This window comes from Lytechinus variegatus, chromosome 3 (assembly GCF_018143015.1).
Source record: "Lytechinus variegatus isolate NC3 chromosome 3, Lvar_3.0, whole genome shotgun sequence".
Taxonomy (NCBI): domain Eukaryota; kingdom Metazoa; phylum Echinodermata; class Echinoidea; order Temnopleuroida; family Toxopneustidae; genus Lytechinus; species Lytechinus variegatus.
In genome coordinates this window covers 72,609,032-72,736,291 of record NC_054742.1, presented here as the reverse complement: position 1 = coordinate 72,736,291, position 127,260 = coordinate 72,609,032, and the positions used below count along the sequence as shown (strand labels likewise).

At 36.4% G+C, this 127,260-nt stretch overlaps 7 protein-coding genes across 7 annotated transcripts; 6 read left to right on the top strand and 1 right to left on the bottom strand.

Annotated features, from left to right (window-relative positions):
* Positions 1-6,228: 6,228 nt before the first annotated feature.
* On the bottom strand, positions 6,229-12,746 carry LOC121411886 (glycerate kinase-like). Its single transcript, XM_041604773.1, has 6 exons — positions 12,631-12,746; positions 11,229-11,463; positions 10,346-10,547; positions 9,280-9,431; positions 8,419-8,594; positions 6,229-7,676 (listed from the first exon to the last, which is right to left on the bottom strand). The coding sequence occupies exons 2-6, from the start codon at positions 11,452-11,454 to the stop codon at positions 6,786-6,788; spliced, it is 1,647 nt and encodes a 548-aa protein (XP_041460707.1). The 5' UTR covers positions 11,455-11,463; positions 12,631-12,746; the 3' UTR covers positions 6,229-6,785.
* A 10,510-nt stretch (positions 12,747-23,256) lies between these two features.
* Positions 23,257-29,607, top strand: LOC121412149. Its single transcript, XM_041605055.1, has 2 exons — positions 23,257-23,614; positions 29,100-29,607. The coding sequence occupies exons 1-2, from the start codon at positions 23,352-23,354 to the stop codon at positions 29,605-29,607; spliced, it is 771 nt and encodes a 256-aa protein (XP_041460989.1). The 5' UTR covers positions 23,257-23,351.
* A 9,439-nt stretch (positions 29,608-39,046) lies between these two features.
* LOC121412148 lies at positions 39,047-45,973 on the top strand. The gene is made up of 2 exons (XM_041605054.1): positions 39,047-39,213; positions 44,659-45,973. Exons 1-2 carry the CDS (start codon positions 39,047-39,049, stop codon positions 45,335-45,337), a joined length of 846 nt encoding a protein of 281 aa, XP_041460988.1. The 3' UTR covers positions 45,338-45,973.
* An 8,146-nt stretch (positions 45,974-54,119) lies between these two features.
* LOC121412147 (sialin-like) lies at positions 54,120-57,256 on the top strand. The gene is made up of 3 exons (XM_041605052.1): positions 54,120-54,333; positions 55,797-56,036; positions 57,161-57,256. The coding sequence occupies exons 1-3, from the start codon at positions 54,163-54,165 to the stop codon at positions 57,254-57,256; spliced, it is 507 nt and encodes a 168-aa protein (XP_041460986.1). The 5' UTR covers positions 54,120-54,162.
* An 8,426-nt stretch (positions 57,257-65,682) lies between these two features.
* LOC121412293 lies at positions 65,683-68,527 on the top strand. The gene is made up of 2 exons (XM_041605188.1): positions 65,683-65,885; positions 68,187-68,527. The coding sequence occupies exons 1-2, from the start codon at positions 65,771-65,773 to the stop codon at positions 68,414-68,416; spliced, it is 345 nt and encodes a 114-aa protein (XP_041461122.1). The 5' UTR covers positions 65,683-65,770; the 3' UTR covers positions 68,417-68,527.
* A 5,572-nt stretch (positions 68,528-74,099) lies between these two features.
* LOC121411885 (sialin-like) lies at positions 74,100-102,472 on the top strand. The gene is made up of 8 exons (XM_041604772.1): positions 74,100-74,169; positions 75,287-75,374; positions 92,666-92,755; positions 93,488-93,612; positions 94,751-94,903; positions 98,568-98,700; positions 99,879-100,120; positions 101,611-102,472. Exons 2-8 carry the CDS (start codon positions 75,305-75,307, stop codon positions 101,767-101,769), a joined length of 972 nt encoding a protein of 323 aa, XP_041460706.1. The 5' UTR covers positions 74,100-74,169; positions 75,287-75,304; the 3' UTR covers positions 101,770-102,472.
* A 4,053-nt stretch (positions 102,473-106,525) lies between these two features.
* On the top strand, positions 106,526-107,572 carry LOC121412146 (melatonin receptor type 1B-A-like). Its single transcript, XM_041605051.1, has one exon. It carries the CDS (start codon positions 106,526-106,528, stop codon positions 107,570-107,572), a length of 1,047 nt encoding a protein of 348 aa, XP_041460985.1.
* The last annotated feature ends 19,688 nt before the right edge of the window (positions 107,573-127,260 follow it).

The window sequence follows — 127,260 nt, the reverse complement described above, 5'->3', positions numbered from 1 at the left end:
GCCTGCTAAGTGCTTGCCCAACAAAACAAGATATAGGCGTATATATGCAAAGCAAATATTCACAATTTATCCCAGGAGGGTGTAATAATCAACTGCCAAACATGGAAATATTTTTATTTGATATGTTTCAATGTGGGAATTGGTCAATATGTTATTGAACTCCCTTTTTTCAGTGAAATATTTAGACGGGTAGTATACATATTGCGATGAAATTACACGAAGAAATAAGAAAATATCAAGTAAATGTGATGCTAGGAATGACAGTTACTCTTTTTTTTCTTCCAATTGTTTTTGTAATATATTCATTTTCTTTCTTTGTAGAACTGCTTTATGTTCAGTTTTCTTAGGATACATACTAACAAAGCATGTGTTCTTTCGCTCAGAAGAGGGACATATATTTTTAACCTATGAAAAATAAAACATTGTTATAAATATTCAGAAGTATTCTTTTTTTTTTAGATATATGGGCAAGTTAGATGTATTACTCTCCCTGTAACTGCTGATTCCTCAGGGATATTTTATTTGTAGTGGTATTGACATACACCTTTTTTTTAATTTCGTTTTACATATTGTTGTATCATTGATGAATTTTTTTAAATGTGACATAGTATCTGGACATAACAAACTTTTATTTGTTTGATATATATATATAGCCTTAATACAGCCATTATACTGTGAGTATGAAAAAAAATGACATCTCATAAATCCCCAGTTTAAGGGGAAAACATGTCATGAACACATAATTATTATATATGACCTGGAAGAGTATCTTCTCCCAAGTAATTTGATACCATATTTATGTGGTATGTCTTCACGTTTGGATTATCAGGAGGTATTTTTCACTGCATTGAATGAATCCAGATGCCAAAGATATCATGATGATCCTACATGAGCATGAGTTAGTAAACATATTTGCAAATCTCTTTTCAATGAAATTCATTTCAGAAAAGATACCAAAAAGTATTACCATTCTAATATTGAATTGATGCTAAAAAGTATTAAAACATTCTAATGTTGATTTTTTAAAAGGTGTTTTGCAACCTTTGTCAAATTATGATATTGACATCTGGACTCATTAATTACAGTCATGCCTTACTTTGGCACAAATCAAAATTTCCATCACTGCAAAGAATACCCATTGATCATCCAAGCGTGAAAACATACCCCATAAATATGGTACCAAATTATTTGGGAAGAGATACTTTTTCCGGCCATATATATTGATTATGTGGTCATGTCATATATTCTCCTTAAATTGGGGATTTGTGAAGTGTCAAGTTTTTATTTACTCACACGATACATTTAGAGTTATGATGAACTTTCATTTATGTATATACTGTACCCATGTAAGATATGGTACAGAACAGAAGCTTGAACGTAAAATATATATCTACTACAAAATAGAGCAGTAATGTGAAGAGGACTGACTTATTAATGCCAGTTGTAAAAATTGAACAAAAACTGATAAAATGACCACCAAAATGAAACATTTTGCAGAAGACCTGTTAAAAATTACCAATGGCTGAGCTAATTGACATGACAAGCATGCCCTGTACACTTTTAAAAAGTAAAAATAAAATGCAACCCTGGGATGATAATTTTTTTTCTTTCAATTTTGAATTTTTTCTTAGTATAATCTCCTTGAAACTTTTATGCCTGCATATTTCAGGTTCCCAAACTTGCTAAAGGCCTTTTAACAACATCAGAATTAAATAATTTGCTTATCACTGCCAGTTCAGGATCTGTATAGATTTAGAAAAAAAAATTAAAATATTTCATAATAATCTTATGTATATTCTATTTGAAATTTGTATTTTTGTGTGCTTCCAATCAAATGAATAAAATATTTCAAGGGTTTGGATTGTGCTAAGGTCACATGTTTGTGCAAACAGATGTCCATTAGTCCGCTCTATGTACATGTAAATGAATTGAACGACATCATGATAAATTTATTCACGGCAGCTCCTGCAGCCGCTAACAGTATGCGAGCTGAAGCGTAACGGTGTATATGTATCAGGGCTGCTGTTAAAGTCTCTCATTTTAGGGAGACTCCTTGGAAATTGATGGATTTTCGCATGGAAAACTGCAGATTTTCATCGTCTCCCTGATCCATACATTCTTTCCTGTCATTGCATTTTGTGTAATTCGGGAAGATCTCCCATCTTCCTTTGTAAATTCTCCTTGAAGGGTGAATAATAAAGTTGCCACCACTGCACGTAGCAGACACGCAAAGCACGAGCTCAAGCGAGCCTTGTGCACAAAGCGCGAGTCATCGCAACAAGCTATAAAAAGAGGCATTTTGTTTGTACCTCCTAATTCATTGCAATAGTTTAACAATTATTGAAACTAACAAGCGAATAGACCGAAAAATCAGTCTATTTCAGTCATGATGTGCCCCACGGAGACTTTTATAGTCTGGCTTCTTGGCATCCCTTTCCTCTATATGTGTAGGAGAACTGAGAAAAATCCATCTACAAGATACGACAAGCATTTCCATTTTTTTATTGGTCTAATGCCAATTCGCTCAATTACCAACTCATTTAGTATCATTGGTCCACCATCAGTTGTCCACATGGTCTACTAGCCATTTGGTCCACTCACTATTTCGTCTAATGGTTAGATGGTCCAATACCGGTAGGGGAAGGCGGGGTAAGTTGTGACACTTTTTGCATTTTGCATGTTAGAATTGATATGACTAGTACTATTGTAGAAATAAGTACCTTGCCTTTAAATTTGATTCTTGGGAAATGTTTTTCACCTACATATAACTTTCTACCCCCACACTGAAAGTCATCATGACCTTTGAAAAAACCGATGTCAAATGGCTCAACTTGCCCCATATATGGGGTAAGTTGTGCCACTGTCTGGGGTAAGTTGAGCCACAAAAACTACGTACAAAATGTATGGGGGGAGAACCAGCATGTCAATTTTTGTTTAAAGTCTTTTCACTTGCTAATTCTCTATAAATACTAACATCCTTTAAAAGGAAAAGAGTAGTCATGTAAATTTGCTCCTTTCAGCCTGCATTTCAATCGATTTTTATGGTTTGTTTGTTTTTTAAGATACATTACCATAAGAATTACCATGGCTCAACTTGCCCCATGCTGTTTGGCTCAACTTACCCCAGTCCTAACTTAGTGCGATAATTTTGTATCCACACATTTATTATGCATCCATCATATAAAAGACTATAATAAGAATGAAGATCCATACCTGGACTAACAATGTTGTTATCATGTCTTTACTATATTCAAAGACGTGTGTGTGTACTAAGCACTTATCTATTTCACACACTTTTTTACTTTTTTGGCTGAAATTCATACTTTTCCCTCTAAAAAACTACTTTTTGTTTCAAAGTGGAAAACAATGTGGTGGGGTTAGGGGTTATGCTATGGGTCATCAATACATGACACCACCACAATGTCTGACTCATTCATTATTGGCCTGGGGCTGGTGGCTCAACTTGCCCCTATGCTCAACTTACCCCGCCTTCCCCTACCCATTGGTCTAATTGGACTTAGTGTTAACTTAGGTGAAATGAATGAAAATAAAATGGATAACTGGTTGACACAATATGGTCATATAATGTAGTTGAACTGGTAATTAGACGAAGTGATGATTGGACCAAATGGTTGGTAGACGAAGTGTTGATTGACGGAATGGCATGTGAGTGGGTGAGTTGGCAGTAGACGAATTTGCAATTTTCTGCATTTCCTGTTGATGACTGAATTCTCTTAATTGATACCATTGACACAATGAAGATCGCATGATACATGTAAGGTAAATACGATTTCAATAAAATGTATTTCAAGAAAATTTCAGTTCTGTCAATTGTGTTTTTTTGTTGCTTTTATTTACCTTTGTACATTAATGCATGTTTGTTTATTGCAATAATTCCCATTTGAATCAACAGAGGATCAAAACTATAGATAATATATACATTACATGTAAATGTTTACACTTACTGTATCAGTAGTCTCTGCTTGCCAATTATATAATATTGACTGGCCTTAAGGAAACATCAAATACAGAGTGATATTGGCCTGAGTTTTATACGAGGGAAATATGGTTCTTTAAATCCTTTTGAGGGCAATATATTTGATGTTCCCCGATAGAAGAGCAAGTCAATATTTTCATTATCATCCCAATCAAACATCTACAGCAAAAGTCATGAAAATAGAGATATTTCTTTTTAAAATAGGGTTCTATTGTAATTTATAATCAGGGACTGTATAGGTTCTGCACTTCATTATTATGACATACTTGTAATTATAACCTTGGGTAGGTGCTTCATAAAGCAGTTCGTAAGATACGAATGACTTTACGCACGACCGGTAACCCTTTCTCATGCCAAGTGATAATCCTATGTTATTGAGTTAGGACCCAAGATCATGTTCGAGTCGTGCGTAAAGTTGTGCATAACTTATGAAAGCTTTATGAAACACCCACAAGGTCCCTAGGCACGCATATCCAGCACTCGATCATTATTAGCGAATCTCTTTCTCTGCATCCTCAAATCCCGGATGTGAGACCAAGGAAAATACAAAGGTATATTTTGCGTTGTCTCTGCATGCAAAGTCAATAAGCGCATAGATACCAAGCAAAATACAAATAATATCCTTCCCGATATTCATAAAATTTAGGGAAATATGGTTGTGGAAATGACCAGATCAGATGTCTGATAATGGGTAATAATTTTCATGAATTTAGCAGAGAAGATGTTAAACAAAATAAATTTTTAATTAACACTGATTATTACACATACATGGGGGCCATGAAAACGTAAACATTACCGTATGATTGTGATTTTTTGCATGGTCAGCCCTCCCCCACTTTGAAAACAGTTACGCAGCCCCTAAAATTGTACAACTATACTTTTTCAATAAAATAAATCCTTGCATTAACTATCCTTTCAGATGTTTGCTTGCCTACATGCGATATTAACATATTGCCTATCCAACGCATGTATATGATTATTACACATACAACTATACAAGCAAATTTTTCGATACAATATATCCTTGCATTAATTATCCTTTCAGATGTTTGCTTGCCTACATGCGATATTAACATATTGCCTATCCAACGCATGTATATGATTATTACACATACAACTATACAAGCAAATTTTTCGATAAAATATATCCTTGCAATAATTATCCTTTCAGATGTTTTCTTGCCTGCATGCGATATTATTAACATATTGCCTATCCAACGCATGATTCACTAATTAAAGACATTAATGGAGGAAAATGAAAATGAATGTATTGCTGCATTATGAAAATAGTTTTTACATATATCAATATTGATATTGGAATTCTTTTGTGGTATATGAGATATATCGCATTTATTACCATGAATATTGAACTTGTCTTCAAATTGTGCAATATATATCACTCAAGTGCATACAATGGTATATAATTATTAACATTCTTTATGGGGATTTAGAAAATATACAAACATTTTCTTTGTCATGGAAAAAAAATCTTCAAAACATGAAAAAAAAACAATTTTGGAAATTATTTTAGCAGTAGAAAAGTTCCATGAAACGTTTTGTTGCTGAATGGTCCAATGACTGGGTAGCATATCAAGTTCTGTGGTGGTGATCTATGCTGCGCATCGCTTTGCTTTCATTGTTGTATGCATTGTATATTTCACACATGCGCACTAGACTGTTAAATATGGTCTCTTTAATACTCAACAGCAAATTTTGTACAGGAGCCTATGGGATATTCGTCAGATTACGGTCCTTTTAAGGGATATGCTCTGATACTGCATGGGCAATTGATGGAGACCAAAATATGTGTTTTCAATGCATCACTAATACATTCTATATCTAGATGATAATAGGATTCATTTTCTTTTGGAAGTTAAGGATTGTTTGGCTTAACGTGCCAATATTTCATTGGAGCAATTGTCGCCTGAGCAAATGTCATGGAACCAAAATTTCATTTAAATTTCATTGTACAAAAATCGCTTTATGGAATCACATCAAGAAATGTAAGAGTCAAAATTTTTACTGCTAAGAAGTAATATAGCTCTGGTGACTTGCACTAACCTTATCTGAAAATACAGACTCTAGCATGTTTTCATTGTCGTTAGTGAGCTTGAGATCGACACTAACACTAAACTTGAAATCACAATTCATTCCTCAGTCACCAGGGGCTCATGTTATAGTGAAATGGAGAAAATATAGATCATCGTCATCAAGTATAACAAGTATTTTTTTCAATTAGGATTTCTTTCTTAACCTTTATTCTCTCTCTTTCCTTTTACAAACAACACCCTCTTCTCTTTTCTTACATGTTTCCTCCATAATTTCCCTACGAGGCTGTGACACAACAAACCATACAAGCCCTACTAGCGAAAGGAGAGAGGCGAAAGGGTACTAGCCCACCCACCTGTCCCATAATAACAGATGGCACTGCCATAATCACAATTGATTTGAAATTATTTTCATTTCAGATGTCATATTTTGCATGGAATATGATCATAAGGTCATTGGTCCAAATGGTCTAAGAAACGAGGCAAATAAACCAAATGACCAATAGACTATATTATTAATTAGGCAAATGGAAAAGGAAAAATTAAACTTGGCAAAATTCATGTCCAGATCTTTGGCTTCCCTAGTGTCCTATTACTAAACTTTAGTCATACATTGAATTTCATCTTAATCTTAATCTGTAAAGCCTTTTCATAGCCCTCCATGTACATTCATCAGGGTACACTGCAGACAATGAACAAAGTGTATTAAAGGTACTTGTATTACATTAACATTCATAATATCAGAGAGAGCTATGGGGTGGATAGACAAGGAGTATTTGAACATCCATTACATTTGTCCCAGTCAATCCAGTGACCACCAGGTTACGTCCTTGATCGAATGTTCTGTAGAATGTATAGGAATCATTGTTGTCCAGGTACGTTGCAGGATATAAACCTGATTCACAGGCTCTGGTGACCAGATCAAAGTCAGCAATGGCTCCTGCAGCATCTGTAGGTCCATCCTGTCCATCTGTCCCAGCGGAGAGGAGGGCCACACGGAACCCACCTTTGTGGTAAGTCTGCAAGGCTGAGGATTCTTTCATTGCGATTCCTGCAGCCAAAGCCAGTTCCTGGTTCCTACCACCCTTTCCCTTTCCTTTGACAGTCACGGTAGTTTCTCCTGCACCAATGATACAAACTGGCTTGTTCCCTTGGACAGCCACCTCTAAAGTGTCCTCAAGTTCTTGAACCGTGTCTTTGGTAACCTTGAAGCATTCTGCAAATGCCTTTCCACCGGTAAATCCTGCTGTATATCTATCACAAACATACTTGGCTAAATCAGCAAACAAGGTTGCAACGTGCCTTGCTTCGCCATCAATGGCATTTGATATGTTCACTGTCTCAAAACCGATGGCTTCTGCCCTCTTCTTTGCTGCAGCTACTGCGATTGAGTTGCTTCCAATGATCACGTTATTAGCATGAGAAAAGGCACTTAACGGTTCAGAGTTTGAATGATTGGCTGGCCTATCAAGGACTTCCAGAACTGAAGAAGGTATCTCATCTCTAGGGATTGAAAACTCTTGGAAGATCTTCAGACAGTCTTGGGTTGTAGAAGAGTCTGGTACAGTCGGTCCACTCGCAATCAAATCTTTGGGGTCTCCAATAATGTCCGATAGAATCAAGCTAATAACCTGTAATGAATTAGGTGAACATCAATTGTAAGTTATTCTTATCACATTACATCATTTAGATAGAAACGTTTGACACCCCATTTGAACTTATTCTCATCTTTCAATCTATAAATGTTTAGATTTTCATCCTGCATATAGATTGCAATATACTTATTTTATGATTCAATTAACTAGTAAAATATGTCCATCCTATCATATCATAAAAATAATTTTTAAAAATGCTCTTTCTAAATCTGTAAACAAAGAAACTTAATTCAGTTTGCCTAAGCTACAGAAGATCACTAAACTTTGGTGGTGTTTAATACAAAGCTGTGTGTGTAAGTTAGGCGTGTTTTTTCAATGTCCTGGAACACCTTTTTAGGGTGATAGGTTTGCTACATGGGTCGGATCCAGCCTTCACCAATAGGGGGGAAGGGGTGGAATATTTTTTCAGCCATATTTTCCCTGATGGGCCGCTCGAAGTTGATTTTTGACATAGGGGTATACAAGAAAATATCACCAGCCTTGCTTAAAGTCATTTGTAACCAGAATCATGATATGATTAACAGTTTTCTTTTCTTCTGGAACACAATGTACATCAAATTTGTGCCTTAAGTAAGAACTAACCTTAATTAACCTTAATTTTGCAGGTCAATTTTTTTTCCTAGGGCACACTTTACATCACATTCTGCCTAAAGAAACACTTTTTGCTGGCCCTTTTTTGGGTACACACTGTACATCATATTGCACCTAAAAAACTAACCTTTGCGGGTCTTGCCATGCTGGATAGCCGTCCACCCTTGAGTGTTGAGAGATTCTTTCTCACTGTATTGAGTTGTTCAATTGTGGCTCCTCTCCTTGCTAGTAGGTTGATGACGTGTAGTTTCTCAGCCAGAGTAATGGGCGGGATTGGTGACGGAAGCAAAGCAGATCCTCCACCTTTATGTGAACCAAAAGAGGTAAGCCAATTTGAATCTTGATTAGAAATTGACAAAGCAATTTCATTCATTTAGATTCTTTATCCACACGTGGCTTACAGTGATCTTTCATTTTACACTTGAAGCACAAAACAATGGGTTCAATGGGCAGTCAACCATAAGTGCAGATCGGGGGGGGGGGGGGGGGGGGAAGAGGGCTTTTGATGACTAACTTTTTAATCTAAAAAAAATGAATCTGCCTTACAAGTTGGATCTCTTGGGACTAAAGATATCTATTCGACTTAGGCGAAATCCAAGTTTGAAGATGTACCGTATACATGACCCATGATTTGCACAATTTGGAATAACAAAATAGCTTCACCTAACTCAGGTGATTATTCAACTTATAGAAGGTCGACTTTGCAGACTGTAATGTACTGTACGATACTAAAATAATCCAGCAACTCCCACAATACAAAAATTATTACCTATTAACCTGCTAAACGAAAAATCTAAACAAAATACTGTGCTGAACATGTAGAAGATATGACCTATGTCATGGTGTCGCTTGCTTGAAATAATAACGTTTCAATTTAAAAACAATATACACATTCAAGTAAAACCTGCTGAATATAAAGCTGAAATCATATATACTTCACTGGGAAATGGCAGGAAGGTGATACGACCTAATTCATAGGTTTACTTGCCTGAAATCATTACTAAGAGGATATCACTTTCAGTTAGCTTGTTGGCCAGTCTCAAGATTTCTTCAGCAGCTCGTAATGAATCTGAATCTGGAAGATTGTCCTTTGCTCCTTCAATCATCTTGACTTTTGAATCTGACCTCGGCAGGAGAGCTCTGTAAAAGTAAACAGTAGAATATACAAACTCCAGTGATAACATTTTTGTGATTTTGCCAGTCTCTATATTTTGCTTAACTCTAAATATGACACATAAGATTGAGGAAATTTGGAATCTTTAGGCAGCACAAAATGACATTGATAAGAATTATCACTTAGGGTACTTGGGATACTGCCCACACTCATTCTAGGCTACTAAGTAACTTTGCACAATGAACGCGGATTAAACTATGCTGAGAGGTCTTTGTCGGTTTACGATTTGTACAGGAAAAAGTCAATAAGATAGATTTATATAGAGGGCTGATCTTTATTAAAGGTCAAATCTGAAAGATAAGATATGAAAGTGCTATGGAGATAAAATGTATTGCTCAGGGGCATTACGCGCTGTGGCTGGGTTTCGAACCCAATACTTGAATGCATCCAGTGAGACACCTTGGGCCACTTGTCCCTTTCTACATAAGAAGGCATGCATAAGATCCCTAATTTACAGGGCTACCAATTATCGGGAGGCCATTACCAGTATCGGTGTGCCATATGCAAGCTAGTGTAAATACAATTCAGGGACTTTCAAGTGCAGGGAGAATTTCATAATAAATACAGGGTAACATTGATTGTGAATATAAGAACAACCACATTCCTTGATAGATCATTTGGAGTACAAACAAGGAAAACCAAATGATTTTTGTGTATCTCCCATAGGGATTTTGATCAATATCTCATTCACTTTGGGAACCTGTGGGTGGAGGAATTCCAGAATATAAAATGCACACAAGATTGGCTCATGTATAAGCAATCATTCACCATATTAAACTCAAGCTGACCAAAAGATGGACTCGAGTCATTCTTACAAGTAGGCCTACAGTATATTCATTAATACACTCAAATGTTACATTTCATACAAAATTATACATACTCTTTGTTGAGATCGATCAGGGTCTTCTGAATTCCAAATGGTACGCTTGCAATGCCATCAACCACATCATCACCTAGGATGTCTTCTGCTGCTCTTACCATCCCAGCCACTGCTTTACCAAAGGCAACGATGTGAACATTCTTATTGACCACGTACTCTTGTCCATTAACGTTAAGTCTACTGCCTTCAAAACACAGAGCATCTGAAACAATCAAAATATGTGTAGACGAGTTAAAAAGCTTGCAAATACTTTTTGACATGATTACCACCAGACAGTTGTTATTGTACCGGAGGATTAACAATAATTTCTAGAATTCTGTTTAGTGTTAGCATGATGACCAGTGATAGTGATGAGGATGTTGATAATGACTATATGATGACAATAATGATGTTATAAATGATGATCACAATGATAATAATAATGGTGTTTAATTCATGACGATGATGGTGATCAGACAACAATTGTTACAATGTTAGTGATTAATTGACGATAATGACATTGCAATCATCCTAACATTATAGACATTGACAATTTTTTTCATCGACACTTGCGGTGTTTAGATTAATCCAGGGCCCTAAATAAATGGCCTTAAATGACTTAATTTTTTCTATTTGTTTTTAAGATCTAATGAAAGTGCCCCAAAATATCAGAACTTAAGTACTGAAATAGTAGGCATTTTTATGAATAAAACAATAATTGGGAATAGACAGAAAATGTGGGGAAGTGTAGGCTACTTACCCGTACTCAAAAAAGCTTTTTAATTTTTATATCTTTGCAGCTTTTATTCGTCACAAAACGATAAAAAAATATCTAAAAAATTTGAATAGTGAATGGAAAAACATCATTAATTCCACCCCCCCCCCCCCCCCCCGGATTCATCACCTTTGACCATCTGACTTGGAAGAACGGCTTCCACTCCAGCTTCAAATATTTCTTGCGCTCTCTGTCGTAAATAATGTTGGCAGTCATCTCTTGCTTTTGATGATGAGCAATATGTGGTATCAAGGGTTGACATTCTCCTGGGTACACGAATCGTACCAGTAACAGTAGCACGGAATGTTGTAGGGTGATTATAATGTAAGCATGCTGCTCTAATCAACTTCAGCATTGCTTCAACCTGTGTATAAAGAGACATGCATTTTTCAGAATTTACAAAGAAAGATTGTAATTAGCTCTAAATATTTTTTTCAAATATATCAGAAATCAATTGCTCAAGGTAGGCAAGAAGTTAGAGGCGAATAAAAATCTGGGGACTTATTGACAATTTCTGACATTTTACCATCATCCCCATTGTTAAAGCCAATTGATGTAGTTCATATTGGTCGGGAATAGAGTGAGATTTTAGGCCGGCCGGCCGGACTTGTTGTGGTTTAGTATGATCAGGTGATGAAAATTATGGAAAATTAACTTATCAAGGTCAAATTTCTATTTCCCACATAAAAAAAATACAAATACAAAGTAGATCTAGACCCTAATTTCATTTCAAATGAAACAAAGACAGTAAACCTAGTGAACCCATGCTAACTCAATGAAAGCACCTCAGAAAGCACCTAGTCAAAAAAGGAATTCAAAGAGGCTGTTCTCACTACGTTCCTAAAACTAGTTTAGAGGAAACTAGTTTAGTGGAAACTAGTTTAACGCGTAGTGAGAACGGTCAAAGCGGTCTTGGAAGCAATCTTCCAAACCAGTTTGGAAAACCACCTCGCGATGTAGTTTTCAAGATCGCTTTGCCTCGTTAAAGTGGTTTTAGCGTAAGTGAGGACACAACCGTTCTTCGGGAAGCGATCTTCGCACATTTCGAGAGCGCTACTCGACACGACAGGTGTAGAATGCCTATGCTGCGGTTTCGAATTTCGCGCAAAACGTGTCACCCTACTGAGAGCGTTTCCATAGCAACAAGAGCGCTTTACGTGAAGTGATTTTGAAAACCACTTTCGTGTGATCAAGTGGAAACGCTAGCAAAGCGATCTTCCAAAGTGGTTTCCTGAATCGGCTTCCAGTAGACTAGTTTTAAAAAGCGTAATGACAACGGCCTCAATGACAGTGTTCATGTGAGGGAATAATGCAGCGGTCTGTGTGGCCACATCAAACCAATCGCTCCCCCTACGATTCGGCGCAAAGTTCGCCCAAATACCGTACTATCGCCCGACACGCAGCAACAGCAGCTGAGGCCTGAGGGGCTGAATGAATGTTAAGCAGCAACATGCAAATTTAACATCAGAATACTTTTTCGATCAAATTTTGAATGAATAACAGTGTATTGAATATCTATAAAGATGCTCACCGAAACAAAGAGGTCCTATATGGCATGGAAACCTAATAATTGTGTGAAATATTGATCGTCTGAACTCCGAAATCGAAAAGGGGCGGATCACGGCTTGCATGAGTTTGTTTACTTACCACGCCCACTTTGATCAAGACTACCGGTAACCTACGATTCAGGAAAACTATATTTTACCTATAGGTATATCTACAAAACCGCGAAGCCGGTGCTGGAGGCTAATTTTAGGGATAAATTCTACAACAAGGCGTATTACATGGACTAATTCACATTTATTACAAAATAAGAGAAGTTGGAGTGAAACAGAAACATTCATTGAGGTCGGATCATAGAGATGTATACTAACATATCTCTACGGGTCGGATCATAATCTGGCGCCGGGGGTCATTGCCCCCGTACATTTGGAAAGAGGTGATGGAAAGAACAAGAAAAATAATTGTTTAAAGAAGATTGGGTCATGTATGAGGGGATTACCCCCTGATGTCTCATCTTATTTTGTCTTGCCCAACCCCTGTCAAACAAATTGCTGCAAATGAGACAATGACATAATATATAAATTGTCTTTAGAATTAAGCTAAGCACATGAAATGTCGAGCAGAATGTGCCAAAGATCGTTCGCAATTACCGGTGATCAGAATGGAGGGCTTTCTTTCTTCTTTTTCCTTTTTTTTTGATTTTTTAATACAACCTATTACCTATATCATAAAATGGTCCAATATAGAGCATTAGACAAAATTGACATCGGTATTCCATTATTTACTTGATTTGATATGTGTACATGTATTTGATTCTATGTTTCTTCTTAATCGGACTTTTCATAATTACCCAGTATACTTGGCAATCTAATGAATTTCATTTACCTCGTTTTAGAACGTTATTGGCGAAGAGTATACTTATGTTCGATGGCCCTAGATTTTGGTACTCCCTCGACATAAAAAACAGCCCCTCCCTACATTCTTTTAAAAGAAAACCTTTTTAGGCCTATCACAATTTATTTCGATAGTTATATTGAAATGGATCTGCCATGATATAAAGTAATGAATTATAGTAAATATCAATATGCAAGCGAGCGAAGCAAGCTATAGCAAATTCAATAGTAAGACAGAATGATGAGCAAAATCCCTGGCAAAATCGTCTTTCAAGGAGTGTGTAGTTATTTTGAAAAGTGCCGCGAGTGCCGCATATTCAGAGGAAGATTAAGGCAAATTATCAATAAACTTAACATTAGAAGAAAAGGAAATCAAAAAGAAAGAGTATTAAACAGTCCATACTTTGTTCAATGAAAACTCATTTTGCTCATTGGTTAAAGATGAGATAAGAATGATAATAATTGGGATCACAATTCATAACTATCGGAAATAAGGGTGCATAATATGAAATGATCAATGGAAATAGCACATAATGCAAATTGATAAGAAAATTTTGCAGAAAGGAAAGATTTTGAATAATCTCTATTATTGGGAGATTATATTGGGAGATGCGACGTTCAAAATTTTGATCAAAATTCATATTTGAAATATTTATTAAATTTTAATGGAATTAATGTGATCTAAAATCTCCTATATAGACTGGTGAAATTAGTAAAGGACAAGTCCAGTCCAACAAAACTTAATTTGAATAAAAAGAGAAAAATTCAACAAGCATAACACTGAAAACTTCATCAAAATCGGATGTAAAATAAAAAAGTTATGGCATTTTAAAGTTTCGCTTGATTTCACAAAACAGTTATATGCATGCACATTTCGGTCGGTATGCAAATGAGGAAATGATGACATCACTCACTCCCTATTTCTTTTGTATTTTATTATATGAAATATTTTTATTTTCTCGTCATTGTCAGTGAAATGAAGTTTCATTCCTCCCTGAACATGTGGAATTCCATTATTTTAACATTTTGTGCTTCACGCAAGGAGGTCCAAATCGTCAAATTCGTCAAATTCGAAATATTGTATAATGCCAACAATAAAAAAAACAAAAGAAATAGTGAGTGAGTGACATCATCAACTCACTCATTTGGATGTAACTAGCTCGTTCATATAACTATTTTGTTAAAAATAAGCGAAACTTTGAAATGTCATAACTTTATCATTTTACATCCGATTTTGATGAAATTTTCAGCATTGTACTCGTCTGATTTTTCTCTATTGATTCAAACCAACATTTTTCTGAGGCCGGACTTGACCTTTAAGTGTAAGGAAATTATTGCTGCGGTAACTTTCCTTTGATAATTATGTTTCAACAACGGCATTGATTTGGTCAATGTCATCAGTAACTCATCATACACTTAACTTGAAGTATAGATGTATGCCTATATTTTTAAACAAAATCTTCCCCTGCTTTCACAGAGATGCAAGGATACTACCCCCTCCCCACATTCAGTGTATTCAAATTATGTTTTGCTTGGTTTGTGATCAGAGTTATAACCATATTTAAAAGTAATTGGTATATCATCCAATTCATAAATGGACTATTATACACTCATAATGCAGGGGAAATTACATCTGCAATATAAAGCTAGACATGGGGATTTGTCGTGACCAAAATCCCCGGCCAAAATATTGTAATATTAGTTTGCAAGAAATTTCGCATTTTTAAAAATGCAAAACTGGGTAATTTTAATCACATTTAAAATGAATCCACGCATTAACAGTATAGTATCAATCAATTGATGATTAAAAAATATCGTTTTTAGCTTGAAAAGTGGGGGAGAATTGCACATGCAATCACCACTCTCTGAAAAGTGGGGGATGCGTCCCCTACCCCCCCCCCCCTCTTTCCAGATTTACGCCAGTAAATCATATCATGATGGTAGATTTTTGTGTCGGGGCCTTTGGGCCTCATTGAACATTAAGATTTTAAAAGGAGATAGAGTTTTCAATATGGCTTGTACTTTGTGGAAAGTGCACGATTTTCCGTTTTCCGTCCAATCAGTAGTAATTGGTCAAAGGTATAACCCATTAGATCCTATAACTAAAAAAAAGAAAAGAAAAACATTATCTAATGTTATCTAGCTTGCAAGGTGTTTTTTTCTTCAACCCTCAAGAAAAGTTTAACCAATGAAGCTTAGAAATGAATGTGTTATTGATTTTTCACTCATTTACATAAGAATGCTCATAATAATATAACATGTCCATTTAAAGAGCCGCACGATTGATGCCTTGATCGGGGCACAATAGGTGCCCGGACCGGGGTTCGAACCCCGGAATTTAATGTGTCTAATCAGGTGCCTTAGACCAATCGGCCATGGTAACTCCCATTTGATTTTTTTTCTTTCACTATTTTATGGGTTCACACTATCGACCTACTTACATGCCAGTAATGTTGAACTTATACCCGATGACCAGGGTTAAGTCGGTCCTTTTGACATAGACAAAACATAAAATGAGTAGCTTCACGGCTGTGTAGGATACAGGAAATAAGTCATGTGAGGTTTAGTGTAGTAGCATTAGTATATACCTCGATAAGGAGCCCAAAATGTAAAAGTTCGGTCTTCTTGCCCCTATGTTCAGTTATGGTCAATAATAATAATGATTGACAATCGATCATTGCTAGCGACAAAATACTTAATACCCCCCCAAAAAACAAAAGCGCTTAAAATTTAAGCCAAAATAGCCCTAATCAATGCGTGAAGATTTTCAACTTCCGCTGATATATCCATACTATTCACGATCATACAATGTGTTTAAAATGTCCCATTTTCAGGTCAGTACATCCTGTTCATTAATTCTTACAAAGAGTCCTGCTTCGACGTCACTTTTTAAGTCAGTATATTAACACATTCTAGCTCGCGCTTCGCGCTAACATTATTTGCTCTTGACACCGTTCATGATGAATGATGAATAAAGTGCTGTCCCGTTTTCAGGTCGACCTGATAAGGAAGGGACTTCTTCGGTAATTTTTACGATTATTATTATTTTTTTATTATACCCTATTCGATTTACCTATAGTTTTTAGTTTTACTTGAATTTTTCGAAATAATTTTTGCATTATATTGGATATCTATATAACTATATAACCTGTATAATAATATATTACATACGATGTACTCCTTCAATATTTAAAATTAAATAATAATCGTAAAAATTACCCCTAAGACCCTTGCGGGAAGCCGACGTAGTATCGGAAGAATACCAGCACATCCACGTGTAAAAAAAAAACAGTGATGGTAAATAGAGAATTGCTTTTAGTCATATCCTGGATCGGCAATTCCATCATGTCCATGTCAATGGCATTAAAGAGATGACAAATTCTCTTCTGCTCCGTGGAGTAATATAACGAGTCAAAAAACAAATGGGCATGACATTTTTATGCCTGGCGAACTTGGGAAACAAAATAAAATATTATATTCCAAGCCTCTTCCCTTTCCTGTTCTTTCTTTTTTCTCTCTGAAATTCCTATGACCCCGTGAGGGCGATCCAGCAGAACAAGATTGCGCCAAGGTCAACCCTTTTTAAGGGGAAGTTCACCCTGAAGAAAAATTTGTTGTAAAAATAGCAGAAAAGTAAAACAAAATATTGGTTAAAGTTTGAGGAATATTCATTAAAGATGAGTGAAGAAAGTCATTATAATTTTACATTTTTGATTTTTAATTTCATAAACGAGCAGCTGCCCCATGTAAAATGCATAAATTTTAATTTTTAATGGTTCGTGACCATGACTTATTCTGGTTTTCTTTTTTAGAAACGGGTGTGAAATAATTGGCCTATTGATATACTGAAGGTACAGTAAAAAGCCTTTTCAATTTTCTGAGAAAATTCACTTTAATGATGTTTTACCGCACGATGTGTTATCTTAGTAACTTTTTTTATTCTTCGGTGGATTTTTCTCGATCCTTTTGCAATATTTTTCAATTATTTTCTACTTATCTTTCAGTGAACTTTTTGTCAGGGTGATTTGCACAACAAACTTTGAACACCTAGAAATGTGTGAATATGAATCTCCCTAAAATACTGGTGGCTTGGTGAAAATGAGTAGGCATAACTCTCCTGTAATTATTTAGCTGTCGGTCCTCTGGTTGCTCCCTTACAAGCATTTATGCTTTCTTTGTAATTAGGTAAAAAAAAAATCACTACAATTTATTCATTTTGTATTTTATTATATGAAATATGAAATATTTTTATTTTCTCGTCATTGTCATGTGAAATGAAGTTTCATTCCTCCCTGAACGCGTGGAATTCCATTATTTTAACATTTTGTGCTTCAGGCAAGGAGGTCCTAATCGTCAAATTCGTAAAAATTGAAATATTGTATAATTCAAACAATAAAAAACAAAAGAAATAGTGACGGAGTGACATCATCGACTCTCTCATTTGGATGTACCTGGCTCGTTCATATAACTATTTTGTTGAAAATAAGCGAAACTTTGAAATGTCATTACTTTCTTATTTTACATCCGATTTTGATGAAATTTTCAGCAATGTGCTTGTCTGATTTTTCTCTATTGATTAAAATCAAAACTTTTCTGAAGTGGACTTGACCATTAATAAAACCGAACAAAATAATCAGCAAGAGCTTGTTTGATGACTCTAGTATTTCTTGCCAACAGTTTTGCAAATATTGTTGATCCATGTTAGTTTTCAATAGACCTAAGAAATTTTGTCGTTTACATGTATGGTGTGGTGACCGCGACTGAATTCTTCCTAGAAAGCTCGGTTGATAACTTCTCAAACAATGGCTGTTTCGTAATGACATGCCCGTACACACGGTAAAAAATTGTAATTTCAATTATGATTCCAGTGAAAAATAAGGCTAATATGACGAATATTTGGCACGTGTAAAACCAAACTAGAACATGATTAGAATCATGAACGCTTATCACAGTCATGATTACAATAGCAATCATCATTACAATGATGATTCAAGATTCACATGTGAAAAGACCCTTAATGAATGACAGATCTTTTTCTGTAGATGCTATATGGCCATTTCACATGTGAACCTTGAATCATCATTGTAATGATGATTGCTATTATGTAATCGTGACTGCGATTAGCGTTCGTGATTTTAATCATGTCCTAGTTTTGTTTGGCTAAATATTCGTAATAAGTCTTGTTTTTCACGGCAAACATCATTCATATTGGGATTTGTTTTACCGTGTGAAAGGGCGGATAGAGAATATCACATTATCACAGCTTGTGTGCTGACTCTGTGACGTGCAAATATAAAAGAGGCCTGTTACAACCGGTAATGTCGCAGCAACGCATAATTGGGACCTTTCGCAATCTTCACCGACTAATATTAGGGTCCCCTAACACAAATGTTAACGCTTAATCATACACTTGATTTTTAAGATTGATTGTACATTATAGTCAATAGAATCAAACGTAGAAAACTGTTCTACAATCAATGCTAAGCTTTGTGTTACCGGGGGATTACAGGCCCTACAGATCTGCATTTCGTGTGCAAAATCCTTCCCGCGACATCCGCACCATATGTGCATGTATATTACGACTGGTGGCTGGAGATATTCGAAACGAGGACCTAAAATAAATTATGATGGATAAGAAAGTGGTTTTTCAAAAAAATCGACTACATATTGAGAGAGGAAAAACTTACTGAATGAAGGCTTAGATATAGATCATTAACAGTCCATCGAATCGATATTGTATTTAATGTGGATTATTGGTGGATCACTGGCAATTGATTTCATGGGTTAGATTAACCTCTCCAGCCGAACATTTCATTTCGCATGCGTTGATACACGTATGTACACAGCATGCAATACGTTTGACCAGGGACGTGTTGACCTCGCGGGTTTCTTTTGTTTCTTTTGTTTAACCCCTTCTACACAAACGATATGCCTCTAGCACACGATGTAATGGGCATTATGTTTTACTTTCCGCAGAAATGTGGATTAGATTCAAATTCCGGGGGGACCACTTCCATTGATGAGTGGATACCAGGCACGACCATGGGGTTTCGAACAGTACCCGCTAAACAAGGGAAGCAATTAATTATTTTCCAGATTATGAAAATGCATCTCTTAACAAGTGTGAAACCCTACAAGTATTGGATATGTATCCTTTTTTCAGCATTTTAAACATCGTTTTGACACCTTTAATTATAACGTTACATAGGTCTATACGTAATGTAGTTGCCCACTCTGTCCCCTTTTACGCGTAGTCGCTCTTAGTATCCACTAATCAATGGAAGTGGGCCCCCCGGGCGGCCTCTCGAGCTCTAGGAGGAGTCAAATGTTGATTTGGAAAGTCGTCCTCAATCGGATATATCGCTGTTACCATAGTAGCAACCAGAATTTTGCACACGAAACGTATATTGAACGTATCCGTCGCAGATGCGAAACGAAAAAAAAATCTCATGTCACACAATTTGCATTGCCGGCCAGAGTTTTACGACGGGCCCTAAAGTCTCTTCCAAAATCAACTACCGTTGTAAATTAGCGTTCGCGTCCTCAAACGAAAGGTCGGGATTGTCGCAATCTGCGACATTATGCCAAGAGCGTCCGACGCATAATGTCGCAGTCAACGCATAATGTCGTAGTTTTTCTAACGCATAATGTCACATGTCGCAACGCATAATGTCACAGCGGTATTTTCTTCAGGACTCGAGCTACAGATAAGATATAAAACATGCTTTGACTTAGTATTTTGAGACACGAAAAGAGAATGAAATTATTTTGAAATCAGGATTACTCTTTGTATGGATATTTGTCGCTTTATTACCATTTCGTCTACTGCCTTTTCCCCACTATCGCATGGTCTGATATCATTTCGTCTACCATTAGTTAGTCAACTATCAACATAGTCCAATAACCATTTCGTCTAATTACCATCTCGTCTAATAGCCAGTTGGTCTAATAGCCGTTGTGTTTATTATCATTTAGTCTAATTGTATTTTTTTCAGTTGGTCCAATATCCATTTTGTCCAATATCATTACGTCTATTACTTTTTGGTCTAATAACCACTTGGTGTACTCTCATTTTCGTCCATGTTCCATTTGGTCTAACTTCAGTTGGTTCGCTATCACTTTGTCTAAATCCATTTCGGCTAATACTCATTTGGTATCGTTGCCACGGGTCCAATCACCAATAGGTCCAATCATTGGTTCTAGGACAATTACCCCACGGACAATCACCCTTCCGGACAACTAATCCCTGACAATTTTACCCACCCGAGGACAATTACCCCCTGGACAATTACCCCCTGAGGACAATTACCCCTTGAGGACAATTACCCCCGAGGACAATTACCCCTGAGGACAATTACACCCCTGACAATTTTTTTCTTTCTGTATTAAAACTAAAGCCACATCTTAATCTGGAATGTGCACCAATTATTGTTTCATAATTCTTAGCTTAATTGTTAGATGAATTGTTTTAAAATAACAGGTTCATAGGTTCTTCTTGTCAATAGTAGTGTTGATGGTTTGCGTTTCCGACTTTCAATGTTTCTACTTGTGAAGGTGTCTTGAATGTTTTATCTATTTTCCTGATTTTTTTCTGAAATTAAACCCCAAATGAATCAAGAAAAATCAGATAAGTTGGAAAAATCAGAGAAATTAGGCATGTGTGATTATTATGTCTAATCGTGTTTTTCATGAATGTTCAACTGTTCTATGAAAACTTAGTATATGTTGGCCAGTTTACACATTTTCTGATGTACATAAAAGTATGCGTAGCTATGTAGCGCAAGCCCCCACCCCCATTTTTCATGATGCAGAAGGCATTGCTAAACGAAAAAAAAAGAAAAAAGGCGGAAAAGGAAGAAAAAAATGAAAAAGAAGAAAATGAGAGAGAGGGAGAGAGAAAAAAGGAGAGAGAGCGATATAAGAGAGAAAGTTATTAACATAAGATAAAGTAGAAAATATATTGAAAACCTGTGCCACCGACCCAGGCCATTATAATGGTTCACGCCCGGGGGGGGGGGGCACTCAGTATATAATAATGTGCCGCGGAGGGGACCCCCATTTTTACACTCAAATTTCCGTTCCAAGGCATAGCATCTTTGTCTTATTGAGAAAAAGAACAAAGAAAGCCGCTCCAAGGCAAAAATTTTCTTCTTATCGAGAAAAAAGAAGAAAGAAATTCGCTCCAAAGCTTGTCATATTTTTCGTTACGCCGTTCCGGTCGCATTGATCTGCTACAATGAGCTGCAATTTTGGTGAAATGCGGCCGCAGAGCGCTGTCCGACCATCACCTCTGCGCGAGCGCACCCGGCGGACGTGCCGCCGGGCGAGCTACATCATGCACGCATGTCCGTTCCACAGGGATGCATCAGCCATGTCAGCACTGACACGCTAGCGATCCGTTCCAAGGACCCCGTTTTTTGTCTCGCCCGCGGCGCACCCCTACCACTTTTTGGTCGAGTGCCCCCTTCCCCCCTGGGGTCACGCTTGATTCGATGCCAGAGAGAAGGTGGGGGGGGGGGGGGATTTTCCGGGTGTAATTGTTTGGCGGTAACTGTCTGGGAAATCATTTTCCTCGGGGCATTTGCTGGGGGGGGGTAATTATCTGTGAAATAATTGTCCAGGGGATGATTGTCCGGGGTAATTGTCCTCGGGAGTAATTGTTCTCGGAGGCTAAATGTCAAGAGGTGGTTGTCCGGACGGTGATTTTCTGGGGGTAATCGTCCTAGAACCGGTGATAGGACCTAATGGTGATTGGACCCATGGCAACGATACCAAATGATTGTTAGCCGAAATGGGTTTAGACAAAGTGATAGCGAACCAACTGAAGTTAGACCAAATGGAACATGGACGAAAATGAGAGTAAACCAAGTGGTTATTAGACCAATTGGCTATTAGACCAAAAGGTAATAGACGTAATGATATTGGACGAAATGGATATTGGACCAACTGAAAAAATACAATTAGACTAAATGATAATAAACACAACGGCTATTAGACCAACTGGCTATTAGACGAGATGGTAATTAGACGAAATGGTTATTGGACTATGTTGATAGTTGACTAACTAACTAATGGTAGACGAATGGTAGACGAAATGATATCAGACCATGCGATAGTGGGAAAAGGCAGTAGACGAAATGGTAATAAAGCGACAAATATCCATACAAAGAGTAATCCTGATTTTAAAAATAATATCATTCTCTTTTTCGTGTCTCAAAATACTAAGTAAAAGCATGTTTTATATCTTATCTGTAGCTCGAGTCCTGAAGAAAATACCGCTGTGACATTATGCGTTGCGACATGTGACATTATGCGTTAGAAAAACTACATTATGCGTTGGTGCGATCGGTTGTAACAGGGCTGAAGAGGCTGCATGTGCCCCCGGGCTGTGCCCCACCTCTATTGACGCGGGTGGGGGGGGGGGAGAAAAAGTGTGGGTACGAAAAAAAAGGAGAGGAGAAAAGGAGAAGGTAGAAAAGTGAATGAATAAGTGGAGGGGAGTATAATTGGAAAATAAAAAAAGTTATGACAATCATAATTGTTTGTAAGAATAAAGTCAAGATGTACTTAAAACTTCAGGCTTTATAGGACTACCCCTATAAATCAACAAAAATCAGTTTATAGTCGCTGATCGAGGAAAATGTGAGTGATTTTCCGCCCCCCCCCCTTATTGGCGAAAGCGGGATCCGCCCCTGCACCCGGAACATGCTGAAATTCGATTGCGCAAACAATAGAACACATTCTTATTTACCTCATTCACTGGTTAGATCCCTCGAGTGCGCGACTGTTGAGCATTTTAAACTCACATCATCACATTACAAAAATTTATATATTGTGGATTGTGCTTCGCCTCACGATGTCGGAAGAGCGTAGTCGAGTTATATTGTGGACTACACCCCGAGGTTCATCCACGGTGTTTGCCTTGTCGATGAGTCACATACCCGAGATCGAAATGTGGATGGAGCCTTTCGGGTATGCCGGCATCGCTGCACTCAACGCGAAGATCGAAGAAAGGACAGTTCTTCCCAGGGACCATAAAGGCAACGAACAGCTCTTCGAGAAAGTTGCCCGACATGTCAGCGCAGCAATGGACAGAGCCTTCGTCCCCGAGACGCTCTCGTAAGTATTACACTACTCAGTCTCGATCTCAGATCGAAGGGGGGGGGGGGCACTGATAGCATGTATGCCTTACTCGAATATGGATGTTCCTTTTCAAACTGGACAAAATCATCATCTACATCTATTCCTGATTGTTGATCTTAATCAAATTACGGGGCCGGGTTGAAAAAGAGCTTGCTCTTCTTTCCCTGGTCTCCGGCCGATCCACTCTTTTCTTCCTATTCAAGTTCCCCTTTTCACTTTCTTGAAAAATCAAATTTAACGAAGTAGGGCCTATACCGTCCCTGAATACAATTTGAAAAAAGGCTACCATGTTTTAATGTAACCAAAGTTATTCTAAACATTAACAATTTACGAAAGTGTAATAGCGAATTTGATTTGGATCACATTTATTCTTTTCTCTAACATGCATGCATGCTTTACGGATACAACATGAAATGTCTGATATGCGATATGACAACTACAGGCGGCCTCGAGGCCAGTATTTTGATAGGGGAACGGTGGCCTGAATAACATGTGGTGTAACGTTTTTATTCATTACTTCACAAACCAGAGGGGTGCCTCCCAGATACACAGTTATTATGGGAGTTAGCGAGACATGCATCACTAAACTATTTATCAAAAAATGCCTTTTTCTCGTCAGTATACGTCTTTTGAAAAAAATATCCGAGTATTGTTTGGGTTCACTCTCTGGTCGCAAGGTAAAAAATAAAACGAAGTTAACGGTCTAAAGTTCATCGATGAATTTAGCTCACCAAAGACTGGAATTTAACAAGCATGACGCTGAACAGTAATCGAATTGCCTGTATTGAGAGAGAGAGAGGGGGGGGGGGGGGGGGGGGGGGGGGGGAGGGAGAGAGAGCGCGTTGTGACATTTTGATATTTTAGAAGCAACAGTGGAATTATTTATTATCATTAAAATATTGGGGGGCTATAGATATGGCCTATTGCATAAAATTTATAAAAAGTTGTGAGCGAGCGAAACAAGCGACCAAAAATTTGAACATTTTGATTACTAATAAACAATTGTGTGACAGATTTTTCAAACATTATCATATTTCACCCTTCTCTCTCTTTTTTTGGGGTGGGGGGGGGGGGTGGGGGTGGGGGTGGTTGTGTACATTTTGTACAAACAGTATAAATTACTGCGCATTATATATATGATTTCATAATACCTTTAGTTGAAAAGTTGTCTATAGCTCATTTAAATGCATTATTATTTATAATATTATCTGACTGTTAGGGGGGGGGGTGCTTGTGTCTCTTATTAGCCCCCTCCCCCGTAGAAATATGTCTGGACAGATTTCGTGTCACCTAGGCCAGTACAAAACGGGCCTCGTTGAAGAAAATGACCATTCCATCCACCCTGTGGGAGAAGTATAAAACATGGAATTATCGATGTTTTTTTTGTTAGATCTAAACCCCCCAATAACATTTATTCACGCTTTGCGCTCGCATCATTTATAGTAACAAAATTGTCCTCTTCATAATGGTCCTACATTTTAGACAGTGCTTAACATGATAAACCCGATCTCCACGCTTGCATTGATTTCCTTATTGGGGTACACACACAGCTCGTTCTTTATTTCAAAGCGTACCGGTTTTCAGATCATCATTTTTAGCTGGTGCTTCACGCCTGCAAAACAACAAGTTTTTTAATGATTTTTAAAGTGAATAGAATGTCCCGTTTTTAGGTCTAAACTTCGATTGTTGAGGTCGTGCTTCGGATTTTCAATAAATTTCATGTTTTCTGATCGAAATATCAAAATTCTAGCTTGCGACAAAGGTGCATAAAATGTTAAGCTTTCAGGTTAGAATATAAAAAATGTCAGCTCGCGCTTCGCGCTCGCATTATGCATGTTATATGGTTGGCGAGATATTAATCATCCAAATCGGTCACTACAACAGTCCTGAACAAGTCCCTTTTCCTGATTTCAGGTCAGTATACATTATTACAAATTTTAGACCGCGCTTCTCACTTCCATTATTGTTTATTCAGATGACATTCTGATCATTACGGTTCTAGGACAATTACCCCCCGGACAACTACCCCCGGACAATTACCCCTCGAGGACAATTACCCCTCGAGGACAATTACCCCCGGACAATTACCCCCCCCAGACAATTACCCCCGGACAACTACCCACTTGAAATTACCCCCGGACAATTACCCCCGGACAACTACCCCCGGACAAATAAGATGATGCTTTATAACTTGATACAATAAGCTAAAAGAAACTTTATGCAAAGATAATACACACAAGAACACCTTGTAACTAGAACTGCAATCGTTTCAGAACGATGTGCATGCATTGACGTCTCTGATTTTATAGAGGCCAAGAACAGAAGGAGATAGAGAGAAAACTCTAGATGATATACATTCTCAAAATATTAGAGGGCGCTATTTCTTAAAGGAATGGTCACTGATGCGTAAAACACAGTTGGATTATCTGAAATGATACAATTTGCAAACCCTGAAAATATGAGACAAAAATAAATTCGATCAAGGAAGTTATAGCAATTCAACTATTTTAAAACTTTGCAATAGAGGGCGCTATTTCTACAGTTATGGTCACTAATTATGGATAACATGTCTACCAAATTAGAATGAATTTGGATGAGGAACGCTGGGAGGGGAGGACTAACAAAAATTACATGTTAATCAAATTGGATTTTAGCACATTTTGCTCTCCATAGGAAGTTACATTCTCGAGTAAACAATTTTAGACCATTTGGCAACCCATACGTTGTTGTTGAAAATGTGTGCATTGTGAGCAGTATACCATATGTTCAGATTGACTTATCTTGAAATTTTCTGTTGTAACCTATGTCGTATTTGGTATCACTGAAAAGAGTATTCCAATGCGGTGACATTGATACCACTTTTATTTGTGAGCAGGCAATAGACCGGAAGTAAATGCCATATAAAGAAAGACATTAAAAATGAAGGTTTTGCACAATAATTTTAAGCTGACGTCAGATTTTTGTCAGTTTCTGTTACAAAAGGTTGACGAACGGTTGAAGTATATATCAATACTCATATCAGCCAAGTTAGAAAGAATAAGCTTCAATAATAAGGAAATAAGAGCAAGTTGAAGTTGTGCTGGCAGTAAAGTGCATTTTTGGGTGTTTTGCTGATTTTCGGGAGCATTTTTTAGATATTTCGTCAGTTGTAAGGTATATATTTTTTTAAATGGCATGAAAGATCATATCTTGAAGACCCTAAATTCAAAAAAGGGTACGGGTTTGGCCACGCATGACGCAATGAGGAGCATTCAAAGGTAAGCGTTTTTGAAATTTTAGAGGGCGCTATTTCAATGACGGAAGGTCAATGATGCGTGAAAATTAAGTAACTTGTATTTTATGATACCGTTATTAATTCCTAAAAGGATGAACTTAAAATAAATAAAAACGAGAAAGTTATGGCCATTTTACGATTTTTTTACTTTACATTTCAATAAATATGAACTTTTTGAAGGAAGGCTATTTCGGATTTGAATTTAGGACATGAAGATGGCATTTTGAAGGTCAGGTTATACGTCGCAGATGATGGAGCAACTCTTTGACTATCTATAGCAATTTGTTAGAAGTCTGTAGCATGCAGGATAATTGAGATATGAAAGAATGAAGAATGGTATGCAAATGGACTTGAAATGGACAAAATGGCGCCTGGATGGTCATGCATGAGTGATGAGAGGCACAACTAGGGATGCTGGACAACATGTCTACCAAATTTGGATGAGGGACGGAGTCAGGGTAGAGCTAACAAAACCATGTGTTAAACAAATGGGATTTTGGTGGAAGAAGAAGAAGAAGAAGATTACGGAATAGGAATATGGAACAAGAACAATGCATTGTCGCCATTGGGCGTCAATGCAATAATACCACTTAGGCCCTTAATGGTAAAATTGTAAGGTGTTTTTGTGTTCATTATTCTTGTGTGAGAGCAATCAAATATTGAAGAAAGAAAATAAGTACCAAAATAACTAAATTGTAAACAATATGACAATCAAATACAGTGTTTTTTCTATACAAATTGGCAATCATGATAGTATACAATTCGTTTAAGGTATATTCAAGGACGGTTTGTAAGAATTTATAAAGAAGTAGGCCTTTCAAATAGTACGACCGAGCAGCATGAGCTAAAAATATACCATAAAACGGACATTTTACAGAGCACTTAAGAAATCAGTTTGTAAATTAAAAAAAAAAGAATAATGTCCGAGCTGAAACATGCTTTGTATATCGACTTCAAAACTTGATATTTTAAGCTACATATCAGCCTATTTAGCCAGGTATGTATCTCATCGAACAGGCTATGCGAGTGCGAAGCGCGAGCGAAAAATTTAATATAGTGACATGAAATATATATTTTTATCATTTTCCACGTCTCCCCCTGACTTTTTTTTCACTATCCCTCCTCTTATTTTTCCTCTTCTTTTATCTCTTCATTTTCCTCCTTTCTTTCCTCTTCTTTTTCTTTTTTCTTTCTTTCCCCTTATTTTTTTCATTTTTTTGCACCGCCAATAAGGGGGGGGGGGGGGGGGGGCGGGCCACTCGCCCCCCTGGATCCGCCTATCGATGGAGCTCACTTTTCCAGCTTTCTTACGGCGTTTGTTTGATTCCAAGATACTCAAGAATGACTTGAGTACTTCTTACGTCAAACGTACGGCCGACGTATGACTCTGTGCACTCCCTTTGTCCTCGGGAGGGGGGGGGGGGGGTAATTGTTCCCTATGGTAATTGTCCGGGGGTAGTTGTCCAGGGGGTAATTATCCTTGGGGTAGTTGTACTACTACTTTTACTAGTACTACTACGAATACTACTACTACTACGAATACTACTACTACTACTACTATACTACTGCCGCTACTACGACTAATACTACTACTACTACTACTGCTATTTCTACTACTTCTACTATACTACTACTACTTCTACTATACTACTACCACAACTACTACTACTACTATTTCTACTATAGAACTATTACTTCTACTACTATACCCCTACTACTATTTCTACTACTACTACGACTACTAATACTACTACTATACTGCTATTACAACGATACTACTATTACTACTACTGCTACTACTACTATACTACTACTATTACTACTACTACTACTATTATCATACTACTACTACTACTACTACTACTACTACTGCTGCTACATATGCTACTATTACTACTACTACTAGTAATATACTGCTATTATTACGATACTACTATTACTACTACTACTACTACTACTACTACTTCTACAACTACAAGCAGTAACGGTAATAATGATGACAATACACTCAACGATGAAAATCATTGGTCATTTGGTCATGATGATAATTTCATAATAGTGCTGATGATTATGAAATTTTAATCTCACTTTCATTACACTGTTTATTTTTATCGCGGTTTTCCTCTAGTGTTTTCCTTTTATTCTTTTACAAAACAAACTCTTTAATTTCTGGTGTCATGCATACAGGTACCAGAGCGTTAAAGAACGGCTCGAACGGACAACTGCAAAACACGTCTTTGTCAAGGATATGGCCTACGGGATGCCTGATGGCGACGTTACTCGGTATATACCTAGCGGCTACCGGCACTCGTTCCTTATTCGTAACCCCGATTTGGTATATCCTGGAGTCCACAAGATGTATTACCCCCATTTCAAAGCCATTAACCGGTTACTCCCTGACGAAAAGGACGAAGCTAGCTTTGACGTCAGGAACCACAACGAGCTAGGAATACACGAAAATTACTTTAAGGAGTTGCATGCCCTGTGGCGCTATATCCTCAAGGAGGTGGACCCGGAGGCAGTTGTCCTTGACTCGTCCGACCTGCTCAACGATCCGGGTCGCGTTCTTCCTCGATGGTGCGAGGCAGTGGGGCTGCCTTTAATGCTTCGATGCTATCGTGGCCGAAACCAAAGGTGGAAGAAATTGGCAGGTGGAACTGGGGATGCGCCTGGACAGCAGAACAGGTCTCTTTAAATGCATTCTATGGAGGTGTTCTGAGGAGCACCTGTTTCAACCCCCCAAAGGCACCACCGCCAAGAGAACAACTTACCGACGATGTCATAGAAATGGCGGAAGCATCAATGCCTTTCTATAACGAAATGCATCATCACCGTATACGTGTCGACGAAGATACTCTATCTTAACATATTTTTTTTTCATTCTACATGGTTCCTTCATTGAAAATTGACATGACACAAATTTTGTTTTCACAGTTTATAATTGAATAATTATAGTAAAAACAAACCAATTATTGATAACCAAATCATAACATTACTGCAAACAATACTATCTTAGAAAAGAAGTCAACAGTAAAGTTCCTGGGTATTTTACTTGACGAATGTCTTACATGATGGAACCCCCAGTTTGAAAACCTTACGTATCACGTACGCTTGGCATCATGTCTAAGCTTAAATTCTGCCCTCCCACTAAGGCGATGATTTTATTGTACAACTCATTTATCTTGTCTTCATTGTGATATGCGCCATTGTGGATTGCTGCCCTCTGTTGGGCAGTGTTGTATATGTTACACATGCGAATCGTTATCATCGGCCCTTATCCGGCCAGCTCTGTGTAGAGGTACATTGTCATTAAAATATGAACCATAAAGATTATTGTGATTGACGCCTTTATCATTTAATGGTGATGGTATTATTGTCTGGGGAAATTGTTATTCCAAACATATATATATATCCCATATATATGCTGTTCAAATTATAAAAGAGAGCTGAACCTTACGTAAGGTTGTAGGGTCTTATTATCTAGCCCACACCGACCCAAATTTTAAAGGGCTTGGATTACTAAAAGTTGCGGATGTATACCATCCAGGCAGCACTTTTCATGTTTAGATTGAAAAATAAAATATCGCCTTCCCAATTCAATTCTATGTTTATATGTAATTACCAAATTCATTCGTATAACACAAGAGGCTCGGTAAATTACCATTTGATAAATCCGCGAACTTTGTTAACATCTAAATCAATAGGGGTCCCGACGTCTGGCATTCACTTCCCAGTGAGAACACGCAATACTTATTTTCATCAGCATTCAAAAGGAAATTAAAATCCCACATTATAGCTACATATTAGTTGGAAGATAGGTCAATTTTGTTCATGTAAGGGGGTGTTTAGGAGTTTTCTTGGGCAAGTTACAGTTAAGTTTATTTATGCTTTATTTGTATGTTATTTTATCAAGTTATGTATTTCTGCAATCGTATTCTTCAACTGGGAATAACCCCTTTCAAGCTCCTTATAGCTTTTGGGGTTTTCCCATATACCGCACGATGTCTTATCTTAGTAACTTTTTTTTATTCTTCGGTGGATTTTTCTCGATCCTTTTGCAATATTTTTCAATTATTTTTTACTTATCTATCAGTGAACTTTTTGTCAGGGTGATTTGCACAACAAACTTTGAACACCTAGAAATGTGTGAATATGAATCTCCCTAAAATACTGGTGGCTTGGTGAAAATGAGTAGGCATAACTCTCCTGTAATTATTTAGCTGTCGGTCCTCTGGTTGCTCCCTTACAAGCATTTATGCTTTCTTTGTAATTAGGTAAATAAAAAATCACTACAATTTATTCATTATTTATATGTTTATTTATTTATACATATATATATAGGCCTATGCACATTCCACAAATCATTAAATACATAATAAATCATTTTAAAGGACAAGTCCACCCCAACAAAAACTTGATTTGAATAAAAAGAGAAAAATTCAACACGCATAACATTGAAAATTTCATCAAAATCGGATGTAAAATAAGAAAGTTATGGCATTTTTAAGTTTCGCTTATTTTCAACAAAATAGTTATATGAACGAGCCAGTTACATCCAAATGAGAGAGTTGATGACATCACTCACTTACTATTTCTTTTGTATTTTATTATATTTTTTTTAATGAAATATGAAATATTTTTATTTTCTCGTCATTGTCATGTGAAATGAAGTTTCATTCCTCCCTGAACGCGTGGAATTCCATTATTTTAACATTTTGTGCTTCAGGCAATATTGTAATATTGTATAATTCAAGCAATAAAAAACAAAAGAAATGGTGAGTGAGTGACATCATCGACTCTCTCATTTGGATGTACATGGCTTGTTCATATAACTATTTTGTTGAAAATAAGCGAAACTTTCACTGATGTCATAACTTTCTTATTTTACATCCGATTTTGATGAAATTTTCAGCAATGTGCTTGTCTGATTTTTCTCTATTGATTAAAATCAAAACTTTTCTGAGGTGGACTTGACCATTAATAAAACCGAACAAAATAATCAGCAAGAGCTTGTTTGATGACTCTAGTATTTCTTGCCAACAGTTTTGCAAATATTGTTAATCCATGTTAGTTTTCAATAGACCTAAGACATTTTGTCGTTTACATGTATGGTGTGGTGACCGCGACTGAATTCTTCCTAGAAAGCTCGGTTGATAACTTCTCAAACAATGGCTATTTCGTAATGACATGCCCAACCAAGATTGCCTCTCTTACCGCCCTTTCACACGGTAAAAAAAAATCGTAATTTCGATGATGACTCCAGTGAAAAATAAGGCTAATATGACGAATATTTGGCACGTGTAAAACCAAACTAGAACATGATTAGAATCATGAACGCTTATCACAGTCATGATTACAATAGCAATCATCATTACAATGATGATTCAAGATTCACATGTGAAAAGACCCTTAATGAAATAACAGATCTTTCTCTGTAGATGCTATATGGCCATTTCACATGTGAACCTTGAATCATCATTGTAATGATGATTGCTATTATGTAATCGTGACTGCGATTAGCGTTCGTGATTTTAATCATGTCCTAGTTTTGTTTGGCTAAATATTCGTAATAAGTCTTGTTTTTCACGGCAAACATCATTCAATTGGGATTTGTTTTACCGTGTGAAAGGGCGGATAGAGAATATCACATTATCACAGCTTGTGTGCTGACTCTTGTTACAACCGATAATAGGCACCTTTCGCAAATCTCTATAACGCGAGATTAGAGTCGGGTAACTCAAAAGTTAACGATTAATCATAGACTCGAATTTCTAGATTGATTATACATTACAGTCAATACAATCAAACGTAGAAAACTGTTTTACAATCATTGCCAAGCTTTGTGTTACAGGCCCCTCTAGATCTTGCTTTTCGTGTGCAAAGCTCTTCCATACGATACCAGCATCATGCCATGCCATGCCATTTGCCTGCCGAAGCTCGCGGCGGGACTGTACCTGTATCATGGCTATGACTCCAGCTGGCTGGAGACATGCGAAATGTAGATTATGACATGGATAAGAAAGTGGTTTTTCAAACAAATCGAGTACATATTGAGTAAGCAAAAACTTACCGAATTAAGGCTTAGATATAGATCATTACAGTCCATCGAATCGATATTGCATTTAATGTGCATTATTTGTGGATCACTGGCAATTTATTCCATGAGTCAGATCACCTCTCAAGCGAATCATTTCCCATGCCTTGACGTGTACACATCATGCAACAGGCCATAAACCGTCTAAATTTGCGGAGTTTTTTTTCTTTTGCCTGCACCTCCTACATGAACGATATGCCTCTAGCACACAATGTAATGGGCAGGATGTTTTACTTTTCCGCAGAAATGGGGGGTTTGCCGGGGGGTACACTTCCATTGATGAGTGGGTACCAGGCGCGACCATGGGGTTTCGAAAAGCACCCTAAACAAGGGAAGGTCTTTTCCAGATTATGAAAATGTATCTCTCAACAAGTTGTGACACCCTACAAGTAGTGGAAATATATCCCTTTTCAGTATTTTAATCATTGTTTCTCACACCCTCATAACGCTACATAGGCCTATACATAACGTACTTACCCACTCTTTCCCTTTTTACGTGTGGTCGCGCCTGGTATCCACCAATCAATGGAAGTGGGTCCCCCGGGCGGCCTCTCGAGCTCTGGGAGGAACCAAATTTGGATTTGGAAAGTCGTCCTAAATCAGATATATCGCTGTTACCATAGTAGCAACCAGAATTTTGCACACGAAACGCAGATTGAATGTTTCCGTTCCAGATGCGAAACGAAAAAAAATCTCATGTCACACAATTTGCATTACAGGACGGAGTTTAACGACCATGACGACGGGCCCAAAAGTCCCTTCCGAAATGAACTACCGTTCTTAATAAGCGTACGCGTCCTCGAACGAAAGGTCGGGACTGTCGCACCAACGCATAATGTCGTAGCAACGCATAGTGTCGCAATCTGCGACATTATTCCAAGAGCGTCCTACGCATAATGTCGCAGTCAACGCATAATGTCGTAGTTTTTCTAACGCATAATTCGGACCTTTCGCAATCCTCACCGACGCTATTATTGGGGTCCCCTTACACAAAAGTTATCGCTTAATCATACACTTGATTTTTAAGATTGATTGTACATTATAGTCAATAGAATCAAACGTAGAAAACTGCTGTACAATCAATGCTAAGCTTTGTGTTACAGGGGGGTTACAGGCCCTACAGATCTGCTTTTCGTGTGCAAAATCCTTTCCCGCGACACCCGCACTATACATACATGTATATTACGACTGATGGCTGGAGATATTCGAAATGCAGGACCTAAAATAGATTATGACATGGATAAGAAAGTGGTTTTTCAAACAGATCGAGTACATATTGAATGAGGAAAAACTTACTGAATGAAGGCTTAGATATAGATCATTACAGTCCATCGAATCGATATTGCATTTAATGTGGATTATTGGTGGATCACTGGCAATTGATTTCATGGGTCAGATCAACCTCTCTAGCCGAAACCATTTCTGTACACAGCATATACATGTACAATACGTTTAAGCACGGACCCTATAGGGTCCATGGTTTGAGCTAACGGGTTTCTTTGTTCTATTGTTTACGCCTTCTACACAAACGATATGCCTCTAGCACACGATGTAATGGGCATTATGTTTTACTTCCCCAGAAATGGGATTAGATTCAAATTCCGGGGGACCACTTCCATTGATGAGTGGATACCGGGCGCGACCATGGGTTCGAAAAGCACCCTAAACAATGGAAGTAATTCTTTTTCAGATTATGAAAATGCATATCTTAATAAGTATTTGGATTGTGACACCCTACAAGTATTGGATATGTATCCCTTTTTCAGCATTTTAAACATCGTTTTGACACCCTTATAACGTTACATAGGACTATACGTAACGTACTTGCCCACTCTGTCCCCTTTTACGCGTTGTCGCTCCTGGTATCCACTAATCAATGGAAGTGGGCCCCCCGGGCGGCCTCTCGAGCTCTAGGAGGAGTCAAATGTTGATTTGGAAAGTCGTCCTCAATCGGATATATCGCTGTTACCATAGTAGCAACCAGAATTTTGCACACGAAACGCATATTGAATGTTTCCGCCGCAGATGCGAAACGAAAAAAAAAATCTCATGTCACACAATATGCATTGCAGGACAGAGTTTTACGGCCATGATGACGGGCCCAAAAAGTCCCTTCCAAAATCAACTACCGTTGTAAATTAGCGTCCGCGTCCTCAAACGAAAGGTCGGGAATGTCACATGTCGCAACGCATAATGTCGCAGCAAATCGTCAACGCATAATGTCACATGTCGCAACGCATAAAGTCACAGCGGTATTTTCTTCAGGACTCGAGCTACAGATAAGATATAAAACATGCTTTGACTTAGTATTTTGAGACACGAAAAAGAGAAAGAAATTATTTTGAAATCAGGATTACTCTTTGTATGGATATTTGTCGCTTTATAACCATTTCGTCTACTGCCTTTTCCCCACTATCGCATGGTCTGATATCATTTCGTCTACCATTAGTTAGTCAACTATCAACATAGTCCAATAACCATTTCGTCTAATTACCATCTCGTCTAATAGCCAGTTGGTCTAATAGCCGTTGTGTTTATTATCATTTAGTCTAATTGTATTTTTTTCAGTTGGTCCAATATCCATTTTGTCCAATATCATTACGCCTATTACCTTTTGGTCTAATAGCCAATTGGTCTAATAACCACTTGGTGTACTCTCATTTTCGTCCATGTTCCATTTGGTCTAACTTCAGTTGGTTCGCTATCTCTTTGTCTAAATCCATTTCGGCTCATTTGGTAAAAAACTCATTTGGTATCGTTGCCACGGGTCCAATCACCAATAGGTCCAATCATTGGTTCTAGGACAATTACCCCACGGACAATCACCCTTCCAAACAACTAATCCCTGACAAGTTTACCCACCCGAGGACAATTACCCCCTGGACAATTACCCCCTGAGGACAATTACCCCCCGAGGACAATTACCCCCTGAGGACAATTACACCCCGGACAATTACCCCCTGGACAACTGCCCCCCCCCTAGACAATTACTCCGGACAACTACCCCCTGTAAAACTACCCGAGGACGATTACCCCCTGAGGACAATTACCCCCCCGGACAACTATCCCCTAGGGCAATTACCCCCTGAACAACTACCCCCGATGACAATTACCCTCGGACAACTACCTCCGGACAATTACCCCTTAGGAAAATTCACCCCCCCCCCGAGGACAATTACCCCCGGATAATTACCCCAGAGGACAATTACCAACGGGAACAATTACCCTGCCCCGGGGACAATAACCCCTATATAGACAAAGGGAGTGCACAGAGTTATGGCCTAAATTGTAAAATTACAAGGCATCTTGTGTATATATCTTTGCATATTTTTTTTGCTTACTGTATTAAAACTAAAGCCACATCTTAATCTGGAATGTGCACCAATTGTTTCATAATTCTTAGCTTCTTGTTAGATGAATTGTTTTAAAATAACAGGTTTATAGGTTCTTCTTGTCAATAGTAGTGTTGATGGTTTGCGTTACCGACTTTCAATATTTCTACCTGTGAAGATGTCTTTTTAATGTTTTATCTATTTTCCTGATTTTTTCCTGAAATTAAACCCCAAATGAATCAAGAAAAAATCAGATCAGTTGGAATCAGAGAAATTAGTCATTTGTGATTATTATGTCTAATCGTGTCTTTTCATGAATGTTCAATAATAATTGTTCTATGAAAACTTAGTATGTGGGCCAGTTTACACATTTTCTGATGTACATATGCGTAGCTATATAGCGCAAGCCCCCACCCATTTTTCATGATGCAGAAGGCATTGCTAGAAAAAAAGAAAAAAGGCGGAAAAGGAAGAAAAAATATGAAAAAGAAGAAAATGAGAGAGAGGGAGAGAGAAAAAAGGAGAAAGAGCGATATAAGAGAGAAAGTTATTAACATAAGATAAAGTAGAAAATATATTGAAAACCTGTGCCACCGACCCAGACCATTATAATGGTTCACGCCCGGGGGGGGGGCACTCAGTATATAATAATGTGCCGCGGAGGGGACCCCATTTTTACACTCAAATTTCTGTTCCAAGGCATAGCATCTTTGTCTTATTGAGAAAAAGAACAAAGAAAGCCGCTCCAAGGCAAAACATTTTCTTCTTATCGAGAAAAAAGAAGAAAGAAATCCGCTCCTCCAAAGCTTGTCATATTTTTCGTTACGCCGTTCCGGTCGCATTGATTTGCTACAATGAGCTGCAATTTTGGTGAAATGCGGCCGCAGAGCGCTGTCCGACCATCACCTCTGCGCGAGCGCACCCGGCGGACGTGCCGCCGGGCTAGCTACATCATGCCCGCATGTCCGTTCCACAGGGATGCATCAGCACTGACACGCTAGCGATCCGTTCCAAGGACCCCGTTTTTTGTCTCGCCCGCGTCACACCCTTACCACTTTTTTGGCCGAGTGCCCCCTTCCCCCTAGGGGTCACGCTTGATTCGATGCCAGAGAGAAGGTGGGGGATTTTCCGGGGGTAATTGTTTGGCGGTAACTGTCTGGGTAATTTTCTGTGAAATAATTGTCCAGGGGGTGATTGTCTGGGGGTAATTGTCCTCGGGGGTAATTGTCCTCCGGGGGAAATTGTCCGGGGGGGGAATTGTCCTCGGAGGCTAAATGTCAAGAGGTGGTTGTCCGGAAGGTGATTTTCTGGGGGGTAATTGTCCTAGAACCGGTGATAGGACCTAATGGTGATTGGACCCATGGCAACGATACCAAATGATTGTTAGCCGAAATGGGTTTAGGCAAAGTGATAGCGAACCAACTGAAGTTAGACCAAATGGAACATGGACGAAAATGAGAGTACACCAAGTGGTTATTAGACCAATTGGCTATTAGACCAAAAGGTAATAGACGTAATGATATTGGACAAAATGGATATTGGACCAACTGAAAAAAAATACAATTAGACTAAATGATAATAAACACAACGGCTATTAGACCAACTGGCTATTAGACGAGATGGTAATTAGACGAAATGGCTATTGGACTATGTTGATAGTTGACTGACTAATGGTAGACGAAATGATATCAGACCATGCGATAGTGGGGAAAAGGCAGTAGACGAAATGGCAATAAAGCGACACATATCCATACAAAGAGTAATCCTGATTTCAAAATAATTTCATTCTCTTTTTCGTGTCTCAAAATACTCAGTAAAAGCATGTTTTATATCTTATCTGTAGCTCGAGTCCTGAAGAAAATACCACTGTGACATTATGCGTTGCGTCATGTGACATTATGCGTTGACGATTTGCTGCGACATTATGCGTTGCGACATGTGACATTATGCGTTAGAAAAACTACGACATTATGCGTTGACTGCGACATTATGCGTCGGACGCTCTTGGCATAATGTCGCAGATTGCGACATTATTATCGGTTGTAACAACTCTGTGACGTGCAAATATAAAAGAGGCCCTTTATAGTGACACCCGCATGTATGCGGATCTAGGTCCTGTAGGTGGGGCTGTAGGGGCTGTGTCCCACCCCTATTGACGCGGGTGGGGGGGAGAGAAAAGTGTGGGTACGAAAAAAGGAGATGAGAAAAGGAAAAGGTAGAAAAGTGAATGAATAAGTGGAGGGGAGTACAGTAATTGGAAAATAAAAAAAAGTTATGACAATCATAATTGTTTGTAAGAATAAAGTCAAGATGTACTTAAAACTTCAGGCTTTATAGGACTACCCCTATAAATCAACAAAAATCAGTTTATAGTCGATCGAGGAAAATGTGAGTGATTTTTTCCGCCCCCCCCCCCCCCTATTGGCGAAAGCGAGATCCGCCCCTGCACCCGGCCGGAACATGCTGAAATTCGATTGCGCAAACAATAGAACACATTCTTATTTACCTCATTCCCTGGTTAGATCCCTCGAGCGCGCGACTGTTGAGCATTTTAAACTCACATCATCACATTACAAAAATTTATATATTGTGGATTGTGCTTCGCCTCACGATGTCGGAAGAGCGTAGTCGAGTTATATTGTGGACTACACCCCCGAGGTTCATCCACGGTGTTTGCCTTGTCGATGAGTCACATACCCGAGATCGAAATGTGGATGGAGCCTTTCGGGTTTGCCGGCATCGCTGCACTCAACGCGAAGATCGAAGAAAGGACAGTTCTTCCCAGGGACCATAAAGGCAACGAACAGCTCTTCGAGAAAGTTGCCCGACATGTCAGCGCAGCATTGGACAGAGCCTTCGTCCCCGAGACGCTCTCGTAAGTATTACACTACTCAGTCTCGATCTCAGATCGAAGGGGGGGGGGGGGCACTGATAGCATGTATGCCTTACTCGAATATGGATGTTCCTTTTCAAACTGGACAAAATCATCATCTACCTATTCCTGATTGTTGATCTTAATCAAATTACGGGGCCGGGTTGAAAAAGAGCTTGCTCTTCTTTTCCCGGTATATCCCCGGCCGGTATCCGGCCAATCCGCTCTTTTTCCCTTTTCTTCCTATTTTTCCCTTTTCACTTTCTTGAAAAATCAAATTTAACGAAGTAGGGCCTACCGTCCCTGAATACAATTTGAAAAAAGGCTGCCATGTTTTAATGTAACCAAAGTTATTCTAAACATTAACAATTTACGAAAGTGTAATAGCGAATTTGATTTGGATCACATTTATTCTTTTCTCTAACATGCATGCATGCTGTACGGATACAACATGAAATGTCTGATATGCGATATGACAATTACAGGCGGCCTCGAGGTCAGTATTTTGAGAGGGTGGCCCGAATAACATGTGGTGTAACGTTTTTATTCATTACTTCACAAACCAGAGGGGTGCCTCCCAGACATGTGTTTGGAATAGAATACACAGTTATTATGGATGTTAGCGAGACATGCATCACTAAATTATTTAATACAAAATGCATATTTCTCGTCAGTATACGTCTTTTGAAAAAAATATCCGAGTATTATATTGTTTGGGTTCACTCTCTGGTCGCAAAGTAAAAAATAAAACGAAGTTAACGGTCTAAAGTTCATCGATGAATTTAGCTCACCAAAGACTGGAATTTAACAAGCATGACGCTGAACAGTAATCGAATTGCCTGTATTAATTGAGAGAGAGAGAGAGAGGGGGGGGGGGATGGGAGGGAGACAGAGCGAGTTGTGACGTTTTGATATTTTAGAAGCAACAGTGGAATTATTTATTATTATTAAAATATTGGGGGGCTAGATATGGCCTATTGCGTAAAATTTATAAAAAGTTGTGAGCGAGCGAAACAAGCGACTAAAAATTGGAACATTTTGATTACTAATAACAAATTGTGTGACAGATTTTTAAAACATTAAAGAACATTATCATATTTCACCCTTCTCTCTTTTTTTGGGGGGGTGGGGGTTGTACATCATGTACATTTAGAACAGTGTAAATTACTGCGCATTATATATATGATTTCATAATACCTTTAGTTGAAAAGTTGTCTATAGCTCATTTAAATGCATTATTATTTATAATATTATCTGACTGTTAGGGGGGTGCTTGTGTCTCTTATTAGCCCCCTCCCCCGTAGAAATATGTCTGGACAGATTTCGTGTCACCTAGGCCAGTACAAAACGGGCCTCGTTGAAGAAAATGACCATTCCATCCACCCTGTGGGAGAAGTATAAAACATGGAATTATCGATGTTTTTTTTTGTTAGATCTAAACCCCCCAATAACATTTATTCACGCTTTGCGCTCGCATCATTTATAGTAACAAAATTGTCCTCTTCATAATGGTCCTACATTTTAGACAGTGCTTAACATGATAAACCCCGATCTCCACGCTTGCATTGATTTCCTTATTGGGGTACACACACAGCTCGTTCTTTATTTCAAAGCGTACCGGTTTTCAGATCATCATTTTTAGCTGGTGCTTCACGCCTGCAAAACAACAAGTTTTTGAATGATTTTTAAAGTGAATAGAATGTCCCGTTTTTAGGTCTAAACTTCGATTGTTGAGGTCGTGCTTCGGATTTTCAATAAATTTCATGTTTTCTGATCGAAATATCAAAATTCTAGCTTGCGACAAAGGTGCATAAAATGTTAAGCTTTCAGGTTAGAATATAAAAAATGTCAGCTCGCGCTTCGCGCTCGCATTATGCATGTTATATGGTTGGCGAGATATTAATCATCCAAATCGGTCACTACAACAGTCCTGAACAACTCCCTTTTCCTGATTTCAGGTCAGTATACATTATTACAAATTTTAGACCGCGCTTCTCACTTCCATTATTGTTTATTCAGATGACATTCTGATCATTACGGTTCTAGGACAATTACCCCCCGGACAATTATACCCCGGACAACTACCCCCCGTACAATTACCCCCCGGACAACTACCCACTTGAAATTACCCCCCGGACAATTACCCCTGGACAACTACCCTCCAGACAATTACCCCCGGACAACTACCCCAAGACAATTACCCCCCGGACAATTATCCCCGGACAAATACCCTCCGGACAATTACCCCCAGACAACTACCCCCGGACAATTACCCCGACAATTCCCCCGGAAAATTACCCCCAGACAACTACCCCCGGACAATTACCCCCGAACAATCTCACTTCCATTATTGTTTATTCAGATGACATTCTGATCAATACGGTTCTAGGACAATTACCCCCGGACAACTACCCCTTGAAATTACCCCCCGGGCAATTTACCCCCCTGACAATTACCCCCCTGGACAATTCCCCCCCCCCCGGACAATTACCCGGACAACTACCCCCAGACTACTACCCGGACAATTACCCCCCGAACAATCTCACTTCCATTATTGTTTATTCAGATGACATTCTGATCATTTACGGTTCTATGACAATTATCCCGGTCAACTACCCCCTTGAAATAACCCCCCCCCCTGACAATAAATTACCCCCCTGGACAATTACCCCCCCCTGGAAAATTACCCCCGGACAATTACCCCCGGACAACTACCCCCGGACAATTACCCCCCGACAATTACCCCCCGAACAATTACCGCCGAGGCAAATTACCCCAGAAAATCCCCCCTTCTCTCCAGCATCAATGTTAGAATTAAGCGGGACCCATTGTAAGTTTTGGTCGGTGGCACAGGTTTTCGAAATACTTTCTACTTTTATCTTACGTTAATAACTTTTTCTTTCTCTTTTATATTGCTCTTTCTCCTGTTCTCCAACTTTCTTCTTTTTTTCCTTTTGTGTTTTGTTTAGCGGCATCTTTTGCATCATGAAAACTGGGGGGGGGGGGGCTTGCACCCGAAACCTTGGCTATGCATATATACATCATAAAATATGTAAACTGGCCCTCACACTAAGTTTTCATAGAACAATTAATAAATAATAATAATAGTAAACAATTTTTATATACCGCAAAATCGCAAAATTGCCTCTAAGCGGTTGAACACGATTAGTCATAATAATCACAAATGCTGAATATATCTGATTCTAACTGATCTGATTTTCTTAAATATTTATTTTGGGTTTAATTTCAGGGAAATAAATCAGGCAAATAGATAAAACGTAAAAATACACCTTCATAGGTAGAAATAGTGAAAGTCGATAACGCAACTATCAACGCTAACACTGTCAAGTTGGACCAATAAACCTGTTATTTTAAAACAATTCAACCAACAAGAAGCTAAGAATTATGAAACAGTTGGTGCACATTCCAGATTAAGATGTGGCTTTATAACTTAATACAGTAAGCTATAAAAAAAACTTTATGCAAAGATAATATACACAAGAACACCTTGTAATTTTACCATTTAGGCCCTAAATGGTAAAATTACAAGGTGTTTTTGTATGCATTATTCTTGTGTGTGAGAGAAATTAAATATTACTAAATTGTAAACAATATGACACAATCAAATACAGTGTTTTTTATACAAATTGGCAATCATGATAGTATACAATTCGTTTAAGGTTTAATTTAAGGACGGTTTGTAAGAATTTATAAAGAAGTAGGCCTTTCAAATAATACGACCGAGCAGCATGAGCTAAAAATATTAATATTTAGACCATAAAACGGTTACAGAGCACTCAAGAAATCAGTTTGAAAAAAAAAAGAATAATGTCCGAGCTGAAACATGCTCGGACATTATATCGACTTCAAGACTTGATATTTTAGGCTACATATCAGCCTATTTAGCCAGCTATGTATCTCATCGAACAGGCTATGCGAGCGCGAGCGAAAAATTTAATATAGTGACATGAAATATATATTTTTATTATTTTCCAAGTCTCCCCCTGACCATATTTTCAGTCGTCTCCCTCCTCTTATTTTACCTCTTCTTTTATCTTTTCTTTTTCCTCATTCCTTTCCCTTTTTTTTTTTTTTTCCCCTTTTTTCTTCATTTTTTTGCACCGCCAATAAGGGGGAGGGCCACTCGCCCCCCTGGATCCGCCTATCGATGGAGCTCACTCTTACAGCTTTCTTACAGGGGGTAATTGTCCGGGGAGTAATTTCCCGGGGGGTAGTTGTCCGGGGGGTAATTGTCCAGGGGGTAATTATCCAGGGGTAATTGTTCAGGGGTGGTTAATCCGGGGGGTAATTGTCCGGGGGGTTGTCCGGGTGGGGGTAATTGTTTTGGGGGTAGTTGTCCCGATCCCATTGGTACAAAAAGTGCTTAGAATGTCAAGTTTTCAGGTTAGAATATTCAAACTTTTCAGCTCGCGCTTGGTTTGTGAGATCACTCACTACTACTACTACTACTACTACTACTACTACTACTACTACTACTACTACTACTACTACTACTACTACTACTACTACTACTACTACTACTACTACTACTACTACTACTGACTACTACTACTACTACTACTGCTGCTGCTGCTACTACTACTACAATTACTACTACTACTACTGCTACTATCACTACTACTACTTTTACTAGTACTACTACTGCTATTACGAATACTGCCACTACTATACTACTACTACCACTACTACTACTACTACTACTGCTACTACTACTACTACTACTATGCTACTACTACTACTTCTACTACTTCTACTACTACTACTACTACTACTACTATATATACTACTACTACCGCTACTACGACTACTACTACTACTACTACTACTACTACAACTACTACTACTACTACTACTACTACTACTATACTACTACTACTTCTACTACTACTATTTCTACTACTTTTACTTTACTACTACTACTACTTCTTCTACTATACTACTACTACTACTACTACTACTACTACTACTACTACTACTACTACTATTTCTACTACTACTACAACTACTACTTCTACTACTACTACAACTATACTTCTACTACTATACTACTACTACTACTTCTACTACTAATACGACTACTATATTACAACGATACTACTATTACTACTACTGCTACTACTACTACTATTATTATCATACTACTACTACTACTGCTACTAATGTACTACTACTACTGCTACTAATATACTACTACTACTACATCTACTACTACTAGCAGTAACGGTAATAATGATGACAATACACTCAACAATGAAAATCATTGGTCATTTGGTCATGATGATAATTTCATAATAGTGCTGACGGATGATTATGAAATTTTAATCTCACTTTCATTACACTGTTTATTTTTATCGCGGTTTTCCTCTAGTGTTTTCCTTTTATTCTTTTACAAAACAAACTTTTTAATTTCTGGTGTCATGCATACAGGTACCAGAGCGTTAAAGAACGGCTCGAACGGACAACTGCAAAACACGTCTTTGTCAAGGATATGGCCTACGGGATGCCTGATGGCGACGTTACTCGGTATATACCAAGCGGCTACCGGCACTCGTTCCTTATTCGTAACCCCGATCTGGTATATCCTGGAGTCCACAAGATGTATTACCCCCATTTCAAAGCCATTAACCGGTTACTCCCTGACGAAAAGGACGAAGCTAGCTTTGACGTCAGGAACCACAACGAGCTAGGAATACACGAAAATTACTTTAAGGAGTTGCATGCCCTGTGGCGCTATATCCTCAAGGAGGTGGACCCGGAGGCAGTTGTCCTTGACTCGTCCGACCTGCTCAACGATCCGGGTCGAGTTCTTCCTCGATGGTGTGAGGCAGTGGGGCTGCCTTTCAATGCTTCGATGCTATCGTGGCCGAAACCAAAGGTGGAAGAAATTGGCAGGTGGAACTGGGGATGCGCCTGGACAGCAGAACAGGTCTCTTTAAATGCATTCTATGGAGGTGTTCTGAGGAGCACCTGTTTCAACCCCCCAAAGGCACCACCGCCAAGAGAACAACTTACCGACGATGTCATAGAAATGGCGGAAGCATCAATGCCTTTCTATAACGAAATGCATCATCACCGTATACGTGTCGACGAAGATACTCTATCTTAACATATTTTTTTTTCATTCTACATGGTTCCTTCATTGAAAATTGACATGACACAAATTTTGTTTTCACAGTTTATAATTGAATAATTATAGTAAAAACAAACCAATTATTGATAACCAAATCATAACATTACTGCAAACAATACTATCTTAGAAAAGAAGTCAACAGTAAAGTTCCTGGGTATTTTACTTGACGAATGTCTTACATGATGGAACCCCCAGTTTGAAAACCTTACGTATCACGTACGCTTGGCATCATGTCTAAGCTTAAATTCTGCCCTCCCACTAAGGCGATGATTTTATTGTACAACTCATTTATCTTGTCTTCATTGTGATATGGTATTATTGTCTGGGGAAATTGTTATTCCAAACATATATATATATGCTGTTCAAATTATAAAAGAGAGCTGAACCTTACGTAAGGTTGTATACAGGGTCTTATTATCTAGCCCACACCGACCCAATTTTTAAAGGGCTTGGATTACTAAAAGTTGCGGATATATACCATCCAGGCAGCACTTTTCATGTTTAGATTGAAAAATTAAATATTGCCTTCCCAATTCAATTCTATGTTTATATGTAATTACCAAATTCATTCGTATAACACAAGAGGCTCGGTAAATTACCATATGATAAATCCGCGAACTTTGTTAACATCTAAATCAACAGGGGTCCCGACGTCTGGCATTCACTTCCCAGTGAGAACAAGCAATACTCATTTTCATCAGCATTCAAAAGGAAATTAAAATCCCACATTATAGCTACATATTAGTTGGAAGATAGGGCAATTTTGTTCATGTAAGGGGGGTGTTTAGGAGTTTTCTTGGGCAATTAAGTTACAGTTAAGTTTATTTATGCTTTATTTGTATGTTATTTTATCAAGTTAATATTTCTGCAATCGTATTCTTCAACTGGGAATAACCCCTTCCATTCAATTCAAATTCAATTCAAATTCAATTCAATCATGGTTTATTTCGTATAAAAACAATACATGTTACAAAGCTAGAAGGCTGAAATTAACATGTTTACTATAAACATTCACAAGTCACGGATAAAAGCAAACAATTACAATTTACAATGTAGAAAGATAATAAATAAATTTCAAAGAGCAAGTGTACATAAAAATTCATTAAATATAATAAAATAGAACGAAAAAGGAAATACAATATTAAAAAGCTCCTTATAGCTTTTCGGGTTTTCCCATATTTCTCTTACAAGTTTTATAATCTCAAATTCATATACCTGTTTACTATGTGATTCAATTATTAACTTTTTATTTTTTAATGTATATATTTTGTATTGTTTTTATCATGAGAAATAAAATCACTCAATCAATCAATAATCAACACAATATATGTAACGAAATAACTTATAAAATATTCCATAATATTGTCATCCTTTGTTGAGAAACAAATTTTCAAAGTGTAACAAAAATGTCCCTTTCCATATCATGATATTAAGATATTATTTCAGACATAATATGATTATTTTTTTGCATTCTTATATTTGATATATTCCAATAACAATGTGAAAATGCGATCAGACCCGTCAGAGCACTGCCAACTTTCCTTGATGAAAATTGTCACAAGAAATACCGTCAATAGTGAGTAATTCAGATACATGTAGGCCTATACAAATTCTTCTGCAGTGATGTAAAAGTTGGCGCCAATGACATCCTATATACTCCTTTTCTCGGACAATGTTCTATACTATTTGGTGCTTTAATGAAAATCATAATAATTATAATAATAACGGTCTATTTACCTAGGGTAGCCACTTCAGTTCCCGGTTCAGTTCCGAAAACTGTTCTTCAAGTGGGCCTTGCTATTATTATTATTACCCCTTCTAAAATCTGAATCAGTATTTTCTAATGTTAATAGATAACACATATTGATTTCTGGAGGATTTCTTAAATCAAATATTGGACGAAAATAAAAAATGAGACGTTTAACTCTCAGTAAAAAAAAAAGATTAATGTCTTCTTCATTCAATATTACAATTTAAGCATAAATTATTATTTTCCACTCATGAAATTTTTTTTCCCTGAAGTAAATTATATAGTAATTTGAAAATGAAGTCACGAAGTCTAATATCGCCAATCTCTCTAAAAAAAAGTTTTAAAACATGTGACCTAACAATATCGACACTTAAGCTGCTAACCCAAAATTCACAGTGTCCATTTACATATATGGCAATCTATTGCACAGCAAAATCACTTTGTGATATTGTTTATTGCTTAAATCGTGATATAAAATGTTTAAAAATCATCGATTGCAAGTTTTGGGGGGTACACTGTAAAAACTGTGGTGTTAAAACTGACATCAGTTGGTGTTAATAGAGGACTATACCCTGAGTTGTAAAAATTAGACACCTATGATTGAACATAACACCTAAGAGAGTAAATGTTGGTACCTCAAGTTGGTACCTTATTTTTTTTATATGCTAAACAACTGCAGGAATATTTATTAGGAGGCTGCACTATACAAGCTCCGCCTTTTAGCAGCCTCCTCCATTTTCAACCTGATTTGTAATAATCTTGAATATAATTTTCTGTACAGGAATAATTGAAATATGTTTTGTTATTTATATATGTCAACATGTACAGAAGAAACTGTAATTGTTGAAAATGGAAATAAACGAATGAAACGAAAACGATACGAAATGCAACAACCAAAGGTGTTGTGATCACCTATCGGTGTAAACTAACACTGTCAATTTAGCACCGGTGTAAAATAACTGGTGTGGTCCTCTATGTACACCGGTTAACACCACATCGGTTAAGACTTTTACACAATTTAAAAGAGTATTGAAACAACACTTAAAAAATGTCCCCACTCTGTAATGTTAAATATTCTTTCTAATTTCATGTGTATCATGTAGTCTTATATATAAGTATTTAGTTATGATTTATTTAATCAACTTGTTTTACATTGTTTCATCATCTTTTGTTGAAAGTTTGATGTCAAACTTATTTGTACTTTTTCATATCTTAGGTTTTACGATTCATGAATCTTGTATTAGTCACGATGCATTTAGCGCTTTTTAATAACTGATTATAGTATAATTTTAATTTTCATATGTAACCTAGAAGTAATGATCGATTACTCAACCTGTTTTACAATTATTTTAATCATATTTTGCGTGAATGGTTTTCATGGCAAACTTATTTGTTTTTGTCTTTTTATATATTAAGTTTTACAATTCTTCATGTAAATTTAGTGGTCTAGACTTACTTGATGTAGTTTGTAGACTTTTATAGGTGTTTTTTCATAGATGTACATTGTTGTCAATTACTGATGTAAGGACCCCATTGGAAATAAGCCATCTCGGCTTTCATGGGCAATCCTGTCAAGGTATACACTGCTGTTCATATTTTCTTGTACTTGTTCAAATATACCTGACAAATAAAATCAATCAATCAATCAATCAATAGTTGTTGTGTAGGAGTAAATTGGGTGTATATTGATCGGACTATTATACCGTATATGAGTAAAAAAAAAAACCTCACAAGTCTCCAATTTAAGGAATAAATATATCATGAACACATAATTCTTATATATGGTCTGAAAGAGTATGTTCTCCTAATAGTTTGTTTATCGAGAACAAATTTCCAACCCATTGGAAGAAGTCTGAAGTCATTCCTATTTATGAATCCGGTAACAGAAAATCTCCAAATAACTTCCGTCCTCTTTCAATTCTACCCATTTTATCAAAACTACTTGAAAGATTCGCTCAGCGGCAATTGATTACATTTTTAGAAAATGACAAACTCTTATCTAAAGTTCAGTTTGGATTTAGGAGTAAACACCCCACCTTCACTTCTTTAGTTAGAATTACATATCAATGGATGCACGCTGCTGATCAATTGTTTGTCATGAACAGAACAAAAAAAAATATGATGAGATAATTTCAGTGCTTAAAATGAAACAATACTTGCCGAGGAAATCGTCGTCCGACGTTTCAGATCTGACGAAAAATCGCAAATATATCGTTTTTCCAGAGTCAGGGACGAAACTGTTGTTTCTATTCACCCGCCCTCGACAAAGACTGATGTGTCATGAACGGCATTTGACAATGGATTATATAATGTTAAAGAAGCGTCTGCGGAGCTATTGCGAAAACTCCCTATTACGTAGATCCAGGGCTCCGTAACACAAAGATAAGCGATCAATCGCTAAATGAACTGACCAATCATTATTAATGTTACACACCCAGTAGGTTTAAAATACTGACCAGGAACCAATCAGTGCGGTTCTTATTTGTAATTCATCGCAAACCTAGAGTGGTAGGTCCATGGTGTTACGGAGCCCAGATCATCTAGTTGACTAATCTGTGCCGTTTGCTCTTTTTTTTCATAGCGCCATCCATCGACGAGATTAATATGTGCACACGCCTGCAAATAAAAATTAACCAAGGATGAGAATAAAATGTACTTATTAAGTACTTTTTATTTCTTTGAATTGATACAACATGCCTTTAATGACCAAGGAAGATGTGGTCCTAGCGTCCAGTGCCCAAGGTAATTGTAATCGCAAACTAAATGCAAAGGAGTTCATCTGGCCATTGTCGCACTCCTCTCAAAGTGAGATGAGGCTCCAGTCCTGATGTAATGCAATTTCTGGAAAGAAATTGCAACTTTTCAAGAGTGATTTTTTTTTTGAGTGGAAGTGTGCATCCTTTTTACACTTTCACTCCCCAAAAAGGTAAAAATTCACTCCAACGTTATTGTACACATTGTCTAAGATGAGAGAGGTAATCAAAATTTTAACAAAATAAAATCACGAGGCTTTCTGCCTAGCGTTTATTTTTCATGAAACTTTGCACGTGGCTTCAGATGGGGCTTCAGAGCGACTTCCAAATGGCAAGCACACACAAAAAAGTATGTGATACGGCACATTATTGGACAGAGGTCTTTAACTTTGTTTTTATTTGCATAATTATCAAATATTGTGCTCACTCTTTTTCAAGAGTGAATTTCTATCTTTTTGGAGTGACAATGTGCGTCCTTTTTACATTTTCACTCCAAAAAAGGTGAAAAATTCACTCTTGACAGATTGAAATCTCATTCCATCACTCAGGACTGGTCCCTCATTTCACTCTGAGAGGAGTTTGATTAGGGACCAGATTAGCTCCTTTGAATTTAGAAAGTAGGTCGCAGCAATCTTTTTGGTTTGGTGGCTCTTGATATAGGGTCTCCTTAAAAATCGATTCGGACTATTTGCTTACTGAACTGAATCGAACCGGTGTTTTGCGCTTGTAATGCAAACACGGAGATTAGATAGTCCAAGTTCAAGGTCATTAAATCATTCTATAATATTACAACCATTATAAAGGCTGCATTGGGCTAAAGGTCCATTGGCAGGCCCTTCCTTGAAAATGAGTAAACAAGAGGACACTTAAAGATGGGTAAACAAAAAAGGGGAAAACTGCCTAGGTTATTTATGAAGTCTACGCGTGGGTATGGTGGGTGTGTGGTGTTTGGGGGGGTGTCATTGTGCCCAATTTGTAGTAGAGTGTATTAAATTACCTAGCTAAGGGAGTTTTTGGAATGAATCTAATTACTTATTTTTTTAATCATTGGAAATGTGGAAATGTTCCTTGTTTCACTTTTATTTGGGGGATATGAAATCCCCCCAAAGAATAAGTGTATTGCATGCTTTATTAAAAAAAAATCACTATCAGAAAAGGACGGGGGGGGGGTCCCAACTACGTAAGTTAACGTAAATATTAACTCTTTTGAAATTAGCTCCCTATTCACGACCACATTACAGTTGCCTGTGACACACCCTGCCAAAATGATATGAGCACCCCCCCCCCCATCTACCGACCGACCGAACGAACCGGTTCAAAAACCAGTTGAAAATATCAACAATCAGCAGGTAAAACGCATGACTATTGCGCATATTGCCTGAGATGCAGTTTACAACGGTGGCTGTGCATTCGCCTATGTCCTACCGATACCCTCGGATCTCTGATAAACAATGGAGGAAGAATTTTCATCTCACGAAAATGTGGTAGATTTGTTACATAAAAAGCTTCCATCGAAGGCAAGCAATGGAGATTTCGAAAAACAACCTCTTAATCTCATAGATGAAGTGATGAATATGAATAGTGTTCTAACTATATTTCAATTTTTTTCAGCTTGTACAGGAGATAGTGTGCGTTAGTGATAATATTTAAAATAATAATAATGTGACTTATAATATCAACTCTGAAGAGTACTCAAGCGCATAAAGCGCTTAGAGTTAAAAAAAGTTTTTAGAAGATTTTTGAAGTTTTCTAGAGAGGTACACTGTTAGAAAAAATAAAAGAAATTCCTACAGCAGAGTCTCGAGAACACCCCCGTAATCTTACCGAATTGCGTAATCTTACAGGAAATTGGTATTTGATGTATGGAATCTTACAAATTTCCTTGAATAAAACACCCTTTTCCCCTTTTTAAACAGACCTGTTCTGTTAAATTGCAGAAAAATTCTTGTTTTATGAATTTACAGAATGATTCTGTTATTGCTTTCTACAAAATCTTCTGTTTATTTTCTGTAAAATCACGGGTTTTTTACCAATTTCCTGTAAGATTACGCAATTCGGTAAGATTACAGGTGTTCTCGAGACTCTGCTGCAGGAACTTCTTTTATTTTTTTCTAACAGTGTACATTGTTTATGTCTCCAGGAAGTCTGTTCCACAAAGTGGGACATGCCAAACCAAATGATCCCCCACCCCTAGTTTCTGAAACTTTTGGAATAACAAGGTAGCCAGAAGTGGATGAGCGTAAAGACCTACTTGGTCTGCAGTAATTGATAAATGAAAGACTGTATTGTGGCGCTGGGGCCCGTTGCAGAAAGAGTTGCGTATAAAGGCAAGCCAAAAAATCAAGCGCAAGTCCCAAATGCACGCTTTTGATTGGTTGAAAATCGAGTTGCGCATGATTTCTAGAGTTGCGATTGATTGCAACTCTTTCTGCACTGGGCCACTGATCCAATAATACTATGAAAAGAAAACAAAAAAGATTATCCGATTGGTTAGTCTAAAGCTAAATTATAAAAATTACATTACATTTCATAATCTGCATTTAGCATAATACTTTTTTATCAGTATGCCACAATATATTTCACCTATTCATGTCATGCCATAGACCCCCAAAATGTTAACGACCAAGAAAAAAAGAAAAGGAATGGAAAAGTGGTGATATAGTAATTTTCTGGGCATTATGTCTAAATCAATTTAAAAGACAAGTTTGATCGTTTGCCAACTCGCCTCGATCGCAGCTTTTTTTGTTGTTGACATTTTACCCCAATCGCTATGTTTGGCTCCCTCAAATCGAAATATCTAAATGAAAATGAAAAAGAAAGAAAAAAATGCTCATTACGGGGCTCATTACCCTATTTTATATATTGCCAAAATCCTAAATTAGCTGCTAATATTATGAATTAAAATGAGGAACAAAAATGGATCACTTTGTACCTTGTTCCCCAACAAAATATTTACTATTTTCGATCTCAAACCCAAATTATGCGTAGTCACATCCCCATATTTCATAAAGTATTTTATTCTTAAAGGAAACCTGTAAATTTAATTTAATACAACTCGCGTCTTCAGGGATAGTTGGATGGAGAGACAAGGATGGATAAATCGAGTACTTGAAACCATGGGTAGCAGTCCTATGGGACGGTGGGGGGGGGGGGCGTACCTCCTTTGATTTATTTTTATTTTTCTATAGCAGCCTATGGAAAGGGTTGTATCGTAAAATATGCCCAAATGTTTTTTTTTGTTTCTTTTGGGTATCATTTTCCCCTCTCTTTCTTTTGTTTCTTCGGTAACATTTTGATATTGAAACAAAGTGATAATACTTTATTTAAGTTTAAGTTATTGTAAGTAATTGGGCAATCCCCGGCAATAGGGAATCTATAAATAACAATCTCTGTTTTTTAATACTTTACCATTGATATCCTCATCTGATTGATTATCTGTTTCCAGTCTGGAACGTTCCACGTTATAACCATTGTCATATTTATATTGAATTATTGTGATGTATTGTATTATTTGATTAACTAATGTCTTATTGTTTTTATGGACGTTACATTGCATTTGATATTTTGTGAGATATGAAAATAATCAAAACTGAACCCTAGGGAGTAAAAAATCTTACGAAATCCTCGTGATTTCCGGAGACTTCAATTTCAATTCAAATAAACGTTTATTTTCTTCCACTTCATTAATATCATAATATCATACATAAATCAATTTGCTATGAAAAGTATAAATATGTACATGTTCGGTTTAAAAAAGAAGGCGTATACCCTATAGCTTAGGCTTGTGGCGGGATACGCCTATAGACTAAAATACAATACAATAAACAATACAAGAGAAAGGGCAGAGAAAAGAGAAGGAAACGGAACAAAAAAGGGAGATGTGAGTGGGGAGGCGGGCATGAATTACTAAATGAAATAGAATGCTCAACAAAATCAGTGGGGGCAAAATATAAATGTCGCAACAACAATTGCCCATGGTTCATTGTTATCATGTTAACTTAAAGTCAAAAGGAAACGTAAAATATTCATATATGAAACGACAGAAGCATTTTTTTTTCATTTTATACTTAACGCTGGTTGTCGATAGAGATTTTTTTTATGTAATCCGAAATTTCATTCCATATTTTGGGGCCAATATAACGAATGTTGTGGTGGGAGATTATTTTTCTATATATGTGTGGGGATGAATGTTAGATTAAAAATGATACATACATACTGATGCGCAGGAATATTATATTTGTTATTTTCCAGATCCTGGCAGAAAATCAAAATGGTCTACCAGATACTTTGTGGCTGTGATGGCATGCATTGGATTCGGCTGTTCCTATGGAATGCGGGTTAATATGAGTGTCGCTATAATCGCAATGGCCAACAGTAGTTATAGTACCGACTATAACCTTAACTCATCCACAGAACTTTGCCCAGAACTTGGTGATTACTATGGCAACGAAACAAGTGGCGAAAGCAAGGTAGATCTATAAGCGTCTATATTCCTAATGACAATGGTATCACCTTACGATAAAGTGTCGAAAGTCCTATCTTTTTTTTCTCAATTTCTGTGCACCCATGACGTCATCATGAGCTCCACTTCTTTTATTAATAATAAAAAAAAACTAGCAAATTTTCCCAGAAAATTTGTTATTCATACTAATGACTTTGCTGACGAGTGAGCCCGACGAGAGAGTGGTTTTCCCTACGGCGGCCGTACGGCGAGTCGAAAACACCCGTTTTATTCATTTTTATTCAAACCATCTTTATTTTGTAGCTAGTACAAAAATGTATTTGAAAAACCCCGACTATTTTTGACTCGCCGTACGGCCACCATAGGGTATATATGACTGAGATATAGGGATGAGGGTAGCACTGGGCCTTTTCACACGTTAATCTTAAATCATCATTGTAATGATGATTGTAATTCGTATTTAGAATCATCGGATCTTTCACACAGAAAATTCGTACCGTAATTTGATTGAAACTTAATTGGATATTCACCTCGGGAGTAGAATTTGAATTCGTGATTGTGATTAGCGTTCGTGATTCTAGTTTGGTCTCACACGTGCTAAAAATTCGTCTTAAGCCTTATTTTTTCACTGGAATCATCATTAAAATCACAATTTTTCTTACCGTGTGAAAGGGCGGGATATAAAGGCAGATCGCTCCAAATGAATTATCCTTAATTCTGCTCTATATAGTCTGAACACTATTCGTTATCTCGCATGGTTTTTATGACATTATGAAAGCATATTCATGACAAACATTGAGGCATTCACGCTCTGTTATTTTTCTTACCTTTTTATATATAAAATACTTGTTAAAACAAGCTAATCTGAACTGTATGAACAAGATTCATAACATCAATGTTGCCCCAAAACACTGCATTATTAGATTGATCAATATTAGTAAAAGCCAAAGGCGATAATTATTTACATTATCAAAATCACGTATCAAAAAGAAATATCACACGCATCTAAATGTCATTAGAATTTATGGCTCATAAAGAAAATTCCAATTAATTTAACGGTCTACCGAATTACATAAACCCCTGTAACCATCGGATAATCATAAAATAATTATTGAGTTAGAAATTGCTCTCTCAAAAAAAGTAACGATTTTTTTTTTTTAGGTTGAACAATGGTCGATTCACTTCTTTTTATAAGGTGCCGTTTGTACCAATATTATATAGAATATTTATTTGTTATATTATTATTTATTGAATAATAACAATTATTTATATATAATTTACATTCTATTTGTATATATTTTAATAATTAGAAATGTTATTTTATATAATAGTAATTATTTACAAATAAAATGTAAATTATGTAAATTATTTTTATTTAATTTGATAAATGATTATGTAACAAATAATTGTTCTATTCAATATTAGTACAAACGGCGCCTCATACGTTTTACTGACCTTCGAATTTAACAGGAGGGCGAGTTTCCTTGGGATGCCCATACACAGGAGCTCATTCTGGCGGCTTATTTTTACGGTTTCGTCCTTCTGCAAGTACCCGCGGGTATCCTATCCGACAAATACCCGAAGTCTTGCCCCTGGATATACGGCGTTGGAATATTCATATCGGCGGTCGGTTCCCTGCTTACACCGCTGGCTGCCTATCATAGTGTGACTGCGATATTCATTACCCGGTTCATATGCGGATTGGCGGAGGTATGTTCAAACCGGATAATGGGGGTAGGAACGAATATCGTCTGTAGTCTTCAGACGTAATACCCTTGGTTTTCGCATAGTGTAGAATGCAGTTTGTAAAGTAGTGAGACTAGATTTTTTTATTTAATCCTTCTGACTCCTATTGAAATTCTTCATTCATATTGATACATCAAAAGAGGAAGACCATAATATTTCGACATAAATATATACCAAACCAACATTATCATAACAAACTATGGACCTCATGAATACAATATATGTTCGTGTACTACATTGTTACATAATTACAATGCTACATCATAGAATTTCGAAAATTGGAATGCACTTTGAAATTTCTATATAAGAATTTCATTTCTAGATAAGAAATTCATTTCTTATCTATATATATTTTTAGATAAGAAATTCATTTCTTATCTATATATAATTTTTAGATAAGAAATCCGTTCCTTATCTATTTGGGATTACATCGGATATCTTATTTTGCTTTACACCTTTTGACCCTTTAAAAACCTTTGGGAGTGTTGCCACCTCCTCCTCCACTCCTGCAATGAGTTATCAACTTTATTTTGAATTCATAGGCCTATATAGATGAGCTTTTAAATTCTCGGGTTTACACGATCAAAGGATACCGCTGTGGATTGAACTTGACCTCATAAGATGTTTGAATATCTTAAAAATTTGGACTCTGAACGCTATATGGAAGTGCATTTCAAATTATTTCTGGTAATCAAAGCGCCAATTTTACTAACGGTGATTGAGGTGATATGATGGAGTAAACAAACCTATCATGTTCATGAATGTTTCAAGTCTAAGGTAATATTCCAAGTAATCAAGGAACCTTGCCCTTTTGAATAATGTTCTCAGGTGCACGGTATAATGGTATATGAGTATTCTAGATTAAACGATCGGTCAATTCGTGATCATGTGATAAAACACACACCTCTACATGTATATCGTTAAGTCGATAGTTCCATACAAACGAGATATCAGTATTGTTGACAAAGTTTGATTAGTTAAGTTCATTCTCAATGTATATGAGTCATTGCTTATAAACATATTTGGAAATAATAAATGTATGTTTACTATGTTTTATTTATTCAAATAAAACTTTATATTGTATATAGAGTGGATCATATCCGTCGATGTACTCGTTTATGTCCCGCTGGTCTCCTTCTGCAGATCGGAGCATTCTCCTTGCGATAACTTACTCAGGTAACTGAATAATGAAAGATCTGGGGCCCGTCTTACCAAGATTTGCCAATGATCGATCAACTGTATTTACTATGGAAAGCCAGCAAAGTCAATATCCAAATTGCATGTCTGTTTAAGATAGATACTAGATAATGATGTACACTCCTAAAGCCATCGATGTCTTGACAATCAATTCAGTGTGCTTCTCTTTGTTAAAAAAAGGACATTGTGGAAGCGCCGTGGTGTAGCGGTTCTGACTCTCGCCTTGTAATCAGAGGGTCGTGTGTTCGAATCCCACCATGGCCTAGCGCCCTTTGGCAAGGCGTCAATTCACACTTTGCCACTCTCACCCAGGTGCTAATTGGGTACCAGTAGGAAACAACCGTCATTGTGATTGGTTTAGCAAGTTTGCGCCTAACAGGCTGCTTGGAATGCTATGAATCCAGTGACCGGGTAATAATAATTGTGAAGCACTTTGAACAGTCGTAGATTGATAAAGCGCTATATAAATGCCAATTATTATTGTGAAAATTTCCTGCAGAAAAAAAATGATGTGTGGGATTTCCATAATAGTTGATAATTTCTGGGATTCATAATATTTTTTTTAATGAAATGGGGTATTGCATATTGTTATACGCAACAAAGTAATTTCTTCCACTTCTGTTGTCTTCCTGTTCTTTCACCGTTAATCCCCCTTTTTCCAAGTTCGTCACTTTGACAAAATGCAATATACAAATATCACAGGAGAACGATGAAATCATACTACCTTGATGCATTCCTTGTTTGGAGTATTTTATGAGATTTATCATCAGATTTGTAGAATTTGTTGAAGGAATATGCCTAATATGTGTTTAAAATGACTTTATTTGCTTCCTCTTGGGTTGTTGGCCTTGCATCGAGATGTAACCGATATCGGGCCAGGGCTGAGGCAAAGATCTTAACCCTGGACTTCGTATTGTTATCATTTCCGATTTTTAGCAATGCCCTGAGCCAACATATCTCGTCAGGTTAATATATGAACTTAAGTTTGTTTTGATTTTTTATATAATTCTATTTTATTTCTGCATTGACATCAGTATCAGAATTTCAAAATATACAATATGAAAAGGTAATATAAAACAAAACTATAATAATATAGGTTAATATAGGTAATGTAAGCTGTGGAAATATCGTTATCAATTCTCCTTCTGCTTCCATCAAAATGGTTTTGAAGTTACAACTTTATATAATCTTGAATTATTCTCATATTGTCTACTTTGCTCCCAAATTCAACCGATCTCGTAAAGTTAATGATAAATGAACTTAAAGGAGAATGAAACCATTGGAACAAGATAGCTTGTGTGAAAACAGAAAAATCAAAGAAACAGATCAACAAAAGTTTGAGAAAAATCAGACAAATAATGAGAAAGTTATGAGCATTTAAATATTGCGATCACTAATGCTATGGAGATAGCAAATTGGCAACGCGACAAAGATGTGTGAAGTCACTGATGAACAACTCTCCCCATTACTTTAGTATATATTTCACTTGAATTGCCTCTTTTATCACATCTATCCATAGATCATGTGTTCTTTCTACATGAGGGCATGTAATACATATTTTTAAAGAATACATCATGGATAAAGAGTTTGCATCATCATAAGAAAAAGCAAAAAGAGACATTTTAAGGGTATTTTATAGTCCACCAAAGGGAAAGTTGTTCATCAGTGACATCACACATCCTTGTCGCATTGCCAATGGGAGGATCTCCATACCACTAGTATGAGTATTAAAGGGCAGCGCTTTTAACTCGAATTTTTGAAAAATTCGAGTCTCGCCTTTCTCATCCGAATTATAATATTTTGTTAATAGTAGTAGATAGGCCTTGACATTCTATTTACAAATCAATCAAATTTATTGTTCCTACTATTAGTATTAAAGGACAGCGCTTTTAACTCGAATTTTTGAAAAATTCGAGTCTCGCCTTTCTCATCCGAATTATAATATTTTGTTAATTGTAGTAGATAGGCCTTGCCATTCTATTTACAAATCAATCAAATTTATTGCTCCTACTTATGGTGGAAAAGTGTATTTAACGATATTTTGTTTATGTCATTATAGAGCCTTTTTTTAAATTAGATTTATTCATAGTGTCTTAGCTATAATTTCTTTATTAATCGCGGGAGGCTACATACTTGTACTCTCTTGCCTTTAACTGCATATCTTTTTATAATCATCCAATCGAGAATTCAAATTATTTTCTACTGCCTAGGTAGCTTCGATTACCTGAAAACAGATAAAGCATATTTTGCTTAAATGGAATTACAAGCTTGCAACGTGTCAACTTCATTTCCTGTTATGTCCTTAGAAGATTTTAGCGGCACCAGAGTAAAACTGTTTGACGTGCATGATTTCGCTAATCTGTGGAAAATAGCGGCTTAAATCAAAAGCAATTAAAAGCGAGGGTCTTTAATGACCAATTCTAATGAAATTTTGGAAACTCGAAACTCGAGACTCGAAACTCGAGACTCGAAGTTTAGCAACACACCTGCTACTAATATACTACTACTACTACATCTACTACTACTAGCAGTAACGGTAATAATGATGACAATACACTCAACAATGAAAATCATTGGTCATTTGGTCATGATGATAATTTCATAATAGTGCTGATGATTATGAAATTTTAATCTCACTTTCATTACACTGTTTATTTTTATCGCGGTTTTCCTCTGGTGTTTTCCTTTTATTCTTTTACAAAACAAACTTTTTAATTCCTGGTGTCATGCATACAGGTACCAGAGCGTTAAAGAACGGCTCGAACGGACAACTGCAAAACACGTCTTTGTCAAGGATATGGCCTACGGGATGCCTGATGGCGACGTTACTCGGTATATACCAAGCGGCTACCGGCACTCGTTCCTTATTCGTCACCCCGATCTGGTATATCCTGGAGTCCACAAGATGTATTACCCCCATTTCAAAGCCATTAACCGGTTACTCCCTGACGAAAAGGACGAAGCTAGCTTTGACGTCAGGAACCACAACGAGCTAGGAATACACGAAAATTACTTTAAGGAGTTGCATGCCCTGTGGCGCTATATCCTCAAGGAGGTCGACCCGGAGGCAGTTGTCCTTGACTCGTCCGACCTGCTCAACGATCCGGGTCGAGTTCTTCCTCGATGGTGTGAGGCAGTTGGGCTGCCTTTCAATGCTTCGATGCTATCGTGGCCGAAACCAAAGGTGCAAGAAATTGGGAGGTGGAACTGGGGATGCGCCTGGACAGCAGAACAGGTCTCTTTAAATGCATTCTATGGAGGTGTTCTGAGGAGCACCTGTTTCAACCCCCCAAGGCACCACCGCCAAGAGAACAACTTACCGACGATGTCATAGAAATGGCGGAAGCATCAATGCCTTTCTATAACGAAATGCATCATCACCGTATACGTGTCGACGAAGATACTCTATCTTAACATATTTTTTTTTCATTCTACATGGTTCCTTCATTGAAAATTGACATGACACAAATTTTGTTTTCACAGTTTATAATTGAATAATTATAGTAAAAACAAACCAATTATTGATAACCAAATCATAACATTACTGCAAACAATACTATCTTAGAAAAGAAGTCAACAGTAAAGTTCCTGGGTATTTTACTTGACGAATGTCTTACATGATGGAACCCCCAGTTTGAAAACCTTACGTATCACGTACGCTTGGCATCATGTCTAAGCTTAAATTCTGCCCTCCCACTAAGGCGATGATTTTATTGTACAACTCATTTATCTTGTCTTCATTGTGATATGGTATTATTGTCTGGGGAAATTGTTATTCCAAACATATATATATATGCTGTTCAAATTACAAAAGAGAGCTGAACCTTACGTAAGGTTGTATACAGGGTCCCATTATCTAGCCCACACCGACCCAATTTTTAAAGGGCTTGGATTTCTAAAAGTTGCGGATATAAATACCATCCAGGCAGCACTTTTCATGTTTAGATTGAAAAATAAAATATTGCCTTCCCAATTCAATTATATGTTTATATGTAATTACCTAATTCATTCGTATAACACAAGAGGCTCGGTAAATTACCATTTGATAAATCCGCGACTTTGTTAACATCTAAATCAATAAGACACAGGGGTCCAGACGTCTGGCATTCACTTCCCAGTGAGAACAAGCAATACTCATTTTCGTCAGCATTCAAAAGGAAATTAAAATCCCACATTATCATGATTATAGCTACATATTAGTTGGAAGATAGGGCATTTTGTTCATGTAAGGGGGGTGTTTAGGAGTTTTCTTGGGCAATTAAGTTACAGTTAAGTTTATTCATGCTTTATTTGTATGTTATTTTATCAAGGTAATATTTCTGCAATCGTATTCTTCAACTGGAATAACCAATTCAATTCAAAGTCAATTCAATTCAAATTCAATTCAATCATGGTTTATTTCGTATAAAAAACAATACATGTTACAAAGCCAGAAGGCTGAAATTAACATGTTTACTATAAAACGTTCACAAGTCACGGATAAAAGCAAACAATTACAATTTACAATGTACAAAGATAATAAATAAATTTCAAAGAGCAAGTGTACATAAAAATTCATTATATATAATAAAATAGAACGAAAAAGGAAATACAATATTAAAAAGCTCCTTATAGCTTTTCGGGTTTTCCCATATTTCTCTTATAAGTTTTATAATCTCAAATTCATATACCTGTTTACTATGTGATTCAATTATTAACTTTTTATTTTTTTAATGTATATATTTTGTATTGTTTTTATCATGAGAAATAAAATCACTCAATCAATAATCAACACAGTATATGTAACGAAATAACTTATAAAATATTCCATAATATTGTCATATCGTTTGTTGAGAAAACAAATTTTCAAAGTGTAACAAGAATGTCCCTTTCCATATCATGATATTAAGATATTATTTCAGACATAATATGATTATTTTTTTGCATTCTTATATTTGATATATTCCAATAACAATGTGAAAATGCGATCAGACCCGTCAGAGCACTGCCAACTTTCCTTGATGAAAATAGTCACAAGAAATACCGTCAATAGTGAGTAATTCAGATACATGTATAGGCCTATACAAATTCTTCTGCAGTGATGTAAAAGTTGGCGCCATTGACATCCTATAGACTCCTTTTCTCGGACAATGTTCTATACTATTTGGTGCTTTAATGAAAATCATAATAATTATAATAATAACGGTCTATTTACCTAGGGTAGCCACTTCAGTTCCGGTACAGTTCCGAAAACTGTTCTTCAAGCGGGCCTTGCTATTATTATTATTACCCCTTCTAAAATCTGAATCAGTATTTTCTAATGTTAATAGATAACTCATATTGATTTCTGGAGGATTTCTTAAATCAAATATTGGACGAAAATAAAAAATGAGACGTTTAACTCTCAGTAAAAAAAAAAGATTAATGTCTTCTTCATTCAATATTACAATTTAAGCATAAATTATTATTTTCCACTCATGAAATTTTTTTTCCCTGAAGTAAATTATATAGTAATTTGAAAATGAAGTCACGAAGTCTAATATCGCCAATCTCTCTAAAAAAAAGTTTTAAAACATGTGACCTAACAATATCGACACTTAAGCTGCTAACCCAAAATTCACAGTGTCCATTTACATATATGGCAATCTATTGCACAGCAAAATCACTTTGTGATATTGTTTATTGCTTAAATCGTGATATAAAATGTTTAAAAATCATCGATTGCAAGTTTTGGGGGGTACACTGTAAAAACTGTGGTGTTAAAACTGACATCAGTTGGTGTTAATAGAGGACTATACCCTGAGTTGTAAAAATTAGACACCTATGATTGAACATAACACCTAAGAGAGTAAATGCAACAACCAAAGGTGTTGTGATCACCTATCGGTGTAAACTAACACTGTCAATTTAGCACCGGTGTAAAATATGTGGTGTGGTCCTCTATGTACACCGGTTAACACCACAATAGTTGTTGTGTAGGAGTAAATTGGGTGTATATTGATCGGACTATTATACCGTATATGAGTAAAAAAAACACCTCACAAGTCTCCAATTTAAGGAATAAATATATCATGAACACATAATTCTTATATATGGTCTGAAAGAGTATGTTCTCCTAATAGTTTGTTTATCGAGAACAAATTTCCAACCCATTGGAAGAAGTCTGAAGTCATTCCTATTTATGAATCCGGTAACAGAAAATCTCCAAATAACTTCCGTCCTCTTTCAATTCTACCCATTTTATCAAAACTACTTGAAAGATTCGCTCAGCGGCAATTGATTACATTTTTAGAAAATGACAAACTCTTATCTAAAGTTCAGTTTGGATTTAGGAGTAAACACCCCACCTTCACTTCTTTAGTTAGAATTACATATCAATGGATGCACGCTGCTGATCAATTGTTTGTCATGAACAGAACAAAAAAAAATATGATGAGATAATTTCAGTGCTTAAAATGAAACAATACTTGCCGAGGAAATCGTCGTCCGACGTTTCAGATCTGACGAAAAATCGCAAATATATCGTTTTTCCAGAGTCAGGGACGAAACTGTTGTTTCTATTCACCCGCCCTCGACAAAGACTGATGTGTCATGAACGGCATTTGACAATGGATTATATTATGTTACAGAAGCGTCTGCGGAGCTGTTGCGAAAACTCCCTATTACGTAGATCCAGGGCTCCGTAACACAAAGATTAGCGATCAATCGCTAAATGAACTGACCAATCATTATTAATGTTACACGCCCAGTAGGTTTAAAATACTGACCAGGAACCAATCAGTGCGGTTCTTTCATATTTGTAATTCATCGCAAACCTTTGTGTTACGGAGCCCAGATCATCTAGTTGACTAATCTGTGCCGTTTGCTCTTTTTTTTCATAGCGCCATCCATCGACGAGATTAAAATGTGCACACGCCTGCAAATAAAAATTAACCAAGGATGAGAATAAAATGTACTTATTAAGTACTTTTTATTTCTTTGAATTGATACAACATGCCTTTAATGACCAAGGAAGAAGTGGTCCTAGCGTCCAGTGCCCAAGATAATTGTAATCGCAAACTAAATGCAAAGGAGTTTATCTGGCCATTATCGCACTCCTCTCAAGGTGAGATGAGGCTCCAGTCCTGATGAAATGCAATTTCTGGAAAGAAATTGCAACTTTTCAAGAGTGATTTTTTTTTTGAGTGGAAGTGTGCTTCCTTTTTACACTTTCACTCCCCAAAAAGGTAAAAATTCACTCCAACGTTATTGTACACATTGTCTAAGATGAGAGAGGTAATCAAAATTTTAACAAAATAAAATCACGAGGCTTTCTGCCTAGCGTTTATTTTTCATGAAACTTTGCACGTGGCTTCAGACGGGGCTTCAGAGCGACTTCCAAATGGCAAGCACACACAAAAAAAGTATTTGATACGGCACATTACTGGACAGAGGTCTTTAACTTTGTTTTTATTTGCATAATTATCAAATATTGTGTGCTCACTATTTTTCAAGAGTGAATTTCTATCTTTTGGAGTGACAATGTACGTCCTTTTTACATTTTCACTCAAAAAAAAGTGAAAAATTCACTCTTGACAGATTGAAATCTCATTCCATCACTCAGGACTGGTCCCTCATTTCACTCTGAGAGGAGTTTGATTAGGGACCAGATTAGCTCCTTTGAATTTAGAAAGTAGGTCGCAGCAATCTTTTTGGTTTGGTGGCTCTTGATATAGGGTCTCCTTAAAAATCGATTCGGACTATTTGCTTACTGAACTGAATCGAACCGGTGTTTTGCGCTTGTAATGCAAACACGGAGATTAGATAGTCCAAGTTCAAGGTCATTAAATCATTCTATAATATTACAACCATAATAAAGGCTGCATTGGGCTAAAGGTCCATTGGCAGGCCCTTCCTTGAAAATGAGTAAACAAGAGGACACTTAAAGATGGGTAAACAAAAAAGGGGAAAACTGCCTAGGTTATTTATGAAGTCTACGCGTGGGTATGGTGGGTGTGTGTGTTGGGGGGGTGTCATTGTGCCCAATTTGTAGTAGAGTGTATTAAATTACCTAGCTAAGGGAGTTTTTGGAATGAATCTAATTGCTTATTTTTTTAATCATTGGAAATTTGGAAATGTTCCTTTTTTCACTTTTATTTGGGGGATATGAAATCCCCCCCCCATAAAAAAAAATAAGTGTATTGCATGCTTTATTTAAAAAAAATCACTAGCAGAAAAGGAACGGGGGGGGGGGTCCCAACTACGTAATTTAACGTAAATATTAACTCTTTTAAAATTAGCTCCCTATTCACGCCCACATTACAGTTGCCTGTGACACACCCTGCCAAAATGATATGAGCACCCCCCCCCCCCCCCCATCTACCGACCGACCGAACGAACCGGTTCAAAAACCGGTTGAATATATCAACAATCAGGAGGTAAATTGCATGACTATTGCGCATATTGCCTGAGATGCAGTTCGGTGGCTGTGCACTCGCCTATGTCCTGCTGATAAACTTATACCATCGGATTTCTTATTAACAATGGAGGAAGAATTTTCATCTCACGAAAATGTGGTAGATTTGTTACATAAAAAGCTTCCATCGAAGACAAGCAATGGAGATTTCGAAAAACAACCTCTTTTAGTTTCAGATAAAGGTGAGTCGCCTGAAATAGATGGTTTCAACTATATTATTTTTTCAGCTTGTACAGGAGATAATGTACGATAGTAATAATAATTAAAATAATAATGTGACTTATAAAGCGCCAAATCAACTCTGTAGAGTGCTCAAGGCGCATAAAGCGCTTAGAGTTAAAAAGGAGTTTTTAGAAGATTTTTGAAGGTTTCTACAGAGGTACAAGTGGGACATGCGAAACCAAATGATCTCCCCCCATACGCCCCCTAGTTTCTGAAACTTGGAATAACAAGGTAGCCAGAAGTGGATGAGCTCACAGACCTACTTGGTCTGTAGTAATTGATAAATGAAAGACTGTATTGTGGCGCTGGGGCCCGTTGCAGAAAGAGTTGCGTATAAAGGCAAGCCAAAAAATCAAGCGCAAGTCCCAAATGCACGCTTTTGATTGGTTGAAAATCGAGTTGCGCATGATTTCTAGAGTTGCGATTGATTGCAACTCTTTCTGCACTGGGCCACTGATCCAATAATACTATGAAAAGAAAACAACAAAATCTTAAAGATATTCCGATTGGTTAGTCTAAAGCTAAATGATAAAAATTACATTACATTTCATAATCTGCATTTAGCATAATACTTTTTTATCAGTATGCCACAATATATTTCACCTATTCATGTCATGCCATAGACCCCCAAAATGTTAACGACCAAGAAAAAAAGAAAAGGAATGGAAAAGTGGTGATATAGTAATTTTCTGGGCGTTATGTCTAAATCAATTTAAAAGACAAGTTTGATTGCTTGCCAACTCGCCTCGATCGCAGCTTTTTTTGTTGTTGACATTTTACCCCAATCGCTATGTTTGGCTCCCTCAAATCGAAATATCTAAATGAAAATGAAAAAGAAAGAAAAAAATGCTCATTACGGGGCTCATTACCCTATTTTATATATTGCCAAAATCCTAAATTAGCTGCTAATATTATGAATTAAAATGAGGAACAAAAATGGATCACTTTGTACCTTGTTCCCCAACAAAATATTTACTATTTTCGATCTCAAACCCAAATTATGCGTAGTCACATCCCCATATTTCATAAAGTATTTTATTCTTAAAGGAAACCTGTAAATTTAATTTAATACAACTCGCGTCTTCAGGGATAGTTGGATGGAGAGACAAGGATGGATAAATCGAGTATCTTGAAACCATAGGTAGCAGTCCTATGGGACGGTGGGGGGGGGGCGTACCTCCTTTGATTTTAGATATTTATTGTTTTATAGCAGCGTATGGAAAGGGTTGTATCGTAAAATATTCCAGTGTTTTTTTTTTCTTTTGGGTATCATTTTTCCTCTCTCTTTTGTTTCTTCGGTAACATATTGAAACAAAGTGATAATACTTTATTTAAGTTTAAGTTATTGTAAGTAATTGGGCAACCCCCCGGCAATAGGGAATCTATAAATAACAATCTCTGTTTGTAATAGTTTACCATTGATATCCTCATCTGATTGATTATCTGTTTCCAGTCTGGAACGTTCCACGTTATAACCATTGTCATATTTATATTGAATTATTGTGATGTATTGTATTATTTGATTAACTAATGTCTTATTGTTTTTATGGACGTTACATTGCATTTGATATTTTGTGAGATATGAAAATAAATCAAAACTGAACCCGAATGGAGTAAAAAAAATCTTACGAAATCCCGTGATTTCCGGAGACTTCAATTTCAATTCAAATAAACGTTTATTTTCTTCCACTTCATTAATATCATAATATCATACATAAATCAATTTGCTATGAAAAGTATAAATATGTACATGTTCGGTTTAAAAAAGAAGGCGTATACCCTATAGCTTAGGCTTGTGGCGGGATACGCCTATAGACTAAAATACAATACAATAAACAATACAAGAGAAAGGGCAGAGAAAAGAGAAGGAAACGGAACAAAAAAGGGAGATGTGAGTGGGAGGGGAGGCGGGCATGAATTACTAAATGAAATAGAATGCTCAACAAAATCAGTGGGGGCAAAATATAAATGTCGCAACAACAATTGCCCATGGTTCATTGTTATCATGTTAACTTAAAGTCAAAAGGAAACGTAAAATATTCATATATGAAACGACAGAAGCAATTTTTTTTGACGAAAGAGATTTTTTTTTATGTAATCCGGAATTTCGTTCCATATTTTGGGGCCAATATAACGAATGTTGTGGTGGAAGATTATTTTTCTATATATGTGTGGGGATGAATGTTAGATTAAAAATGATACATACATACATACATACATACATACTGATGCGCAGGAATATTATATTTGTTATTTTCCAGATCCTAGCAGAAAATCAAGATGGTCTACCAGATACTTTGTGGCTGTGATGGCATGCATTGGATTCGGCTGTTCTTATGGAATGCGGGTTAATATGAGTGTCGCTATAATCGCAATGGCCAACAGTAGTTATAGTACCGACTATAACCTTAACTCATCCACAGAACTTTGCCCAGAACTTGGTGATTACTATGGCAACGAAACAAGTGGCGAAAGCAAGGTAGATCTATAAGCGTCTATATTCCTAATGACAATGGTATCACCTTACGATAAAGTGTCGAATGTCCTTTCTTTTTTTTTTCTCAATTTCTGTGCACCCAAGACGTCATCATGAGCTCCACTTCTGTATTAATAAAAAATAAATAATAAAAAAAATAGCAAATTTTCCCAGAAAATTATTTATTCATACTAAAGACTTTGCTAACGAGTGAGCCCGGCGAGAGAGTGGTTTTCCAACGGCGGCCGTACGGCGAGTCGAAAACACCCGTTTTATTCATTTTTATTCAAACAATCTTAATTGTAGCTAGTACAAAAATGTATTTGAAAAAACCCGACTATTTTTTACTCGCCGTACGGCCACCATAGGGTATATATGACTGAGATATAGGGATGAGGGTAGCAATGGGCCTTTTCACACGTGAATCTTAAATCATCATTGTAATGATGATTGTAATTCGTCTTTAGAATCATCGGACTTTCACACAGAAAATTCGTACCGTAATTTGAGTGAAACTTAACTGGAATTCACCTCCGGAGTAGAATTTGAATTCATGATTGTGATTAGCGTTCGTGATTCTAGTTTGGTCTCACACGTGCTAAAAATTCGTCTTAAGCCTTATTTTTTCACTGGAATCATCATTAAAATCACGATTTTTCTTACCGTGTGAAAGGGTGGGATATAAAGGCGATCGCTCCAAATGAATTATCCTTAATTCTGCTCTATATAGTCTGAACACTACTCGATATCTCGCATGGTTTTTATGACATTATGAAAGCATAATAATGTGTGAACAGGGCGATACCATCCTAATGAAGTGGATAATTTCCTATTCATGACAAACATTCAGACTGTAATTGAGGCATTCACGCTTAGTTGTTTTTCTTTGATCTCATAAAGATTCTTGGTCAAAAAGGTTTCCATCTTTATCTTCAACTCCTTTAGACGTTGTAAATGTTCATGGTTTTTCCCCGGTAATATTTCTAAACAAGCTAATCTGAACTGCATGCACAAGATTCATAGCACAAAATGTTCCCACAAAACACTGCATTATTAGAATGAACTATGTTAGTAAAAGGCGAGAATTATTTATATTATCAAAATCACGTATTTAAAAAAAGTATCACACGCATCTAAATATCATTATGATTTATGGATCATAAACAAAACTTCAACCAATAATTTAACGATCTACCAAATTGCATGAACCTTTTAACTATCCGATAATCGTAGACTAAAAAAAAATAACTAATTATATTTGTATGATTGAACAATGGACGATTATATGTTCGCTTGTTTTTTATGAGGCGCCGTTTGAATCAATATTATATAAAATAATTATTTGTTATACAATCATTATTTATTAAATACTAACAATTATTTATATACAATTTACATTTTATTTGTAGATAATTACTATTATATAAAACAACATCTCTAATTATTTATATACAATTCCAAGCCATACTTCATTATTTGTAAATAATTATAGACCCCTGTTACATCTGAGAGATTCCCTACCTCGGGCCGGCCGCGCGTTTCCGTTTTACACCCTGGCGAAGGCATTTTCCGGAAAAGTAGCAAAAAAGCGACTAGTGAAGAGTCTACACACGTCGCTGGTTGCATGCAGCGTGCGACACAGGCGAGTCCACCACCGCATGCAATTTGCACAGTTACTGATCAGAGCACAGAGTTCCTCGGCACTTCATGTACAGAGAGAGCGGCAGTCATGAGAGAAATCCGAACATGCTTTTGCAGTCGCGTTGTTTTTTCTAAAAATAAATTTTTAACTAAATGAATAGAATGACAGACAAAATCAAAATAAACATACTTATAATGGAAAGACAAATTGAAGTTTGATGGATTGATACACTTAGAAGGGCTTAGAAGCTGCCGAAAGATAGATATAGAAGACTGATAAATAGATAAAGACAAGATAGATAGATAGATAGATAGATAGAAATAGAGAGAAAGAGAGAGAGAGAGAGAGGTGGATAGATAGAAAGAGAGAGAAAGAGGGAGAGATGGGTGGATAGATAAATAGAGAGGGGGGAGAGACAGAGAGGTCAATATACAGTGCGTCCCAAAAAAACTATACACTTTTGAAATGGCTGCCAAATAAAAAATGTAGCACTTTGGGGAAAAAGACGTACATATATGGAAAGCCAATAAAGTCAACTTTCAAATGACACCAAAAAATTGGAAAAATATTCATACTTGAGCGAGCACCGACCACTGAAACAAAGGGTATGAAAATTAGGGTGGGCTGGAATTAGCCTTCCAATTTATGTCAGTTTTTGAGAGGCAAATCCTTTCGAACTTGCAAAGTTAAGGGCGTTGTGATAAATAAATGATCAACATTACCAGTTTTGGTTGCTTAAGTAATTTTTTTAGATTATTAAATTGAATTTTAATGCATGAGTGAACATAAATTACACTTTTGGGGCAGCATTTCAACTCTATCATTTGGAGCTCTTTTTGGGCATCATTTCCACTTTATCATGTGGATCTCAGCAATGTGTTCATGAGAGTCGGGAGAATAGGGGGTGCGATAGGACTGCAGTGGGAGAAGGTTGTTGATGGAATAAGGGTCAACGGAACACTCAGCCCTTGCCTCTTCCCTCTTTCCCGCCCTCCCCTCCTGTTGAGAGACTGATGACTATTGTCATGTACGAGTGAAGTCCAGAGCAGAATGTTGATTTAATGATTGATTGATTCTGAATTGGGGCATCAACTTTTTCCTATCAATCATTTAATCGACAATTTATTAGTCAATCAACTCATTCAATTTGCAATTTGATCAATCAAGCATTCATTTTTTTTTCAGTAAATTAATTCATTAATCATCATAATCATAAAATTTCTTGGAAATCATTCAATAAAAAAACTGACCATCAGCCACCGGTCACTTGGCAGTTAAGTTTTAAATAGGCTACAATCCAGGAAGTGACACAGAGAAAGTGGGGGGGGGGGGCTGAGAAATGGAGGTGGAGACGGGAGGGTACATACGACTTTTAACTTGTAAAAGGACAAAAAGAAGAGGAATGCCCGGTTTAACCAAGTCTTAGCATATCTCACCCTCTTGCTTGTAACAGGTACCATCACATTACTCTGACTCTCACGAACACACTTCTGAGGTCCACAAGATGAATATGCTACACTAAAATTACAATTCCTGTTCACTCATGCATTACATTTCAATTTAGTAACTCAATGAAAGAAACCATAACTTATCTCACTCATAAATAGCATAACACCCTTAGCTTTGTAAGTTCCAAAGGACTAACCTCTCAAAGAAAACTGTAAGGCTAATTAGTTGGGGGAAGGGGGTAGAGATGGAGGAAGGGGTTGCTAAATGTTCTGTTGACCTTTATCCCATCAGTGTACTTCACCTACCTGAGTCATATTACCCCCTCTTCTCCTGAGTGTCATGAACACATTGTTGAGATCCACATGATAAAGACAAAATGCTGCACTAAAAATTTCAATTCATGATCACTCATGCATTAAATTTCAATTTAATAACGCATTAAATTTTCACAAACAACATACTGATGACATCTGATCTTTAATTCACCAAATAACCCTCAACTTTGCAAGTACCAAACATGAAAACCTGAAAGAAATTGGAAGGCTAATTCCGGCCCACCCTAATTTTCATACCCTTTGTTTCAGTGGTCAGTGCTCGCTCAAGCATGAATAGTTTTCCAACTTTTTGGTGTCATATGAAAGTTGACTTTATTGGCTTTCCATGTCTATAAGTCTTTTCCACCAGAGTGCTACATTTTTTATTTGGCAGCCATTTCAAAAGTGTATAGTTTTTTTTGGGACGCACTGTATAGAGGGAGAGGGGGATAGAGAGAAAGAGAGAGAGAAGGATGGATAGATAGAATAGAGAGAGATGTTATAGATAGAAATATGGACGGACAAAGAGAAAGAGAAAAAAAGACAGACAGATGCTAGAGAAGGAGAGAGATTGAGAATTTGAGAGACAGATAGATAGATGTTAGGTAGATAGAAGGATAAAGAATGAGAGAGGCTGAGAAGATAGACAAATTAACAGATAGATAGATACATAGATAGAGAGAAATAGAAAAAGACAGACAGGTGGATAGATAGAGATAGATAGATGTTAGATAGATAAAGAGGAGAGAGACAAAGAATATTAACAAATTAACAGATAGATAAGTTAAAAAAATTGATAGATAAATAGATAGAGAGAATAAGAGAAAGACAGACAGATGGATGGATAGATAGAGATAGAGAATTTGAGATAGATAGATGTTAGATAAAGAAAGATTATTAGATAGATAGATACTGCAGTTACATAGATAGATAGAGATAGAATTTGAGAGATAGATATATAGACAGATAGAGAGAAAGACAGACATCAGCAAATCGGCAAGGCAAATGATCGAGGCAAACATTCGTATTGAACCTGGAAAGTATAAGCTCAGCTGCATTTGCAAGTATACGGTATGTTCTGCGGATAACTTCGGTGCGGACTTTAGACCCAACTTTGGATCGCGCGCCCAGCTGATATTTGTAAACAAACGTAGACGTAGACTCTTCACTAGTCGCTTTTTGGCTACTTTTCCGGAAAATGCCTTCGCCAGGGTGTAAAACGGAAACGCGCGGGCCGGCCCGGGGCCTACCTCGGGTCGGAAAGAAATCAGATGTAAACATCCCAAACCTACCTCGGGCCACCTTTTAGCGAACCTACCCGAGACCACATCCAGAGGTAGTCTCGGGTAGGTATCGGGCCGGCCCCGGTCCACCGATTCGTAGATGTAAACGCACACAAGCTTTCGAACCTATCTCGGTCCGTTCGCCAGCTGTCAAATTACGTCATAGCGCGCGCTATCCCCTCCCCAGCCCCGTCGTTCTTCGAATGTTTTTGCGGCATGCGACTTGTGATTGATAAAGTCTTTGATTTGAGTGAAAAGAAGCATTTTAAACGTATCCTTTTCAAGTCGATCATATCTTCAACGACTGCTGGGATCATCAGCATTCTTTCAGAATCTCGGGTAACTTCAATTAGCGCGCGCCTAGATCGAGAGCGCCTTTTAAAGGTGTCAGCAATCGGATGCCGCTCGAAACAGTACAGATAGGGCGATAGGGGAGGGAATGAACACTGTGATGTAAACAGACCACATTTCGGACTCGGTCCGTTCGCGAAGCTAATCCATCAATAATCCAGTCAAGGTTGCAAGTGGACTCGGTCGGGTCTCGGGTAGGAAACTTTCAGATGTAACAGGGGTCATAGTTCGACATTCCATTATTTATAAATAATGAAAAACAAATAATCATTATTCAAATGGAATGTCAAACTATTATTATTTACAAATAACGAAGCATGACTTTGAATTATATATAAACAATTAGAAATGTTGTTTTATATAATAGTAATTATTAACAAATAAAATGTAAATTACACATGATTAATTTTTATTATTTGATAAATAAATTGTTCTATAAAATATTGCCACAAACGGCGCCTCATAAGGTTTATTGACCTTCAAATTTAACAGGAGGGCGAGTTTCCTTGGATGCCCATACACAGGAGCTCATTCTGGCGGCTTATTTTTACGGTTTCGTCCTTCTGCAAGTACCCGCGGGTATCCTATCCGACAAATACCCGAAGTCTTGCCCTGGATATACGGTGTTGGAATATTCATATCGGCGGTCGGTTCCTGCTTACACCACTGGCTGCCTATCATAGTGTGACTGCGATATTCATTACCCGGTTCATATGCGGATTGGCTGAGGTATGTTCAAACCGGATAATGGGGGTAGGAACGAATATCGTCTGTAGTCTTCAGACGTAATACCCTTGGTTTTCGCATAGTGTAGAATGCAGTTTTGTAAAGTAGTGAGACTAAATTTTTTGATTTACTCCTGACTCCTATTGAAATTTTTCATTCATATTGATACATCAAAAGAGGAAGACCATAATATTTCGACATAAATATATACCAAACCAACATTATCATAACAAACTATGGACCTCATGAATACAATATATGTTCGTGTACTACATTGTTACATAATTACAATGCTACATCATAGAATTTCGAAAATTGGAATGCACTTTGAAATTTCTATATAAGAAATTCATTTCTAGATAAATTCATTTCTTATCTATATATATTTTTAGATAAGAAATTCATTTCTTATCTATATATATTTTTAGATAAGAAATCCGTTTCTTATCTATTTGGGATTAGATCGGATATCTTATTTTGCTTTACACCTGTTGACCCCTTTAAAAACCTTTGGGGGTGTTGCCACCTCCTCCTCCACTCCTGCAATGAGTTATCGACTTTATTTTGAATTCATAGGCCTATATAGATGAGCTTTTAAATTCTCGGGTTTACACGATCAAAGGATACCGCTGTGGATTGAACTTGACCTCATAAGATGTTTGAATATCTTAAAAATTTGGACTCTGAACGCTATGGAAGTGCATTTCAAATTATTTCTGGTAATCAAAGCGCCAATTTTAATGGTGATTGAGGTGATATGATGGGGTAAACAAACCTATCATGTTCATGAATGTTTCAAGTCTAAGGTAATATTCCAAGTAATTAAGGAACCTTGCCCCTTTTGAATAATGTTCTCAGGTACACGGTATAATGGTATATTCATATATATGAGTATTCTAGATAAACGATCGGTCAATTCGTGATCATGTGATAAAACACACACCTCTATATCGTTAAGTCGATAGTTCCATACAAACGAGATATCATTATTATTGACAAGGTTTGATGAGTTAAGTTCATTCTCAATGTATGAGTCATTGTTTATAAACATATTTGGAAATGATAAGTGTATGTTTAGTATGTTTTTATTTATTCAAATAAACCTTTATATTGTATATAGAGTGGATCCTATCCGTCGATGTACTCGTTTATGTCACGCTGGTCTCCTTCTGCAGATCGGAGCATTCTCCTTGCGATAACTTACTCAGGTAACTGAATAATGAAAGATCTGGGGCCCGTCTTACCAAGATTTGCCAATGATCCGATCAACTGTATTTACTATGGAAAGCCAGCAAAGTCAATATCCAAATTGCATGTCTGTTTAAGATAGATACTAGATAATGATGTACACTCCTAAAGCCATCGATGTCTTGACAATCAATTCAGTGTGCTTCTCTTTGTTAAAAAAAAGGACATTGTGGAAGCGCCGTGGTGTAGCGGTTCTGACTCTCGCCTTGTAATCAGAGGGTCGTGTGTTCGAATCCCACCATGGCCTAGCATCCTTTGGCAAGGCGTCGATCCACACTTTGCCACTCTCACCCAGGTGCTAATTGGGTACCGGTAGGAAACAACCGTCATTGTGGTTGGGTTTAGCAAGTTTGCGCCTAACAGGCAGCTTGAAATGCTATGAATCCAGCGACCGGGTAATAATAATTGTGAAGCGCTTTGAACAGTCGTAGATTGATAAAGCGCTATATAAATGCCAATTATTACTATTATTATTATTGTAAAAATTTCCTGCAGAAAAAAATGATGTGTGTGGATTTCCATAATAGTTGAGGTTGATTGGATCAATGGTAAGTCTTTGTGAGACTGTGCCCTGGGATTGTATCAACACGTCAGTGGGTCAGTGGGTAGTCTGCAGGCACAAACCCTATAAAACTTTGAATAAGTTGACTTCAACCCACAAGAAGAGCACAAATTTCAATGACCTTCTGTACGCAGGTCATCACCAAGGATTTTTAGGCTTCTGCCTTCACATCAAGACCATTTATACCTGGAGTTAAGGGAGGTGCACAACAAAGGATTGAAAAGGTGGACTCAGATAATTTCTGGGATTAATAATACTTTTTTAATGAAATGGGGTATTGCATAGTTTTATACACAACAAAGCAATTTCTTCCCTTTCTATTTTCTTCCTGTTCTTTCACCGTTAATCTCCCTTTTTTCCAAGTTCGTCACTTTGACAAAATACAATATACAAATATCACAGGAGAACGATAAAATCTTACTACCTTGATGAATTCCTTGTTTGGAGTATTTTATAAGATTTATCATCAGATTTGTAGAATGGAAAACAAAAGCAGCAATTTTTGACGGAATATGCCCTAATATGTGTTGAAAATGACTTTATTTGCTTCCTCTTGGGTTGTTGGCCTTGCATCGAGATGTAACCGATATAGTCCGGCAGCCCAGGAGATTTATTCAACCGAAAGCCGGACAAGCAAATGACCCCATAGCTGGATAGCATGGACCCTGAAGTTTACAAAAATGCATTGCTGCCGGGTTCTATGCGTGGTCTTCCCTCCGAAATGACGTAATATATGACGTCACTACAAAATGGCCCTATTTCACCATTTTCAGACATTGTACACATAGCATGAAGTCAAGGGAGAATATCTCAGCCAAATCATGCTTGTTTTGTATGAAACTTTCAAACTATATTGTTCAAGTAGTGCACAAGAGATATGCAAAATTTCACGAACAGAAATTATTGTTTACATATGCAAATTACGTAATGAAATTTGCATATCATTAGTTTTGGAGATTTCTCGCATAAAAAATTGTCGAAAATCGATTCAGAAATTTATTTTCTTTTTTATTGTACTTTATTTGATATATTTCCTCTCAAGCATAATATCATTCTCTTCATCTATATCTCTACTTTAAGAAAATATATAAAAAATAATTGAAAATGACATTATAGACTGTGATTTCAGCCCCTTTTCAATATAGTGCGCACATAGAAATCGTGCGTTTTTGGCCCATTTTCACCATATAGCTGAGGTGTGCGAATGATATGCCTACTTTATTGATGTTTCCTGCATTTTGCATGATATTAAATCTTCCAAACAACATATTTTCCTCTTTATTATGTCTCTGCTGATAAATCAATGATTTCAGCAAAGATTGATTGCCCACTGGGCAGTCTATAGGCTACGTTTTCAGCCTAGTTTTCAACAACGAACCTATATCATGTATGCCTGCATCGTTGTACTCGAGTCGGATAAGGGGTTCCTGTGTACCATCAAAATATTTTCACTCAACGTTTTGGTATTTGCCTTAAGTGTCTAGTTAATGAATCTTGATGTTCCCTTCCCAAAATCGTGTCCAACGGGGTTCAAAATTGATATCTTTGGCGGCCCTCTTGGACTTTTTTTAAATGAAAATCAATTATTTTCATATTTTATTGCACAAAGTCTGACAATGGGACAATCTTGAATCAATACGCATTTCACTATGATTTGGATAGTAGAAATCGGTTAAAATTGTTTTCTGAATATAGTCCGGTTAATATATTTTGGAAAAAAAAAAGAATTCATCAAAAATTTTGAACCAAAATGTTCATGTGCATTGACATCTTGCATCCGATCGCCTTTGTTGATGTGCCTAACATGCAGAAATGCATGTAACGTGCTTAGCGATCGATAGAAAGGTATGTATTACTTGTATCATGTGTATGAGGGTAAAGGGCGTTTTCTACACAAAGCAATTTTTATGATAATTAAATCTTTTGAAAAAGATAGAAGTTCGAGGCATTGCTCTGCATTTTCATTTTGCATGCAATTACTCTCGGGCACCTTAAAGCATAGTCCCACAAGAACCAGTAAAATGTTACATACAGTACCACACCATTATCCATAGCTTGACTATGATATCGTGCTTTTCGGAGCCCCCAATGTGGTAACATTTTGTTTTGAGTATGTAATTTTTCCTTTAAATCACTTAGAGACAAATGAGTAGGCTATTCTCTATCAGCTACATATAAAGAAGTTGGGGCATAGTAAAGCCTACCCTTCAGGCATGTCAGGGGGCTGCCAAAGTCACCCAATCTTTTTTTTCGTATCTTGCCAATTTCTCGGAAAATTCGTCATTTTGGAGAACCATTGAGGCAAACAATGTTTCTGCCTTGCGGTAAAGCCCTTGTTTTTGTTTTGTAACCACATAAAGATGACAAAGTAGGATCTTCTTTATCAGTTACATATAAAGATGTGGTAGCACACTGAAGCCTTCCCCTTCATGGGCTGCCGAACTTTTCCAACTTTTATGTCTATTTTCATTACAATAATTGTAAAAAAATGCAGTGCTTGAGCCCCCATTCAGACAAAAGGGTATTTCTGCTATATAGTAAAGCTAGCTTTGATTTTGGAAACCACTTGGAAATAAAAGAAGAGGTATTTTTTCTGTCAGCTACATGTAAAAAAGTGCTGGCACATCGACTGCTACCTTCTTCAGAGGCTCCAAGATTGGCAGATTTTCCCCATATTGGAAAAAATATGGAAAAGGGGTGGGTGACTTTCGGAACCCCCGAAGGGGATCGACTTTGCTGTGCAACCACTTATTAGCAGCAGATTGAAGAAAGTCTACTTTAATTTCACGTAGTTTCAAAAGAATGAAACTGGCTTCACTATATAGCAGAAACACTTTTTGTCTCAATGGGGGCTCGAAAATAGCATATTTTCCCATAAATAGTTAAAATATGAAATAGGGAAGGTGATTTTGGTGACCCCCTAAGGGTGGTATGTTCCAATATGCCAACACCTCTTTATATGTAGCAGATAGAAGAAACTCTACTCTTTCGTCGCTATATAGTTTAAAAGCAATAAGAGTGGTTTTACTACATAGCAAAAACACCTTTTGCCTCCATGGGGGCTCGAAAATAGCATATTTTCCCATGAATTCGCAAATTAAGTAAAAGGGGCGGGTAACTTCGGCAGTTCCCAGAGGGGGTAGGCTTTACTGTACCAGCACTTCTTTATATGTAGCCGATGGAGGAAACTCTACTCTTTTGTCTCCATATAGTTTGAAAATAATAAAGGTGGCCTTACTACACTTTTGCCTCAATGGGGGGCTCGAAAATAGCATATTTTCCCATAAATAGGTAAAATATGAAAAAAGGGGAGGTGATTTCGGCGACCCCCTAAGGGGAGTATGTTCCAATATGCCAACACCTCTTTATATGTAGCAGATAGAAGAAACTCTACTCTTTCGTCTCCATATAGTTTAAAAGCAAGAAAAGTGTTTTTACTACATAGCAGAAACACCTTTTGCATCAATAGGGGCTCGAAAATAGCATATTTTCCTATAAATAGGTAAAATATGGAAAAAGGGTAGGTGATTTCGGCGCCCCCTAAGGGGGGTATGTTCCAATATGCCAACACCTCTTTTTATGTAGCAGACAGAGGAAATACCACTCTTTTGTCTTCATGTAGTTTTAAAAGCAAAAAGAGTGGTTTTATTACATAGCAGAAACACATTTTGCTTCAATGGGGGCTCGAAAATAGCATATTTTCCCATGAATTCGCAAATTACGTAAAAGGGGCGGGTAACTTCGGCAGTTCCCAGAGGGGGAAGGCTTTGCTGTACCATCACTTCCTTCTATGTAGCCGATAGAGGAAACTACTCTTTCGTCTCCATATAGTTTGAAAATAATAAATGTGGCCTTACTACAAAACAAACACTTTTGCCTCAATGGGGGGGGGGGGGGCTCGAAAATAGCATATTTTCCCATAAATAGGTAAAATATGAAAAAAGCGGAGGTGATTTCGGCGACCCCCTAAGGGGAGTATGTTCCAACATGCCAACACCTCTTTATATGTAGCAGATAGAAGAAAACTCTACCCTTTCGTCTCAATATAGTTTAAAAATAATAAACGTGGCTTTACTAAATAGCAAAAGCACTTTTTGCCCCAATGGGGGCTCGAAAATAGCATATTTTCCCATTAATGGGCAAAATACGTATAATTATCGGGTAACTTCCGCAGTTCTCAGAGGGGGAAGTCTTTGCTGTACCAGCACTTCTTTATATGTATCAGATAAAGAAAACCCTACTCTTTTATCCCTAAGTGGTTAAACAATAATAAAAGTGACTTTATTGCAAAGCAGAAACGTCTTTTCACTTCGATGAGACTCCAAGAATGTCGAATTTTCCAAGAAATATAAAATACGAAAAAATGATGGGGGGGGGATTCCAGCAGTCCCATAAAGAGGGGGGGGGGGGGGTAGGCTTAGCTGCGCCCTCATTTCTTTATAATGTAGCTAATAGAGAAAAATATACTGTTACAGAGATTGCTTTTTGGTGTCATTTATCGCAATATCGAGTAATAATGGTATTTGATTTGATTTTTTGATTTTTGATTTATTGTTTCACATTCCACAAAAACATACATCTTGAACACAATTATGAATACATGATGACAAAAAATACATAGTTGTAGTATTTAACAAGAAAATACAATTACGTGAAATATGAGGAACCTATTAAAAAGCAAAGCTTGTAAACATATAGGTTCCCAGAAGAAAATGATAAAGGATTAAAAACTCCTAACGCAATGAAGCGACATTAATAAAATGAAAATACTCAATACATTATAAAGAGATCTACAAGATAGTCACTCGAGCAAGGCGCTTAACCGCTAGCATACGACTGTAAAAGAAATGTTTTCAGCCTACATTTAAAAGAATATAGAGAGGGCGCCTGAATTATATGGGTGTCTAAATTATTCCAAAAGGAAGGCCCTGTAAAAGCAAATGATTTAAGGGCAAGAACAGTGCGCACTGGGGAAATGTGGAAATTGTGTACTTGTCGAGTTGGGTAAGAATGGATTTCTTGATTTTGAACAAGCAAATCAGAGAATACACTTTAGTCAGGCAGCATATGTCATGATTTACCGGCTACTTCGACAAATTGGCTAAGTCTGATTTTTCACTTTTATGTGATTGGTGACATCACAAGGAACAACTTCCAACTTGGTGACAAATTTCTAATGGTCATCTTGACCATGTTAGGGGTCAAAATGTGGTCAATAGGGGTCAATTTTTAAATTGCCCCAATTCTGTCAAATGACACATCAAATTGTTTGTCTTGTTATACTGAACAAAAAAGTGTACACAATCATATACTCTTGACCTCCCGTTAAAAAGTTATGACCGGAAATGTCAAAGGTCAACGAACTTTTGTTCAATGGCAAATTACACTGAAGGTGTTAAGAAAGCTCATTTTTCCGTGTTTTTATGCATGTGTGTACTTTTTTATTTTCGATTTTGATAAGTCCATCGTCAGAAGTCCTTATCCAGAAGATATAAAGGGTCAAGACAAGGTCAGGGAAAGGTCAAAAGGTCAACAAACTTTCATTGGAGGCCAAAATACACGTCTAATATAGCGGTTAGAAGTTTAGAAGTCTTATTTTTCGTGGGTTTTTTATTTTGAGTCTATATCTAAGAAGATATTTTATATACAAAGGGGTCAAATATGCTTATTTAGGAACAATATAGATAAACAGAGATAGACGTCGAATACATTCAGTGTGGTATGGTATTGCAGGAATACTTTGAAAAGACTTGACAAACCCTTATGCCCTTAAAATCTTATGATCTTCAAGATGTGATGAGTGCAACCAGGGTGTTTTTTATTTAGGAATTCAATTCAAGTTCAGTTCATTTTCCATTTTCTAATCTTTGATATGTAAAGAAGTATTTCCTTCATTTGCTTTGTACAGAATATCTTAATTAACAGAAATTATTGTAATGTATTGGGGTATAAGTATAATACTATGTTAACAGAAAAAACACATCGATTGATCAGTGCTCCCAGCTCCTAAGAAAGATGCCCAACATTTCATTTGGATTATCTTGCAAATAAGATAATGAGGTTAGGATTGAGGATGATAAGTTGGGCTCCAATTGCTCCTCAATTAATTCTAATGTCTGACGGTTATATTGTTTCTGACAAAGAAGCAACATCGTGTATGCATGCTCATTGTAGTCATGGATGTCCATTATGCTGATGTAATATATTCTGACCATTACTCGATCTCTGGAGTCAAGAAGGACTATATTCACATTTATGGTTCATGTGCTGTTCTAAGCTTATCATTGGGCCCTTTTGCATTTTGTAAAGTGAAAATTTATAAGGATTTCGTGCATACTTTTGGTCAATTGTATTTATTTTTTTAGTAAAAATGCAAGTCTTCACAATTTCTGGGGGCAGCTGCCCCCCCCCTTCCCGCTGCGGTATGGCTGTGGTTTACTTCAATTATATAATTATTCTTTCTAGTAACATGCAGGTAATTCAGCAAGTAGGAAAAAACAAGAACGACAAAAGAACAAAAACAAAATCGGCATCTTGTATTAAGTTTAGTTTCACGTTGTATGCTCTGGAAACACACACTTGATAAAATAGTACAAGCCGCGTTAATGTCAGCACATAATCAGGAATGTGTAGTCGTTGGCTCCAGAGATCGAGTAATGGTCAGAACATATCACATCAGCATGATGGATACCCATGACTACAATGATCATGCATACACGATGTTGCCTCTTTGTCAGAAATAATATAACAGTCACACATTAGAATTAATAGCAATTTGAGTCCAACTTATATCATCCTCATTCCTTACCTCATTATCTTATTCGTAAGTTAATCCAAATAAGATGTTAGGCATCTTTCTTAGGAGCTGGGAGCACTGATCAATCGATGTGTCTGTTAACATAGTGCACATAATTATATTCCCCATTACATTACAATACACTCTCTATTTTATTGATTAAAATATTATGTACAAAGCAAACTAAGTATTAAATGTATCTTTACATATCAAAGACGAGTAAATTGAAAATGAACTGAACTTGAATTGAATTCCTAAATCCAGAAACTCGGAAAGAGCTGGTTGCGCTTATAACATCATGAAGATGATTTTAAGGGCATAAGGGTTTTTCAAGTCGTTTCAAAGTACCACACTGAATGTATTCGACGTCTATTTCTGTTTATCTATTTTAAATAAGCATATTTGACCCCTTTGTATATAAAATATCTTCTTAGATATAGACTCAAAATAAAAAAAACCACGAAAAATAAGACTTCTAAACTTCTAACCGCTATATAAGACGTGTATTTTGGCCTCCAATGAAAGTTTGTTGACCTTTTGACCTTTCCCTGACCTTGTCTTGACCCTTTATATCTTCTGGATAAGGACTTCTGACGATGGACTTATCAAAATCGAGAATAAAAAAGTACACACATGCATAAAAACACGGAAAAAATGAGCTTTCTTAACACCTTCAGTGTAATTTGCCATTGAACGAAAGTTCATTGACCTTTGACATTTCCGGTCATAACTTTTTAACGGGAGGTCAAGAGTATATGATTGTGTACACTTTTTTGTTCAGTATAACAAGACAAACAATTTGATGTGTCATTTGACAGAATTGGGGCAATTTAAAAAATTGACCCCTATTGACATCATTTTGACCCCTAATATTGTCAAGATGACCATTAGAAATTTGTCACCAAGTTGGAAGTTGTTCCTTGTGATGTCACCAATCACATAAAAGTGAAAAATCAGACTTAGCCAATTTGTCGAGGTAAATGACATATGCTGCCTGACTACTTGGTAATTCCTGTTTATTTAGTTGATACATAAATATACCAACAAAATAATAATATAAATCGGTTACTTTCAATAACTTGTTTGAATAAAATAGCGGATTAGTATGAGCCAGAAAGTCAGAAGAAGAAATTATCCTCACGGCTCTTTTTTGAATTTTAAGTATGGATTCAAGTTTTGTCTTAGAGGCATTTCCCCAGGCTAAAATTCCATTATTCAGATATGGTAACAATAAAGTGGAATACAATAGTTTCAAAATGTGATGCGAAAATGAGGCTTAAGTTTATTTATGACTCCAACATTTCTTGAGAGCAATTTACGAAGGTGATCAATGTGAACTTTCCATGATAATTTACAATCAATAAAGATACCAAGAATTTTGTTGATTCAATTTGTTCTAAAACATTACCATTCATATAAACAAGACCTGGCAATGTGTGTAATGAGTTGCTAAAAACCATATAATGTGTCTTTTTAAAATTTAGGGATAACTTATTAGCTTGTATCCAATTACAAACAGAGCATAATTCAACATTTAGTCTTTCAAGAAGGATTTGAGGATTGCTGTGTGTAAAAAATAAGCTCGTGTCATCTGCGAAAAGAAGAAATGAATAATAAAGAGGATGAGTTTTGGAAATCATTGATGTATAAAATAAATAGCAATGGACCCAAAAGGGAACCCTGAGGCACGCCCAAGAAATTTGCTGTATCTGAGAATCGGAGTTATTAATGACCACAAATTGAGTTCTGTTTATAAGGTAACTTCTGAACCACTCCAAGGCCTTTCCACGAATCCCATAATGAGAAAGCTTGTATAAAAGTATTTCATGGTTGATCGTGTCAAAGGCCTTGGAGAAGTCCAGAAAAATACCAGCAACATGAGATTTGTTATCAATTGCCTTGGTAACTTTATCGATTAATAACATTATTGCATGAACTGTTGAATGCTTTTTACGAAAGCCAAATTGTGAATTTATAAAAATATTACAATTCATAAGAAATTTTATTGTACGAGAATATACTGTTTTTTCTAAAATCTTGGAGAAAGTAGTCAGTAGTGAAATAGGGCGATAGTTACCCAATTCATCCTCTGGACCCTTTTTATGGATAGGTATAACTTTAACAACCTTCATCTTATTAGGGACAATGCCACACTGTAAAGAAAGATTGTATACGTGCGTCAAGGGCATCACAATTTTATCAATAATTTTAATGAGAAAATCATAAGAAATACCATCATAACCAGAACTTTTTTCGCCGGTAGATTTTTAACTATTTCTATAATTTCGTGCTCGGAAACGGGTGAAAAGAATATGGTACGAGGATTACGGTTTGGCAAAAAAGAATGAAAGGGTTTGTTACTATTAGGTATAGCATTAGCCAAATTTGGGCCAATGTTTACAAAGAAAGAATTGAATGCTTCGGCAATGTCTGCATCATCTGTAATTTCCTTGTTTTGGTCGACGATCCTATTAATATTCTTTTTTGATCCTTCCTTCTTAAAAACTTGATTTATCACTTTCCAGGTTGACCTTGTATCTTTTTTATGAGTTTCAAATAAAGAGAAAAAATAGTTTCTTTTGGCTTGTCTCAGCACTGATGTTAGGGTATTTCTATAAATTGAATATTTAGATTTAGCGTTATCTGTGCCTGTAGATTTATATTTATAGTATAGTTTATTTTTCTTGTTTATTGATTTAAGTAGAGACCGTGTGATCCAGGGAGAACGTGGTACTTTTTTATAATTTGATTTGGATAATGTTCTTACTGGAAAATAATGGTCAAATAATGGTAGAATAATATTTAGAAATTCATCATAAGCTTGGTTAGCATCAGTTGTATTTAGTACCGTGGACCAGTCAACCTGAGACAAGCATTCTATAAAACGTCTAGTATTTTGTTCTGACATTCTTCTTGAACCTCGAAATGTTGAATAGTTTTGTTTAGTATTAAAAATGTGGGGAGAAGAAACAAATACAGGGAAGTGATCTGTTAGATCAGATACTATTATACTCATGTCTAAATAACCGTGGATGTTTGTGAAAACATTGTCAATGAGCGTCGTAGTAACACCAAAAATGCGAGTTGGCTTAGTGATGCAAGGAGTAAAAGAATTGGAGATCATAGTGTCTAAAAAATCCTGGCAAGCTGGCTTTTCGTGGTAGTGAAGCAGATCGATATTAAAATCGCCCATTATAAAGCAATGTTTGTTCTGAAAATAGGGTGAATCAGAAAAGGAATGCAATACTTCTGTAAAATCAGTTATGTTAGCGTTAGGCGGTCTGTAAATTTCACCAACAAGTACATTTTTTCCTGATGCAATTTCAATTTCAATGAAAATGCTTTCAATTGTTTCCGTCATGCATGTAAAATCATTAATTACTTTAAATTGGAGATTATTTCTTACATATAAAGCTACGCCGCCACCGTGTTTATTTACTCTATTATTGACAACGATTGCATAATCATCCAAATGAACAAGAGAAGTAAGTGGATCGGATAACCAGGTTTCGCATAAACCTACGACAGATATTTCTTCATTCAGTGAGTTGAGAAACAATTGAAAATGGTCAAAATTTTTACACAAGCTTCTTATATTATAATGTAGAGCTGAAAAATTTGAAGATTCTAATTTTTTACATTTTAAATCCTGAGGCAATACATAATAAGAAGACGTGTCTTTTATTGAAAAGGCATTTGTATCATAAGTAAGATTTATATCAGGCATCCTTTCATTATAAATATCCGCGACAGTTGGATTTGTACATTGTATGTGTTCAGGACTTACATTAAGATGGGGAAGAACATTAGGCACGTCATGGATACTACTCATTAAAGAGAGCAGATGTCACAGGAAGAGAAAAAGCGCCTCTGAAAGGCAAACAGTAATTGGCATATCTTGGTGATAGTAAAAAATTCAAATCGAATTTAGATATCAAATAGAACAATAGCAGTTGGAAACCATAGCCCGAGTGACCATTATGAACATCATGTCGATAGAATCAGACCAAACAACCACTGTGACAATGGCAACAGGAGTTACGTAATTTGTAAAAGAGTTTGTCTGCATAACGAATGAGAAGCATATTCTTTTTTCTGTAAATGTCATAACTTTTTTGTAGAATATAACAGGTTGGAATGTATGTATGTGGATCATTAAAAATGTGAAAACAAATAGCAAGATACGTGCCATTGATTTGGCCAATACCACTTAACAAAAAGAGACAGAATATCATCCGGTTACATACTTGCACCGCAAGATAAAAAACTATAATTTACATAAAGCTTCCACAAAAAAACAGCCTATAGCAACTTGCTTAATTCGTCTTAATGACATGCAATGCACAGTTGTAAAGAAAAAGAAAAACGGAAATACAATGAGTCGCATACCAACCAAGTGTTTGGATAAACTATCGATACATTAAAAAAAGAAGACATGTATACATTCTATCTCAGAAGAAATGGCAGTGTTTATTACAAGATATCACAATGTTCTAGCTTAATCTAGAAATACCACAAAGCATGCAGAAAAATAAATAAATAAAACTTTAGAAGCTTGTATATAACTGTACATACAAATAATATGCTGCTGAGTTTTTTCCCACGCAATGGTTGTAGACTTTGCTAGTCGCAAATTGCAATAAAAACATAACAAGTGAATCCTTTTTGTTATTGCTTAAAGGTTTCTCATGAACTGTCAAAAACCCTGAACAGAAACTGTAATTTTGGCTTCCAATATATAATTTACATGTTGACTCTGACAATTATATTCTTGTTTACTACAAAATGACTAGCCATGACAATATAATTTTGTAGTTTGCTAAGAATATTAATACAAGCAAATATTCTTATTAAAAAACCCTCATGGTTTACACTACAAAATTATATTTGCCCTTGTTCTAAAAGAAATATGCAGTAAAGATACTTGAGAAAAATTGAGTGAAGAAATACTGAGGTACTCAGTGAAATAAAAAGAAAAAATAATCTTTTTCTGTGTTAGTATCATTGACCACACATGGTACTACATTGGTTCTCAATTTTATATGTTTAAATTCAACTAGCTTCTGGGGAAAGAAAAAAAATGAATTTCCATTATGAATTGAATTTAAAAACATGATTTTAGAAAAAATAAATGATGTTGGCTTATTGTCAAAACCCTTAACAGAAACTGCAGTTTTGACTTCCAAAATACAATTTTCATGTTGACTCTGTAAATTAATTTATTCTTATATACAAAGTGACTAGCCATGGCAAAGAAATTCTGTACTCTGTCTGCTAAGAAGATTAAAACAAGCAAATATAAACACATGCACATGAATTGTTGCACTACTAGGCTATATTTTGCCCTTATTAAAAACAAATATGCTGTAAATACACATAAATGCAGAAAAACTGAGGTACTCAGTGAGATATGAATAAAAAATAGTTCGTTTTTTGTGTCAGTATCATTGACCACACATGGTTATACTTTGGTTCTCAATTTTATATGTTTCAGTTCAACTAGCTTTTCAGGGTATGCAAAAATGAATTTCCATATGAACTGAATTTGAAAACATGATTTCAGAAAAAAATAAATAATTTTGGCTTATTTTCAAAATCCTGAACCGTCAAAACCCTGAACAAAAAATATAATTTGGCTACCAATATACAATTTTTACGATGCATGACTCTGTCAATTAATAATCTTATTTATTACAAAGTGACTAGCCGTGATATAACAATTGTGTAATCTGTCTGCTAAGGATATTAGTACAAACAAATATTCTTAATAAAAACACACATGATTTGTTTCACTACTTGTTTATATTTTTGATCTTATTCGATGTAAGAATGTACTGTAAATATACTTGAGAAAAATTCAGTGAAGAAAAAACTGAGGTATTCAGTGAAATAAGAATAATTCTGTTTCTATGTCAGTACATGTATAATCATTGAACACACATAATATACTTTGGTTCTCAAGTTCATGTTATACATCTTAATTTAAATAGCTCTTTGGGGCAGGCTAAAATGAATTTTAATGTGTAAAGAATGAAATAAATTTATATTGTTGATTAAAGGTAAAATACAAGAGAGATTCCTGCTGGGTAATATAATCTAATAGAAGACCGTTTGACAATGACAAGAGCTGCTTTGGACAAGCAATAGTACATTTCTCATAGTTGGCTACTAATTTGTGGTCTAAAAAATGTTTATGCAAAAATCATCGGGTAATCACTAGGTTAGAAAATCTGCCAGGTATTACAGACAGCACCATTGGCTGGTTGCAGTTTCGTTTCACATTTCAAGTTATCAAAGATTTTTTTTCTGAGTAAAATACATTGAATTTTCATATGTCATAAAAGAAAATAAGTTGCAGATGATAGACATGACGGATGTAACAAAATTCAAGAGAATAAGGAATCATCGAAGTCGTCGACCGAGGGTCATCACTCTCCTATTCAGTATATTCATTCCATTTCGTTGAGCCCTTTTGCTTCCACTTCAGGCAAACAGTGGTATTCTGAAGTACAATCTTAGTAGAAACTCCATCTTTCTTTCTCATTTTATATGCGATATTGGCTAGATGGCCCCTCTTGGCCTTCAATTCCGGGGGAAGGTCCGTGCGAACAGAGACCCGCTGTCGGTTGGTCCCGGAGTAGCAGCAGAAGCATCGCGATCTCGTGGTCGACGATCACCATTTTCGTAGGCCGCTAAGACTTTGTTCCTGTCAGCCATATAGACAAACTTCACTATTATCGCATTAGGTGCTTGTGGTTGATTGGTGTCGCTTACCCGAGTACGCCGTGGAAGACGGTGGACGTTCACAAACGCCATATTATTGGCCTCGTTTACATCGACTCCGAGGTTGACGATGGTACTGCGGACGACTTTACTCACATCTTCGTTGTTGATCTCTTGAATACCGTAGAAGAGGAGGTTTGCTCGACGATTGTAGATCTCCATACCCGTAATCTTAGACTGTAAATCTGTTATTTTTGATTCAAGGTCATCCTTCACTTTAGGAATTATCTCCTTTTCTATTTTTTCTATTTGCCCTTTAACTAAGCGAATTAAGACATACTGCCATGAAGGGTTCAGTATTATCGGTATATTATATCCCCTTTCGTGTCGAATGCTGATATTTTGAAATAGTGGTTAATGTTAATGATTGAACGGATAGATATCAATGCACATGCAAATTTTTTACCAAAATCATGCCCATTTCGGGAAAATTTTATTTCAAAATATATTATCTGAGAACGAATTCAATCGATTTATACTATCCCAATCATATTGAAATGCGTATTGATTAAGATTGTCCAATTGTCAGACTCTGTTCAATGAAATATGAAAATAATTGATTTTCGTTTTAAAAAATGTCCAAGAGGGCCGCCAAAGATATCAATTTTGAACCCCGTTGGACACGATTTTGGGAAGGGAACATCAAGATTCATTAACTAGACACTTTAGGCAAATACCTAAACGTTGAGTGAAAAATATTTTGATGGTACACATGCAGGAAACCCTTATCCGACTCGACTACAACGATGCAGGCATACATGGTATAGGTTCGTTGTTGAAAACTAGGCTGAAAACGTAGCCTATAGACTGCCCAGTGGGCAATCAATCTTTGCTGAAATCATTGATTTATCAGCAGAGACATAATAAAGAGGAAAATATGTTGTTTGGAAGATTTAATATCATGCAAAATGCAGGAAACATCAATAAAGTAGGCATATCATTCGCACACCTCAGCTATATGGTGAAAATGGGCCAAAAACGCACGATTTCTATGTGCGCACTATATTGAAAGGGGGCTGAAATCACAGTCTATAATGTCATTTTCAATTATTTTTATATATTTTCTTAATGTAGAGATATAGATGAAAAGAATGATATTATGCTTGAGAGGAAATATATCAAATAAAGTACAATTAAAAAGATAATAAATTTCTGAATCGATTTTCGACAATTTTTTATGCGAGAAATCTCCAAAACTAATGATATGCAAATTTCATTACCTAATTTGCATATGTAAACAATAATTTCTGTTCGTGAAACTTTGCATATCTCTTGTGCACTACTTGAACAATATAGTTTGAAAGTTTCATACAAAACAAGCATGATTTGGCTGAGATATTCTCCCTTGACTTCATGCTATGTGTACAATGTCTGAAAAATGGTGAAATAGGGCCATTTTGTAGTGACGTCATATATTACGTCATTTCGGAGGGAAGACCACGCATAGAACCCGGCAGCAATGCATTTTTGTAAACTTCAGGGTCCATGCTATCCAGCTATGGGGTCATTTGCTTGTCCGGCTTTCGGTTGAATAAACCTCCTGGGCTGCCGGACTAATATCGGGCCAGGGCTGAGGCAAAGATCTTAACACTGGACTTCGTTTGTTATCATTTCCGATTTTTAGCAATGCCCTGAGCCAACATATCTCGTCAGGCTAATATATGAACTTAAGTTTGTTTTGATTTTTTATATTCTATTTTATTTCTGCATTCACATCAGTATCAGAATTTCAAAATATACAATATGAAAAGGTAATATATAACAAAACTATAGTAATAAAGGTAATGTAAGCTGTGGAAATATCGTTATCAATTCTCCTTCTGCTTTTTTGAAGTTACAACTTTATATAATCTTGAATTATTCTCATATTGTCTACTTTGCTCCCAAATTCAACCGATCTCGTAAAGTTAATGATAAATGATCTTAACACTCTAAGTCTGGCCTTGTTCCGTTTCGATATGATAAAGATCTTCTGCCTGCATAAATATCTCATTCAAGTTGGACTATATATTTTGTATTTTTTCTAAGTTTAAAGTATTGCAACATATTTCAACCGATCTCGTAAAGTAAATAAATGATCTTAGAACTTTACATTTGATCTTATTCTCTTTAGTTATTCATTCAGGTCTTCTGCCAACCGATAAAATCTGAAGTTAGAGTCCTGATTTGCCAATTTCACCTGATCTCGCAAATTTGATAGATAAAATTTAAACTTTGAGCTTGACCCGACTCTGTTTCGTTATTAAATCGATAATCCTGCTTGCCTCAAAATTGAATTTTTTAAAGTTTTAATTAGACTTTATTTTCATTTTTAGAATTTTTTTTTCTGATTTACCTCCTATTCAAATAATCTAAAATTATTTTGCAAAGAAGGAAATTAATAATAATAACAATGATAATAATAACGGTATATTTACCCAGGGTAGCCACTTCGGTTCCGAAAACTGTTCTCCCAGCGGGCCCTGCCTCATCATGATTGCCCCGGCTAAGCTAGCTTACCTCTCAGGTGCACACAACTTTTTTAGAAATTACTTCCTTCCGGCACCCATTTACCTCACCTGGGTCGAGTGCAGCATACTCTGGATGAATTCCTTGCTGGAGGAAACTACGTCATGGCTGGGATTTGAACCCATGACCCTTTGTTTGAAAGATGTTCTCGCGGTGTCGCTTAATCTCACGACCTCCATAAATTTACTTAGAATTTATTTTTTTTAGGGGGGGGGTTGTTTTTCAATAATTCATGTCTTGAGGATCCATCTCAGAAAGGAAATCAATGCTGAAACAACATGAACTTGAGCTGTCTTTGTTTATCTGTTCAAGGTCTTTCACATGGCCACAAATCGTGATTAAACCAAACTTCAAAAGGAATGTTCTTTGTTCCATCATGAACTTTACTGTGTCTATGTTTGTCAAAGATCCCCCATTTCGTCCATACAATGATATTAACCAATTCAAAAAGAAAGTTACTGTCATTGAAACAAGAACTTGACCGTATTATATTTGTGTTTTCTGTGCAATGCCGACCCACCATGGCCACATTGAACAAAGCTCTAGGAGGAAATGAATGTCACTGGAACACGAACTTGACCGTGTTTTTTTTTCTGTTCAAGGTCTACCACTCGGCAACATAGTGATTCAACCAATCTCCGGTGTCTTAGCTGAATCGCCGTATGGATGGCCGTCATCTTTTTACCTGATGGGTAAGATATTGAACTCGTAGTCTTAGTCGTGTAGAAATCGTACTGATCGCATCAGATCGTAGAAGATCAGTCGTGGCAACCGTATTCGTTATCAGCTATACGAAAAGCCAATCTTGGCGATCGTAAAGGATCACACGACAATCATGACAATGGAAACGAGGTTTCAAAGAGCTTAGATCCAAGAACAGAAATTGTCCACCCTTTCGACCGAACTCATAAATTATACGTTATAGCACTGAAGAATCGAACACAAAAATGAGAAATACAAAAATCTTTGAAGTAGGAATCATTTTCTCCCAGAAAAAAAATCAGTCCCCCACCCCACACACGCACACATATATATACACACACAAATTATATAACAATATGAGTTCTGCCTGTTGCATGACCACATATGCAAAATATTTGTTATAAGTGGGCTACAAAGAATGACTCTGTATTGATATGGAAACTAATATTGGTTTATATAATGTAATATAATGACATAATAACAAGGGTTATTTCCCACCAATCGGGAAATTTAGCCTGACCACTTTAGAGTGTTTCTCTACGCTGAATGATTTTTTAAGGCCTATTGGAAAAGGTCAAGGGAGATCAGTGATTTTTGTTGTCGATATTGATAAACTCATTCATTGAAACTGACTCGCTTCGTTTAGACTCTTACTATAAGTCTTCTTTTTTAATGATATTGATGATTAATTTATCAATTTTAATTCATCCCCGATATTCAAGGCGTATTAGGTATCGTATGGTTCGTCTTTTGGGCACTTTTCGTCTATGACTCCCCCAATTCCCATCCAAGCATGAACCCGGAAGAGAAAGCATACATCATCCGTGACCTTGAACTTTGGAAAAAGGTATTTCCATCTTTCACCACGTCCACCGGGATAGTTACATACTTCACAATATCTTTTTTTTGTCGAATATTATTATTCTTTTTCATCATCAATGGAATTATAGATACAGGACAACATACGACGCGGTCCATTCTGAAAGTCTGCTATTTTCCCCATAATTTCATTGTTTTTGTTACTTGCTTGCACATTAAGTCAGTTCGTAGTTCCTTTCTGCGCATGATCAGAGGAAGGTCATTTGTACTATAGTGACATGGTGGTTTTAAAATCTAATGAGATAAGCACCAACTTTGATGTCTTCATTATTCATATATTATTTTGAATTGTGGTTTTAACTTACATCCACAAAAAACAACAATGCGTCTGGTATTTCACAGTTTGCCAAGTACATTGTGCAACATGTTATGATATACATTCAAAGTAGGAATGCAACAAATACCTTCATAAAGTGTTTATTGGTATGCTATTCTAGTCACCTGGTCTATTCAATTTCTTCATCCTGCCATGTAAGGCAAGCTTACGTAATGTCTTGCTTTGAAATCTGCCTATCATAATGAAAGAATTAAAACGTCATTTGATCAAAACTGTCCATGAAGTAACTACGAACTGGTCTATTGTATTCACTTTTCTGTGACGAAACAAAATGTTGGTGAGAAACTTTACGCACTTTACCCTTTATTTGATATATTCTTTGTAACCATATTATCTTCTGAGGAACATCTCGACTTAAATGTTTAAGTGGTTTTTTGCGATAAATTTATCATGCTGAAGAATAATTTCATAGCATTCGTCGATGAAAGGCTTTTTGAAAATTCGAAAATGAATTAGGCACCTTTTTTTGTATTCGCCTTTGACTCACCAACACTTTGATTCAAATCTGATCCATCTTATATCATATATTTCGCCAAAGTACCGTATATCTGTTCTTTATCTTACTTCCTCCTTGCTTCTTTTCATCATCAGACTCTACATAAAAGTTGAAAGATATTGATGTGCAAAAATCAATAGCATTATTCATCACGGTTTCTTTCTCCGTTGAAATCAACGGATGATAGTATACATAGGGATCATATCTCATTGAATTATGAAAAAAAGCCACATATTTATTTTGAATGTTTTGATTCATTCCTGACACATTCAGCCTCCCACTTCGTATCCATGGTTACACATCCTCACCTCGCCTCCAGTTGCGGCTGTTTTAGTTGCTGATTTTGCCATCTTGTGGATCCTGCATTCTCTAACAACCAATCTACCGATATTTCTGAGCGAAGCTCTTAGATTCGACGTTATCAAAGTAAGTCGAACCGAGATCTGGGGCAAGGAGTTCTATACCACAGAGAGAATCTTGTATGAGGGTGTGTGTGTGTCGATCTGATTTGCAAACTCTTTTTTTTCTTTACCAAAAATTGTCTAAATTAAATGTTCATGAATATATTTGTTTATGTATGTGTGTGTGTGTGGGGGGGTGTTAGCTGTGTGTGTGTATGGAAGTATAATGTATTTCTAATCATTGTATGTACGTGGAATCTTCATGTAAAATGGATAATGGAACAATGATGATTTTTTTTTCTGCAAATGATTCATTATTACAGGGATGGTCTGGGCTAAAAAAATATTTATATCTTAATACATATAGAGTAGAATTCACTGAGCAAAATACCGAAAATTTCATCGAAATCGGATAACAAATTATAAAGTTATTGAAGTTTAAAGTTCAGCAATTTTTTGAGGAAACATTCGTCATGAATATTCATTAGGTGGACTGATGTTGTCACATCTACACTTTCCGTTTTCATATGCTATTACATAAAATCACATTTTTTCATTATTTCATACTTGTGTGAATAATATGTCTCCCTTATAATGAAGTAAGTTGCAGCAATAAATATCCAATGCACTAAATCAGTTGTCATTCCAAGTTTTCTAGTTCTTGGAGGAAAAAAATTGAATAAACCTAGGCTCATATAATAAAATACAAAAGAACAAATGGGGATGTGACATCATCAGCCCAACTAATGAATATTCATAACGACTTCATGTTATCGCACAATATTGCTAAATTTTAAAAATTCAATAACTGTTATTTTTTATCCGATTTTGATGAAAATTTCGGGATTTTTCTTACTCGGTGAATTCTACTCTATTTATTAAGCTATAAATACTATCAGCCCGGACCATCCCTTTAATTACATGTATTATTAGGTTACATAGAGGGTCGGGGCAAAGCTCAGGGTTTTTTTTTAGTATAAAGATATATATTTTAAGGTATATCATACCATCACAGTTTTGGGGTATATATTTTTTGTATTTTTTGTTGATTATAAAATGAAGATTTGTCAATTTGGTAGTATATATTTTGAATTAATTTGAATGAAATCCTTCATAAGAACATGTTGGAAAACAAGTGTTGGTGCGAGTATGAAAGTTGTACATTTTACTCGTCAACCGGGGACGTCCCCGGTCCGGTCGGCTTCATTATGTGCACAGGGGTATTATCAAAAGTATTTTTTCTAATTTCATAATTGGAAAATATTGTGATGACTGTTAAGAACAAATCATGATTTGCTGGGAATAGATTTTAAGACTACATATCTACCAGTTGAACTTTACATGCTGGGCAAGGATTCGGGACATTATATTTAGTTATATAGGGTCTAAAGCCGATGCTCTTCGTGCTCGTCGCATACTGATTTGAATTCTGGATTATTCTATCAACGCTGCTAATCCTCGTTGCAGTTTTAATAATTATGAAACAATGGGATTAAATTATCCGATAGATTAAAATATTCGAATATGAAGAAAGGGCTTTCTTTTTTAATGAAATAATCATGAGTTCGCACTATTCACACTATCATGAATAAGTATTACCTTTAAAAGAATACAGAGCATATGAACTACTTCTAATAGATTTGCTTTAAAGGTCAAGTCCACCCAAGAAAAGGGTTGATTTGAATAAAAAGAGAAAATCAAACTAGCATAACGCTGAAAATTTCATTAATATCGGATGTAAGATAAGAAAGTTATGACATTTTAAAGTTCAGCTTCTTTTTCTCAAAACAGTGATAGACACAATATATTCAGTGACATGCAAACGAGACAGTCGCTGATGTCCTTTACTCATTTTTTATTGCTTGACTTAACAAATATTTCACTTTTACATATTGAAAAATAAGGACAAACCTGACTGAACCATATTGTATTAAATAATGCTAATTCCACATGTTCAGGGAGGAATTAATTGTTGTTTCACTTGACAATGAGAAGAAAATTATAATATTTATATAATAAAATACAAAGAAAAGTAGTGAGTGGATGACGTCATCAGTCTCCTCATTTGCATACCTACCAGGAAGTGCTTATAACTGTTTTGTGTAGTTATACAAATGATTTTGATGAATTTTTTTTAGTGCTATGCTTGTTGGATTTTTTTTCTTTTTATTCGTATCAACTGTTTGTTGTGATGGACTTGTGCTTTGATAGCTGACAAATTTTTCCCTTATCACGTTGATCGCTGGTGTTATCTTCCAGATTAAAAAAAAAATGTGTATTTATTATCTCTATTTATGACAGCAATGAAACGTCAGTAGATATTGCAGAATCGAATCTATGATATATGGATACCTATAAAAGAAGGATATTAATGTGTTATTGTCAATGGTTTACAGCAATATTCGATGAGACTTTGATCTCAATAAACAGGTGATTGCATTCTGTCAAGTAAAATTTATGAGGGTAGTTTTTTCATGCTGTGTTTACGTGGTCGGATTATTCATACGTCAGTAACAATTTTCAAGCAATTTTATGACTTCCCCTCCTATAAAAGGTAAATATTGACAAAAAAATATGAGAGAGATGATTCAATCCATAATAAAATGTACAATTCATAGTTACTAAAGTTTTTAATAATCATGTACTGAGCTTTCTATATAATAAATTCAGAGTTTGGGAAGCCATCCCCACTCACCTCTTGGCGGAGATGTAGTTGTAACATTTGTTAAAGGACAAGTCCTCCCCAACAAAAACTTGATTTGAATAAAAAGAGAAAAATCAACAAGCATAACACTGAAAATATCATCAAAATCGGATGTAAAATAAGAAAGTTATGGCATTTTAAAGTTTTGCTTCATTTCACAAAGCAGTTATATGCACATCTCGGTCGGTATGCAAATGAGGAACTGATGACATCACTCACTATTTCTTTTGTATTTGATTATATGAAATATGAAATATTTTTATTTTCTCGTCATTGTCATGTGAAATAAAGTTTCATTCCTCCCTGAACACGTGGAATTCAATTATTTTAACATTTTGTGCCCCAGGCAAGGAGGTCCTAATCGTCAAATTCGTAAAAATTGAAATATTGTATAATTCAAACAATAAAAAAAAAGAAATAGTGAGTGAGTGACATCAACGACTCTCTCATTTGGGTGTAACTGGCTCGTTCATATAATTACTTTGTTAAAAGTAAGCGAAAGTTTGAAATGTCATAACTAACATCAAAATCGGATGTAAAATAAGAATTTTACATCCGATTTTGATGAAATTTTCAGCATTGTGCTTGTCTGATTTTTCTCTATTGATTCAAATGAACATTTTTCTGAGGTGGACTTGACCTTTAGAATATCTTCCCCAACCAGTCCTAACCTTCATCACTGCCTCTCTCTCGCTCTCCCCATCTATATTCCCATTAACTTAGTGATTAACCATTTCTATACCATAAAATAAAACAAATATTTGGTGGCGACCCCTCTCCCACCGCACGATGTTTAATGCCGTGCACCTCCTATTTCATTTTCATATAAACATTTATTCAACTACTACAATCGCAAGACTATCACCCGTCCTGCGTTTTACCCCCCCCCCCCCTATTCACACACCAAATATGTTCCTATCGTACTTCAAATAAAATGTAATAATATTTAAACATTGTTTTTGTAATTTGTTCCCTCAATTTGCAGGCTGGGGCTCTTTCAGCATGTCCGTACGTCGCCCTCTTTATTGTCATGTTAGGAGGCGGCTTTCTAGCTGATTGCTTGATTTCTAAAACCAATCTTTCTAGAACTCTAATCAGAAAACTAATGACCTCTCTAGGTAAAGTTTTTGGTAACATCTCAGAACCCAATTTCACGTTATTTTAGCCCCTTAAAAAATGTTCAAACATTGTTTCGAAGAAATAGGCTCACGTCTGATTTGTTGGTAAAAAAATAAGTGATAACGTCACATAGATAGAATCACGTTTTCTCTCCTTCTCTCTTGCACTGTCACTTCTGTATATGTGTAAAGAGAGAGAAAGAGAAAAAAATCAGTGCAAGGCAGCCCCAAACAAATCTAATGAATATTCATTGAAAACAAATGATAATACTCTCAATTAGTATTCAAAATAGGAGCATTACGAAAAAATAAGTGTTTTTAAGCTATCACTCACATTTTACTTTCTTTTTAGTATGGAGTTTCTAGCAAAAATTCAAATTTTGAATGTTTGCAAATGTTTTCTATAAAGTCCTAAAAACAAATTTTATATTTCTTTGATAATAGTGTAAAGAGCGACGTGTGTGAAAGCAAATAGTCTCTTGTGACTTCTTGCTTATTATTCTTGATGGAAAAGCTATTAAAGGTCAAGTCCACCTCAGAAAAATGTTGATTTGAATCAATAGAGAAAAATCAGACAAGCACAATGCTGAAGATTTCATCAAAATCGGATGTAAAATAAGAAAGTTATGACATTTCAAAGATTCGCTTATTTTTAACAAAATAGTTATATGAACGAGCCAGTTACATCCAAATGAGAGAGTTGATGATGTCACTCACTCACTATTTCTTTTGTTTTTTATTGTTTGAATTATACAATATTTCAATTTTTACGAATTTGACAATTAGGACCTCCTTGCCTGAAGCACAAAATGTTAAAATAATGGAATTCCACGTGTTCAGGGAGGAATGAAACTTCATTTCACATGACAATGACGAGAAAATCAAAATATTTCATATTTCAAAAAAAACAGAAATAGTGAGTGAATGACATCATCGACTCTCTCATTTGGATGTAGCTGGCTCGTTCATATAGTTGTTTTTGTGAAATGAAGCGAAATTTTGAAATGTCATAACTTTCTTTTTTTACATCTGATTTTGATGAAATTTTCAGTGTTATGCTTGTTGAATTTTTCTCTTTTTATTCAAATCAAGTTTTTGTTGGGGTGGACTTGTCCTTTAAAGATTAATTAATTAATCAATTAATTAATCATTATAACGTCTACGATTAATTTCAACAGGACTGGTCTCCTCCGCTGTGTTTATGGTGGCATCTGGATACACAGGCTGTAACGGTACTGCCACCGTGACGACACTCTCTCTCGGTCTAGCTTCGACAGGATTTGTCTACTCTGGAGCGTCCCTCACGCAAATGGAGTTTGCGGCACCCTACGCTGGAATGGTAACGGCCATCACGAACACTTTTGCGAACACGCCTGGGTTTTTGGCGCCGATGATCGCGGGTGTTGTCACTGAAAATCAGGTGAGAAGGGATAGATGGTGTACCTGGGAAAAACAGATTGGAACGCGAGTGAAACAGAGGGGGCCCGGAGAGGGGGAAGGAGGAGGAGGGGGGTAGCAGAGGAGGAAGCAACAGTAAAATAAAGGAGTAGTGTATCGTGGCGTATCGCGGGTCACGGCATGGGGGGGGGGGGGCGCCAGCAAAAAATTGAATCACTTAGTGAGAGCGCAGACATTTGAAGTACATATGTACGTCACTGATCAAATTATGCGAGCGCGAAGCGCGAGCTGAAAATTTTTGATATTCAGACACAAAAGGGACATTACAAGCAAATCTTTGTAATCATGATTATACCCGTCTCGCTAAACAAACAATGCGAGCACGAAGCGCCAGCTGAAATTTTTGTATATTTTGACCCCCCAATACAGGAATATTTTATGAACTATTTTTTTAAAGGAAGCCATTAAGAGTATATATATCTCATCATAGTCATCTAATGCGAGTGTCAAGCGCCTGCTTATTTTGTTAAATTACATCTAAACACACGAAGCACCTTTTTGTAGTCGTAATCATGATTATCATATACGCATCTCACTAATCAAATATTGCGAGCGCAAAGGAAATACAGACCTGAAGAGGGGCATTCTAAGGCTTGCTTGTAGGAATTATCTAAGAGTTGTAAGACCATACTTACTTCACTAACCGAATTATGCGAGCGCGAAGCGCGAGCTGAACATTTTTATATTCAGATTTAACTTAGAAAAGGGACATTTTAAGGACTGATTTTAGAAATTCATGAAAAGCAGGCATATACCACAAAAGCACCAATGCGAAAGTAAGCAAGTACACGAAATATTTATCTTAAGACCTTTAAATGGGGCAATCACTGTAAGTAGTCATGAAAAAGAAGCATATGTCACTACATAAAAAATAATAACAGGAGGACTTAGTATTGCAGGATGATGTATCTCGTTAAACAGACAATGCGACCACCAGGAACAATGAAGACATAGGCCCTGAGCAAATTATGTTTCACGTGCACGTGCCCCCATGCCCCCCCCCCGTAGTTACGCCACTGGAGTAAAGGGGTACGTAGGCCTTGTAACAACCGATGACATCTTTGCGACGCATATAATGTAACGTGGCCTATGTCGTTGTGGGGGGGGGGTATATGAGTGATGCCTTTATACAAATTTACCTCTCTCTCTCTGCCCTGCTTACTTTTCTCTTCCATGGCTTATTCTTCTTTGATACCTCTTTCTCCTGTCTAATTTTCTTTCTTTCATTTCTTGCCTTTTCCTTCTTTCCTTCACATTTTTTATCCACTAATCTCCCTTTTTTACTCTTCGCCTCCTCCTCTCTCCTCCTCGTCATCCTCTCTTTTTCTATGGCTTCTTTCTCCTCTTCCTCTCATTCCATGTCTTCATCTACTTTCTCCTTCCTCTTCTCCTTCACCCCTTTTCTCTTTCTTCTGCCCATCTCTTTTTCTTCCCTCCCTTCATCATACACAGGCTGACATGCTCGGATGGCGCACGATGTATTGGATCGCGTTTGGGATCGCCATCTTTGCCGAGGTATTCATTCTTTTTTTCTGCTCTTCCAAACCACAGTCTTGGGCCATGATAGGTGAAGATGGACAGAAAACGAGCGGATACGACGAAATAAAGTGAAAAATGGCTTACCTGGCACCCGGAGCTGAAAGAATGGCAACTATTGTAACTTTTGCCATTGTTGTTAATTACCATGGAAACGGAAACTTTGACTGTGATTGGCTGCTGAGTCATGTAACACCCCGTTCCCTCCGTCATGTGATCCGTTACGAACCCCACGATTGGCCTTTCGTAACTGATCCATTGTGATTTTTTTTCTACGATAAATACGATCCGATACGACCTTATACGATCTGATACGATCTGATACGATCATTACGATTACCGCAAGATTAAAACCACCGTTTCAATCCGATTTACGACTGGCCTTTCGAAGCTGATCGCGATTTTTTTTCATTCAAAATGTTTCTACGATCAATATGATTGCTACGGTCACCACGATTACTCTACCATTAAGACCACGATTTCAATCGTGTCAGTTCAATTGTGACAGTGGGTACTAGGTATTAGCCGTTTATTATTACAGTTAAAATGATTGCAACGGCTGACGTCAAGATCTGATACGATCACTATACGATTACTCCACGATCTAGACAACAGTTGACAATGGGAACTAAGTATCACAATAATAGTTGCCATCATGCCAAAGTTGCCACAGTTGAAACAGGCACCCGGGGAGCGTTTCATCAACATTTTCTTCCCACAATTAAGTTGTCAAGTCTGGCCACTTTCCTTGATTATTATTGGCTGAGAGGCGTTGTTACCATAGGGTTAGTAACTGCAGGATAAAACAGTCGGATAAAACGTCTGACAGGTCCTTTCATGAAACAGTCCCTTGGGTTGACATGCTATTTTTAATATGGTATATATGCACTCTTAAATAATCTAAATACATAAATTTAAAAAAAAAGTTGTGGCAAAAACAATTGCATTGAATTCAAATTCTATGGATTCACTTGTTTATACTATTAATATCAACTCTTATCGAGGCTTCATTATGTCGGCCTACTTCTATATTCCTTTCATGAAAAAAAACACAAATCTTTAATGGGCATATGCTCTCTTTTTCTTTTCATTCATATTCCGGTTGTTTGACCTGGATTTGTTTTTACATCCTGTATTTGTTATTATTCTGTTTACCGCCGATTTTCTGAGTGCATAAGTGGATGAAAAAGACGGAGAAGGTAACAATTACGATTCAATATTCGATTCACTTCCCCCAACTGCCAATTATTGCCGCAGCAATACAAATACTGATTCAAAGAATGCATCATTTTGTGTGGTAGGTATTGACATTACGGCCCCGCATTATTTAAACTCATGTTTGATTAAAATGGGATGTAAACCCTGGCGATAAATTGCATTCCTTCAAAGAATAGTGAAGTTATAACAGTTGGTTAATTTTTTTTCTTCCGTGATGTCAAAGACGAGCAAATATGTCATGTGATATAGATTTTTTAAGAATAAACCATTTTTCAAGAAAGTGAAATCGATCTTATTTGTGCCTGGGACATATCATACAGACATTATTTCATATTCCCATTGACTTTCGGCTCACCCCCAACACTTTCAAAACCATTCTGCTGCGGCCCGTGCATCCATGAGTTGTTAGTGATAATTAAATCCATTGGCCCGTATTCTGAAGTCGGGTTTAATTTAAACTCAGGTTTAAAGTTGTGGTTTAAGTATGGTGAGCCAATTGTTACATAAATCACTAACAGTAGAGATATCATACTTCAGCTTATTTGGTTCTCAAATCATTCATAATTGTCTAGGAAGTATAAAAAGATTATTGGTTTCACCATCCATGAATCAGGAAAGAGCATAAGAAACATACAACTTCATAACAAATTCGATACTTTTGGCTTCCCATACTTAAACCACAGCTTTAAACCCGACTTCAAATACGGGCCATTATCTACCTTTACATTTTAAAACGTCGTGTTAACATAGCTTTTAATGTGTTTGCTGTATAATAATAAATACTTTCCTCATCTACTCAATGGCAATGGTGTCATTCTGGAACCGAACCCTACCACCAGTAACTTTCTGGGAATTATATCTGAAAATATTATTGTTTTCATTACCATGAAATCATGGGGAAAGATCCCAGTAAAGATGCAAAACAAAGTTTGATTCCTTACTTCACGTGTGGACTATTGTAGCCTATTCAATCAAGGGCGTCATTATTGTTATATTGGTTAAGAATATATATATATAAATATATATATATATCAGGGCTGCCAAGTAGTACTGATTTTCAGTATTTAGTACTGAAAAGTGAGAAGAATACTGATAGTTTAATGTAAAATACTGATTTCTAAAGTGTCAGTTGGATGTGTGGTCCTATGGTTTTTTTTTTAAAATACTGATTTCCTCACCGAAATACTTATTTTCAGCTTCAAAATATACTGAAATGTTCCTTTTCAGATTGGCAGCTCTGATATATATAATATATATATATATATATAATTCCAATAATAAATACAAAATATGGTGAAAGTGTGACGTCATCGACTTCTTTTGTTGTCAACTGTGTTGTACATATATATTTATGTGAAAATGACCGAAACTTTGGAACGTCATAACTTTTCATTAATATAGCTTATCGAAAACACATCAAATATGGATAAATTTTCCGCGTTGTATGGTTGCTTGATTCTTTGTTTTTTATCTAAATCAAATTTCCTTCGTGTGGACATACCTTTTGTTTTTGTACCCCTTCATGGTGTTCAATATAATTATTACATCAATTTATTAAAGCAATTTTATATGACTATGTAAGTCACTTCAATAATAATACCCTTTAGATTTGTTATTCGTAAATGCATTTTGCATACGACGTATTTCTTTATGAACATGAATAAAATACGACTTCGAGATTTAATTTCACACTATTTTTACTCTGTCACTTTATGTCTACCTTTAATATTTAATATTTTAATTGTTTTATAAGCATAGGCATAAAGGCACAGTATCCATGGTTTCGGATAAACAAACTAATTATTTTTCCTGAAACGATTGACTTCACTTCATTGAGCAAACAGGCGTATACCACTACGATAATTGTTTTCCGTTATGCAGTAATGCTGCTGCGATCATTGGTACATTATATTTTCTATCCAAAAAAAATCTGACAAGTAAAAAGAAAAAGAAAACAGATATATGGAATTAAAAAAAATCACAATCCTCGTGGAGGGCCCCATTGCTTTTTTTTTAATATTGGCTCGTTCACTTCATTATAATCAATTAAAAAAAGATGTAGATCGTCAATCGTTGCGCCGAATCGATTTTTTTTCCTATAGAAAAGAAGAAAATTACTTTTGTGATAGCTGGCAGCTCATTTCTGTGATTAAAAAGCGGTCCTTGTGATCCTCGGATTATAGGGTTTGATTATTCAGGTTTTCTTTCCTGTAAATTTTATATGCGTTCACCTTTTACGGTGACTCCAAAGAAAATCGATCATAGTTGGAAGCAGTATCGATATATAATCCAATGCTACTCAATCCAAAAAAGAAATTGAAAACAGTTTGTGGTGTGGAATATCACAGGAGTTAAAGTATTTACAAGTAAAATTTAAAAAAGTAATTACTTGTAGAACATACGATGACAAATGTATGATTTACAGCATTTTTGTCACCTGTGTCTATACGGGTGTGGCCACAGGGGGGGGGGGGCAGGGGCGGTACCCTTGTGTTTTTTCAAGTAGTCAAAAAATCGGAGGGGGGAGGAAGGAAATGGGGGAACCAACGGTCAAAAAAGAGTATCAAAAGAAAAGGAGAGGTCTCAGTTGTGTAAAAGTTTATTCCCCCTTCATTCTTATTCCGTATCGTTCCCGTTGTGCAGGACCCAGGGAACGATTTTTGATGTGGGGGTGCTGATGTGAATTTCAAAAACAAAATAAAAGGAAAGAAAGAAAAAGTTTTCTCTTTACAAAATGGAGGTCAAATTGGTTCAGAGAAATTGGAAAAGCAAAAAAACAAAAAAAAATCACTACAAATTGAATTTTATTTTGTTACCTTCTTCAAATTTTACACATCGTCCAGAATACCGGGGGTGCTGCCTATGGAAAATAATACCGGCAGCAGCAACCCCAAGAAATTTGTTGGGGTTCTGAGGCATCCCTAGCACCCCCGCTTCCCAAGACTATGTCGTAATGCCGCCTCTGCATCTTGCACCAACTCGTCATCTCCTGACCTGATTCGTTTTGAAAAGACACATTTCAAGAGGGCAAAGAACAGTCTATATTTAGAAATCAACAGTTACAAGATACATCTACTCTTTATACGACCATCTACAGTTTCTTTACGATGACGATCGACGCTTGGACAAGAACAATAGGATAGGTATCAGCCACATTTGATGTTGGTAATGATTTTTTTTCTTTTTTGCGATCGCGATATTCGCATGCCGTTCGCTTGCTGATTATTTCGTCATGAAGCTGAAAAACATGACATGAATACGCTATGGTCTGGGGCGTGGTTCTTAACACTGTTGCAGTGTGTTCTCCTCATACTTTATCAAACGACTTCGTGATTGGCAGACTTCTATTTTATACCAGACACGTCGATGTGATTGTTATTTAAGGTACGTACGTAATTAATCCACGGTTGATCTGCTCCGAATATTCAGATGAGTTTTAAATCTAGCGCAGATCGATACCGTGTGCATGCAGTTTCATTTGCCAGCGTTAAGGTTCGAAAAGAGTCTGGCCCGTACCATTAAACTTAAAAATCGGATTAGCGCCTGTATAATTACTCATATTAGTGACAATATCTCATCCTGGAGACTGAGAGAGTAATCTGAAACTGCCAACATGTCGGATGAAGATCTTCTGATGAACACAACGGAAGTGCAGAGCGAAGAGGAATTCGAAGTAGGATACACCCACCGTGTCATTGGTGCAACAGTTTTATGCATCATATCGCTTGTTGGAATCTTTGGTAACAGCCTGGTGATTTTGGCCGTGTCGGTTTCAAGAAAACTGCAGACCATCACCAACGTGTTTGTTGTAAGTCTGAGTATAACGGATCTCTTGACGTGTGCCTCATTGCCTTTCCAAAGCCTTGGACTCGTGCACCCCGCGGGATGGCCATTGGATCCAACCTTCTGTCAGGTGATCGGAGCGTCTATCTACATCCTGACGTTGACCAGTGTCTTCACGCTTGCGAACATCGCCTTCAATCGCTACTATCTCATTACACGTCGGCGAGAGGCTTACCAATCGTTGTACAAGCCATCGAAACTGTGTATGATGCAATCCCTGGCATGGCTGCAATCTATTCTATGCTTAGCCATACCTGAACTGATCAATATAGAGACCTTGGGATACTCCGATGAGCAGCATTGGTGTAGCTGGTTGAGCAAGCCTGAAGACCCAATCGGGATCTACGAGACAATTGCCTTCGTAAATATCTTTCTGGCATTTCTCGTCATCCTCTTCTGTTACGTTAAGATCTTCATGCGTGTCCGGAAACAGCGGAAGGTGATGGCATCAGCCAACGATCACGCGTCCCAGGTCCCTACGACTGCTTCCGAGACTGATCTCCAACCGGACAACCAACAGAACACCACGAACAAGCCTGACATCCGCAGGAGGGATAGCCAGATCAACAAGAATCTCTTCAGTGTTGTCTGTGCCTTCTTTCTCTGCGTCATGCCCCATACCCTGTGCGTCCTCATCCCCGGTCACGAGATCCCATCCATCTACACCTTCATCCTAATGTCTGTCAATTGTTGCATCAACCCTTTGATTTACGCGGACAAGCATCCACATTTCAAGCAAGTATTTGGTTGCTTGCTTAGGTGCCAGTATGACAAGATCCCAAATCCAGTTTCATGGGTGAGGATGTATGTAGAATGATGATGCTGCTTCTCTGTTTATTTAATTCTGCATATCAAATTGAGTCGTATTCATTTTTTTGCTGGAAGACTGCCTTAGGTTCGCTCGTAATCTTTTGGGGGTTTATTTCCAATTGGTCCAATGCCAATTCGTCAAATTGCCAACTCGTCTACTATCACTTGGTCTACCATCAGTTCATCCATTATCCACATGGTTTAATCGTCATTTCGTCCAATCACCATTTAGTCTAATAACCAGTTGGTCTAATAGACATTTTGTCATATAGCATTGGTCTAATTGGACTAAGTGTAAATTGTGCAAAATGAAATGAGTATTAGATCAATTGGTCTGATACGATTTGGTCATAGACGAAATAATGATTAGACGAAGTGATGATTGGACCAAAACGGTTATTGGACCAAATGGTAGGTAGGCGAAATGTTTATGGACGGAACAGAATTAGAATAATTGAAACTAGACCATTTGGTATGTGGACGCGTTGTTGGCAGTAGACGAATGGTCATTTATCCTTTATTTGAACAGTTATATACCGTATAATACGGGATAGAATAAAATCAGTAACATTGGTCGTATTTTACTAGGAAGTTTTCACATTACTACGGAGACACTCTGCAATGCTTCGATTCCTTTGAAAATGTAATTAAAATCATAATGGAGAGCTGACAGGCTTTTGTCGAAAGTTGGTGGACTGGGGCAGCAGAGCATCCAAAGATTTGCACCAGACGAACAATAGCAAATGAGTCGTTGTCCAGTGTCAAGATATTCCGATGATGTCCCGGTCCACCAACTTTCGACAAAAGCCTCTCAGCTCAGCTCTCCATTGTGATTTGGCTTGCATTTTCAAAGGAATTGGTGTGTTTTTCTCTTCTTGTTTGTGTCGTCATCCCATGTTACGAAGAGTATATTTGCATCATGAATCATGTTATAACCAGTCGCTCACTGAGCATGGTCTCTTAAATTTGCTGTTTTCCTCGTTTTTCAATTCACTTTAAACGAAATTATACCCATTAGTCACTCGATAAGTATGAATGCATTCTGAGATACAAAGCGAAGAACACCCATTTTACTGTAAGTATATATTTCAGTGATTTTTTTTAAATCAATGACTGGGACGTAACTTGAATGAAGGAAGGGGAATATTTTGTTTTTATTTCTTTAATTTAACCAGTCTAGCGCGACCGTTTTCTTTCAAAGATGTAAATAGTTTAAAGAAAGCTTTATCTCGTGGAGATACAGTGATTAAAATTTCCTTTTATTATTTTATTTCATACATTTTGATAAATTCCTTCAAATATTAAAGGAATTTCTCTTTAAACTTCAAAATTTTTTATGAAGACTTTCTACTTCACGATTGCGATGAAAGTAGTTTCCCGCAAGACAAGACAGGTACGACGGGGAAAATCCCAATATTTGATATATTCATCACTAATACCTCAGTGACATTTCCCTATACGGCTGGCGTACGGTGAGTCGAAAACAGCCGTTTTATTAATTTTGTATTCAAACCACCTATATCTAGACGGTATAAAAATGTTAAAATGGCTGTTTTAAACTGGGCGTGCCGTATAGGGGAAATGTGAATGAGGTATTATGAAGGTACGAATTGTGGATTGCCAGTTGCGAACCCTTCCAATGAGGCATTGTTTGAAAATTGCACTTGAAAACGTCTGCAAGATCATTATTTTTGTCGGAAATTTTGTAGGGGCATCGTAATGATTTAGTGGTTAAGACTCTCGTCTTTCAATCTGAGGGACGTGGGTTCGATTCCCATTAGTCGTGGTTTTTTTTCTTCAGCAAGAAATTAACTCACATTGTGTTGCACTCAACCCAGGTGAGGTAAACGGGCATCGGCAGCAAGTAATTCCTCAAAAAGCTGTGAGCACCGGAATCAGTCGTCTAGTTTAACCGGGGTAATTAAAGGAGCGCCTTGGGCACCTAACACGGTGGATACGTGTGGTATACAAATCCTATATTATAATTATTATTAATAGGTTTTCCCCGGCCAATTTCGACAGGATATCATTCCATTAAATTGTTTAGCATTTACATTCCAGCAGATCTTGCTCTATCGTTTTTTTTTCTGCGTTTCAATTTAAAATTGTTTATGTTTGTTCTTTTTAAACATTGGAAAAAGAGAAAGGTTAGTATCATTCAAATTTAACTTTCATTTTTATTCGGTATGGTAATAATGACAACCGTCATTTCGTATGAATCGAAAAAAAGAATTCAATGTTGAATCACGGTTTCATTTTTCACCTAAAGGCAATCCACTTCGCTCTTACGCCGGTCAAATAAAGCAAGTGATCTAATTTTCTCCCTTTATATTTACTTTATTTCTTTTCTGTCATTTTTACATTGACGTATTTTTTGTATATTCATTATAGGCCTATATCTATTTTGTGGTCTTAATTTTTGTTTATCTTGCGACTCACATATTTTTGTAGACTTTATTTGTATACTTGAGGAATTGTCGGGGGCCGGGGAGGGGGGCTAGGTAGGGGTCAGCCCCCTTTTCTTTTTCCAAACCGTGTACAAAAACGTAAAAATGACCATCCGATTGTGATTTTTGATGGTCACCCCCCTCCCCCATCAACTTTCAAAACCGTTCCGCGGCCCCTGCGTGTGCCCCATTTTCATCTCTATTTCATTTTGTTTAAACATCAATTTTGGTTTTCTTTATGATACTTGTCTCTTGTCTGTTTCATCCGTCGATTTCCTGGCCATTCAAACAACCGGGCAAATACCTCTGCGGGGAATCACGAGCTGCCATGACAACTGGTTTCATAGAACTTCATAACAGATAACCTTCTCTGACGACTTTAAATTGGGATCTATCCACTAAATGCCCATGAGTCCTATAGATATTTCTATATAAAGCAAACAAAATTGCGTGACGTGGGCGGCAATCCAGCGGAATGCAATGGTGGGGAGGGGGGGGGGGGGGTATATAGGAAGAATGACACGTCGATCCCTCCTTTGAATATCGATTTCGTATACTCAAGTTTTTGCGTTAAGTATACGTTTATCACAACGGTTGTTCTTGACATTCTCCAGCCTTGAGAGAGGCTACCTGAAATAGATATGTTTCATATTGGATTCCATGTATTCAAAGCAATTAAGAGAGGCTGCCTGAAATAGATATGTTTCATACTGGATTCCATGTATTCAAAGCAATTAAGAGAGGCTGCCTGAAATAGATATGTTTCATACTGGATTCCATGTATTCAAAGCAATTGAGAGAGGCTGCCTGAAATAGATATGTTTTATACTGGATTCCATGTATTCAAAGCAAATTTGCCAAGAAATAAAAGTCCATTGAATCACTTGGTTAAATGCAAACTTAGACGAACAGATCGATAAGCACTATCCATTTACATCAGCTCTCATGCAGCTTGAATACCGAAATCAAGCATGTTCCTGGAATCAATTCTTTCCCATTTTGGGACTTCCCTCTCCAGTTAAAACGCATTCATAATGCGTGAGGAGAAATAGAATCTAATTTACCCAGTTTTGTAATAAAAAAAAAGAAATTATAAAAAGAAACTTTTATCAATACTTTGCATAAAATGTGAAAAAACGTGAAATTTAATATGTAGCTTCCTCCGACGACAAATCTACAAAGATGGCCTGAAAAATAATATAAAGTGTAGGAAAATATTATGTGAATAAAAAATTTAGAAAAAAAAATCAAAGAATATTGTGTTCACTATCTGAGAATTGATAATAAATTGGGAAGATGAAGCTTACGTTCTAAAAAGGAGGAGCCGTGTTGTGGTGGTTCTGACTTTCGCCTTGTAAACAGAGGGTCGTATGTTCGAATCCCACCACGGTTTGGCGTCATTTGGCAAGGCGTTAATCCACAGTTTGCCGCTCTCGACCAGGTTCTAAATGAGTACCCGATATAGGATGTGAAAATCATTGTAGCTTGTCCAGTACTGTGTGCGCCTTACCGGCGACTGACTGGAATACTCCCCAGGAAGTGGAGGATGTGCACACATTGTGTGCGGGAATGACTGATTGAATCCGATGAGCGGGGTAATAATATATCTGTAAAGCGCTTAGACACGTCGTTCCGATGTATTAAGCGCTATATAAAAGCGGATTATTATCAGTATTAAAAAATGTTAAAAATTTTGTTTAAAGGTTGGAGCAATGACAACCTTTTTCTAAATGTTACATTTGCCGCTTTTAATGATTCGACCCAACGCTTAAAATGTAGGATTCAACCTTTTGAACGTTTATTTAAAGGGATGGTCCAGGCTGGAGATAATTATATCTCAATAAATAGAGTAAAATTCACAGAGCAAAATGCTGAAAATGTGATCAATAACGAAGTTATTGAATTTTAAAGATTTGCATTATTCCAGTGAAACAGTTTTAGGCATGTCTTCATGAATATTCATTAGGTGGGCTGATGATGTCATATCCCCACTTGGTATTTTGTATTTTATTATATGAAACTAGGATTATTCAAAATAATTCTACCAAGACCTAAAACAATTATTGGATTGACAACTGATTAAGTGCATTAATCATTTTTTGCCGAAACTTATTTCATCAAAATAGAGACACATCATTTACACATGTATAAAAAATGAAACAATTATGAGGTCATGTAATAACATAAGAAAAAGGAAAGTGTGGGTCTCTGACATCATCAGCCAACCTAATGAATATTCATGACGATGTGCACATAACTATTTTCACAAAATGTCGATAAACTTTAAAATCTGATAACTTCGTTTTTTATCATCCGACTTTGATAAAAATTTTCAGCATTTTGTTCTGTGAATTTTACTCCATTTATTTAGATGTAGATATTTTCAACCCGGACCATCCCTTTAACATTTAGTTTTTAGAGAGAAATATTAGATTGGATAAGAGTTTATTCCCCGCGTTTTGTGTCTTGTCTGAATCCTCGGTTGGTTTGTGAAAAAAGGATTTCCTGAGAGCATGAAAATTGATGGACGCGAAGAGAAAAATACTATTTTTCAATATATTACATTGATTAATCATTCCATATTGATTTTGTTACTTACGTTCACTCAAACAAAAAAGTTTAAGACGAGTTTCTTGTCTTATGAAGACTAGCATGGATAAAGGAGGGTATCATACAAATCGGTATATAATAAATATCGGTTTGCCGATTGCATTTCTAATTATGTTTTAAGTGCTAATATCACTCCAAAATCGATAGACCAACAAAACGATATGGTTGCATGTCTTAATACTTATCTGAATTAGTACTGGATGAAAGGAAGCACATAATATCTTCTCTCCACTGTTCTTCCTTTTGCCCTTCTTATTTTCACTGCGTCCACATAAAAGTTCCATTCTCTCCCCTCGCTCAATACAGGGTTTTTTAAAATCTCTCTTGTCTCTATTTCTACACTCCAATTTGTCGCCTTCACTCTGTCATCACACGGAACAATTTTTATTTTTGAAGGATTTTATTCCTGTTTTTTACTCTTGCATTTCTGTCAGTTCGCGCATAGTGTACTTTTGATAACCGACAACTTTGTCCTTTTCATTGATTGTTTGAGAGATATAAGGCCCGTATTCTGAAGAAGGGTTTAATCAAAACTATTGTTTTAAGTTGTGTTTTAACTATGGAAAGCCAGTTGTTGCATAAGTCTCTAATGGTAGGGGTTCAATGTATCAGCTCATTTGACCCCAAAGCATTATTAACTGCCTGGGAGGGATAAGTATGACAGTTGTCTTCACCATTAAAGAATCAGTAAAGAACACAGTAAACATGAGAAGCATTAGCTGTAAACAAAATTTTGAAACGTTTGGCTTCCCATAATTTCAACACAGAGTTAGACCATGGTCTATCATGATTTTTTTTCCAAGCAAGACAAAATATATCTTATTGATAACATGATAAGGACGCTGTTATTTTCATTATATCGTTATAGATATTAATATGATTATGATACTGCGTACCACAGATACTGAATTGATTATTTTGTGGCGCCACACTGTTTTAAACAACACTGTTTACTATGTGAATCGCACAGTAGGTGCTTAAACAGTTAAAAAGTGTTTAAAATCTTAAACAACAAAGTTTAAATCCAAATATTTAACTAATTATCAATAATTTAAGCATGGCTGATTTAGATTTTACACACTTGTTTATATCTTTTAAAAACAACTACTGTGCGATTCACACAGTAAACAGCGTTGTTTAGAATATTTTTATCAGTGCATGAAGAATATATTGTGTGGTTATGTGCACTGATAAGTGTGGCTTTCATACCTCAATATTTATTTGATTTGTTGCTGAAGATTATGAATCGAAATGAAAATGAACCAAAATTGAAGTCCTGAGGAAAACGATATTAGCGCACGATAATTGCCCGGTGGCATTTATTCAGACATGAGAAATCAAATTATTTCTAAGATAATGTATCCCCTTCCGTATACTCTGGTGCATGTAGAGTTGGACAATCGATAACGAAATGTGATTGCGTGGTCGCACTATCGAAAAGTAAAATATCGAATCTACTGATTATGGTCTAGGCTCCGTCTTACACAAAGTTGCCATAGATTGAAATCAGACTCTAACTGCGATTGATCTAAAAATTTAGTCGGTATGAGATATCAATTTTAGATCAATCGCATTTGAGTTATCATGAATCAATCAAAACTTTTTTGTGAGACGGTGTCCGCGTATCAGTTTCAATTGCAGGAATTTAAAATAAATCCAGGTGGAATGTAGTTAGAGTCCAATCGATTTTGGGATTTACATTTAATCCTAAAACTACATTTTCAAATCTCACTTATTTTTTATTAACTCACTTGAAATCAGAGGCGGATTTAGGTTTTTCCAAAAGGAGGGCACATTTTCCCGAGGAAAAATTTGACAAGCAAAAAAAATGGTCCTTGCTTTCAAAAAGAAAGAAGGCACACTTTTGTTTTAGGGCCATTTTTTACATTACAAATTTAATTGTGCCCCTCAAAGGGGTGGGGGGCACGGGCCGGCTTTGCCCCCCCCCCTCCTGGATCCGCCAGTGCTTGAAATCCCTGCTATTTCGAGTGCATTCGCAACATGAATCCTAAAAAATCATACCTATTTGAGTTATAAAAAAACAGAGGCGGGACCATGATTTTATAAATAGGGAGGGGCACAGAATACTCATAAAGTTTTGTTGACAAGCAAAAAAGGAAGGAAGATCTTTTTGGCAAAAAATGAGCCAGAAAAGAAAGACAGGAAAATGGGGGTAATTTCTTCTTATAAGTGCACCGTTTTATATTTTTCATTCTGCCTCTTTCTTTTGGGGGTTGATTCTTAAATAAAAAGAAATCGCTTGGATTCTGTTGAAGGTAGCAAACATCTGACTAATTTTAATACTGTTCGTTGTTACATTATTTAATTTCGATCTCACTATACTTGTTAGGTTTGCCTTCATATTAGTTAATCATTTCAAATGAATAAAGACAGATTATGAGGTTTTACGGTCCATAAGAATTTTAGTGAGTGTATATTTCTTCAGCATAGAGGCTTGTTAAATCTTCAGCCAATTTGTGTCCCAATATATACTTTGAATTAATGTATAGTGTATTTGCCCATTAACTTTAATAATGATTTTTATGATACGTGTTCACTGACTCGAGCTCTCATTATTCATGGATGATGAAATCAAGTTGTTCATAATTTCTTAATTAAATCGTGTTCAATTTTCTCGTTATTGCCAACGCCGATAAAACTGTCAGCGGTTTTTTAATGACTTTGATTTTAGAAGTCAGAAAAATAAAAGGCAAAGTAGTCGAGAACTAAACATGTAATTTTGAAGAAAAAAAGTCAGTCTTAGTGATACTAATATGACTATGGACCAATATGAAAATTTTCCTTTTCACGATCAACAGAAAAGAGAACGAAATGTGTTTCGATTGTCTATTAAAATCGAGTTATGTACATTGTATTTTCGTTTACTTTGTATATATGATTATGGCTTAATAAAAGATTCTTGAATCTTTTGTGCGGTTGATTTATTGATGAATTTTTTATTGTTGATCGAGGTATTTATTCATTCATTTAATTAAGTTTATTTCATTGGGTGCGACGTGGTCTAGTGGTTCTGACTCTCCCCTTCAAACAGAGAGTCGTGGGTTCGAATCCTAGCCATAGCGTGTTTTCCTTTAGCAAGATATTTATCCCGACTGTGCTGCACTCGACCCAGGTGAGGAAAATGGGTACCCGGGAGAAATAATTCCTTGAATGCAACAAGCGCCTTTAGCAGCTGGATTTACAGACGGGGTAATATAATAATGTGCAAGTGAATAGGCAACTAGATGAATTGGCGCCTCATAAATGCTATATATTAATAATTTACCAATTGTTTACATATTTACTTTTTTAGTTTTATAAATAAATGGAATTATCTGAACAATGGCCCAAATCTTAAGTTCTAATATTGCCATTCAGGAATTCATTGTGTTGTTGCTTTTATCACAATCAGGCCGGAAATAAAAGGAGTGTAACACTATATAGATCAGTCACATTTGTTCTTCGGCGGCCATACGACGAGTCGGAAACAGTCGTTTTATTCCTTTTTATTCAAACCATCTATATTTTAACTAATACAAAAAATGTTCAAACGGCTGTTTTTGACTCGCCATACGGCCGCCGTAGAGCATATATTACTGAGGTATTAATACATTCATGAGAGTGCCCTTTTTTAATCAACAGCAAAAAGGCTCTCTAAATCATGATGGGCACGTGGACATTAGTGTGATAGAAGGAGAATAAGATTCTATACAAGTTTGACAGGAATATAGAAAATGGGTTATAAATTGTGTTCTGTCCATCGTAATGGATTTTACCGTATGATACAAATTGCATGAACTGTTTTCTGAATAATTTACCTTTTCACTGAAAGGTATAAATGGTGCATTGGAGGAATATTCAAAGCGAAGTGGAGAAATTGAGAGAGACATTTTGAAAGAAGCAAATAGAGAGAGGGGGAGGGGGTAAAGTGGCAACCTTCAATGTACCACTGGGTAACAAGATCCACTATAGTAGGTGAAAGACTTCAATTATAATGGATGAAATTTCTGGCAGAAAATATCAGAAAATTTATCTTTTTTTGCAAGTTACTTGTCGTGAAAAGAGTTGGCCCGATCACCAATCAGGTATTCACTTGGCAACATTGCTTTTACAATAACGCCATTACCCGCATTTTTGATATACAATAACTTAGCTCTCCAAGTAATACCTCGGTCACATTTGCTCTACGGCGGCCGTACGGCGAGTCGAAAACGATCGTTTTAACATTTTTATACCAGCTACAAATAGCTGGATTAAAATAAAAATGAAATAAAATGCATGTTTTCGAATCGCCGTACGGCCGTCGTAGAGCAAATATGACCGAGGTATAACTTCTGTTTTATTTTTTTGTATCATGAGCGAGCTAGGAAGGACTTTCCTTGTTACAGGTATTATTTTCCATCGATATACACTTAGAAATTTCATACGTTAATAAAATATCTGTCAAAATTGCATACCTTTTAAGACTTTTTTTATAATATGACGTGCTAGAAAGCATAGCCGAGATTGAAAATATAAATAGCAAAAAATCATATTATAGGAGTATTATGTAAACTCTCAAAACAACTAGTAGCTCTTTCTAGCAGAATTTGAATAATTACTCTCATTTATCTCTGCAGAGGGTAATTGTATTATAGGGGACTTTGATTTGTTTGTCAGCTTGTTGAACCATGCACTCGTATAGATAAGGCAACTAGAATTACGACACAAACGGTTACCTTCATTAATTACATAATTATTCACGAACATTGATTGTGCAGTCTGATTCAGGCAATATATTCTAATATCTCAGATCATTCCCCCTGTTTTTGGTATACAATTTTTTTCTCTTAAATTAGGCAGCATAATTCCTCGTCCGAGCAGTCACGTACACCAGGATTGAACTGATCGCGAAATTTTTAACCATTCAAACTTTTTCTACGATCAATACGCTTGCCTCGACTGATCTCATCATCACGATTGCTCCACGACTAAGACGACCATTCCAATCGTGGCGTACATAGTAAAAAAATAACGCTGTTCAAGATTTTATACAACGTTGTTTACTATATAGATGAACCTTGCAGTCTTTGTTTAACCGTTTAAACAATCATATTTAATTTGTTGAAGATTAGATATGAAAATTAAACTTTGTTGCTTAAGATTTAAACATTTGTTAGACTGTTAAAACAATTACTGTAGGGTTCTATAGTAAACAGCGTTGTATAATTTTTTTACTGTGTGATTCGTGACAATGGGAATCGGGTATAACCGATCAGAAAGGAAAAGAGATTACCTTGTAAATATTCTCCCGATAAAATTTCCAAACTTATTTAGATCTTACTTTAGAAGACTTGGCACAATATAATATCAGACCATACGGAACATGCTTATAATATCTTTATGCTAATAAGATCTAATTACTACATAGACAAAAGTATTCCGAAGTTGATTATAATTATATTTATGTATTTTTCCTTGTTATATTTAGACATCGTTCTCACACTCTGAGAGGTAATGATAATCCTATCATATATTCTGAATAATTTCACCGATGACAAATGTTACGTAATATTGACATGATGTGAATAGATGAATAAAATCAATACATCAATAAATCAAAATCTAATAATTGATATTAACCTTGCTGTCAATTTAGCCTTTTTATTGAATTTTCCGTCGAATAATGATGATTGGTACTTTACAACGGCAGTGTTTTTGAGAACCTGATTCTTGCACTGTAAAAGGTTGTTTAAAGGTTGAAGCACGTTGTTTAAGCCCGTCACTCTAATAAATAATGTTCAAACTTTTTAAAACAACTTAAACTTTTTAAACAATTGTTTAAACTTTTACACAACTGTTTAAACGTTTTAAACAAGTTGCTTAAAATTTTAAACAATTACAAAAAATCTAAACAATTGGCTGTTAGAGTGACAGGCTTAAACAATGTGCTTTTTTTTAAATGCGTATGCTTCTAAAAGGTTTCCTCCACGATGTTCGACTACTTTGATGAATGTGTTGAATTGTATTTCAAATGTAATTTGAAATGTATTTTTCATGTAATTATTTCGGTGTCGTTGTGTACACAATTTTTCTAAACACACTCACACCCACACAATCCCCCTCCCATCCACCAACACACACATGCGCTCGCAAGCACACACACCCTCACCCTTATCCACCTACACACTTTTTTTTTTTAATGATATTTTATTTTCTTCCTCTTTCAAAACAATAAGTTGACAATCACAATTCATATAAATAAAGATTCTTTGCATGTATACAATCAATTAACAATCAAACAAATAACTATATCAATATCAATGAGATTACAAATATTTTAAAAATGATTACAAATGAAATCAAACTGCCAAATTTCTCTTCTATAACAATGTGAAACATTTTTTTGTGAAAAAAAAATTACCTCAATATTTATATCATGTTAATATCAAAATTATGTCAAATCAAATAAGAAACTCTACAAGCCTTTAAGAGGAAGATTACATATATATAATCTTTCACTCTCTCACGCACCCCACACTCCCTACCACACAATCATACCACCCCCAAAAACACACACAGAAGACCCCCCCATGCGCTCACGCTCGCACGCACGCACACACATACGCAGCATACACACCCACACATTCACCCATTCAGCATGAAATAACGTACGTATTCAAGTTACAGCACCACGGGGCCAAAGCTAGGGGAAAATAAGGATAAGGATAACATTTGAATCACTTTATATCTAGTGTGTCTAGTAGTGGTACAAAAGACAACCTTTGCAGATGCATACAATAATAATCTACAGTGGTAGAGTTTAGTTGAACATAATTGGTCCTTTCATCTGACATGTCTGACAGTTACAATGAAAGATGCGGTATGAAATTAATTTGTGAGACGACATAATAGCAGGAAAAAAATAATTTATTATTTGACTTAATAAGTGAAGGTTGCAATATCACGGAGGCATAACATTAAATCACCAGTACATATTAGGACTTGTACTGGGTATGTTACATCCAAAGGCAAGCGTATGCCGATGTATGAAGGCCTTGCTAAATTGTCTTCTCTTTCCAATTCACTGATGTTAAAAATTGCTATCTTTATTAAAATCTATTGATATCTAGCGATAGTTCGTTAACAGAACGCGGTTCGTGATAACAAGAATCGAATGCTTGATATAAAAAGATGGGGATCAAAATTGAGCAATCGGCTGGTCCCCATGTATACACTGCGGGTTAAAATGTGTAAAAGCCCCTTTATTAGATTTCTTTCTCTACTATGTCTGACTGATAACACGGAAAGATGCTGCATGGATGAAAACATAAAAGATGAGAGTTAAGTTGTTGACATTAATCACAGCACATCCAAGAATAATTTCCTCTACAAATACATCTAGGTCCCGTATCACAATGGTTAGTGATTAATCATACGCTTGATTTTCATGACGATACGTTGTAGTCAATGCAATCAATCGTAGAAAAAAATGTTCTACGATCATTGCAAAGCTTTGTGTTACGGGCCCCAGATATTACTCTATAAAAAAGAAACAGTGAGGGGGCATTCTTTTTAATGATCTCTAGCATGAAAATTAAAAATGTAGACTGGAAATTGCATTTGTGGGAAAAGTCAGAGGTTACCTTTTTAACTTCAATGTTGTGAAATGACAAACTGAGGTTAAGGATACAGAGGGAGAAGAAGAGAGGGGAGAGAGGAGAGAGATCTGAGAGGGGGATTAGTTCTCGTTCATGGAAGCGCTTGTATGCGAATATGAACCACTCTTCGAAATATTTTTGAATAATAGGGAGCTGAAGGCTTGGAGGATTAACAAGGATTTCAAATGAAAAATTGTAATAACACGAAAAATATACATATATAATAAATGTAATGACTGTTTGTAAATATAATATAACCGAGACAACTGTTTGTAAATTGTCAGTGAAAAATAGTAGGGATTATTCTCCCATTTTGTAGTGTACTAAAATGATTATTTTGTTGCGTTCTATGTACCGAGCACATTTCAAAGAGATTGATAGATTGAATATCTTATTTTTAAAATACTTTCATAAATCAAATATCCCGAGTAAAATTTACAAAAAACTAATTCAATTAATTATTAAAACAAGTTATGGAGGAATCGTTTCATTTTTCATCATGATGACAATATGCGGCCAGTTTAAAATGCCCAATTTTAGGCTTAGTGATTACATTTTTACTATCTTGAACAAAAATCCTCACCCTATTTTGTTATTCTTACCCACCCTTTTTCGAATTTATTTTGGTACATCTAATTATGTTCGGGATCCCCTTCTATAACCATCGAGATGTATTTTATTTACACAAGAAGATCAATATTTTTGGTATAATGACAGAGCACATTGCATTCTCATTTAGTATACACGGGTGTGTAACAGGAGGGAAGGAGTACTCATGATTATTCAAAATACTGAAAAGGGGGGAAAGAGTAAAAAATAAGAAAAAGCTGAGAAAAGGGAAAGAGAGAAGCAGGAAAATTATAAAAATGAGACGTAAGATATGACGTGCAACTCGACACTACCCCTGTAATTCGATTGAGAACCAAACGAAAAAAATAGGTCGCCCCCCATCCAAATCCTCTCTGGTGCCGCCCCTAAGTATACTGTACATCGTAATTATGGGAAGAGAGAAGGTTGGTTAGATCTCTTTTCATCTCCACCCCCCCCCTTACCTGTAATCCCCCTCCTATTTCTTCCTTCGGTTGTTCCATGACATTTGCTCCGACGACAATTGCTCTTCTGTAGATTTCACACACTGACTGAATAACCGACTGAAAAACCATGTTTTTTTTATTCTCACTTACTGCAATATTCTTTTGAGAAACTATTTTGTCATGATGTACTACCCTATCATGTGAACATAAAATTGGGTATAAAAGAAATCTACCTGTCTTCAATTTTTTCTATATAATCTTTAAAAAATTATCATTGTGGACCTAACTCCTTTTGCAACTAAACTGAAATGAATCCAATCTATTTTGATTAAAAAGTTGATTTTTCTTTGCCACTCTATTCACGTTTTCATATGAATCTAAAATTTGTGTTGTTTTCATCAGAACGACTAAACATTTAGAGGATTTGAGACAAAAAGCAATAAAAATTATGAACAATGGACCTAATCCTTTTTTGACAAATAAGCTCTTCAGAATATTTTGTTTGCAAAAGGGGTTAGGCTCACTCCAAGAAAATTACTTTTTTTATTCTTCCATATTGCAATATTCTTAAGCGAAACTAAATTTTCGTAACACCCTACCATGAGAACATACAATGGGGTATAAAAGAAATCCACCTGTCTTCATATTTTTGTAAATATTCTTTTCCAAAAAAATTCTGTGTGGACCTACCCCCTTTTGCAACTTAATTTAAATGGACCTAACCCCTTTTGAAAAAAAAGTGATTTTTCTTTGCCATCTCATAGATCTACTAAAAATCTATACATTGAGACAAAAAAAATCAAATTTGATGAAAAATGGACTTAACCCCTTTTGCAAGTGAGCTCTTCATATGCCACTCTCACTTTTACTCTCCCCCTCTCTTTCTCTCTCTCTCAACCTCTCTCTCTTTGACTCTCCCTTTCTTTCTGTCTCCCCCATGTGCACACTCTTTCGCTTGCTCTGCCTTATTTCAACCATTTGCATAATAGGCCTATATACATCAAACAATGAAACGTCTTCATACAAGCCATGTTCACGTTTATTTTTTTTTCGTTCCCAGTTATTTCAACACCATGCTGGTATATTTTACTTGATTTCGATAATCTTGAATGTTAAATAATCATATTCCGCAATAGAATTAGATGAGTTCTCTACCATCTTTTAAAACATGATTATCTGAATTCACATTTACACTGTACATGAACTATAGGTCATTGAAAAGGGTTTTCTTAAGATCCTGAAGATATTTCATGATTCCTTTAGCATAAAAAAAATAATTCCATGATTATTATAATATGCAATGTCATTATAATTTGTTTCTACTGGAAATGAAATAAACATAAATATAATTGATATTCCTTGAATGTGGAATTTAAGAGTATCAATAAAGCAAGGTTAGCATTTAGCCGACCTGCACACAGTGCTGACCCCGTTAATATTTCTTACAATTTTTAATCAGTTCTTACTACAACAAACCATAAAAATAAGAATATGAAGGGGTACATGGTTGGGGTGTGTGTCCAATATGCCCTTGAAATGATACAATAAATAAGGCCTTGAAAACGAAATGAGAGAAGGAAAGAATGGAAGGGTTTTATGTTATTAGGGATTTACACTTTTTTGAAAACCCTTTCCATGCATAGCAAATATGTACCCCTAATATTAAGGTGAGTCGCCGAAAGTTCTGAACAAGTACAAATGCACAACCTCCTATACAAGTTTTTGCTTTTTATGGAGGGGGGCTCATTTGTTAAGCCCTAACTAACTAAAATATAAATCTTTAATCCTTATTTCAAAATTGTCAATAATGGCAAGAAAACGAACGCTTGATTTGGCACAAACCAATATTCATAAACATTTAGAAGAACAAAAGATCGTTCATGATCGAAGAAATCGATCAGGACATTGTGTATACAAATGAATAATCCAAAAGAGATTAATCACAAACAAAGAAACTGACAATTAATCATTATGATGCAATCTGATCTTTATCACTATAAATGCACTTAAAAACAAAATGTGAACATGTTGCTATTGAACAGAAACATTTTCCAGTCATATTGTTGTTGTTCTATTCCTAAAAGAGTGCGGTCGATACTGCTTTCCCACGAGAGCTTGATGATTTTGATAATGGATGAGATGTTTCTTAGGGGTACTTGGAGGTTGTGGCTTACGAGCAAATCTAGGGATGACGTTCGTTGGGGTATCATTGAAGATATCATCTGACTTCTGCCAGACATGTCCGATGCTGCTCCTAGGTCTCCCTCCCAAAGCACCCATGGAATGGCGAACGACTCGAAAAAGGGAGCCATGGTACATTTCCCCCATCTCCTTCGAGTTTGCATCAGAGACCTTCTCGAAACTCCTCACCCTAGGTGGTTCTCTCTGGGCCATGGGGTCGCTGTTTCGTCGGATGGCCAGTCGGGGTAGATCGGACAGCTTCCTCGACAGTTTCAGATTGCGGTCACAACTAGAATTCTGCTCCGTCTTTGGACCATTTTCGCAGGAGGTTTCGGGCCAATCCGTTTCACTACTGTAGCGTGAAAATTTGGCCCACATCAGAGATTCTGAATTTCCTCTGTTTAAAATTTTGGCAGGGTTTGGGTGTGATCTTCTTTTGATAGAAGCTGGGTCGTCAAAGGATAAACTTCGTTGTTTGATCGACCTTTTTGTTTCCTGCTCAATCTTGTTTTTCTCCTTAACTTTTGGTGGACTCTTAATTCCTCGCGTCGGTTGATGAACAGTTTCGACACCTTTATCATTAACATGATCACATTGGTCGTAAGTCTTTTCATGGTTACCAATCTCCAGTGATGCCAGTCTCTCCCGAACATTGATAATTTTGTGCTGGCAAGCCGTAATGTTTTTGCGGGACATGGCGACAAAATCATCGTGTATCTTACGATTTATATCTTTCGGCATTTCTACGCACATTGCTTCTCCAGTCTTGAGTCCATCTTGCTTCGCGCGGAAGCCGAGTGTTGGAGATTCTATCCTCTCCATTATCATGATGATGTTGAAATGAGTCTCTCGAAGAGATGCAGATTGTCTTTTATAGAATAAAAATATATCAGCAATTTGCATTGAACAACCATCGCTAGCACCGTCACTCTTCTAATTAAGATGGAACAACGCGATAATTTCTGACGTAAATTATTCAAACCTCCGCGTAATAATCAATGCTAAAAATATTCATTACTTTCTTGACAAAACAATATTGTTCAAGCTCAACGCGGTCAAATCCTTGTACACTTTGCGTGACCAATTCCCAGTTGATTGAAATACTCATTAGGCCAATTATCGACGGTTTGACGTCATTTAATTATGATGAAGTAACACATCAGACGTTACGGTCTAATTGTATCTCGTACTTTGTCGCTAGTGTAGGCCTCCATGGACTTATTTTCACTGCAATAACCTCGAAGATTTGTGTAATCATATTCATTCTATACGGGGGAAGTACAAAACTATATCACAACATCCGAATCGGCGACCACTATACGATTTTACAAGCCAAAAAAAATACAAGTTCCGCTCAGGATATTTCTGCGGGTCGAAGAAGTAGAAATCAAAACACACTCACTTTTAAGGTCGAAGAAAAGCAAAGTTAATTGTCTCGAACACTGCGAGAGAGTCTGTTATTGTGCTTCGACGGAATATACAAAGGGAGGAGCAGAAATCACTTCCATTAGTTGGTTTCATCCCTTCCCCCCGTAGCACAAGTTGTGCAAACAGGCCTGTTTTTGTAGAAGAGCTGGTTATATTACCATTGTTTGGGAGCTATCGCTCCTATTTGATCTTGGGATTTGAATGATCATCTTCACACACAGAAGTGCAATCTTGAGACATCATGGTAGGAACTACTCCATGTTTGTTCTGCTTTGTTAAACGAATGTGCCCACTTTTTAACAACATCTTGCAAGTATGCACTGTATACCTTAGGTAGAGGTATTCACGTCAGAAATTTCTCGCCATTTTAAGTTACTATAGGCATTGATTAAACATCGTTAATGGCCCTGCCTCACTTAATTGTAAATCTTGAAACTTCTGACATATTCAAGGAGGCATTGAGATTCACATTATTATTATTAATAAACCATCGATATGCTCACTTCGTTGACGAAAAACCATCCCCCCCCTCCACTGTCAGAAATGAAACGAGTATAACACAAAAATGTAAAATGGAATAAAAATTTAATGACAGATTTAACTTAAAATCCAAATCACAGTATCTAGGGTTTGTATAGGCGGATCCAGGGTAGGGAGAGGGGCACATCTGGCCCGTGCTTCTTTTGAGAGCCATGCAACTATTTGCAGTGGAAAATGTCAGGCATAGGCAACTGAAGACATTTACTTATGTATTTATTTATTCATTCATTTTTCATTTATGTATTTTGCTTCTCATATATTTCTGAACACAAAAGCCCCTTGTAGAAATCCCTGGATCCAGGTTCGTAGCTAGAGGGGGGTAGGGGGTGTTACGCTCCTCCCTCCAACATTCATGGCAGTCGGAAAATTCATGTACCAGTTGGCAAAATGGAGGATAGAGGAGAAAACAAAAGATAGAAAGGTAGATAGAAAAGGAAAAAGAAAGAAAGAAAGAAAAAGGAAGAAAGAAAAAGAGAAAGAAAGAATAGAAAGCAAGCAAGAAAGAAAGAAAGAAAGAAAGAAAGAAAGAAAGAAAGAAAGAAAGAAAGAAAGAAAGAAAGAAAGAAAGAAAGAAAGAAAGAAAGAAAGAAAGAAAGAAAAAAAGAAAGAAAGAAAGAAAGAAAAAAGAAAAGGATGGAAGGAAGAGAGAAAGAACGAGCCTGATAGAGGTACTACTTGTCCCTTCAAAGGTTACAGACTGTAGACTTATAAAGACTATTTGTTGGCAAGTCCATGTAGGCAGGCCTAGGGTCCTACCAGTAACCAAAATACAAAAAAAAGATGGAACTATAAAATACAAAGTAAGCCCCCCCCCCAAAAAAAAAGGCTTAATTGTTTGCAAATTATTTATTGACGATTTGACTTTACACACTAGTTTTGCAAAATACGGAAAATCAGGACTCGGTAGAATATGGGGTGGAGTGAATTTAAATGATAAAGCCATTATGGAGTGGGGCTATCAAAGTGGCAAAACAATAAAGGCTCTACCAATCGGTAAAGTGCTGTATAATTACTGCCCAGTTGGCAAAATGTAGATCTGGAAAGATCAGAATACAAGACTTAACGACTGGTTATTCATGTTCAGCCATCTGCATTTGGCAAATTCATGATGCCAATTTAAGTCAGCAAGTTTGCAGTGGGCAAAAAACACAAAAACTGTCCTAAATTAGTAAAAATGCATATTATGTATATCATACTAAATGAGAATTTGTTCATAACTTTATGATACAAATTTTGCTTAGGGTCTATGTGTTCATCACTTCTGGTGCTCGCATTGTCTATTTAATGAGATAAATAATCTTGTTTAAAGGGATTAAATAGCACTAAAACATCCAGTTTTCAAGTCAATACGCACTTCGAGCTTTTATTATTTTATGCAGAAACATATGCTTCTTTTTCATGATTGCCCCTTTTAAGGTCTGATTATAAAACATTTCCAGTCCATGCTTATGTTCACATTAGTGGATCGGTGAGATATATCTGCTCATGAATTTCTGAAAACAATCTTAAGATGTCCCTTTCTTCTGGTCTGAATATAAAAATGATTGAGCGAGTGCATCGCGCTCGAATCATTTGCTAATAGTGAAATACGTATGGAATACTGAATTCCCACAAAAAGCCTTAGAATGCCCTTCTTCAGTTCTGAATATAAAAAATTTCAGCTCGCGCTTCCCGCTCGCAATATTAGATTAGAGAGATATGTACCATGTTCAGCACGTGCTTGGCGCTTACATTAGATGACTATGGTGAGATAATGCTCTTCATGAATTCCTTAAAAAATAGTCGTTAAAATGTCCCTGTTTGGGGCAGGGGCGC

Excerpts from the sequence above, each read along its gene's own strand:
- LOC121411886 (XM_041604773.1), bottom strand. The coding sequence starts at position 11,454 with ATGCTGAAGTTGATTAGAGCAGCATGCTTACATTATAATCACCCTACA. Across the intron at positions 9,432-10,345 it reads CTGATCGATCTCAACAAAGA|AGCTCTCCTGCCGAGGTCAG; the intron begins GTATGTATAATT and ends TTACTTTTACAG. Across the intron at positions 7,677-8,418 it reads GCATGGCAAGACCCGCAAAG|GTTATTAGCTTGATTCTATC; the intron begins GTTAGTTTTTTA and ends AATTCATTACAG.
- LOC121412149 (XM_041605055.1), top strand. The coding sequence starts at position 23,352 with ATGTCGGAAGAGCGTAGTCGAGTTATATTGTGGACTACACCCCGAGGT. Across the intron at positions 23,615-29,099 it reads TTCGTCCCCGAGACGCTCTC|GTACCAGAGCGTTAAAGAAC; the intron begins GTAAGTATTACA and ends TCATGCATACAG.
- LOC121412147 (XM_041605052.1), top strand. The coding sequence starts at position 54,163 with ATGGCATGCATTGGATTCGGCTGTTCCTATGGAATGCGGGTTAATATG. Across the intron at positions 54,334-55,796 it reads AAACAAGTGGCGAAAGCAAG|GAGGGCGAGTTTCCTTGGGA; the intron begins GTAGATCTATAA and ends CGAATTTAACAG. Across the intron at positions 56,037-57,160 it reads TCATATGCGGATTGGCGGAG|AGTGGATCATATCCGTCGAT; the intron begins GTATGTTCAAAC and ends TATTGTATATAG.
- LOC121412148 (XM_041605054.1), top strand. The coding sequence starts at position 39,047 with ATGTGGATGGAGCCTTTCGGGTTTGCCGGCATCGCTGCACTCAACGCG. Across the intron at positions 39,214-44,658 it reads TTCGTCCCCGAGACGCTCTC|GTACCAGAGCGTTAAAGAAC; the intron begins GTAAGTATTACA and ends TCATGCATACAG.
- LOC121412293 (XM_041605188.1), top strand. The coding sequence starts at position 65,771 with ATGGAGGAAGAATTTTCATCTCACGAAAATGTGGTAGATTTGTTACAT. Across the intron at positions 65,886-68,186 it reads TCTTTTAGTTTCAGATAAAG|ATCCTAGCAGAAAATCAAGA; the intron begins GTGAGTCGCCTG and ends GTTATTTTCCAG.
- LOC121412146 (XM_041605051.1), top strand. The coding sequence starts at position 106,526 with ATGTCGGATGAAGATCTTCTGATGAACACAACGGAAGTGCAGAGCGAA.
- LOC121411885 (XM_041604772.1), top strand. The coding sequence starts at position 75,305 with ATGTACTCGTTTATGTCACGCTGGTCTCCTTCTGCAGATCGGAGCATT. Across the intron at positions 94,904-98,567 it reads TTAGATTCGACGTTATCAAA|GCTGGGGCTCTTTCAGCATG; the intron begins GTAAGTCGAACC and ends CTCAATTTGCAG. Across the intron at positions 100,121-101,610 it reads GTGTTGTCACTGAAAATCAG|GCTGACATGCTCGGATGGCG; the intron begins GTGAGAAGGGAT and ends CATCATACACAG.